The 127,829-nt window shown below is 48.4% G+C and overlaps 4 protein-coding genes and 2 long non-coding RNA genes across 8 annotated transcripts; 3 read left to right on the top strand and 3 right to left on the bottom strand.

Moving 5' to 3' along the window:
- Positions 1-10,720: 10,720 nt before the first annotated feature.
- LOC138754701 (uncharacterized) lies at positions 10,721-21,896 on the bottom strand. The gene is made up of 4 exons (XR_011351891.1): positions 21,521-21,896; positions 16,228-16,304; positions 14,043-14,156; positions 10,721-11,029 (listed from the first exon to the last, which is right to left on the bottom strand). It is a non-coding gene; the product is annotated as an uncharacterized lncRNA (long non-coding RNA).
- LOC138754699 (torsin-4A-like) lies at positions 12,205-23,778 on the top strand. 2 transcript variants are annotated; one of them, XM_069919402.1, is made up of 2 exons: positions 12,205-12,509; positions 21,487-23,778. In XM_069919402.1, exons 1-2 carry the CDS (start codon positions 12,220-12,222, stop codon positions 22,652-22,654), a joined length of 1,458 nt encoding a protein of 485 aa, XP_069775503.1. In that variant the 5' UTR covers positions 12,205-12,219; the 3' UTR covers positions 22,655-23,778. The 2 variants fall into 2 exon arrangements, with proteins under 2 accessions (XP_069775503.1, XP_069775505.1); XM_069919404.1 differs by lacking the exon at positions 12,205-12,509 and adding an exon at positions 20,401-20,597.
- Positions 23,779-26,954: 3,176 nt separating this feature from the next.
- Positions 26,955-35,545, bottom strand: LOC138752990 (uncharacterized). Its single transcript, XM_069915587.1, has 3 exons — positions 35,260-35,545; positions 34,053-34,160; positions 26,955-27,444 (listed from the first exon to the last, which is right to left on the bottom strand). Exons 1-3 carry the CDS (start codon positions 35,397-35,399, stop codon positions 26,955-26,957), a joined length of 738 nt encoding a protein of 245 aa, XP_069771688.1. The 5' UTR covers positions 35,400-35,545.
- A 782-nt stretch (positions 35,546-36,327) lies between these two features.
- Positions 36,328-45,865, bottom strand: LOC138754702 (uncharacterized). Its single transcript, XR_011351892.1, has 3 exons — positions 45,791-45,865; positions 42,991-43,106; positions 36,328-36,636 (listed from the first exon to the last, which is right to left on the bottom strand). It is a non-coding gene; the product is annotated as an uncharacterized lncRNA (long non-coding RNA).
- Positions 45,866-46,582: 717 nt separating this feature from the next.
- LOC138754700 (radiation-inducible immediate-early gene IEX-1-like) lies at positions 46,583-50,276 on the top strand. The gene is made up of 2 exons (XM_069919405.1): positions 46,583-46,785; positions 49,346-50,276. The coding sequence occupies exons 1-2, from the start codon at positions 46,615-46,617 to the stop codon at positions 49,613-49,615; spliced, it is 441 nt and encodes a 146-aa protein (XP_069775506.1). The 5' UTR covers positions 46,583-46,614; the 3' UTR covers positions 49,616-50,276.
- A 16,238-nt stretch (positions 50,277-66,514) lies between these two features.
- LOC138754698 (flotillin-1-like) lies at positions 66,515-122,665 on the top strand. Of its 2 annotated transcripts, XM_069919401.1 has the most exons (14): positions 66,515-66,600; positions 67,401-67,654; positions 76,510-76,578; positions 79,194-79,269; positions 81,544-81,634; positions 85,970-86,113; positions 90,270-90,389; positions 92,432-92,527; positions 100,629-100,781; positions 102,302-102,483; positions 114,715-114,760; positions 116,437-116,574; positions 118,130-118,294; positions 120,094-122,665. In XM_069919401.1, exons 3-14 carry the CDS (start codon positions 76,533-76,535, stop codon positions 120,121-120,123), a joined length of 1,287 nt encoding a protein of 428 aa, XP_069775502.1. In that variant the 5' UTR covers positions 66,515-66,600; positions 67,401-67,654; positions 76,510-76,532; the 3' UTR covers positions 120,124-122,665. The 2 variants fall into 2 exon arrangements, with proteins under 2 accessions (XP_069775502.1, XP_069775501.1); XM_069919400.1 differs by lacking the exon at positions 67,401-67,654 and having other exon boundaries at positions 66,518-66,600.
- Positions 122,666-127,829: the final 5,164 nt, after the last annotated feature.

Raw genomic sequence — 127,829 nt, 5'->3', positions numbered from 1 at the left:
TGCAGGCAGAAGTGAACCACAGGTACCTTCTGCTGGTTACTGGAGGTATAGCAGCAGCTGGCCTGTCCCTGGAGGAGCTCAGCCCGTTTTGCAGCATCCAGCATTTTGGGCCTGGTGGAAACACAAAGCAGGCAGCCGTCTGCTTTAAAGACCCGTGAGTGAAAGGGGGGACGAATGGGAGGGGGGATGAGTCCAGACCAACAGACAAAAGGTGTTAAGTGGATAAGAAGAAAGATGAGAATTGAATTTGTCTCTGTGAAAGGAAATAGGAAAAGGAGAGAGCGAGAGAGAGAAAGATGGTTTGGGGGGCATTAACTGATCCCACTGCCCTGCTCTCTGTTCACAGCCCTGTCAGTCCCCACACTGATCCCACTGCCCTGTCTCGCCCCACAGCCCGGTGTTGGCCCCCACACTGATCCCACTACCCCCAGTCTCTCCCCACAGCCCTGTGTCAGTCCCCACACTGATCCCACTGCCTCGTCTCTCCCCCTCACAGCCCCCGTGTCAGTCCTCACACTGATCCCTACTTACAAGTAAAAAGTTTACAGGAACACTACAGTAACCCAAGCAGCTTTACTAAGTATATAATATGGTGTTCGCACGACGTCCACATCGCAAAACGCCCAATCTCTCAGAGCGTATCGTGGACGTTAAGTGGCACATACCCCGTACAGGGCTCGGTACTATCCGCGGTTTCAGGCATCCTCTGGGGGTGTCTTGGAACATTTCCCCCATGGATAAGGGGAGGGGAGGAGGGGGGGGGATCTCCTGTACCTGGTTTAAACTAATTTTTCATGAACTGAATATGTTGTTCTAAAAATATAATCTAGACAGCCCCAGAAACAAAGAAATTATGAAAGATATAGGAGAAAATAATTCACCAAGTCATTGCAGGAATTGTAGGCAGCAAGAAATCGAGGTAAAGACTGCCAAGAATGTGAGGTCAGTTTGCATCAGTCCACTTCAGTGAAATCTCTGAACTAAGATCAACAAAAGCGCAGTTTGCAAAACATCAGTACTCTTGTTAAACTCTTACACAATATGTTTATCTTGCTCTGAAAAGGAGGAGTGTTTGGGAATTTCTCCAACCATGCCTGATGTGGCAGAGATAAGATGGAAAACCTGGAGTGGCCAAGGATGACTGGACTCTGACATTTTCCTTCTCTACCACCCAGTGAGTATGCCAAAGAAAAGAGCCCTTGTTGAGCTCCATCTCCTGCCGAACAGAACACATTTCAAGTCAAGGGTGTGAAACACGAAGGTCTGTGGGGGGTTTGTGATTATAAACATCGAAACCCAGCCGGTCCTTTCAGCGTCCACGGGAGATAAGGTCGCCGACGTTTCAGGCCTGAGCCCTTCTTCAAGGAATAAGCAAAATAAGCCAGAAACTTCTCTGCCTTTCGTTAACCATCCCTTCCCTTCCCCGTCGCCTTCCCCCCACTCCGCCCCCCCCCCCACTCCACCCTGTCACCTTCCCCCCAGCTCTGTCTCTCCATTGAAAAGACATGATGAATTCTCACCTCTCCCCTTATCACATCCAATTAACATATTTTGTTGGACTGGACTCCTCCCCCAGCCAGAATCAGGATTTATTGTTATGGACAAGTCATGAAATTCGGGGTTTTGTGGCAGTGTCACAGGGCAAACATTAATATTATAACCATCTTACAACATTACTGTAAAAAAATAATAGTACATGAAAAGTCAGGCAGTGTCTTTGGTTCATTGATCAATCAAGAATCTGATGGCGGAGGGGAAGAAGCCGTCCTTGTCCTGCCGGGCGCTCGTCTTCAGACTCCTGGACCACCTTCCCGATGGTAGCAGAGTGAAGAGGGCACGGCCTGGGTGTTGGGGGTCTTTGAGGATAGAGGCTGCTTTTTTAAGACACCGCCTCGTGTCGATGTCCTCGATGGAGTGGAGTCTATGATGTCGCAGGCCGAGTTAACAACCCTCTGGGGTTTGTTCTTCTCCTGAGAGTTGGCACCTCTGTACCAGACAGTGATGCCACCAGCCAGAATGTTCTCCGCGATACTCCTGTAGAAAGTTACGAGAGTCTTTGGTGACCTACCTAATCTCCTCAGACGCCTCACAAAGTCTAGCCGCTGGTGAGCCTTCTTCATGATTGCATCGACGTGGGGGCTCCAGGACAGATCCTCAGAGATGTTGACCCACAGGAATTTAAAATTCTTGACCCTCTCCACTACTGAGCCCTCAATGAGGACTGGACTGTGTTCCCCTGATTCCCTCCTGAAGTCCACGATCATCTCCTTGTTGACATTGAGCACAAGGTTGTTGTCATACCATTCAGCGAGTTGATCGATTTCCCTCCTGTTTGTTTCCTCGTTGCTGTTTGTGATTCTGCCAACAACTGTGGCGTCATTGGCAAATCTGTAGATAGCGTTAGAATTTTGCCTGGCTGTACAGCCGTGGGTGTAGAGCGAGGAGAGCAGTGGGCCAAGCTCACATCCTTGGGGTGCGCCTGTGTTGATGATCAGAGAGGAGGAGACATTGTTTCCAATTCATATGGACTGGGGTCATCCGATGAGAAAGTCAAGGGTCCAACTACAGAGGGGGAGGGGGGTGTTCAGAGGCCTAGAGTTCGTATATTGTTGGCCAGCACTGAGGGAGTAATGGTATCGAAGGCCGAGCTGTAGTCGATGAACAGCAGCCATGTGTATGAGTTGCCGTTTTCGAGGTGACCCAGAGCTGAATGGAGGACCAATGATATCATGGAATGATTGTGACGATCGGCAAGTTGCAGCGGGTCCAGATCTTTGCTTAGGTCCGTGTTCATTCTGGCCATGGCCAGCCTCATCACGGTAGAAATTAGTGTTACTGGGCGGCCGTCATTGTGGAAGCTACCACTGCTCTTGCGAAGCAGCTTGGGAACCTCCGACTGTTGCAATGAGATCCTGATGTCTAAATTCTGAGACTTCCTGAGGAAATCGGGGTGCCTGGAGGTCACGGGGAGAGCATACAAACCCCTTGCAGGCAGCGGCAAATTCAAACCCGGGTTGCTGGCACCGCCACAGTGTGGCACTAACTGTGTCACCTTTATGTGGCACAGGTCTTCTTCTTCACCTTCTGCCCATCCACTCCGATGGACAGTGATGGTTCCTTTCAGTCAGTTTGTGGGGCTCGGTACCCACCCACACCCCTACCCTCCTCAGAAAGGAGCAGCGTGTGCGTGAATGGAGTTTTAGGTGAGTAGGGGGTTGCACGGGTACAGGGTCACCCTCTCAACACCCCCTCCCGGATCCCATGGCCTGGCGAGCTCCCAGACAGCCGGGGAGGGTGGGTGGAAGTGAATGGGTGGGCTGGGCTACAATGCAGGGAACGGGCCCTTCCCGCACGTGCGCTCGACAGCCATCGACCCTACGAGAGGGTTCGCCCACCATTTTGTTTTTCAACCTGCAGGGTGTCTGGCCGACCACTGGCAAGCCAGTCTAGTCACCAACCACACAACAGGTAGACATGTTACCAGTCACTCTCAGACAAGGGACCTGACCTATTTCCAAGGAGGTTTGCACTAATTGAAATGTGGTGGAATTTACAAGTTTTGGTGCACTTGCGGAGGATTACGAAGGCAGGATATGCAATAATATTTACCTCATTGCCTTAGCCATGCCCTTCATGAAATGCGTACAAACCCATTGCCTGAAGCTCCCTGGTTTGTCTCAAAAACAATGGCACACACGTTTAGCCCTCCTCAATACTTTTTAGGAATGGGGAAGGAGTCGATTTACGTGCACCGGGTTTCCCGAGGTGTCAGAGACGTGCCTGCTGATGAGACAGCAGAAATTCCTGAGCAATCAAAGGCTCATTGGGGGGGAGGGAGGAGAAGGGAGGGGGCTGGTGTGAGAGGGAGCAGAGGGCAGGAGATATAGGAGCAGAGGTAGGCCCGCTCAGCCTGTCGCGTCTGCTCTGCCATTCGATCCTGAGCTGATCCGGGTCAAGTTTATTGCCGTCTGACTGCACGAGTACAACCAGTCCTCGGTGCGCCACATGCTGATGCACACCCAGGTGTAGCGCACTGACCCCGACGGGAGCAGCTGCGCGCGGGGGTGGAAGGGGTCCTCGATGATTTTGCACACCCTCTTTGGACAACGATCCTGGTCGATCACGTCGATGGGAGGGTGGGGTAAGGAGGGAGAAGAGAGCGGGGCCGGGGTAGGACGAGTCTCGTTGGCCAGTTTCCCAGTGACATTCCGGACGGAGATGAGGGAGAGGGAGGTTTGTCAAAGTCAGATTTATTGTCAGAGAACATCCACGATATCACGTAAAACCCCAAGGTTTTCCTTCCTGCGGGCGCGGCAGAATGATCGCTTATTGGAAGTGCAAAACGAAACTGCCCAACGTACACAAATAAAGAAATGTAAACAAACTGACTGTGCAATACAGAGAGAGAAAAAACATTTCAATAACGTGAAGAGTCCGAATCTTTAAATTGATTGAGTTTATTGTTGGGGAGTCTGATGGTGGAGGGGGAGCAGCTGTTCCTGAATCTGAGGGTGCAAGTCCTGTGGCCCCGACACCTCTTCCCTGACGGCAGCCATGAGAACAGTGTGGTCCTTGATGATCGTTGCTGCTCTCCAACAGCAGCATTCCCCGTGGAGATTCTCAATGGTGGGGAGGGTTTTATCCATGACTTCCTGGCAGCCGTGTCCACGGCCTTTTGCAGGGCTCTCCGCTCGGGGGGTGGGGTGGGTGTCCCTGCATGGGGCCGGCCTGCAAGCGAGCTGCGATGGAGCGAGTTGCACCCGCAGCTCTCCACATCTTCTTCCAGCCTCTTGGGCAGAGCAGTTCCTGGACAATGAGGTAACGGGGCCTGACAGGCAGGATGCAGACGTGGTTGACGGGACAATGGCGATGAGCCAAATTTCTTTAGGCTCCTGAGAAATTAGAGGAGATTGTGCGTCCTCTGACGTCGTTGGTCGAGAACCAGTCATTAAGGATGTAAAAAGAGAAAAACAGGAAGACAGAGAGCGAGAAAAATAGAGAGATAAAGGGAGAGAAGTAGAGAGAAAAGGGAGAAAAGGAGAGAAAAAAGAGTTAAAGGAAGAATGAGAGGGAGAAAAAGGGGGGAAATAGCAAAAAAGGAGAAAAGGAAGAGAGAGAATAAGAAAAAAGAGAAATGAGAGAGAGAAAAAATAAAGAGAATTAAGGTTGAGAGAAAATTTGAGTTGACAGGTTTCTAATTAGTTTTAAAGGAGGGGGTCAGTGATTTTTTTTTTAAGGACTATATGGGCCAGCACAACATTGTGGGCTGAAGGGCCTATATTGTGTTGTGTTCTAATGTGGTCAAGAACATTCTTACTGTTGTTCATCCATAATATCTGATCTTAACGGAGGTTTGATGGGATAAACACGGCGCCTTCCAGCATTAAATCGGTCACGTTTGGACACCCGCCCCATCTCTGGGTGGAAGGGGTCCACGTTGGTGGCTTTTACTGAGGATGCGTTGGGTGAAGGTGTCCCACCTGTGCCAGGATCTGCTGGCTGCTGCTTTTAATCGGGCCGTCGGTTCGAAATACAGGGGCAGCCTCCCCTCAACGTCAACCCCTCTCTCAAGGGTCAAGAGTTTCGGGTTCCCAGGCGCCAACATCTCCGAGGATCTGCCCTGGGGCCTTTCACATCGATGCAATCACCGGCAGGGGATGAGTTGGAGGAGATTCAGTGTGAAGACCCTTGCAAATCTCCACAGGGGGAGAGCATCTTGACTGGTTGCATCATTGCCTGGTATGGAGGTGCCAATGCCCGGGGCAGGAAAAGAGGAAAAGGCTGTGGAGAGCCGTGAACCTGGCCTACGCCGTCACGGGACATCAGTCTCCACTCCATCGAGAGCGTCTACATGAGGCGGCGCCTCAGGAAAGCAGCAACTATCCTCGAGGACCCCCAGGCCGGGCCCTCTTCACTCTGCTGCCATTGGGAAAGGAGATGCAGGAGCCTGAAGACGAGCGCCCGGCCGCACAAGGACGGCTTCTCCCCCCCCACCAACCCCCCCTCCACCATCAGGTTCCTGAACGGACACTGTCTCACTCTTCCTTGTTTTTTACGCCATATAACGATTACAGAACGGAAACAGGCCATCTCGGCCCCTCTAGTCCGCACTGATTTAAGTGATCTCCTCTAGTCCCACCTACCCGCTCCCTGCCCATAACCCTCCAACCCCCTCACATCCATGTACTCATCCAACCTCTTAAATGACAGAATTGACCCTGCTGCAACTACCTCTTCCGGAAGGTCATTCCACACAGCCACCCCTCTCTGAGTGAAGAAGCTCCCCCTCTCATGTTACCTCTAAACTTTTGTCCCCTAACCCTAAACTTATGACCCCTCGTTCCAATATCCCCTACCCTCAAGGGGAAGAGCCTATTCACATCTACTCTGTCTACCCCCTCATAATTTTAAATACCTCTATCAAACTCCCCCCTCAACCTTCTAAGCTCCAATGAAACGCTCCAGTCTACTCAATCTTTCTCCATATTCTAGATACCGAAATCCAGGCAACATTTTAGTAAATCTCTGCACCCTCTCAACTTTATTGATATCCTTCCTATAATTTGGGGACCAATTATTTATTTTTAAATGTAATTTTGCTATATTTGCAAAACAATAAATTTTGTGGTATGTTCAGGACAATAAATTCTGATTCAAGATTCAATTTACTGTCCATGTCATAAAAAAGAGACTGTCCTATCACACTGTATTGCCCTCAGTAAGGCCACCCCCACCACTGGAGGCGGGGACTCGCCTCCGGCCCCTGCCGTCGGTCCAAGCTGTCGGCTGCTGCAGCCAAGAAGCCTGGTTCTCGCCACCGAAAGGCCACCAAGCGTTCATTGCAAAGGCATGTGTGAAGTGCCACCCTCTCCAAGGGCAGTTACCAGCAGGGTTGCAGGAAGCATGGTCGTGCAGAGGGCCCTATGACTTCAGGTCTGTAGATGCTCCATGTCAGTCGGGTGGTGAAGTTGCATGTATGAAATGCTCCATTGGGTGGGGAGCTTAGTATAAAAGTAATTATGTTATTATTCAAGATTCCTTTGATTGTTTGTATAATTGCGCAGAATATGTAATAAACACAAAATTTCCTTCTGTCTGGTGTAAGGCAAACAGTCGCCGCGAGGACTCTTCTAACAATAGGAGAGAGAGAAAGAAGCAAAAGAGAGTCCCTTCAGAGTCGTCAAATGCCTCTGGAGCCGCATGGACCCCCGCTCGATACATCGACCCACCCCCGCTCGATACATGGACCCACCCCCCCCCCCCCCCGGAGATCCAGATCCGAACCTCCAGCACGATCCGGGGGAGGGGCCTCCAGCGCCCCGAGGCCCTTCTGGCCCTTTTGAATCCCAATTATCTGGTCCCCACGAGGTCATTTGCCCGCCCCCCCCCCCCACTGAGCCACTGAGCCTCCCCTCTTGCTGGCCCGCCGCCGTGGTCACCTTCGCTGGAGGGTCGTCTCCTCTAAGGGTGTGTGGGGGTGGGTGGGGGAGTTCTCCCTGCTTCTGGTGCCTTGTGCCAGCCCCAATGCTCTCCTGGAGTCTGCAACCCCTCGCGGCACACCGCCCAACACAGGCGCCATCACCTTGGCCGCAAACGCCACAGTTGCGGGATTTTTTTTTAATTCCAAAAGTCCACGTGAGATTTTAATGAGGCCACTTTCGGAAGAGTCCATGCAATTCCATTTATGGGAAGGATGTGGAGGGTTTGGAGAGGGTGCAGAAGAGATTTTAAATTGATAAATTTAGACATACAGCGCGGTAATGACCCTAACTGGCCCACAAGCCCGTTCTGCCCAATTAATCTGTAACCCACCCACCCCTGCCCAATATGTTTTGGGAAGGTGGGAGGAAACCAGAGCCCCCTGGGAAACCAACGCAGACACGGAGAGATCCTTGGTTGAATCTCGGTCCCGGTCGCTGGTGCTCCAGTTTCCACCTACCCTTCAAAATGTACAGGGTTGTAGGCCCGTGGGCCGAAAGGGCCTGTTACTGTGCTGTACATCTAAATTTAAATTAAAAATTTACAGACGGGATATGACTTGCTGGAGGTCGACAAGATTCTGAGAGGGATTGACAGAGTGGACGCCTGTTTCCCAGGTCAGGAATAGCAAACACCAGAGTTTGGACAAAGTGAAGGGAGGGAAGTTTAGGGGAGATGTCAGGGGTGAATGTTTTACACAGAGTCGTGGGTTGCCGGGGATGGTGGTGGAGGCTGGTACATTCAGGGCATTTAAGAGACAAGCCCGTGGGTTACAGGGTAGGGAGGGTTTCATTATTTTTTTAAAGGAATATATGGCTCGGCACCACATCAAGGGCCGAAGGGCCTGTACTGTGCTGTACTGTTCTCTGGTAACCTGCCTGGATATCACGCAGAGCAAAGCTTTATTCCTGGATCCTGATGCAGGTGACAATTTGATCGTTTGTTTCCGGCTCCAGTGGCAGGGTTGGGTCAGCAGAGAGGATGAGGGAGAGGTCAGAGGAAGTGTGGTGACGAGGCTGATTCACTTCCAGCTCGGGGCCCTTGCCCAAGTTCCTCTTCAACTCCGGGACTTCCTAACCGTCAATGAGCCAACATCCTGGCAGATGGCAACCCCCAGGCTTTTGGCAAACGTGATGAGAGGATGGAGCATAAGAAACAGGAGCAGGGGGGAAGGGGAGGTGTGGCCACTGGCCCGTCGAGCCCTGCTCTGCCATTCAAAGTGATTGTGGCTGATCTGACTTGGGCTCATCTCCACCCACCTGCCTTTTCCTCTAATTCCCCAACTATGTAAAAATCTACCCAACCTGGTCTTAAATATATTTACTGAGGTCGACTCCACTGCTTCAACGGGTAGAGAATTCCACACCCTCTGGGAAAAGCAGTTCCTCCTCATCTCCATCCTAAATCTACTCTCCTGAATATTGAGGCCATGTCCCCGAGATCTGGTCTCTCCCCCCCCTCCTCCCCCCAACCAACGGGAACAAGACCAAACTCTATCTTATCTATTCTTTTTATAATTTTACACATTTCTATAAGATCCCCTCTTGTTCTTCTAAATCCCAGTGAGTTCAGTCCCAGACGATTCCATCTCTCCTCATAGGCCGACCCCCTCATCTCTGGAATTAACCTCCTCTGCACCCCCTACAAACCCAGTCCATCTTTCCTCACGTAAGGAGACCAGACCTGCACGCAGTTCTCCAGATGTGGCCTCGCAGGGATTTTGTACAGTTGCAGCCAAACCTCCCTGCTACAAACTCAACCTCTCCAGCAACGAGGGCCCACAATCCGTTTGCCTTCTTGGCCCCTGCAAGCCAACCTTCTGCGATTTGTGCACATGCCCTCCCAAGTCCTCGTGCACGGCAGCAGGTTCCCCACTGAGCCCCCCTCCCCCTTCTCCCCATCCACACTGGCTTACAAGGAGAGGCAGGTGCACCAAATGCACTGCTGGCAATGGTGGCGACGGCAGGTTCGAGGATCTTTGAGGAGACTATTCCGTCGGTCCGTGGAGCCGAGAGAAATGGAGGGTTCGGGCAGCAGGGAAATTCTTGGCAGGTGTGTGCGTGCGTGCGTGCGTGCGTGCGTGCGTGCGTGCGTGCGTGCGTGCGTGCGTGCGTGCGTGCGTGCGTGCGTGCGTGCGTGCGTGCGTGCGTGCGTGCGTGCGTGCGTGCAAGAGTGTGTGGCCTCCATCAGTCGTGGTCAATGCCTCTGGAAGTCACTGGTTCATTGAGCAGCGCAACTCCTGCTCCCTGCTGAAAAGCGAAGCCGGAGCAGCCTCTTTCCAGGGCGCAGGCCAGGGCAGAGGTGATATGGAGATCCGTCTGTTGCACATGCAGTGGGACCCCACTCCCCCACCCCCACTCTCCATGCCAAAGACCAGTCCAGTTTGATGTTGCGGGAGTCGATGTTACGGTGCTGGATACAGCCGACGCCGGATTCTGCCCCTCAGGCTTTACCCCCAAAGCCCTTTCTGTGAGCAGGTGCAGCCACAAGGCGGTGGAGGTTCTCTCCTTGGGGAGTTACCCTCCATGGTTAATGAGCCCCATCTGCCCAGAGCATCTGGCTTCGAGCCAGTGGCCCCCTCCTCCTGTCAGTGAGAACGGCTCCATCGGGCAGAAGAGCTACATGGGGTTGAACTTGGTCATCAGAGGCTGTTGAGACGTGATCCATTTATATAACAGTGGGAGATTTCTCCCACACCCCCCCCCCCCCCCATGACCACCCTTCGGGTACGACAACCTTTATGGCCAAGTCATACCCATCGTCAGGGTATGAGAAAAATGTCGGCAGGGGCCCGAACAAAACGGTGAGGGAAGGGGCAGGGTGTAGAAGCACGGTCCCACCGGTAGGAGGTTATAGGGGTGGGAGGGCAGAAGAGAAGTTGAGGTGATGGGGGAGGGGGGGAGACTGTGATTGGAGGGGGAAGGGGTTGGGAAGCTGGAGGATAGAAGACAGAAGGATTGGGCAGGAGAGAGAAAGGGAGAGAGGGAGGGAGAGAGAGAAAGAGGGAGAGGGAGGGAGAGAGAGAGAGGGAGAGAGCGAGAGGGAAAGAGGGAGAGAGGAAGAGAGGGAGAGAGAGGGAGAGAGAGGGGGAGAGAGAGAGCGGGAGAGAGAGGGAGAGACAGAGGGAAGGAGAGAGAGAGGTAGGGAGAGATAGGGAGAAAGAGGGAGAGGGAGAGAGAGGTAGTGGCCTCAGGGAAACCGGAGAATTCAATATTAATGCCGTCAGGCTGGAGTGCCCAGATGGGATATAGGTCGCACCTCTTTAATCCAGTGACATTGGGTCCCGGCCAGTGCCGGACCACAGAAAATGCCAGAAATTTACCCCTTTGTAAACACATCAAAGGCAGAACAACACTTAAAACAGGAAATAATACTGTGGGACAGCATGGTTAGCGTAGCAGTTAACGCAATGACTTTACAGCGCCACCGATCGGGACTTGGATTCGAGCCCTGTGCTGTCTCTAAGGAGTTTGTACTAAGAACAGCAGATACAACGTGCCAGTCCATGGGAGTTGCCAGACCCCAGAGTTCCGGATAAGTAAGGTATAACCTGTATTACCAAAGATACATGTGAAATAATCAAATTTTATCAACTGATTTTCAGGGTAAAATTTGTAATTTTTTAAATTTAGACTTAACAGGCCATTCGGCCCACAAGTCCATGCCACCCAATTACTCTACAGCCCCCTGTACGCTTTGAAGGGTGGGAGGAATCCAGAGTCCCCAGGGAAAACCCACGCAAACTCGGGAGAACCTACCAACTCCTTCCAGACACCGTGGGGTTTGAACCCGGGTCGTTGGCACCAACCGTGCCACCCATTTTAGGGGTGGGCTATTACATACAGGCTACTTTAGTCCGCGGTAAGTACCTGGGTCATTCGAGGTGACGGGAGCTCGAATGGGCAGCTATATCTCGGCAAGTTCCGCGGTTAAGGCATTGAGAGCACCAGTGGGGGGGGGGGGGGGGGGTGGTCAGCCAGGGCCAAAAATATGGCGGTGGTCAACTTTTACATGGTATCAACTCTTCCAGGCAGTTGAGCAGTTTTGGAGCTCCCTGTTTGAGAAAGGATGTGCTGAAGTTGGAGAGGGTTGGGAGGAGGCTCACTGGGGTGGAAGGGTTATCGTACGAGGAGCGTTTGATAGCTCTGGGACTGGACCTGATGGAATTTAGGAGAACAAGGGGGGGCTCTCACAGAAATATTTTGAGTGTTGTTGAAAGGCATGGACAAAATTGATGTGGAAAGGTTGTTTCCCCGGTGTAAAAACACAGCAAAACGCTGGAAGAACTCAGACGGTCTTTTCGACATCCGTCGGAGACAAAGAGACGTTGCTGATGTTTCAGGCCTGAGCCCTTCATCAACGAATCAGCACTTTTTCAAGGATCTTTCTGCTGATTCCTCGGCAAAGGGCTCAGGCCCGAAACATCAGCGACGTCTCTTTGTCTCCTACGGATGCCCAAAACACCAGCCAAGTTCACTCAATAGCATTTGGAAAGAAGCGGCGTGAGAGTGCACAATCACAACACTGCAAAAGACAGATATTCGAGCTCATGAGGGAAGGAGCCCGACGGCTAGCCCAGAATGCTGCACCCTCATCTTTCATAAACTCAATGCAAAATCTCCTTGACTTCAAAGTGCTGACTAATGCAGTTCTGTGCCGGGCAACTTTGGGGGTGGAGGGGGGGGGGGGTGGGGGAGTAAGGGCCAGAGGAATGGGTGAGAGATTTAGAGAGGAGCTGGAATGCCTGACAGAGCGGTGGAGAGACAGGCTGAGGGATTCCAACCCGCTGAGTTTGTGCAGTGGCCTGGATTTTTTTTTGGTTTGAACAAAGGAGCAGTTTCAGCACTGGGGGGCCGAGGGTGTGGGCGCGATCTGCAGGATATCACAGCCAGATCACCTGACGGCCCTGGAATCCTGCACTCAGATGTGCACGGTGCAGGACAGAGCTGCAGGCAAATTGGCGTTCAGGGAATTCAGCCCTCGAACCTGTCCAGGAGGCTTCAAGCTCAGGGAAAAGGAATCACCGGCAGGTAAAACATTTAAAAACATTCCACCGCCAGCAACGAATCTCTACCCCCACAGCTCCTGAGGGCGGGAACAGTCTCTGCTCAGGGAAGCTGGAAATGAGCCACGGGATTGGAATCACAATCTGGTTCATTTGACGTGAACACATGGCCTCACTTCTTTTGCAGCAGCGGTTCTTTAAAGGTACAAATACATTTCCAAAAATACACGATTTCAAAATTGTGGGTGCAGAAAGCAGACATAAAAATCTGCAAAGTCTGTACAATATCCATTAAAAGTCTGTTCACCAGCTTCTGTGCTGAGTGACTGGGCCAGGAGGGCAGGCTCAGGTTTGTAGTCAAGTCAGTTGATTGACAGCTGGTCAGGTGGAGTCAGCCCCCCCCCCCCACCCCACTTAGGTGGTCTTCCTGCAGGTATGGAAGTCCTGCACCTCCTTCCCTGATGGCAGCAGGGAGAACAGAGCAAGTGCTGGGTGGCAAGGGTGGGAGGGGGGGTCCTTGAGGACTGCTTCCTTGAGGCACCAGCGTTTAATGAAAGGCTGAGGACACAATGATGCCGAGGTCACAAGGAGTAGCTTGCCCCTGTCCCACGTCCGTGCCAGGCAGTGAGGCGACGGGCTAGGATCCTCTCCATGGTACTCCTGTGGAGATTTGCAAGAGGCTTTGGAGACGTCCCACATCTTCTCAACCTCCTCGCGTGGTGTGGCTGCTGGCGAGAGCCTTCTTCGTGACTGCATCAATGTGGGGGCTCTGGGACAGATCCTCGGAGATGTCTGTCTTCAGGTCATCCCTTGAAGAAGGGGCTCAGGCCGAAACATTGGTTACCCTTTACCGCCGAGTGGTTCTCAACCTTTTTCTTTTCACTCACATCCCACCTGAAGTAATCCCTACCCCATGGGTGCACTGTGATCAGTAAAGGATTGCTTCAGGTGGGATGTGAGTGAAAAGAAAAAGTTTGAAAACCACTGTTTTAATCATCCCTCATGGACTCGTTATGTGCACGGTCTCAGAACTCCAAAGGAAATGGCCCAACGACAATTTTTCTCCAGCAAAATATTTCAGTAACAATTAGGTCTGGAGCAGTGATTCTCAACCTTCTCACTCACATCCCTTACTAATCACAGAACACTGATGACACAGGGATTACTTAAAGTGGGATGTGAGTGGAAAGAAAGAGGTTGAGAACCTCTGGTTTAGACGCTGCTTGACCTGCTAAGTTTCTCCAGCACTTCTGCGACTCCTGACTTTCCCGTTTCATAATCTTACTCTGGCTCTCTGTGTGTTTTGAATATTATTTCCCGGGCTCCAAACGTATAAAAGAGTCCGCAAGATGAACCTCTTTGCCTGTGCACCAGGAGGACGGGGTGGGGGGGGCGTTCCCATGGGATTTGCTCATGAAGAAAGATCCATGGGTTTACGGGGAAGCCGAGGGAGTGGGTGATAGGGTGAGGTCACCGGGAGATGCGTGCCGGAGAAACTCGGGGGGTCCCGCGGTGTCCATGGGTATGAAAGGTGTGTGCAAAACTTAAAAACACAAACCTTGAGAAGCTCAGCAGGTAAAGAGCGTCCTTCATACAGCAAAGAAAACGATACAGAACCGATGTTTCGGGCTTGACCCTTCATCAATTAATACAACCCCTGAGATTCTTTTTCCTGCGGGTGAGGCAAAATGACCACTTATTGGTAGTTCAAAATAAAACTGTACACGCAAACAGATAAAGAAATGTAAACAAACTGCGATACAGAGAGGGGATTTAAAAAATCAATAAAATCCACGAGTCAGAGTATTTAAATGAGTCCCTGATTGAGTTTGTCATTGAGGAGTCTGATGGTGGAGGGAGAGCCGCTGTTCCTGAATCTGGTGGTGTGAATCTTGTGGCACCAACATCTCTTTCCTGACGGCAGCAGTGAGAACAGAGCGTGTGCCAGGGAGGACTGGATGATTGCGGCTGCTCTCTGATGGTGGTATTCCCCTGTCGATGTTCTCAATGGTGGGGAGGGGTTTTGCCCGCTGGGCCGCATCCACGGCCTTTAGCAGGGCTTTGCCATCTCCTACTGACTCAGGTGGGAAGGTAGAAGAGGGGAAAAAGAGAAGCTGGGGTGAATCGAGGACAGGGGTAGCAGTGAGAGAGACTCCCATGGAACTCCTTTTGCAGACAGGATAAGAACAGCAAGGTGGGCATCGATGGAAGAGAATGGGGAGGGGAGCAGGTGAATGGAGAGAGACTTTCCTGTTTAATAACACGAAGTATTGCCTGACCACTGGAGGGTCGAGCGGCATGCAAATCCAGGGCTCAAGAGCGCCCAGGTACAGCAGTTATTTCTGTCTTCCCAGCATCGCCACTTATTTTAAAACAAAATATTTATTTCAACAAACAATATGACAAACTATACACAGGACTACCGTGTAAATTATCGTGAGTGATAGTCGGTACAGCGTAAAAGTAATCCTCCCTGACTTTTGGCCCCAGCCACCCATCCACCTAAGCTCCCGAGGCACCAACTGTGGACTCTGACCTAGACCCAAGCACCCCCCCACCAGGTTAATCTTGCTGGCACTGAGCCATTGGAGCCCTGCTAACGACCTGGGCAGGGTGCTGGAGAAATCGTCAGGAAGATGATGCATTGTTTCAAAGGGTGGAGAGCATTTAATTAGCGTCCATGGTAACACAGAGCCATGCCTGCTCGGAGTCGAGAGGTGGTGGGGCATCGTAGAGATTTTTCCTTGATTATTGTATCTACCCAGTTCGTTGTATGAGTGTGTGTACATGGTCCCCACATGATTTTCACATGTTCACTATTAATTGTACGCCTGTTTCAATGCTGACCCAACTTTTCCCGCGTTCACTATTAAACTGCGCGCGTTGTTATTGCCGCAACTATTTTGCCACGGTCGTTATTAATTGTGTTGCCTCTGTTGCCATTTTCCTACATTTGGCTTCTATAAATAAAATCCTTCCTCTCCAAAACCCAGAGAGACTCAGCAGGTTAATCGGTGTTCTCATCATCGGAGAGAACGGGCCCGGACTGGGTGGTCGCTTTGCTGAGTACCTTTGCCCTGTCCACATCACTGTCAGGATCCTCCCGACCACGTCAATTCTGCGCCCCACTCCCGCGCCAACACATCTGTCTGTGGCCTACAGGCCACCTGTAAATTAGAGGAGCAACTTCTAATATTTCATCCGGGTCCTCTTCAGCTGGATGGCCTCTCCGGTTTCTGCTAGCCCACTCCCAGCTCTCCCTCCCTCCCTCCATCTCCTTTCCTCCATCTCTACCCCTTCCCTCCACATTCACAGCCCTTTTTGTTGATGTGCCCTTATCCACCTATTACCTCCTGCCTGCGGGACCAGGTTCTTCCCCCCCACCCCCCATTCCCCTGACCACCATTTTAATCAGGCCTCCATTTTGCTTACAAAGGGCTCAAACCCAAAACCTTGGAGATGTATCTTTACCTTTGTCCTGTAAAGGACGCTGTTCGGCCACCTGAGTTTCTCCAGTATCATGTTTTCACTCTGAAGCAATTGGAAAGCCTTCAGCGCCCGAGGCCCCTTCGGGACTCTTTCTTGCCCTCAACAGCTTTTTGAATCCCATTTCCAATGCCTGGTTTCCATGAGCCTAAATTCACTCACCTCATCGAGTCTTATCTCTCATCTTAAAGCTGACGCTGACAGCAAAACCAGTTCTCACCTTTCGTCAGAAATAATAAAGGTCTCCCCCTACTTACCCTCCTGAAGTGCCAGTTGATGAAGTCGACGAAGACGATGCGGTCAAACAATATTCATGGCTTTTATTAGCAGAAACCTATGGTACAATAATGAAAGACAATAGGTGCATATACAGTTATACCCAAGGGGAGTGTCCTTAATGGTAGAGATAATGCACAGCCAATGTTAGTACAGTAAGGCTTCCCAGAGGGAAGACAGGCAGCTTCGCAGAGATCCACCACACCCCCTCCCGCCCCCCCACCATGTGATTTACAGGCATCTGTACACATGACCAATTTTTTTAAAAGAAAAAATATAAAAATGAAGCTTTTTCGGGTGAAAATCAGACAACCTACAGAAAATAATGCCTCTCACAAGAGTTTGGCAGGGTGGCCAACCTCTAGCGAGAGCCGGCCTTGATGGGACCCCTGCTGTATTTGGTGACCGACAGCACGGAAGCAGTGCATTTCCGACGTGCATCCATTTCGAAATACGACCCGGTTAGCCAGAACCGAACGTGGACGGAAGTTGAGGAATACCTGTATTTCAACATGACCGACCTTATAGAGTTTTTCGAGGAGGTTACCAGGAAAGTTGAAAGAAAGGCTGTGGATGTTGTCAACAGGGACGTTAGTCAGGCTTTTGACAAGGTCCCACATGGGAGGTGAGTCAGGAAGGTTCAGGCACTGGGTATTCATGAACTGGATTCGACAATGGCTGGACGGGGAGATGCCAGAGAGTCGTGGTGGATGATGCTTCTCAGACTGGAGGCCTGTGACTAGTGGTGCTTTGGGGATCGGTGTTGGGACCATTGTTGTTTGCCGTCTATTTCAATGATCTGAATGATAATGTGGTAAATTGGATCAGCAAGTTTGTGGATGTCACTAAGATTGGAGACATTGTGGGCAGCTAGGAAGGTTTTCAAAGCTTGTAGAGGGATCTGGACCAGCTGGAAAAATGGGCTGAAAAATGGCAGATGGAGTTTAATGCAGAAGAGGGTGAGGTGTTGCATTTTGGAAGGACAAATCAAGAAAGGACGTACACAGTGAATGGTTGGGCCCTGAGGAATGCGGTAAAACAGAGGAATCTTGGAATACAGATACATAATTCCCTAAAAGTGGCATCACAGGTGGACAGGGTTGTAGAGAGAGCTTTTGGCACATTGACCTTCATAAATCAAAGTATTGAGTCCAGGAGTTGGGATGTCGTGGTGAAGTTGTATAAGACATTGGTGAGGCCATATTTGGAGGATTGTGTGCAGTTTTGGTCACCAAACTACAGGAAAGATATCAATAAGATTGAAAGAATGCAGAGAAGATTTACTAGGATGTTGCCTGGACTTCAGGAACTGAGTTACAGGGAAAGGTTAAACAGGTTAGGACTTTATTCCCTGGAGCGTAGAAGAATGAGGGAAGATTTGATTGAGGTATTTAAAATGATGAGGGGGACAGATGGAGTAAATGTAGATAGGCTTTTACCACTGAGGGTGGGTGAGATACAAACCAGAGGACGTGGGTTAAGGGTGAAAGGGAAAAGGTTTAGGGGGAACTTCTTCACACAGAGAGCGGTGGGAGTGTGGAACGAGCTGAAATGGTGAATGCGGGCTCAGTTTTAACATTTAAGAAGAATTTGGACAGGTACATGGATAGGAGGGGTGTGGAGGGCGATGGACTGGGTGCAGGTCAGTGAGATAGGACAAAATAACACTTGGTCACAGACAAGAAGGGCCTGTTTTCTTGTGCTGCAGTGATTTATGGTTCTATTGTTCTATAGTTTTACAGCAGCAGGATGGACTTTATCTGGTGCATTATCTTCCACTTTTTGTGATGTTATCAGTGGTCAGCCAAGGAAATTATATCATTATGTGATTATTACGTGTGGCGTATTCGGACACAGTCGTGCAGAGAAACTCCGCTTCATCTGGTCTCATCTGTGTGGTCAGATTGGAGCAGTCAGTCTAAACTCTAGAAACCCTGGCTGTTCAGTGAAAGAATTCTCTCAGGGCGAAGGAAAATATATTTTGGGTTGGCAGGTCGAAAGGAGGTGGTGCGTTTCTGGTTTTTGTGTATTTGTTTTGGATAAAACAGTAAGGGAGGATTCTTCCGTCCACAGTCAAACTGCCCGTAGAGTATCACAGGCCCCATGACCCACTCGACCCTTCCCTTCCTCATACCCGTAACCCTTTATTTTTCCTTCATCCATGAGCCTGCCTAAGGTTCTTTTAAATGCCCCTAACGCTTCAGCCTCCACCACGACCCCCCCCCCACAAAAACACCCCTTCACTTTAGACCGATGTCTCCTGGCGTATGCTCTTCTTGCCCAGGGGGGGAAAAGGCACTGGCCACCCACCTCTCCGATCCTCGTGGACTTCCCTCAAGGTCTCCTCTCACTCCAAAGAGAGAAGGTCCCAGCCATGCTCTCCAGCCGCACCCCGCCCCCCCCGCCTCATGAGGCAGCTTCAAAATTAGAATCAGCCTTATAGTCCTGAGCGCGTGCCATGCAATTCGCTGCTCTGCGGCAGCAGTATTGGGCACAATGTGTGCAAAATTCCTATAAATTACAGTCCGCAGATATAACATCTTAAAAAAACTCGTGCAATGAAGCGAAGAAGGGGAGGTTCATGGTTCGTTCAGATATCAGCTGACGGAGGGGAAGAAGGTGTTGGGGGTGGGTGTCACCTGGAGCGGTAACTCATGGTGTCACCACACTCCCCCCACCCATGGACCAGACCAGAAAGAATCCTTAGCAATGTTTTTTTAGTTACCCGTAATTCTTGTGGGGTCACTGAATGTAACAGCGATGGTTGTGAGATAAATAACAGGCAAAATTAAAATTACAGTGTCGTACACACAGCCTAAATGTACTTAGATTTACATCGTTTCGTGTGGTTAAAGTGAAAATTCAGTAAGAAAACAAATAATAATGACCCCAAGATTGCTGCTAAAACACCAGAACATTTGACCAAAGCAGCGACTCTTAAAAACCATCAGGCAGCAACAAAAACAACAGTGCTTGGTTATGCGGAGGAAGCCACGGGATTGGAAGCATCGCTGGCATGGGGTCATCACGACCGCTCTGACTGGATATTCAAAAAGTAAATGAGCATCAAGTTTTAGCCTCGTGGGTCTATCGGAACATGTCAGCTGGGCTGACGGAAAATATTTATGTTGTTATAACTCACCACAGGGACGCTTTTATGAAAATTAATAAATTTTTCCTGAAACACCACACAAGCATTTTATAGACGGTCACTTTGGTGTCACCCCCTCTGATGGGGTCACCCGGTGCGGTCCGCGCCCTCCCCACCCAGTGATGTCAGTCCTTCGGGCTCCCGTACTTCCTTCCCGATGGTCTCAGTGAGAAGAGGGCACGGCCTGGCCTTTCTTGAGGCGCCGCCTCTTAAAGATGGAGCGAAGGCTGGTGCCCATGATGCCACAGGCCAAGTTCCCAACCCGCTATGGCCTGTTCCTGTCCCGTGCGCTGGCACCTCCGTCCGTACCAGGGAGCGAACGCTCTCCACGTGCACCCGCCGAAATTCACAAGAGGCTTTTTGGTGACACCCCGAGTCTCCTCGAGCTCCTCACAAAGTGCAACTGCTGGCAAGCCTTCTTCGTGACCACATCAACATGATAGATCCTCAGAGATGCTGAGGTCTTGACCCTCTCCACTGCTGACCGCTCGAAGAGGACTGGATCACAGTCTCCTGAGCTCTCCATCCCTCCTGAGTTTGACTGATGTGGAGTGCAGGGTTGCCATTGCGACACCACCCAAGTAGCTGACATGGAAGATGGCCATGATGGGCAAGGTAATTCCACTTCCTGCTGCCTCCTGCTTCCCTGGAAACTTGAGTTTCAAGTCAGGCCTTAATACAACCTTATGTGTTCGAGAATTCGACGACATTCCGAATCTCCTCGGATTTCTTGCAGAGGTCCCATGCGCTTGTAGATTTTTGCAAAATCTTCTTGTGTTTCAAGGTGCATTCAATTCCAAAAGAAAATTCATATCCTTGGATTCACACTGGCGAGTGGAATTTTGGCCACATCGACAGGTTTTTCCAACCAGCTTATTAACAAGTAGAAATTCTTTAAGACAGACCCAGAAGATAATTAGGGAGGAGTGTCAGGTTACATCAGGGGAAATTGCTTTACTAGATTAAAGGAACTTAAATGGTTATCGTTTGACCCTCGCAAGACTTTACTTCCTGAAAGGCCAGCGAAAGGCTCGGTGTGCACCGAACGAGAGGAATTTGAGCCCTGGCCCTCTGAGGGGCTGGAGAGTGGGTGCAGGGAAATTCGTTCCCAACCCCTTTTGGCCTCGCGGATCTGACCCAAGTTAAAGAGGTGCGTCTTTACCTACCAATGGAAGACATCAGGCACTTGCCCAGCCACAGGTGAGGTCCTCGAGCTGCCAGAGCAGAATGAGGCTGTTCGGCCCATGCTGGACACCGGCAGCTATCCCAGAAGCCCCAGCTCCTTCTCCGCAGCTGAACCTCACCAATTCCTCCCCTGATTTCCAACACAAGGAGCAAGTTTTTGATCATGGGAACAGGATGACTGCGACATGCTGGCGAGTGATAGGATTGTGGCCAACTTGACCTCACCCTTTACCCTCTCATCTGGTGTCAGGTGAGAGGAGAGAGGGACACAGTGGGAGGTGAGTGTGCGGAATGAGCTGCCAGAGAAAGCCAGAGGAGTGGGGGAGAGAAAGGTGTGCCACACCAGAGGCAGCTGATCAGCGTTGAGGAGTTGGGCTGTCTGATTCTACAACTGAATTGTGAACACAACCATAGAACCTTGGAACAATTACAGCATAGAAACAGGCCACATTTTCCTAGTCCCACTGATCTGCACCCAGTACATGGCCCTCCACACCCCTCCCATCCATGTCCAAATTGAGTCAGCATTCACCACTTCAGCTTGTTCCACACTCCTACCATGCTCTGAGTGTATAAGTTCCCCTAAATTTTTCCCCTTTCACCCTTAACCCATGTTCTCTGGTTTGTATCTCGCCCACTCTCAGTGGAAAGATGTGGTCAAAACTGACCCCTGGGGGTCAATTGGACTATTCAAAAAATGCCAGGGGGGGTCAAAAGGGAGTCAATAAATGCTGGGGGGGGGGAGTTCGATTGAACTTTTGTGGTTGAAAAATTGTAGAACCCGAGGTCCCCGCTCCTGTCTGGAGCCTGAGGTCCCCGCTTCTGCTGGGCTCCCCTCCCTTCCCAGCTCTGTAGGTCTCAGCCACTGACTCTGACAAGAATTTTGAAATCTTCTCGCCTGCAGGAAGCGGCGGGAGATGGAGGGGCAGAAGAAGTACCGTCTGGTGAGAGTTACCACCAAACTGCGTCTGGTGAGAAGCAGGCGCCAGCCCCGGTCCAGGACGGGAGCAGACACGGCATCACTCCACCGGCCAGCCGAGAAGAAGAAGTGCGGCAGCAAGAGACGAGTAGGGCACAAGCCGCAGAGGCTGGCGGGAGCGTGGCCGGGGACAGACGCGCTGGCCACCTGCCTGCTGTACGTACTGGGCGGCGTGGTGGCTGCGCAGGTGTACAGCGGCAGCGAGGATCCCGAGGAGATCGTGGCTGCCTACGAGCTGGGCCACCTGGAGAGGATGCTCTACGGAGAACTGGTAGGGCAGGCCCTGGCCGTGCAGAGGTTGACCAGGCTCCTGAGGGGTTACCTGTCCACCTCGCGGCCCACCGAGCCTCTGCTGCTCTCCGTCCACGGCCCCCGGGGCGTGGGGAAGAGTTTCTTGGGGATGTTGCTGTCCAAGCACTTCAAATCCACCCTAGAACCTGAGGTGGTGTATCTACACTCGGCCCTGCATCACCCCGAGGGGGACGTGTCCTCCCAAGCCCCAGTCGTCCTGTCCAGAGCACGGAAAACCAGCCACGTCCCTTTCCTCCTCTTTGACCACATGGAGCATGCGGCGCCCAAGCTCCTGGACTCTGTCAGCCAGCTGCTGGCCTCCAGCCATCCCGATGGCGCCATCTTCATCCTGCTCAGCAGCATCGGCGGCGACCTGGTCGCCCGCCGACCGGTCGGCAGCAGAGAGGCGCTGGCCCGGCTGGCCAAGGGCAGGCACCCACTGTGGGCCAGCGCCCGATTCATCACCCTCCTGCCGCTGGACCTGCCCCATGTGGGGCAATGCACCCGGAGGGCAATGGAGCGGGCCGGCTTCTACCCGGATGACCCGCGAGCGAACCACGTGGCTGGGGCCCTCACCTACTACCGAGCTGGCAGACGCTTCTTCTCGCAGCTTGGCTGCAAGCCAGTCCCTGCCATGATCCGCAAGCTCAAAGCACAGGAGGATCTCCTGGCCAAGGCAGTGGCGGGGAAATCCGGGCAGTTGCTACCCACGGAGGGGAGGGGAATCTCCCAAAATATACGTGATAACAAGATAGGGGAGCAGGAGGCCCATCACCCCATCGAGTCTGCTCCACCATCCTAACCGCAAGCTGGTCCATCTTCCCATTCAGCCCCATGGCCCGGCTTTCTCCCCATAACCCTGACTGATTGAATACCCACCAACCTCTGCCTTAAATACGCCCAACGACCTCGCTTCCATGGGCACCCGTGGCTGCAAGTTCCACAGACTCACTCACCACCCTCTGGCTGAAGAAATTTCTCTGCTTTAAATTGCCGTCTTTTTACCCTGAAGTCGTGCCCTGTTATCCGGGACTCCCGACCATCCTTGCTGCATCCGGCCCTTTCAGCATTCAAAATGCCTCTGAGGATAACCCCCCCCCCTTCCTTCTGCCCTCCAATGAGTTGAGTCCAAGAGCCGACAATCGTTCCTCATGTGGTTCCCCTTTCATTCCCGGTATCACCCTCTCAAACGCCAGAGCGCCTTTTCTCAAATAAGGTGCCCAAAACTGTACACAGTCTCCAAGTGAGGTCTTGCCAGGGGATTATAGAGTCTCAGCATCATGTCCCTGCCCTTGTACGCTACCCCTCTAGAAATAGACACCTTCATCACCACTGACTCAACCTGGACGTTAACCTTTAGGGTATCCTGCATGAGAACTCCCAGGTCCCTTTGCCTCTTGCAATTTTGATAATAATCTGCCCGTCTGTTTCTCTGTTGGAAGTGTACAACCATGCGCTTTCCCACATTGTACTTCATCCACCTGTTCTCCAAACCTATCCAAGTCTCTCTTTTGTGTCCTCAGCAGCACTTGCCACCGATTCATCTGCAAATTTAGCCACGAGGCCAAATAAATTCTTATGAATGTCAAAAAGAAGTGACCCTCCTCCTCCCCCCAATGCCGACCCCTACAGAACACTGTTTGGAGGCACGGTTAGGCATGGGGGGTTGGTGCAATGCCTTTACGGCGCCAGTGGTTGGTGCTGTCTGTAAGGGATTGGCCTTTTGTCCCGTGTCTGTGCGGGTTTTCCATGGAGGGGGCCTCCAGTTTCTTCCCACCCTTCAAAACGTACCAGTGGGGGTGTAGGTTAATGGGGTGTAAATTGGGTGGCACAGATTTGTGGGGCCGAATGGCCTGTTACCGTGCTGTATGTCTACATTTTAAAAATGATTTTAAATAAAATAAACACCACTGGTAACCAGAATAAGATCCCATTATTCATACTGTCGGCTTCCGGGGGGACCCACCAGAGGGGGGGGAGAGGTCAGTGTGTGACCCACCAGAGGGGGGAGGTCATTGTGTGACCCACCGGAGGGGAGGTCAGTGTGTGACCCTCCATAGAGGGGAGAGGTTAGTATGTGACCCACCAGAGTGGGGAGAGAGGTCAGTGTGTGACCCACCAGAGGGGTGGTGGGAGAGGTCAGTGTGAGACCCCTCTACCCTACCCTGTCCCAGGGAACACAGTGGCCACATTCACGTCTCACACTGAACAATATCTTTTAATTTTTAAAATTGGGATACAACTCGGTAACAGGCCCTTTCGGCCCATGAGCCCAATTCACCTACAACTCCCCCCTCCCCATGGTATGTTTTGAACAGTGAGGGGAAACCAGACCCCCCGGGGGAACCCACACAGACTTGGGGAGAACCGTACAAACTCCTCACAGACAATGCAGGACTCAAACCCCGGCCCCGATCGTTGGCATTGGCAACAGCGTGGCACTGACCATGACATCCACCGGGCCGTCTGTCAGATTCCCAAACTCACTCAGCTGCATTCAACAGGGAAATAACCCACACCAGCTCCATCTGGGCTTGGCATGGAGACAGCGGATGTGTCACCGTCTGATCTGCTAAGTGGCCAAACCCGATTTACCCAGCTAAGCACAGAGTATTTGAACTCCAAAAATTAGCATTGAAAGCACCGAAATGCTGGAGGAACTCGGCCGATCTTTTCAGCGTCTACAGGAGACAGAGATATATCCCCAACCTTTCGGGCCTGAGACCTTCCTCAAGGATAGATCAGAATGTCTCCGAATTCAAACAATGGGGGAGGAATCCAGACCAACTAGAGGTGTTAATTGGATGTGATACAGTCTGTGGGGGAGAAGGGGGAAGGGTGTTTAACGAAAGCCAGAGAAGTCGATGTTAATGCTGTCCGGTCGGAAGGTTCCCAGATGGAAGACAAGGTGCTGGTCCTCCAATTTGCGGATGGTCTCAGTCCGGCCGTGCATGAGACCACGGGGAGACACGTCGGCCGAGGGAACAGGACGGGGAATTGGAACGGGCGTCCACTGGGGATCCCTGCCATTTTGTGAGGTGATCTCCCAGTCTGTGCCCGGCCTCTCCCATGCAGAAGAGGCCGCGGCGGGAGCGCCGGACGCAGCGGACGATCCCCCCCCACAGATTGGCAAGTGAAGCGAAGGATGGCTTGAGGCCCCAAACAGCAGTGCAGGAGGAGGTGTGGGCGTGAGTGGAGCATCTCCCGTGGTCACAGGGGTAGGTCCCGAGGGGATGATGGGTGGGGAAGGAGAAGCGGACGAAGAAGTCACTGAGGGAGCGGTCCCTGCGCAAATATAAAAGCCTAAAAATAGCACCTCAATGGATGAGTCTCTGGTCAGATTTAAAATGACATGAAGGCAGGAGATTATAAACATAAACAGAACCAGAGAATGCTGCAGCACAAGTAAACAGACCATTCAGCCCCTCTGCTCCTAGTCCATAACCCTCCAGACCTCTCCCATCCATTTATCTATCCAATTTATTCTTAAAACGATCGAGCCCACACCAGATGACAGCTCATTCCTCACTCCCCTCTCTCTCCAAGTGAAGAACTTTTCCCTAATTTCGCCCCTAAACCTTTCCCCCTTCAGCTTAAAACCTCTCACCTTGATCTCACCCAATCTGAGTGGAAACAACCGACCCGCATCCATTCCATGTACACTCCTCGTAATCTTGTGAACAAATCTCACCTCATTCTTCTTCACTGCAAGGGATAAAATCCTAAGGTGTTCAGTCCTCCCCTGTAACTCGACCCCTGAAGACCCGGCAACATCCTCGTAAATTTCTGTACTCTCTTACCGATGTCCTTCCAGTAGTTTGGCGACCAGATATTCCAGATTTGGCCTCACCAATGTCTTAAACAACGTTAACGTAACCTCCAAACTCCTGTACTCAATACTTTGATGTACAAAGGCTAAGGTACCAAAAGTTTTCTTTACAACCCTGTCCACCTGCCACACCACCTTCAGGGAATTATATAACCATATAACCATATAACCGTTTACAGCACGGAAACAGGCCATGTCGGCCCTTCAAGTCCGTACCGGTTCTTAGGATAACATCTCCAAGGAACACTGCAAGTAAATAAGGTTGTTTCAATTAGCTGAGCAGATCTATTCTTTTCCATAATTATGTCGATCTTATGTATCAGGACACGTATTAGGGCATGAAAATATCCCAAATTTTAAGGTAAGGTGCAAAATGTACGATTGTTCCCCTTGAGAATGAGCAATGAGACAGTGTTATGAAACATTTGTACCCTGTCGACATTTGATAACGAGTTTATTTTCAGATATACAACGAACTCATCCACTGAAATTCCCACTTGCTGCGGCCAGGTTTTTAAAGTAAAAATATTTCTAATGGTGAATATCAAGATGCAAGATTATTTTTTATTGCCACGTAATGGAAAGGAAAATGTAATATTACATGACATTTCCCCTAGTCGACCGAAAGGGAGACGAAGATTCAGTAGAAATTGCAGGTTCCCCCTTACAGTCAGAGAAAGATCAGAAGAGAGTCCCCACCACCACCCCTCCCTGAGTCACCAAGAGTCTGTGGATTCGCCTCCCGCAGTCACCCGAGCTCCAGATGCACACCTCCGATGCAATCAGGAAGCCCTCAGCATCCACTCGTGTCCCAGTTCCGATACCTGGCGCCCCCTTCAGCCAGTCTCCCAGCCGGACTCCAGCAGCCCAGTCGCCTGCAGCCTGGATGGGCCCCACACCTCGAGGCGCCAGCAGCCCCCGCCAGCTGCGCACTCTCCAGCCGCTGGGCCCCCTCGCTGGCCGTGGTCACCGTCCGGTGAAGTCATCTCCTCTGCTACTCTCTCTCAAACGCGGGAGTGGGGGGAGGGGGGTGGTCTCCCCGTTTTCTGATGCCCTGCACCTGTCATCTTTTCGGATCATTGTCATTAATGTGTCACAGGCTCTGATAGCTCAGTGGTTAGAGCTTTGGCCTTGTAAACCAGGGGTTGGTTGTGAGTTCAATCCTTGCTGGGGCCTCATATCTGTGACGGGGTGCTGGACAAAGTGGTGACTCTGTCTTCCTTATGGTGGACAAAGTTAAAGAATTATGTATGTTACATTGTAAAATGTAGCATTATCTGAATAACTTTATCTTTATAACGTTTATTGTTTTGCAGCAGTGATGTTGAGCAGAACAAGGTACAAAATTACTGTAAAAATTACAGTTCATAAATTTTTTAAAGATAAATAAATGATGGCGGTCTCTGTGGTTCATTGTCCGTTCAGGAATCAGGTGGCGGAGGGGAAGAAGCTGTCCTTGTGCCGCTGAGAGCTCGTCTTCAGGCTCCTGGAACTCCTTCCTTGATGGTGGCAGAGTGAAGAGGGCACGGCTTGGGTGGTGGGGGGGAGGGTGATCCTTGAGGATAGAGGCGGCTTTCCTCGATGGATTAGAGACTGGCTCCCGTGATGTCGCCGGCCGAGTTCCAAACTCTTCGTAGTCCCTTCCTGTCCTGTGTAGCGGCGCCTCTGTACCAGGCAGAATTCTCTCCACGGGGCACTGTAGAAATTTGCAAGAGACTTTGGTGATGTCCTGAATCTCCTCGAACTCTTCCAAATAATAGAAACTAAATATAAAAGATAATAAATATTCAATCACAGCAATACAAGAAATGAGAAGTGGTGTCTCAATCGTGCAGGCAGGTATTTTTCTGGTCAAAATGTTTAAAGTTCAGATTTATTGTACATACTTGACATCACATACAACCCTGAGATTCAGGAAGTCACAGCAGCAACTGCACTCTCTGAGAAGACTGAGGCGGGCAAGACTACCAGCCACCGTCATGTCAACCTTCTACAGGAGCTCTATGGAGAGCGACCTGCCCAGCTGCATCACAGTGCGGGTACAGTCGCTGCAGGGAAATGGATCGGAGGTCAATCCCCAGGACCATAAGGGCAGCAGAGAGGATAACTGGGGTCTCCCTCTCCCCAACCCACCCCATCGACGTGGTCTACCGGGATCGTCATCTAAAGAGGGCGCGCAAAATCGTTGAGGGCCCCTGCCCCTCGTGCGCAGCGTCATCCGGTCGCTCCCGTCGGGGAAGAGATACAGGAGGATCACAGCCAGCCCCACCAGGCCAAGGAACAGCTTCTTCCTGGGGAAGTGAGAATTTGGATTTGGTGCTCAGGGTGGCCACTGGAGGTGAATTTACGGACACTCAGTGACTCTGGGGAGGGGGGGACACGACTCTCTTTGCTTCTCTTTCTTTCACCATGCAAGGGGTGGCAGGTAGTAATAATGTTGACTCTTTGTCCACCTTAGGGCAATTTGATGTAATATTACACGTTTTGTACATGGCAGTAAAGGAATTTTGAAATGTAAATAAAGAAGGAAGTGAATAGTCAATAGTAAATAATGTGTAAATCCTTAAATGAGTCCCTGATTGAGTTTGTCGTTGAGGAGTCTGATGGTGGAGGGGGAGCAGCTGTTACTGAACCTGGTGGGTGTGGGTCTTGTGGCACCGATACCTCTTTCCTGACAGCAGCAGCGAGAACCAAGCGTGTGCCGGGCAGTGTGGGTCCTCAATGATCGCTGCTGCTCTCCGACGGCAGCGTTCCCTGTCGATGGCCCGTGATGTCCTGGGCTGCGTCCACTGCCTTTTGCAGGGCTTTACGCTCGGGGGCATTGATGCATTGAAGGTGCGCACAGTGCAAGGATTAGAGCTCTCTTTGCTGTTTATAATTAGGTGTCAATTAGCAGATTGGGTCAAATTTGTTTTCAATCAAATTCCTGGAACTTTGCCACTTAACAGAAAGATTTTGTTGGACCAGGGACTATCAAGTCAAGTTTATTGTCACCCGATCAAACAAGTACAACCCGACGAAACAGCATTCTCCGGTTCTCAGGGCAAACAAAGCATGTGGACACACACCCAGACGTAACACACACACAGACGAACTATACATTTGCAGGGCATGTATTCATGTACACAAACATACAAATAAATATTGTTTCATGAATATGAGGGTCTCGGAGGGTGAGTGCGAGCGGATCCTTTGGTCATTCAGCGTCCTCACTGCCCACAGGGAGAAGCTATTCTTCAGCCTGGTGGTGCTGGCTCTGATCCTCCTGGATCTCTTCCCCGACACGAGCAGCTAGCTGGAAGGTGCTGTGTGTGGGGTGGAAAAGGGCCCTTGACGGTTTTTTGCGCCCTCTTCAGACAACGATCCTGGTAGATTCTGTGAATGGGGCGGAGTGGGGGGGGGTGGAATGAGACCCCAGGTGATCGTCTCTGCCCCTCTTATGGTCCCACGGATTGATCTCCGATCTGTTTCTCTGCAGCAAGCATGCCGCATTGCGATGCAGCCGGCCAGGACGCTCTCGACAGAAGGTTGACGGGATGGTGGCTGGTATCCTTGCCCTCTTGACTTTTCTCAGGAGGTGCAGTTGGTGTTGCACCTTCCTAACAAGTGAGGAGGTGTTGAGTGTCCGCAATAGGTCACTAGTTAAATGAACTCCAGCACCTTAAACCCGTGTTTTCTTATAACCATATAACCATATACAGCACAGAACAGGCCAGTTTGGCCCTACTAGTCCATGCCGGAACAAATCCCCACCCTCCTAGTCCCACTGACCAGCACCTGGTCCAAACCCCTCCAATCCTCTCCCCTCCATGTAATTATCCAGTCTTTCCTTAAATGTAAATAATGTCCTTGCTTCAACCATCTCTGCCAGAAGCTTATTCCACATCCCAACCACCCTTTGTGTGAAGAAATTTCCCCTCATGTTCCCCTTATAATTTTCCCCCTGCAATCTCAAACCATGGCCTCTGGTTTGAATATCCCCCACTCTTAAATGAAAAAACCTATCCACGTTGACTCTCTCTGTCCCTTTTAAAATCTTGAACACCTCCATCAAATCTCCTCTCAATCTTCTACGCTCCAGAGAAAAAACCCCCAGGCTGCTCAACCTTTCTCTGTAACTCAAACCCTGACATCCTGTCAACATTCTCGTGAACCTTCTCTGCACTCTCTCTGGCAACCATTTCAGCCCTGGGAGACAGCATCTGATTATCCACATGATTAATGCCTCTCACCATCTTAAACCCCAGTCTCAGGTCACCCCTCAACCTCTGCCACTCCAAGAAGAAAGGGTCGAGCTCACCCAACTTGTTTTTCATGAGGCCTACTCCCCGAGCCAGGCAACATCCTTGTAAATCTCCTCAGCACCCTTTCTACGGCTCCCACCTCCTCCTCCTGGTAGTGAGGCAACCAGATCTGCACAGAGTGCTTTAAAAGACTCTCAAATAGGAAAGAAGGGGGAGAAAAGAAATCAGGGTTTGAGGGAGGGAAACGCTGGATTGTTGCGGAATAGGTCAGAACGACATCAAGGGACGAAGGGCTGCAAATTGCCAGAATATTACAGGGGGGGGGGGGTAAGCATGAGAGAGGTTGGACAAGAATCTGAGGGGTAATGTTTTAAAATAGAGGGTGGGGGGGTGTACATTTTGCAACCAGCACACAAAGGAAATGAATGCGCCCATAATGAAATAACGTGGCAATTAATAATTATACTTATTGAAAAGAGTATTTTACTTATTTAGGTGTTCAAATCACTGGGAAGCTTAAAGATTTGTTTAAATTAAAATGTTCACCTTTATTAGCTTTTGAGAAACAATCTGTTTCTTGTTGGTCCTCATTGACTTTGTCTTCGGTTGGTCGAATTAATGCTGTTCAGATGATATTATTACCTTATATTTTATACCTATTTCAAGCTGCCCCAATTTTTATTCTGAAATCTAATTTTGATAATAGATCTGAATATTTCATCTTGTATTTGGGGGCCAGATTGAATAAGTTTTGCTTACCCAAACCTGAGAAGGATATTGATTTAGCCTGACCGAGATTTTACTATCGGGTGGTTAATATTCATGATACAATTTATTATTCTGATAAATCTGATCGTCCACTCTGAGTAGATTTGGAATTGAAATCTGTCCAGAATTATCCCTTAGCTTCCTTCATTAGGACCAGCGCAACCTTTCAGACTATTTAGGATAGGAAGTATATTTATAAGAGGGAATTAGATATATTTCTTCAGTATAAGGGAATTAGGGGTTACGGAGAGAAGGCAGGGACAGGGTACTGAACTTTAAGATCAGCCATGATCTCATTGAATGGTGGAGCAGACTCGAAGGGCCAAATGACCTACTCCTGCTCCTATCTTCTAAGTTTCTATGTTTCTATAAATGACGTACCAGTATTTGGTTTCAACTTCAAAGGTTTTTTTTGGGCTGATATTTTTTGCCTTGGCTCATATTCTACGTCTTAATTATTTTTTTTACATCATCTGCTCTTGACCAAAACTTCCTTATTTGGAAGATTAAAGGAATGATCTCTTTTGTAGATTTATTCGATAATGGTGGTTTGATTCTAACAAATATAATTGACCGTACATGGAATTTTTTAGATTTCTATGGATTAGAAATTTCCTGAGTACGGTAATGTCAAATTATCTAACGTTACAACAACCAGATTTACTTGACCCTTTGTTCTGGTTAAATGCCTTTCAGAAGGTTTTAATTGGTACAATTTATACTCTTATATTAAATTTGAGATCGTTATAACATGAATGTTTGCCCTGTGACGCTGCCGCAAAACACCAAATTTCATGACTTGTTCATGATAATAAATCCTGATTCCGATTCTGAAATTTGAGATCAGTCCTCACAACATGGGAATTAGAACTTCATCTAACTTTATCTCCTGAAACATGGGGAAAAATTACTAGACTAGTTAATACTTCTTCACTATGTGCACTTCATTCCTTAATACAGTTTAAAATAGTTCATAGAGCTGCTATGTCTAAAGGTAAACTAGCTTGCACTTTTCCTAATATGAGTTCTACTTGTGATAGATGCAATACTGAGGTGACTTCATTGACTCATATGTTTTGGTCATGTCCCAGTTAAGAAAAATTTTGGAAAGATATTTTTTAAATTCTATCAATTATTCTGGTTATTCAAATACACACCAACCCCTCAACTGTTCTTTTTGGAATTACAGGCATAGGTTGTGTTGTTGACCTCCTTCTGCATATCGGGTTAGCTTGAAGAGCCATTTTATTCAAATCGAAAAGACTCTGATTCTCTGGCATTATTTCAATGGATTTCTTGCGTAGGTCTTTCTTAAATTAGAAAGTCATACTTTAGATACGATGACTAAATTTGATGAAACAAGGGAACCATCTATTGCTGACTTTCGTTATTCTGTAAATTAACTCATCCTTTCCAGACGCAATATAATTCTTGTCGTTTTTGTAGACCAGAGCGATGTTTTAAACAGCGACAAATCCTCAGGATAGGCCACTTATTATTATATATATTTTGAGCAGATTATTTTCTTTTTTATATAATATTATAAATATTTTTTAATCTCCATTTTCTATATTAGGAGAATTATTTTGAATAGATTGCATTTTAAGTCTGGAGTATATATCTGATTATTTTACTATGTAGACTTGGACGTCCCATTTTAATTGTGTTATTTCTATTCTCCTTGTGTCGTGTATATTATGAAAAGTTAATAAAAAGGTTTAAAAGAAGGAAAATAATCTCAGCCAACTGTTTCTGTTAATAGTTAGTTGATTAAACAAGTAGTTAATCCTACATCTATGATATTAAAACATGCTGATACAAGCTATGAGAGAAGGGCTGTACCAAAATTATCTGGAAACAATTTCAAGTTTACATTCGCACACCTACTTTTGCACAACAAGGTGATTTTTGCTAAAAATTAGAGGGAACATTGGCAATGGGGGCATGGGGCAGGTTGCTGGAGGAGTGGTTGGGAAAGGTACTATCTCAACGTTTAAAAATTGGATGGGTTTAACTTCATCATTTATAAGTTAGAGACACAGCGTGGTAACAGGCCCTTTCCAGACCACAAGCCTGTGCCTCCCCAAGTACACCAATTAACTGACAAATCCTTGGTACGTTATGAAAGGTGGGAGGAAACCGGAGCTCCTTGGATGAACCCCACTCAAACACGGGGAGAACCGTACAAACTTCTTGCAGATAGCGTGGGATTTGACTCCACTCAGACACAGGGAGAACTGTACAAGCTTCTTGCAGGCAGCGCGGGATTCCAACTCCACACAGACACGGGGAGAACTGTACAAACTCCTTGCACGCAGCTCAGGATTTGAAACCCACGCAGACACAGGGAGAACTGTACAAACGCCTTGCAGACAGCGCAGGATTCTAACCCTGCTGGAACAGCAGAGCACTGAGTGATGAGGCTCAGCTCATGATTAAATGGCAGAGCAGGCCCAACGGGCCGATCGGTCTACTTCTGCTCTTATATCGTGTGATCCTGTGAAAGTAAAATGAGATTATGTCTAAATATTGGCACACGCCCTATTCAATTGTCTTTGCAAAACCTAATTTGCTCTCTCCGGGAATTGACAATTAACTTCCTTGTTAGCTAGCATTTTCATTACAGGTAATTAGAATTATTCAAGGTTATTTTTAAATATTTGGAATGACAGGAATGTAACAGTGTCAGGACAACAAACTCTCTTTCAGTGTTGGCAAAACCAAAGAGTTGTGTAGCGACTGCCTCGTGAACGCTGCACGAACAAAGAGGACTCACGTGATGGACCTGTGTCGAAGTTTTACTTCCTTCAACCAACACCCCCTTCTTCCTCCCAGCAAACTTTATCCCTCACACTTCCCCGTTCGGTCCTGCCCTGCAGCTAACCGCGAAACTTCTTTCTCTCCACCCTCCGGCTCCACGCATGAACGTTAACCCTTACGCTCCTCCTGCTCCCCGTCCTGGCCCACCCACGACACGTCTCCCGACCATCGCCCACAGTGACCGGCCCCACGTTAGCCTGCGGTCCTTCCTTCCAGACCCTTCACCTCTCCACCACCCCCAACAGCACCTAATCCCCCTCAAGACTGATGGAAACGCCACATTTAAGCCCATACCCCTCTCCCTCGCTGCTCTTTGGGGCCCCAAACAAGGAGTCATCTCCTGCATCTAGTGCTCCCCCCCACATCGGAGAGACTGGACGCAGACTAGGAGATCACTGACCATCTTCGCTCTGTCGCAGCAACAGCGAGGACCTCTCAGTGGCCAGACATTTGAAATCCACAGTCCACCATCCATTGTCTCACACAGTCCCAAACCAAAGCTGCCTGCAAATAGGAGGGACCACAATGTAATTTCCTACCTGGGCATCCTCCAACCAGACAGCATCAACGTCGACTTTTCCAATTTCCGTTCACTCCCCTCCCCTGTCTCTTTCTCGAGAGTGTCCTGGCCGGCTGTATCATGGTTGCTGGAGAGAAATGGATCGGAGGTCAATCCAAAGGACCATTAAAGCAGCAGAGTGGATCTCTAGAGCCTCCCTTTCCCCACCCCCCCCTCCCCACCATTGACGTGATCAACCTGGATCGTTGTCTGAAGAGGGGGCACTAAATCATGGAGGACCCCTTCTGCCCCACTCACAGCTGCTCCCGTCGGGGAAGAGATACAGGAGGATCAGAGCCAGCACCACCAGGCCGAGGAACAGCTTCTTCCCATGGACAGCGAGAACGACCAAAAGATCTTCTCACACTCACCATCCAAGACTCTGATCTTCATGAAACATTAATTTTTTATTTGTAACGATGAAATACTTGTCCCGCAAGTGTATTGTTTGTCTGTACGTGTGTTATGTCTGGTTGTGTGTCAGCGTGTTTTGCACCAAGGACTGGAGAACGCTGTTTCGTCGGCTTGTACTTGTGCAATTGGATGGCTCTCTCTTTCTCCCCTTTCCTCCAGCTCTCCACCCCCTTTCCTCTCCATTCAAAGAGCCACCCCCCTCCCCCCAACACCTCAACATTTCTGCCCTCCAACTTATATCCACCACACGGGATTCGAACCTGGGTGGCTGGTGCTGGAACAGTGTCGTGCTAACCATACCTGCCTTCTTTACAGCAGTGCAACCATCAAATATCAGCCATTGGAATCACTTGGGAATGGTCTCGGCGACTATGAAATCTCCCAACAGGACGTTGAGGGTTTGAATTATCTGTAGGATGTCAATTTTGGGAATGGGTCCAATATTGGCCTCATCCAGTTATCAGCTGGAATTCAGATTTCAGATTTATTGTTAGACATGACGTCACGTACAACCCTGCGATTCTTTTTCCTGCGGGCCAGGCAGAATCACCACAAATTGGTAGTTCAAAAAAAAATCTCTACACGGCGTAAACAGATAACGAATGTAAACAAAATGACTGTTCAACACAGAGAGAACAAAGAGAAAATCAATAACATGGATAAGTCAGAGTCCTTAAATGAGTCCCTGATTGAGTTTGTCATTGAGCAGTCTGACAGTGGAGAGGAAGCAGCTGTTCCTGAACCAAGTGGTGTGAGTCTTGTGACATCTATACCTCTTTCCTGATGGTAGCAGCGAAAACAGAATGTGTGCTGGGTGGTGTGGATCCTTGACGATTGCTGCTGCTCTCTGATCCCTGTAGATGTTCTTGACTGTGGGGAGGGTTTTCCCTCTGGCGTCCTGGGCTGTGTCCATGACCTTATGGAGGGCTTTACACTCCGGGATATTGGTATCCGCGTACCAGGCTGTCACAATTCCACTGCAACGCTAATTCATGTAACCATAGAACATTACAGCATGGAAAACAGCCATTTCGGCCTTTCTAGTCTGTGCCAAACTATTTTTCAGCCTAGTCCCACTCTCTCACACCCAGTCCATAGCCCTCCATACCCCTCCCATCCATGTACCTGTCCAAATTCTTCTTAAGTGTTAAAACTGAGCCTGTGTTCACCACTTCAGCTCGTTCCACATCCCCACCGCTCTCTCTTTTCGTGGAGAAGTTCCCCCAATGTTTTTGGTTTAAATTTAGACATACAGCACGATAACAGGCGACCCGCTCCATTACGCCCCGCCAACCTACAAACCCCCCAGTAAGTTTTGGAGGGTGGAAGGAAACCGGGGGACCTGGAGGAAACCCACGCAGATGCAGAGAGAATATACAAATTCCACGCAGGCAGGGCCAGACTGGAACCCCGCTCCCCGCTCCTGATCGCTGGTGCCAACCACACACCCCCACACACCTTCTGTGTCAAGAAGTTCCCCCTCAACTTTTTCCCTTTCACCCTTAACCCGTGTCCTCTGGTTTGTATCTCACCCGCCCTCAGTGGAAGCAGCCTACTCTGTCCAGACCCCTCCTAATTTTGTATACCTCCTCATTCTTCCACGCCCCAGGGAATAAAGTCCTAAACGATTAAACTCAGTTCCTGAATTCCTGGTAGCATCCTAGTCACTTGGAAGAGAGGTCCTGGCAATGAAGAACGAGGGTAGGGGGGGGGGGGTGGGTGAAGGTGGGTAGGAGCTTGTCTTGAGATGGAAACAAATACTCATTCCTTGATTCTATCTATTGAAGGAAAGGTAGCCAGCATTGAGTGAACACGCTTTAACATGTGGGTGAAGCCTGTAATTACTGGAGAAAGGTGCATTGGAGCTTGTCAGATTTCCAAGTAATGTTACCAAGTAATGTTCAAGTCCCCACAATTCCAATTCTTTCTCATTCAAGTGTAAAGATTAAAGGGAGAGAAGGCAAAACGATTTGGCTGCTTTGGCTGACAGAGATATTCAAGCCAGAGGGCTTCGCAAACTTTTTGGAGTATGCATTGTGGCACCTGCAGAGCATCTGTGTTTCACGCTGTGTCATGGGATCCCAGACACCTGTGTCCAGCCTGCTTCCTGTGCACGTCCTGCTCTCTGAATCTCTCACTCTCTCTCCCACCTGGAAAAAAAGAAAATGAAAATGGAGGAGCTGCTGTAGCAACAAGGCCGGCAGGAGCGGAGACGCAATGCTCTCCTGTGGGCTTCAACCAGCCAGTCTGACTCCCAAAGGCTCCATGTTACAGCCACGAGAGGTTGCTGACCCTGGGGAAGCAGAAGTCTAGCGCAGGGCACCAGAAAATGGGGAGACCCCCCTGTCCCCCCATTTAAGAAGGGGAAATGGAGGAGGCGACAGTGACGGACCAGTGAGGGGCTCCAAGGCTGAAGGTGGTGGGGCTGTTGGCAACTCGAGGCACGAGGAATCCATGCAGGCTGAGGGCTGCCTGGAGACTGCCTCGTGACTGGATGAAGGGGGCACCGGGTATCAGAAGCGGGATGCGAGAGGGCGCTTACGACTTCCGGATCGTGTCAGAGGTTCGGATCTGGAGCTCGGGCGGCCGATGGTGTGGACCGCGGAGGCGGTGGGAGCGCCGGAGGCGAATCCACGGACACTCAGTGGCTATGATCGGCTCTCCTTTGCTGCTCTTTCTCTGACTGCAAGGGGCACTGGGCAAATCATGCTGATGGCAAATCTGTCCGCCTTACGGTCAACTAAAGGCAATGTCATGTAATATTACATTTTCTGTTGTATTACAAGACAATAAAAGAATCTTGAATCTCTTGTTTCCTTTCCCTCTCTCTCTCTACCTCTCTCTCTTTCTCTCCCTCCCTCTCTCTCTTTCTCTTTTCCTTCCTCTCTCTCTCTTTCTCTCTCCTCTCTCTCTTCCTCCCCTCTCTCTCCCCCTAATGTGTTAGGGGAAAGGTGTTAGAGCTAATCCTTACAGGCAAGTACAATCTCCAAGAACCACAGGGGAGAGATTTCTCATTCCACTGACTCAAAGGGCAATGCAGAGACTCATTGTTGAGTAACAACATTCAAATAATTCCTCCCACCATCATCCTGCATTATTTATTCAACCCATTTTATCCCAAGGGAATACAACATGTCATTTCCAATTTCAAAGGTTCAGATTTCCCTTTGCAGGCTGCGTTCCAACTCTGTCTCAACTTTTTCTCACCCATGACCCTGAAAACAGTGTTTACAGTGAGGATGAGTGGGCAAACGATCCTCGAGGGGCACAAAGTCAGGAAAGGAATTTAAGCTGCAGAGTCAGGGAAATCGCTAAGCAGACAACATGGGTCTCAGGTGGCAGGAGTGGGGGGGGAGTGGGGAGACGTAATAGGAATCCCCAAGGGTGGTGGGTGTGTGGAACAGGCTGCCGGAGAAGGTGGATGAGGCAGGGAACATTGCAACATAGGTAGGATAGGATTAGGGAGGGATGTGGGCCAGGTGCGGGCAGGTATGACCAGTGTGGGTGAAGGGCCCGTTCCCACTGTGTGACTCTCTGACTGGGGTCCCAGCTCATGAGGTTTTTGAACCACGGCTGATATATTTTCCTCTCAACCCTATTCTACTGCCTCCCACTCACAACAGACACCCTTGCCAATCAAGAACCTTGGTGGCTGATTAGCAACCACCCAAGCCCCTAGGTTGAGCTTCAGTAAGGCACCCCCCCTACCCCCGTCAACCTTCCCCACCCTGCCCCACCCTTCATTGAATAGAATAAACCGAGGTCCCCACTCCTGCCGGGAGCCCAAGGTCCCCATTCATGCCGGGAGCACAAGGTCTCCGCTCCTGCCAGGAGTCCGAACAAGGTCCCTGCTCCTGCTGGGCCCCCCTCCCTTCCCGGCCCCTACTCAGCCTAATGGTAAATCCGCCACTACCTCTACCTCTACTTCAAGGACATGGCCTCCCCATCCTTCTGTGGCATTAAAGTCTATGGATTCATCCCCCCCCCATCCAATCCCCGGCTGAAGGAATTTCTCTGCATCGCCATTCTAAAGGGACGACCTTTTATTCTGATGCAGTGCCCCTTTGATCCTCGATTCTTCCAAGGCTGGAGACATCCTCTCCATATCCACTCAGGTTTATTGTCAGAGTGCGTACAGGACATCACATACAGCCCTGAGATTCTTTATTCCTGAGGGCCAGGTCGAATTACCATTTACAGGCAGAGCCTGGCCCAACGTATACATGTAAACAAATAAAGAAATGTAAACAAACAGAGCAAAAAAAGTAAGAGTCCCTAAATGAGTCCTTGATTGAGCTTGTCGTTGAGGAGTCTAATGGTGGAGGGGGGAGCCGCTGGTCCTGAATCTGGTGGGTGCAAGTCCAATACCTCTTTCCTGATGGCAGCAGTGAGAACAGAGCGTGCGCCAGGTGGGTGCGGGTCCTTGACGATCGCTGCTGCCCTCCGTCAGCAGTGCTCCCCGTCGATGTTCTCGATGGTGGGGATGAGAGCTTGATCCAACCCTTTCAATATTCTGTAGGTTTCAATGAGATTCCCCTCCCCATCCCCCCACCACACCCTCATCCTTCTAAACTCCAGTGAGAACATGCCCAGGGCCATCAAATGCACATTAACCCTCTCGTTCCCGGGAGTTCTCAATGCGTAGGTTGACAGGGTAGTTATGAAGGACTATGGTGTGTTCATTAGTCAGGGATTGAGTTCAAAGCTATGAAGTAATATTGCAGCTCTATAAATCTCTGGTAAGACCACACTCAAGAGTATTGGGTTCAGTTCTGGCCACCTCATTACAGGAAGAATGTGGAAGTTGTGGAGAGGGGGCAGAGGAGATTCACCAGGATGTTGCCTGGATTGGAGAACATGTCTTATAAGGCAAGGTTAGCAGAGCTGGGACAAAGAAGGATGAGAGGAGACTTAATAGAGGTCAACAAGATTCTGAGAGGCATAGATAAGGTGGACAAGCAGCGCCTGTTTCCCAGGATGGGATCAGCAAACACAAGAGGGTGTCTGCACAAAGTGAAGGGAGGGGAGATATCAGGGGGAAGTGTTTTTACACAGAGAGTTGTGGGGGCCTGGAATGCCTTACCGGGGATAGTGGTGGAGGCTAGAACATTAGGGGCATTTAAGAGTCTCATAGACAGGCCCATGGAAGAGGATTATGAGGTAGGGAGGGTTTAGATTTTATTTATTTTTGATAGGAATATGTAGGTCAGCACAACATCTAGGGCCAAATGGCCTGTACTGTGCTATAATAATGGGGAGAGGTGAGAATTGAGGTGGAGGGTGCCTGGAATGCATTGCCAGGGGTGGTGATGGAGGCTGGTTCAACAGGGGCACTGGATGTGAAGATGTGAGGTGTGAGGTGGGGAAGGTTTTGATGAGCAACTTTATATAGGTCAGCACAACATAGTGGGCCAAAGGACCTGTACTGTGATGGAATTGTAAAGAATTATGGGAAGGGGGCTTCCTGCTGTAGTAAGTAGACCAACAAGGAGTTAATGATCCAGAAGATTAAGCAGTTGACAGCAGCAAAGAATAGTGCGACTGGGACGGGGTGGGAGTGTGAAAGAATAAGTTTATCAAAGGGTTACTGAGTTGGGTGAGAATATAGTTACATTGTAATATGGTGGGAATGTGGCTGTCTTCTAACATGACCTTCCCTGGGCTGTAGTGAAATAATAACAAACGCCACAAAAAATGTAGTAACATAAATACACCAAGAGCAATGTCACCCTGACATTTCCCAACTGTCTGCAGACACCACATAAAAACAAAAATCGCCAGTGGTGTAAAACCCGTGTGAATCCTGTCGGGTCTCATTCAGACCCCTGCCTAAAAGAGTATAGAAATGGGATGGACACTCCGTGTTCTTTGAGTGGGGCTCAGTGTAGAGAACGTTACTGAATTTTCTCTCTGTGCCCCTCACTCCCGCTAGTAGAGGCAGAATAAGGAAACTGTTGTACACCTGATTGGTTTTATTCCAGCACGGGATGACATTCACAGGAGTAGTAAGTAGGAAAAATGGCGTTGCTAAAAAATAAATCACAGAAACTGCAAAGAACAGAAGCAGCAAAAACATTAGATTGCCAATAAAAACATGTAAAATTGCTTGGAGGCATCTTGTCTAAAGGATCATATAAGCTGTGAGTGTGGCTCAGTTCAGAGAATGAGTGACTTTGTTTATTCTTTCTGTGTACCCCTCACTCCCGCTAGCGTGATACAATAAAGAAGTGGTTCTGCTGTTGTTTGTTTTATTTCAACACGGGTCGACTTTAACAGGATTTTCTATGTCTACATCATTCTTGTAGACCTCCTCTGGATTCTCCCCAATGCCAGTGCATTCTTCTTTAGATACGCAGCCCAAAACTGCTCCAACTGACTAATGCCCAATTAAGTCTACAGCTTGGCTTTGAGTCCTCCCGAAACAAACGCGAACATTGAATTTGCCTTCCTTACCACCAATTCAGCGCACACGGTCAGCAGCACGATTGGCATAGTTGTTGGCGTCAGTTACAACGACAGCATTTGGGACTGCGCTGCCTGCGAGGGGTTTGTACATCCTAGCCATGTCTGCGTGGGTTACCTCCTACCATTCAAAACCTACCAGGGGGTTGTAGGTCAATTGGGTGTAATTGTGTGGCACGGGCTATATGTCTAAGTTTAAATTTAAAGCGTTTCACCTTCAGGAACCGGGCACTGGGACTTGCCAGTCCCTTTGCAGCTCCGCTTTCTGAAGTCTCTCCCCCTACCCTCCACTAATTTGAACAAGAGTCTACTTCTTTATCCAAAAGTGCATGGCCACACACTTCCCTGCGCTGCCACTTTTTTGCTCGTTCTTCCAACCTGTCCATGACACCTCCCCTGCAGCCTTCCTGCTTCCTCAGCACCATCCACCCCTCTGCCAATCCGCAAAGCCACCAATTCCATCATCAAAAATCAACTGCGTGCAACAAGGGAAGCAGAGGACCCAACACCGAGCATCGCGGAACACCAGCAGCGGCAAGTCGGTAAAGTCTCCCTTAAACCCCCCTCCCCCACCACTCATCTGCCAGTCAGCCAATCTGAGAGCCATTACTCCACAGAAATGGGCCCTTTTGGCCCTTCTAGTTGTGCCAAACCATTGTTCTGCCTAGTCCCACTCACCTACACTCAGTCCATAGCCCTCCATACCCCTTTCATCTACGTACCTGTCCAAATACTTCTTAAATGTTAAAACTGAGCCTGCATTCATTACTTCAGCTCCTTCCACACCCCCGCCACTCTCGGTGCGAAGAAGTTGCCCCCTAAACCTATCCCCTTTCGCCTTTAACCCACGACCACTGGTTTGTATCTCACCCACCCTCAGTGGGAAAAAGCCCATCTACATTTTCTCTGTCGATCCCCCTCATAATATTAAAGACCTCTTTCAAATCTCCCCTCATTCTTCTGCGCTCTAGAGAATAAAATCCTAACCTGTTTAATCTTTCCCTGTAACTCAGTTCCTGAAGTCCAAGCAACAACCAATAAATCTTCTCTGTAATTTCGATCTTATTTATATCCTTCCTACACACAATTCTCCAAATTTAGCCTCACCAATGTCTTATACAACTTTTCCACAACATCCCAACTCCTGTACTCAATACTTTAATTTATGAAGGCCAAGATGCCAAAACCCTGTCCACCTGTGATGCCATTTTCAGGGAATTATGTATCTATATTCCCAGATCCCTTTGTTCTACCACATTCCTCAGTGCCCAACCATTCACTGTGTATGTCCTTTCTTGGTTTGTCCTTCCAAAATGCAACCCCTCACCCTTGTCTGCATTAAATTCCATCTGCCATTTCTCAGCCCATTTTTCCAACTGGTCCAGATTCCTCTACAAGGTTTGAAAACCTTCCTCGCTAAGTCTCCGATCTTAGTGTCATCAGCAAACTTGCTGATCCAATTCACCACATTAACATCCAGATCATTGAGATAGATGACAAACAACCATGGTCCCAGCACCGATTCCTGAGGCACCACTAGTCACAGGCTTCCAGTCTGAGAAGCGTCCATCGATCACCACTCTCTAGCTTCTCCCCGTCCGGCCATTGTCAAATCCAGTTCACTACCTCACCGTGAACACTCAGCACCTGAACCTTCCTGTCTCGCCTCCCATGTGGGGGGGGGGGTGCGTTTGGCATAGCGGTGGCGCAGCACAGTTGCAGCACCAGCGATCGGGACCGGGGTTCAAATCCCGCGTTGCCTGTAAGGAGTTTATACGTTCTCCCCTTATCTTCACAGATTTTCCCCAGGGGGGGGTCTCCGGTTTCCTCCCTCTGTTCAAAACGTACTGGAGGTTGTAGGTTAATTGGGCACTGGTGAGCTTGTGGGCCGGAAGGGCTTGTTACCATGTCTAAATTCTTTTGTAACATAAAAGAAAATGATGTGGGACCTTGTTTGTCCCTTTCCCAGGCTCCTATCATGTTGATCAGGCCTCATTGAAAAGCCCTTTGAAAATCCAAGTGAACAATAGCCCCTGACTCACCCTTATCTGTGTTGCACTGAAGGAAGTCACACTGGCTTTGGTCTATTTTAACCTCATCCACACTCAAGAGGATTGTGTTCAGTTCTTGTCTCCTCATTACAGGAAGGACGTGGAAGCTACGGAGAGGGGGCAGAGGAGATTCATCTGAATGTTGTCTGAATTGGAGATCGTGCCTTATGAGGTAAGGATAGCAGAGCTGGGACTTTTCTTTATCTTGAAAAATTTAACACTATAACAGGCCAATTTGGCCCTACGGGTCCGTGCCGCTCAATTTACACCACAGTAACCTACACCCGGGTACGTTTTGGAATGGTGGGAGGAAACTGGAGCTCCCAGGGAAAACCCACGCAGGCACAGGGAGAATGTACAAACTCCTTACAGACAGAGTGGGATTTGAACCCCGGTCCGGTCCCGAACACTGGCGTCATAAAGGTGTTGCGCTAACCGCTACACCAACCATACCACCCTCTTTGGAATGCTGAAAGATGCGAGGGGACTTTATAGAGGTCTACGAGATTATGAGAGGCGTAGATGGGGTGGACAGCCAGCGTTTGCTTCCCGGAGCAGGAATAGCAAATATCAGAAGCCATCTGATGAAGGTGAAGGGAAGACGTCAGGTCAGGATAAGTATTTTACACAGAGAGCTATGGGTGCCTGCAATACATTGCTGGGAGTGGTGGAGGCGGCTGGTACTATAGGAACAGTTAAAAGACTCTTTGACTGGCCAATAGATGCAGGAAAAAGAGAGGGTTATGGGTGTGAGGTAGGGAAGAGTTAGATTGTTGAGTAGGTTTATATAGGTCACCACATCATGGGCCGAAGGTCCTGGACTGTACTATTATATTCTATGTTCTATCAGGAGGGTCATAAACTTTGCAGTTGAATTGAAAAGTTCAGCTTTATTCCAGTTGAAGAAGCAGGTCAAGGCTCGTTGAGTTTTTTGGGAAACATACACCAATGATGTAAGGATTTACAAAGGAAACAATCAGTTTTTCAGTGGAACTGGAGCCAATCCAAGCCACAGCACTGGGATAACCACACGAGCTAACAAATGGTAGCAGTTCAGGCCAGGAAGGTGACCGTACTGTTCATCACCATGACTCAGCTGGTGCTTGTCTGTCTGTGTCGTTGCATGTCTGTGTGTCTGAGTGTGTGTGTGTGTGTGTGTGTGTGTGTGCAAGGGTGCGTGTGTGCATTTGTGGGTATGCATGTATCCAAGTGTGTGTGTGTTTGTGTGTGTGTGTGTGTCTGAGTGTGTGTGCGTGTGTGTATGCGTGTGTCCAAGTGTCTGTGCGTGTGTGTGTGTGTGTGTGTGTGTGTGTGTGTGTGTGTGTGCGCGCGCGTGCGTGTGCGTGGCAGCTCTTTCCCCTCCACCATCAGATTTCTGAACGGAGAACAAACCACAGACATGGTCTCACTTTTTCTCTTCTGCACTAACTTATTTATTTTTTAAAATATAATTTCTAGCATTTTGTACTGCCGCAAAGCAATGGCTCATCTTACATCTATGTAACCATGTAACAATTACAAGCCGACTTGGCCCTTCTCATCCACGCTGAGCACTTTCTCCCATCTACCCCCCCCCCCCCCCACCCTGGACCTTCACTCTGCCTGTAACCCTGCATTCCTTTCCCATCCAACTTCTCCTTAAATGCTAATATCGAGCCTGCCTCCACTCCTTCGTCCGGAAGCTCGTTCTGCACACCCACTCTGTACTGACAATAACCACATCAGCAGTGCGAGTATAAGACAGCTTTAATAAACTAATATGTACACTAGGAGGTCTTGTCTCTCTGCAAGACAAACCTGGAGGGCTAGACTGTAGCTCTGGACTGCTTTATAGACAAGGTCACCTGGATGACTCCTGGTGACCTCGTGGTGTAATTACATATCACCACATTCACCCCTCTCTGAGTAAAGAAATCCCCTTCACGTTTCCCCTAAACCTTTGCCCCCTAACTCACAATTCATGTCCTTTCATTTGTATCTCCCCCTTAAAGGGAAAAGCCTCTCCACATCCACTCTACCCCTAATAATTTTAAACACCTCAATCAAATCCCCTCTGAGCCTTCTACCCTCCAAAGAATAAAGACTTCACTTATTTAACTGAGACCCCGTAACGCCGGCAACGTTCTAGTAAATCTTCTCTGCACTCTTTCTAAATCTCTCCTATACTTTGGTGACCAAAACTGCACACCGCACTCCAAGTTTGGCCTCACCAATGTCTTGTACAATTTTAACATAACATCCTAGCTCCTGGACTCAATGCTCTGGTTTATAAAGGCAAGAGTACCATGAGCTTTCTTCCCCACCCTCTCCACCTTCAGGGAACGATGTACCATTAGTCCTAGATCCCTCTGTTCCACTGAATTCTTCGAGGCCCGACCATTCACCACGAATGTTTCTATTTTGATTAGCCCAACCCAAGCGTAACACCTCACACTGATCTGCGTTAACCTCCATGACAATAAATTCTGATTCAGATTCAGGGGACGTTGAAGAGCCTGATACCTGTTGGGTGGGTGGGGAGGGGCGCCTGAAGGTAGCGGGGGAGGAGGAGGTTGAGGGGGAACCTTTGCCATCTCAGAGGACTAAGATCAAGGTGCAAGGGCACAGAGAAGAACTCGGGAGGTCGCGCAGCGTCCATGGAGAGCGATAGGCGGCTGCCGTTTCGGAACTGACCTTCCACCCCTTCCCCCCACCCACCTTCCTCAACTCCCTGCCATCCCCTGAGGCGGGGGGGGGGGGGAATGACGGGGGACAGAGGAGATCAAGCAGGATTGGGAAAAATAAGTCTTACGAGGCCAGGGGCCTTTTCTCTTCAGAGGGAAGTCTGACAGAGGCCTGCTAGATTCCAAGAGGCATCGACAGGGCGGGATCAGAGGACGTGTGTACAAAAAAGTGAAGGGAGGGGAGACCTCAGGGGTGGGAGGGAAGGTTTTTTTAAAAACACAGAGAGTTGTGGGGAGGAGGGAACTGGAATGGATTGGCAGTGAAGGTTTGATTGGAAATGATTGGCAGTGAAGGCTGGAAAGGGAGGGAAATTTAGGGGAGACCTGTGGGGTTGAGGGGGGGGGGGAGGTTTTTTTTAAAAACACAGAGTTGTGGGGAGGGGGGCTGGAATGGATTGGTAGTGAAGGCTGGAACATTGGGGGCAATTTAAAAGTCGGATGGATGGAAGAGGGTTATGAGGGTCGGGAGGGGTTTCCTTTGGGTAGGATTGCGTGGATGGGCCCAACGGCCCCACGTTTCTGTGAAGGTGGCTGATTCAACGGAGGCTTCCTGACCCGCTGAAGCTGCGGACGGCGGGATGAGACTAGCCACCCGCAAAATGCAGACGTTTCCGACGAACATTTTGAGGGCAGGTTTTGGGAAGGGGGGGGGGGCTCGATGTGGAGAAGGGGTCGGGTGCGAACGTGTCCCAATTCTGCCTTACTCCGACTCTGTTAAAAGGGAAACTTTTAACAAGATGGGGAGGGAACGGGACGGGACGGGAGGGGTCCCAGCCAATCAGGACAGCAGGAGGTGGGGAAGCTGGAGGTATTTAAAAACCCTCGCGTTCCCCGGCGCCGATTTCACCCCCCCCCCCAATGGTCCCTGTGGCTCTCCCTGCTGCGCATCGTCATGTGCCGAGGCTGTCACCACCCCAGGATCGAGTCCAGCGAGCTGCCGGGACGGAAGAGGAGCTCGGAGCCCGAGATCTTCACCTTCGAGCCGCCGGAGCCGCGGACCAGGCGCACGGGTCCCCGCGCACCGAGCCGGAGGCGGCCTGTCCGCGTCCTCTACCCGGCGCAGGTGAGCGCAGCCGCTCCTCCTTTACCTGCCCTGGGATGCAGGGGGGCGCGGGCGCGGGAAGGGGGGTGGGCGGCTGGAGCAGGGGGGGGGGGGGTGGGCACATTTGAAAGAGAGAGGAAATGGGAGGGGAAAAAAATGAGAGGGTTGCCAGGTGGGAAGGCACGGAATCGAGGGCCGAATGGCCTGTACTGTTGCTGTAATGACGAGGGGGAGAATTGATTTTTTTTGAGAGAGGGGAGTCGGGGGGAATGCATTGCCAGAGCTGGTACCTTCATCGGCCCTGCCATTCGGCAGGGAATGATGTGTGTGTGAGTCCGGGAGTGGGGGTTTGTGAGTCCGGGAGTGGGGGTTTGTGAGTCCGGGAGTGGGGGTTTGTGAGTCCGGGAGTGGGGGTTTGTGAGTCCGGGAGTGGGGGTTTGTGAGTCCGGGAGTGGGGGTTTGTGAGTCCGGGAGTGGGGGTTTGTGAGTCCGGGAGTGGGGGTTTGTGAGTCCGGGAGTGGGGGTTTGTGAGTCCGGGAGTGGGGGTTTGTGAGTCCGGGAGTGGGGGTTTGTGAGTCCGGGAGTGGGGGTTTGTGAGTCCGGGAGTGGGCGGGCGAGGCCTGTCGCGTTGCCTCTTCCTCTACCGCCTCGCAGCGCCTACACCTTTTTCCGGGGGGGTTGGGGTTGGGGGGGGGGCGTCCCTCGACTGCGAGCAGCCTCGAGTCCTCCCGTTGTCGATGGGGCAGTGCCCGCTTCCTTGAAGGCTCCTTGTACCGTGGCGTCCGGCCTCCTCGTTTCTCGGGTACCACTGGGGCAGTTGGCCGAGCCAGGTGTCCATGGGCAGGTATCCTGCCCAGCGTTGGTACAACAGGGGCATTGAAAAGTCTCTTACAGGCACATGGATGCATAAGAAATAGACAGTGTGTTTTAAAAAAAACTGAATATTGAAACCTTTCGAAGCTTGTTGGAATTCAAGTGTCCAGGGAAGAGGGGAAAGGTTAAAAGTGGGACCGTATTTCAATGTCTCACAGACTAGTACTGAGGAGGGAGTCAAAGCTGAGAGTGCAGGGATAATGAAGAGATAAGGGGTCCTGATGTTTTCTCTGATTCTGAATAACAACCTGTTTCTTAATCTTGTATTAAAATCTATGTGGGGGTGGGGGAGTGCCTAGATTTTATTTGAGATCACGAGAGTTTGTGGCTGAAATAACCTTTTATCTAACTTGCTTGATGCATCCCCTTGTTGGTCGGAAACTGCTTTCAGGGCGGCAGCAGGAAGGGGGCTCTTCCAAGTAGCTGTTGCCCTAATAAAGAGTTAACCGAGAGATTTCTGTGAGCGACAGGGAACGCAGAATAACAGCCAGGAAGGGTTAGATTGTTGAGTAGGTTTTACACAGGTCAGACCTCCCCAACGCCGGCGCGTCCTTTCTTGGAAGCGCAACCCAAAACTGCCCCAAATATGGTTTGGCCGATGTCCCATAAAATCTGAGTGTTTACATTGCTGCTTTTATAAATAGGAAAATTTGCAGCGCTCAGAAGGAACAGGAGTGGGGATGAGAGACGGCAGGCAGGATGAATAAATTACCCGTTTCCTGCACGAGACTAGTGCGGTTTCCTGCAATCAGTGCTGCAGACTTTTGTTTCACCCCACGTCACATCTCTCCCCCGTTAAACCGGAGGTTCACAGTGTGCTGGGCACCTCAGAAAGGGGCCCTTCTGTCCATCTAGTCTGTGCCAAACTCGAAGGGGGGGGGGGTAAAAGATAGTGGGCGCAGGGCATCACAGGCCGAAACCATCCCCCACCATCGAGAGCATCTCCGGGGAGGGGGGTGGGAATGCTGCCGTCGGAGAGCGATCATCAAGGATCCACGCCACAAGGTGCCACAAGACCCCGACCACCACGTTCAGGAACGGCTGCTACCGCCCCCCCCCCCGACTCAATCAGGGACCCATTTCCGGACTCGGACGTGTCCTTGATTGATTCTTTCTCCTCCTCTCTGACACAGTTTATTTACATTTGTATATTGAGTCCGTTTATTTTTCTCCACCGATAAGTGGAAATTCTGCCGCGCCCGCAGGAAATAAAAACCTCTGGGTTGTATTGCATTCTCTGACAATAGATCTGAAAAGTCTGCAGACTCCGGTGGAGAAATTGCACAGCAAAGATAAATCAACGGTTTGGACTTGAGCCCCTCGCCGAGACCCGAGCAAATCCAGGGAGGAGTTTGGTTTCCCTTGTGCTGATTTGGATCGGAGCACTTCTCGGGGTGGGCGGTGTTCAAAGGGAGAGGGAGAAACAGACGGCAGATCTTCAGCTGGCTGGTTCCGGGTACCCTCATCATTCAACGGCCGACGGGGTGGTGCCCTCCCTCACCACCACCAATAAGACTGGAATCTTGCTTTACGCACATTTTCCACCAAGGATGAGAAAGCAGTTGGATTGGTTGAAAAGTGCAAATAAAACAGCACAGTACAGGCCATTCAGCCCTCAAGGTTATGCTGACCTGCATGGAACAACAACAGAAAGGATGGTCTGAATCTCGTAACTCTGATTAATCTTTTCTTCTTGTTTCACTCTTAGGTCAGGAAGTATCTTCCGCCTGAGAAGAAGGATTGGGTCAAGAGGGCACTTCTGCTGTTCCTGTGCATCGTGACGGTCCAGGTGTACGAAGCCACCGAGGGCAATGAGACGCCGCCGCTGCTGCCCGGCCCCTCCGCCGACGGGGTCGGCGGCCCCTGTGCCAGTCAACTGCCCTGGGGCAACGGGTCCTCGGGCCGCGGGGGATTTCCCGGGCATCTGTGCGTCCTCCTGCCCCTTTCTGCCGCGGAGCCCGGCTCGGTTGCAAAGTGAGGCGCACGGGGGTGGGGGAGCTTTCCGGAGACAAGGAAGCTTGCCTTAACCCCCCCACCTGCCCCCTCACCTCTCCAAGATGATGTCTTGTCTTCTGGGGACTTGGACCTTTGATGCCAGTGTGGACTTTGGAAAGGACTTTGAGAACAGAAATTATATTCCTGGTTAATTCCCTTGAATTAATTTCTCCCACTTATCTATTGATGTATTTATACACTCACCGCGTGAGGAGATTGTTGTTTGATTGTAGCAATTGCATAGGAAACACAAAATTTCAGGACTCAATCTGTGCACCTGTGTGTAACCTCATTAACAATGTTTAAACCGCACTCTGTATGTTCCGTGAACACCTATCAGTAAAGAATTGTCAGGGAAAAAACACCTCGCCTTGTAACGTTGCTACAGGCCTCGTGCTTGAAGTTAAATAGGGAAGTCCGCATACGCTGGGATTGTCCTGCACAAAGGCAATGGAGAAACTCTGCGCAACTTGTCACCCACGGTAAGCGACAGATGCTTGAGACCTGCAAGGCATGGAAAAAAAATATTTAGTTTTTACTCTTCCATGCACATTTTGTTGCAAAATTAAACATGTAGGTAATAATATTTATTAAACTGCTAAGTTGCAATAATCGAAATAATAAAAAAGTACACGTAAGTAGGAGTGGAATTTTGTGGATGGATGAAATTTAGGGGGGGGGGGGGTCGACAAGCTGCTTTCGACTGCGTCGTTCGGGAGCTCGGACGGGCGAGAGTCTGTGGCCGGGGCATCCGGAGCTCCATGAGGCGCCCCTCAGCTTACGTTCCAGAAAACCCATCTCAAGGTGGGGGAGGGGGGAGCGCAAGTCCATAAAAATATACCTCAAATAGCCCACGCGTGGATCGCCTCCACCGATCTATGGGAGGTTGAGGGCAGCCGATTTCATGTTAATTGGAATTCACCTCATTTGGGAGCAAGGATATTTCACGCGAAACGCGGCTCACGGATGAGACCCCCTCTCCGTCGACTCAGTCTGCACCTCTCTGTGTCATAAGACGTGTGATGGAAGGTCCCATGCCACACACTCCTCACCCCTTTTCAGGCACTTGACAACCCTCAGAATCAGAATTTACCATCTTGAACACTACACAAAATTCGTTTTGTGGTGGCTTCACGGTGCGAGCATTTCTATAAATAAGTAAAAATAGTGCGAGGCCGTGTCTGGGCTTCATTGTCCATTCAGGAATGCGGGGGGGGGGGGGGGGGGGGGGGGGGGGAGAAGAAGCCATCCTTGTGCTGCTGGGTCTTCAGGCTCCTGGATGTCTTTCCCCGATGGTAGCAGAGTGAAGAGGGCACAGCCTGGGGGCGGGGGGGGTCCTTGAGGATGGAGGCGGCTTTTTAAGACCCCGCCACGTGTAGACATCCTCGATAGAGTGGAGTCTGGTGCCCGTGATGTCGCAGGCCGAGTTAACAACCCTCTGGAGTTTTTCTTGTCCTGAGAGTTGGCGCCTCCGTACCGGGCAGTGATACGACCAGCTGGAATGATCTCCGCGGAACACTCATAGAAGTTTTCAAGACGTACGGAATCTCAAATTTTTCACCAAGTACAGCCACTCTCCAAATTCAAAGACTGTTTCCCTGCGGTTATCCTCACGATTGATTGAATCCCAACTCTATTAAACGGTACTTCTCTCTAAAGCCCGCACTTTACAACATACCCTCAACACTGACTTCACGCAACACCCAACACAGAAGTTATGGATGAACTCAGAGGGTCTACAGAAGGTAAAGGTATATTACCGACCTTTCGGGCCTGAGCCCTCTAGTTGTTTTTTTTTAAATGTAGACATCCAGCACAGTCACAGGCCCTTCCAACCCACAAGCCCCCATTGACCTGCAACCACCCCCCCCCCCCCGTATGTTTTATTTTAATTGAGGAGAGCGGAACACCCAGAGGAAACTCACGCAGGGAGAACCTGACAGACCCACACTGTGGGATTCGAACCCCGGTCGCGATCGCCGGTGCTGGGCTATGTCTCAGGTCTCAGAGGGGGAAGGGCAAGGCATCAGAATTAAAGAAAGGGGGAGGGATATGATTGGAGGAGAGGTGAGAATTGATTTTGGCTTCGTGAAAAGATAAAGGGAAGACAGAGAGAGTGAGAAGTATAGGCTTTTTTTTTACAAATAACTGATGATCTGTCGCCAATAATCACGCATACCTTCCACGCTGGCCCTTCACACTGCAATGACCAGAAATTCGGACCTCCCCGCGAGTTTACGCGAAATACTCCGAGGTGGGTTATTTCGGGCCGGCCTGTGTGCGGCGTGCCACACCGACGGTGTTTGGACTGCAGGCCTTCCGAGAAATTCTCCCCAGTTGTCCGATATCGTTCAAGGGCCTTTCACGCAGACTGCGCCTCTGAATTTTGGGAACAATTTTCTGGAACGCAGAGGGAGAGAGACACCTGAAGGAAAAAAGACGGGGGACAAAGATGTGGGGGGGGGGACAAAGATGTGTGGAGGGGACAAAGATGTGGGGGGAATCAAAGATGTGGGGGGAATCAAAGATGTGGGGGGGACAAAGATGTGGGGGAAACAAAGATGTGTGGGGGAAAAGATGTGGGGGGAGGTGTTGGGTGCTGATGGAAACGGGGGTATTTTTTTTTCGGAGATTTCCTGTTGCTTTCTTCCATTGACCCTGCTCCCTTTTTGAAGAAGGCTCAAAACTGTCTGTAATACATCGTGGTGTCCTCTGGAAGACTGGCTGAGATCCCCGGCATCTTGGTGTGTTACTCCAGGCCCAGGGTCCTGCAGGCCTTCGTGTTTCTTTTTTTTTCTTTTCTTTTGGCTTGGCTTCGCGGACAAAGATTTATGGAGGGGGTAAAAGTCCACGTCAGCTGCAGGCTCGTTAGTGGCTGACAAGTCCGATGCGGGACAGGCAGACACGGTTGCAGCGGCTGCAGGGGAAAATTGGTTGGTTGGGGTTGGGTGTTGGGTTTTTCCTCCTTTGTCTTTTGTCAATGAGGTGGGCTCTGCGGTCTTCTTCAAAGGAGGTTGCTGCCCGCCGAACTGTGAGGCGCCAAGATGCACGGTTTGAGGCGATATCAGCCCACTGGCAGTGGTCAATGTGGCAGGCACCAAGAGATTTCTTTAGGCAGTCCTTGTACCTCTTCTTTGGTGCACCTCTGTCACGGTGGCCAGTGGAGAGCTCGCCATATAGCATGATCTTGGGAAGACGATGGTCCTCCATTCTGGAGATGTGACCCACCCAGCGCAGCTGGATCTTCAGCAGCGTGGACTCGATGCTGTCGGCCTCTGCCATCTCGAGTACTTCGACGTTAGGGATGAAGGCGCTGCAATGAATGTTGAGGATGGAGCAGAGACAACGCTGGTGGAAGCGTTCTAGGAGCCGTAGGTGATGCCGGTAGAGGACCCGTGATTCGGAGCCGAACAGGAGTGTGGGTATGACAACGGCTCTGTATACGCTTATCTTTGTGAGGTTTTTCAGTTGGTTGTTTTTCCAGACTCTTTTGTGTAGTCTTCCAAAGGCGCTATTTGCCTTGGCGAGTCTGTTGTCTATCTCATTGTCGATCCTTGCATCTGATGAAATGGTGCAGCCGAGATAGGTAAACTGGTTGACCGTTTTGAGTTTTGTGTGCCCGATGGAGATGTGGGGGGGCTGGTAGTCATGGTGGGGAGCTGGCTGATGGAGGACCTCAGTTTTCTTCAGGCTGACTTCCAGGCCAAACATTTTGGCGGTTTCCACAGAACAGGACGTCAAGCGCTGAAGAGCTGGCTCTGAATGGGCAACTAAAGCGGCATTGTCTACAAAGAGTAGTTCACGGACAAGTTTCTCCCTGCCGTTACATGTTGTGACTGCACCCATCTGCTGCTGATATGTTAAGGGCTGGTGTTTGTGTTTGTGAGGAAGGACGAGTGTAAATATCACCTTAGAGGGGTTGAAATGTGTCTCAATGCTGGGAGTATTAGGAATAAAGGGTATGAGGGTAGGGTGGTAGATGTGGTCTATATAGATGTTAGCAAGGCATTTAACAAGGTTCTCCATGAGAGACTCGTTCAGAAAGTCACGGGGCTCGGGATCCATGAAAATTTGGCTACATGGATAAAAAATTGGCTTGTGGGAAGAAAGCAGAGAGTATTAGTGGAAGGAAAGTATTCTGCCTGGAGGTCGGTGACTAGTGGAGGAGCCGCAGGGACTTGTTCTGGGACCCCTGCTCTCTGTGATTTTTATAAATGACCTGGATGAAGAGGTGGATGGATGGGTCAGTAAGTTTGCAGATGACACAAAGGTTGGAGGAGTTGTGGATGGAGCTGAAGGTTGCCGAAGGTTACAAGAGGATACAGACAGGCTGCAGAGTTGGGCAGAGAAGTAGCAGATGGAGTTCAATCCAGATCAGTGTGAGGTGATGCAATTTGGAAGGACAAACCAGAAGGCTGAGGACAGGGTTAATAGTTGGTTACTTAAGAGTGTGTACAAAGGGAGGGAAGTTTAGGGGGAACATCAGAGGCATGTTTTTTTAAACGGAGAGAATTGTGGGTGCCTGGAATGGCTTGCCAGGGATGGTGGTGGTGACTGGAACATTAGAAATTCTTAGACAGGCACAGGGAAGGAAAGAAAAATAGAGGGTTACAGGTTAAGAAGGATTTAGTACTCTTATATGGGTCGGCACAACATTGAGGGCTGAAGGGCCTTGTACCATGGTGTAGTGAACATGAACCAGTTCTCATAGAGGCATCAGTAGTGGAGAAGGTCAAGAACTTCAAATTCCTGGCTGTCAACATATCTGAGGATCTGTCCCGGAGCCTCCATGTCAATCACGAAGAAGGCTCACCAGCGGCTGGACTTTGAGCAGATTCGGGACATCACCAAAGACCCTTGCAAATTTCTACAGGTGTACTGGGTGGGGGGAGGGGGGAGCCTTCTGGCTGCTGGCATCACTGTCTGGTACGGAGGTGCCAATGCTCAGGACAGGAAAAGGCCACAGAGAGTTGTGAACTCGGCCTGCAACAGCGCGGGCGCCAGGCTCCATCAAGGATGTCTACACGAGGCGGTATCTTTCACAAAAGCAGCCTCTATCCTCAAGGACCGCACCCCCCCCCCCCAACCACCACAACCCAGGAGGTGCAGGAGCCTGAGACAAGCACCCAGCGGCACAAAGACGGCTTCTTCCCCTCCGCCACCAGATTCTCGAACGGACAATGAACCCCAGACATGGCATCACTTTCTTACACTATTTATTTATTTTTTGAATTAATTTATAGCAATATTTGCTCTGTAACATTGCCGAAACGCAACAAATTTCGTGACATGCTCATGACAATAAATTCTGATTCTTATTCTATCATTCAGCAGGTCGAGCAGCATCCGCGGATGGAGAAGTGAGATTAACATTTTCGGCATGAGAGTGATGGTGCTGTATCTCTTGCTAGTGTGGATTGCCCTCAGAAACGGGGGAAAGTGGGGCTGGAGAGGAGGGCGGTGGCGATGAGTGGGAAGAGCTCAGAGTGGAATACGATGGAAGATGCAGAGGGACAGGTAGGGGGGGTCCTGGGCAGTATGAGAACTGTCGGTGGATAAAGGCAGAGGGCTGTGGGAGGTTCATTGGATCAGGGGGAGTCTGCCAAACGACTGGTGAAACTGCTCGTACAAACCCTCCGAGACTCTACATTTCATTTAACAATAACAAATATTTACTTTAATATTTGTATGTATGAACTGGGAACTAGGAGCAGGAGGCAGCCATCCGGCCCGTCGAGCCCTTCTCTGCCATTAAATGAAATCATGGCTGATCTGATGATTGGCTCATCTCCACCTACCTGCCTTTTCCCCATATCCCTTAATTCTCCTACTGTGTAAAAATCAACCCAACCTTGTCTCAAATATATTTACTGAAGTCAGAATCAGGATTGGAGGAGTCACGTGATGGAGTAATGGCCGGTCGGGGAACTCCAGCCCTCTCCGGAAAAGTTTAAAAAAAACCAGAGAAAACGCAAAGGCACAAATACGAAAATTAAAATAAAGTGAAAGTAAAGGTGGGAAGAAAATGGCAACGAAGAAAGAAAAGTCGAAAGCAACGGGAAAAAGAGAAGAAGAAAAGACATCAGAAGAAGAAGGTGAAGGCCTTACCTGTCCGAGGAGGCCCGCTGTGGAGAGAGAAGCCCGCTCCCTCAGGTCAGTCGAAGTCCCGAGCTCGGGACTACAAAAATGGCTCGCGGAGCCAAGCAAAAGTGCACAACTGTGCATGCGCGATGCGCAAAACAAAAAAAACACTGACGGGAGGGGAGACCAGCTGAGGAGTCGATCTCCACAGCTGAGAATGACAGCCACAGCACAACAACAAGTAGAAAACACAGAAAATAACGAGAGCAAGAAAGAAGAGAGTAAAAGGAAATCAAAGAAACAACAGATGACCAACCCAGAGGAAGAAGAAGAGGAAGAACACAGAGAAATGGAAGAAGAAGGGAAGGGCAAGTACATGGATATATATTTTTTAAAGAATACATGGAATCAATAAAAGAATGGCAATCACAAGAATTTAGTGAAATAAAAAGAAGAGTAAAAAGTACAGAAGAAAAAATGAATAGATTAGAGATGGTCATGTCAGATATAGGAAAAAGAGTGGACAAGGTGGAAGAACGAGAAACAGCCATAGAAATGGAAGTAGATTATAATAGAAGGAATAATATAAAGATAGTGGGCATTAAGGAAGATGAAGAAGGCAAGAATATGAGAGAATTTATAATAGATTGGATCCCCAGGGTCCTAGGAAGACCAGAATTACAGTAAGAAATGGAAATAGAAAGGGCACACAGAACATTAGCCCCTAAACCACAACCACAACAAAACCCAAGATCAATTATAGTAAAATTCTTAAGATATACAACAAGAGAAAATATACTGGAGAAAGCAATGAAGAAAATAAGAGAAGACAAAAAGCCACTGGCATACAAAGGTCAAAAAATTTTTTTCTATCCAGATATAAGTTTTGAACTCCTGAAGAAGAGGAAGGAGTTTAATACAGCAAAAGCGATCCTATGAAAAAAAAGATATAAATTTATGCTAAAGTACCCAGCGGTACTTAAAATAGTTATTCCAGGGCAGCAAAACAGACTATTCTTGGATCCGGAGGAAGCACGAAAATTTGCAGAACAACTACAAAACAGACAGATGAAGACATGTAACGAGAGCAAAAATTACCACGAACTATATGTATGTGTGTATATGGGTATATATATATATATATATATATATATGTGTGTGTGTGTGTGTGTGTGTGTGTGTGTGTGTGTGTGTGTGTGTGTGTGTGTGTATGTATATATGTGTGTACATGTGTGTATGTGTATTTAAAAGAAAATATATAGCGTATAGATAAGAATTAATAAGGGAAAGAAAGGGAAGAGAGGAAGTAAGGAGGGAATTAAGAGAGTGACCTTTGTTGTATATGAAAATTAAAATCTTTTCTGGGGGGGGTTGGGTGGGAAGGAGTTACAGTCACTGCGAAATCAGTTGACGCTTGCAAGTGAATTCGCAAATCCAAATGGAGAGGGGAGATGTGGTTGCCCAACAAGGGATAAAGGGCAACTCAGGAAGGGGAGGGGATAGTGGTTAAAGAAATTTTAGATAGGAGAATAAGGGAAATGTTTGATGTTTTAGAAATGTTGTCTTATAAAGTGTTCAAAAAAAGAAAGCAGAAATGGATAAGAAGGAAAGGTGATGATGAGGAAACGGAAAAGAAAGATAAACAAAGTATGAAATGGCTATGTTGAACTATATGACTTTAAATATTAACGGAATACATAACCAAATCAAAAGGAAGAAACAGCAAAATTTACTGAAAAAAGAAAAAATTGATATAGCATTCGTGCAAGAAACACACTTAACTGAAGTGGAGCACAAGAAATTAAAGAGAGATTGGATAGGACATGTAACAGCAGCGTCATATAATTCAAAAGCTAGAGGAGTAGCTATATTAATCAGTAAAAATGTACCAATTAAAATAGAAGAGGAAATAATAGATCCAGCAGGGAGATATGTAATGATAAAATGTCAGATATATTCGGAGTTTTGGAATTTACTCAATGTATATTCACCTAACGTAAAAGATCAAAAATTTATGCAAGATATTTTTTTGAAGATAGCAGACACGCAAGGGAACATACTAATAGGAGGGGATTTCAACCTTAATTTGGATTCAAACATGGATAAAACTGGGAAAAAAATTAACAGAAAGAACAAAGTAACCAAATTTATAATTAAATCGATGCAAGAAATGCAACTTTTGCATATATGGAGGAAACAACACCCAAAGGAAAAGGAATATTCATATTATTCGGGTAGATATAAAACATACTCAAGAATAGACCTATTCCTGTTATCAGCTCGCATGCAAGACAGAGTTAGGAAAACAGAATATAAAGCTAGAATATTATCGGACCACTCACCCCTGATATTGACAATAGAGTTAGAGGACATCCCTCCAAGAATGTATAGATGGAGATTAAACTCCATGCTACTTAAAAGGCAGGATTTTAGAGAATTAATTGAACAACAAATTAAAATGTACTTTGAAATAAATACGGAATCAGTGAAAGATAAGTTTATACTGTGGGACGCAATGAAAGCGTTCATCAGAGGGCAAATAATAAGTTATGTAACCAAGATGAAGAAGGACTACAATCAGGAAACAGAGCAGTTGGAAAGGGAAATAGCAAATATAGAAAAAGAATTAGCAATGAAGAAGACACAACTAAAAGAAGAGAATTGGCAGATAAAAAAATAAAATATGAAAAACTGCAAACATATAAGGTGGAGAAGAACATAATGAAGACAAAACAGAAATGTTATGAACTAGGAGAAAAAGCGCACAAAATTCTAGCGTGGCAGCTTAAGACAGAACAAACTAAGAGAATGGTATTGGCATCAAGGAAAAAAGACAAACAAATCACATATAATCCAACAGAGATTAATGAAAACTTCAGAGAATTCTACGAACAATTATACCAAACTGAAAACGAAGGGAAAGAAGACAAAATAGATGAATTTTTAACTAAAATTGAACTACCGAAATTACAAACAGAGGAACAAAATAAATTAACAGAACCATTTGAAATAGTAGAAATACAAGAGATAATAAAAAAACTACCGAATAATAAAACACCAGGAGAGGATGGATTCCCAATAGAATTCTATAAAACATTTAAAGATTTATTAATTCCTCCCCTCCTGGAAGTAATCAACCAGATTGATAAAACACAAAGCTTACCAGATTCATGCAAAACAGCAATAATTACAGTAATACCAAAGACAGGGAAAGATCCACTCACACCAGCGTCATATAGACCAATATCTTTACTTAACACAGATTATAAGATAATAGCTAAACTATTGGCAAACAGATTAGCCGACTATGTACCAAAAATGGTAAATCTAGACCAAACTGGATTTATTAAAAAAAGACGAACAACAGACAATATTTGTAAATTTATTAACTTAATTCATGCAGTAGAAGGAAATAAAACTCCAACAGTAGCGGTTGCTTTAGACGCAGAGAAGGCATTTGACAGAGTAGAATGGAATTATTTATTCAAAGTACTACAAAAATTCAGCTTACCAGAGAAATATATTAATTGGATTAAAGCATTATATAAGGGGGCATTGGCGAAAGTGACAGTAAATGGAAATATATCAAAACAATTTAACTTAAGCAGATCAACAAGGCAGGGATGCCCACAATCACCCTTATTGTTCGTGTTAGCCATAGAATCATTAGCAGAACTGATAAGAACAGAAATTAAAATAAAAGGGATAAAAATAAAAGACAAGGAATATAAAATCAGTTTATTTGCAGATGATGTTATAGTATACTTAACAGAACCAGAACTATCAATAAAAGAATTACATAAGAAATTGAAGGAATATGGAGAAGTGTCGGGATACAAGATTAACGCAAATAAAAGTGAAGCAATGCCAATGAATAATGTGGATTTCTCAAAATTTAAGAAAGAATCACCATTCAGGTGGCAAATACAAGCAATGCGATACCTAGGTATACAAATAAATAAAAACCTCGGCCATCTATATAAACTCAATTATTATCCACTAATGAAAAAATTACAGGAAAATTTAGAGCATTGGAAAGACTTACCATTAACACTAATAGGAAGGATAAACTGTATTAAAATGAACTTTTTTCCAAGGATACAATACCTATTTCAGGCATTGCCAACACACTTTTTTTAAAAATTTTTTTATTTTTCACACCATAAATCACATTAGCCATGATATACACTTTTTCTTTTTCACACATATACAGTGACTTTTTCTCCCCCCCTCCCACCTCTCAAGCCACCCCCCCCCACCCCCCCCTCATCCATTGACAGAGAAATTCTTCAAGGAGTTAAAGAAAATAATAAGGAAATTTTTATGGAAAGGGGGGGGAAACCGAGGATAGCACTAGATAAATTAACAGAATGGTATAAACAAGGAGGCTTACAACTGCCAAACTTTAAAAATTATTATAGAGCTGCACAATTAAGATACCCATCAGATTTTTATCAAACAAGGGAAAAGCCAGATTGGACTAGATTAGAACTAGATAAAATAGGGGAGAAGATACCCGAACATATATATAAATGGGATGAAAAATTGGTACAACATAGGAATTCTCCAGTATTACATCATCTGCTCAATATTTGGAAGAAGATTCATGTAGAAAGGAATAAAACAAATTACCAACTACCAAAACTAATACTGACACAAAATCAGCTAATCCCTTTTACAATAGATAACCTTTCCTTTAGAGAATGGGAGAAAAAAGGGATCAAAAGAATAGAAAATTGCTTTTCAGGAAATAAATTATTATCCTTTGAACAAATGAAGGATAAATATAATATAACTCACGATACAGTGTTGGCATACTACCAACTGATATCCTACTTGAAGGACAAATCGGGAAGCAGTCTGAGGTTACCAGAGGGAAGTAATTTTGAATATGTGATTACAGACACAATGATAATCAAAAACATTTATAACAAACATGTATATTAAACTACAAGAAAAGGAGAATGAGGAAACAAATTGTAAAACTAAACAAAAATGGGAACAGGATCTAAAGATAAAGAAGGAAATATGGGAGAAGTTATGCTCAGGAACTATGAGAAATACAATAAATACGAGGTTACGTATAATACAATATAACTGGATACACAGGCTATATATTACACCTCAAAAGTTAAATAAATGGGACCCAACAGTATCTGACAGATGTTTTCGCTGTAAAAAGGAAATGGGAACAACAATTCATGCAATCTGGACTTGTGAGAAAGTGAAAAAATTTTGGGAAGATCTAAACCAGATATTAAATAAAATCACAAACATCAAAATACCAAAAAACCCAGAGATCTTCCTCCTAAGTAGCATAAAAAACAAAGAATTTGGACTTGATTTGGATGGTGCACGAAAAAGATTTGTTATGATAGCCCTAGCTGTAGCAAAAAAATGTATTATGTCAGCCTGGAAATTAGAAGATAACTTGAGAATACAACAATGGTATATAGAAATGAATAAATGTATTCCATTAGAAAAAAAAACATATAATTTAAGAAATAATATTACAATATTTCAACAAATATGGGAGCCATACATGAAACATAATAGAGAAAACCTACCGGGGACATCTACCACCTAAAATGACAGAAGGAGAAGAGAATGAAAAGAACTGACTCAGTGGAATTTCTTGTGTATTTTTATTGAGTGACAACATTGTTTGATGGGTTTAATGTATCTTAGATTCTGAACTTTAAATGAATGGGAGGGGAGTTAGGGAGGGTGGGAGGGGAAGAGGGGGTGGGGAGAAAACAAAACTATATATTTGAAAAGGAAAATGTATGTATCTTGATCAATGTGGTTTATAGTGTGAAAAATAAAAAAAAATTTTTTAAAAGTCAGAATCAGGATTTATTGTCAAGAAATTCTGTGTTTTGCGGCAGAGTCACCATCTTACAGCATTACTATAAAAAGTAAAAAATAATAATGCACGAAAAGTCAGGCAGTGACTGTGGGTCATCGATCATTCAGGAATCTGACGGTGGAGGGGAAGAAGCTGTCCTTGTGCCGCTGAGTGCTCGTCTTCAGGCTCCTGCACCTCCTCCCCGAGGGTAGCAGAGTAAAGAGGCCTGGACTGAGTGGTGGGGGTCTTTGAGGATAGAGGCTGCTTTTTTAAGACACCACCTCATGTCTACGTCCTCAATGGAGTGGAGTCTGGTGCCTGTGATATTGCAGGCAAAGTTAACAACCCTCTGGAGTTTATTCTTGTCCTGAGTGTTGGCGTCTCCGTACCAGGCAGTGATCCCACCGGGCAGAATGCTCTCCGCGGTCCACCTGCAGAAGGTTACGAGAGTCTTGGGTGATGTACCGAATCTCTTCAGACACCTCAGCCTTCTTTGTGATTGCATCAACGTGGAGGCTCCAGGACATATCCTCGGAGATGTTGACCCCCAGGAATTCACTGCCACTGCTTTAACGGGCAGTGAATTCAAAAGATTACCAACCTCTGGAAAAAGCAGTTCCTCCTCATCTCTGTCCCATATCCACTCCCCTGGATCTTGAGGCAAAGCCTCCTAGTTCCGGTCTCCCCCACTATTGGGAACAACTCTTATCTTATCTAGACCTCTCATAATTTTATACATTTCTATAAGATCTCCTCTCATTCTTCTAAATCCCAGCACGATTCAATCTCGTACCATTTGTCTGCCTGTGTGTTTGCAGTGGTTTACACCGAGGAACGGAGAACGCTGCTTCGTTGGGTTGTACCCCTATGGCCTGGATGGTGAACTTGAATTTTGGTTATTCGATGGTAAGGATATGGGTTGAAAGGAGGGTGATAGAAACTCTATCATGTGGATTAAAAGGAAATGTTTAGTCATCAGTGAACCACAGAGGAAGGGCTTTGCACCAACTCTTGGCAGATTCCAGATCACAATCCTTAATCCATTGCTCCTTCAAACAAAGCAGCAGTATGGTGATTGAAAGACAAGTGAATACTTAAATAGCAGGAAAAAATGCAGAATATCAGGAAATCAGGGCAGGTGGGGATTTGAATAAGGAGAAGACTGATTCCAGGCACAGGAAGGAATGCTGTTGCTCAATGTACTGGAAATTATTTACTCTTCGTTAATTTTCACCCCTTAACTCTTTCAGCACATTCGTCTGGACTGTTAAAGCATTACGATTTTCATGAACTGTGAATCAGAATCAGAATTTGTTGTCATGTACTGGCTGGAATTTAGAAGAATGGTGGGGGGGAGGGGGAAGGATCTAATAGAAACTATAACATGATGAAAAAGATAGAGGTTGGTCAGATGTTCCCATTGATGGGGGAGACCAGAACTAGAGGACATGGCCTCAAGATCCAGGGGAGTAGATTTAGGACAGAGATGAGGAGAAACTGCTTTTTCGGGGGGGGGAGGGTGGAATCTGTGGAATTGGCTGCGCGTTGAAGCAGTGGAGGCGGCCTCAGTAAATATAAATTTGAACCTGCAGCACGGTGACAGGCCCAAGGGCCCAAATACCCTTGTGTGACCAATTAACGTGCTAACTTCGTACATCTTTGGAATTTTTAATTTAGACATTTTGCACAGTAACAAGCCATTTCAGTCCATGAGCCTGTGCCGCTCACTTTGCACCCAACTGATCTAAAACCTCCCCCCCCCCCGGTACGTTTTTTGAAGGACGTGCAGTTGAGTGGACGACCGTCAATGAGTTTTTCTGGTACGATTCACCCTGCAGGCTTCCACCAAAAAAGTTGTAGGGGTCCTGCAGGGTAAATCGTGGGACAGGAATTGACTCCAAATTCCTGCAACTTCCTTTTAAGACTGCCCATGCGGCCACAAAATTCCTCGATAGTGCCTGTAGTCAGACAGGCACATTGATGGAGGGAAAATGGAGGGTGACGAGGTAGGGAGGGTTTAGTGCTTTTTTTTAAAAGGATTATCTGGGTCGGCAAAACATCGAGGCCTGTGTAATTTAATTCAGATTTCAGATTTATTGTCCGACTACATAAATGACACCACGTATGGCCCTGAGATTCTTTGTTCTGTGGGCACGCCAGAATTCCAGTCGTCAAAAAAAAATTGCGCTCAAGAAAAGGTGCACGTACAAAAGAGTGAAATGTAAACAAAGAAATGCAAACTGACTGAGCGAATATATTCAGTAATAAATAATATCCTAAAAAATGCTTTAAAAATTAAATATTGCACTCACACTGCAAAAGATTCACAAAGCGAAACCGGAGGTCCCGGGGACGTGTTTCAGGCGTGGTGTGGAGCTGGGAGCATTTGTTTACACAACCCGGTCCTGTGCAATGGTATATACTAACCAGAGTTCCACTGAACCCAACTGGGGAGCCCCATGGACATGAGCTACAAAATTCACCAAATTCCAAATTCAACTCGCATTTATGGACTTGGCCCTAGCAAAAAAAAAAGTGCGTCACAATGACCTGGAAGTCTGACTCCCCTCTCCTTATCAGTCGGTGGACTGTAGAGATGCTGTACTTCCCTTAGGGGAAAAAAAAATCTTAGAAAATGACACAGTGTAGCAGGCCAAGCGATTGCATGGCTGGATGGTCCGAATCACCACCCCAGTCATCCAACACAAGATGGCGCAGGGTTCACCTTCCCTTCTGAGAAGCCCACGGTTGGCGACATGTGTTGACCCGGGGCGGAGGGGGGGGGGCACCATTTGTCTTGGTGAATTTCTATTGCTGCTGGGTTTTGGGGTCCTGGGGGCCCATAACATTACATCGGGGTGAAATGTGGCAGCAAAGTGTTTTATCGGGTGAAGGTTAACCTGCATTTTGTTCATACCTTGATGAAGGGCTCAGGCCCGAAACATTGGTTATGTAACTTTATTCTTTTTCTTTGGCTTGGCTTCGCGGACGAAGATTTATGGAGGGGGTAAATGTCCACGTTAGCTGCAGGCTCGTTTGTGGCTGACAAGTCCGATGCGGGACAGGCAGACACGGTTGCAGCGGTTGCAGGGGAAAATTGGTTGGTTGGGGTTGGGTGTTGGGTTTTTCCTCCTTTGCCTTTTGTCAGTGAGGTGGGCTCTGCGGTCTTCTTCAAAGGAGGTTGCTGCCCGCCAAACTGTGAGGCGCCAAGATGCACGGTTTGAGGCGATATCAGCCCACTGGTGGTGGTCAATGTGGCAGGCACCAAGAGATTTCTTTAGGCAGTCCTTGTACCTTTTCTTTGGTGCACCTCTATCACGGTGGCCAGTGGAGAGCTCGCCATATAACACGATCTTGGGAAGGCGATGGTCCTCCATTCTGGAGATGTGACCCACCCAGCGCAGCTGGATCTTCAGCAGCGTGGACTCGATGCTGTCGACCTCTGCCATCTCGAGTACTTCGTCGTTAGGGATGAAAGCGCTCCAATGAATGTTGAGGATGGAGCGGAGACAACGCTGGTGGAAGCGTTCTAGGAGCCGTAGGTGATGCTGGTAGAGGACCCTTGATTCGGAGCCAAACAGGAGTGTGGGTATGACAACAGCTCTGTATACGCTTATCTTTGTGAGGTTTTTCAGTTGGTTGTTTTTCCAGACTCTTTTGTGTAGTCTTCCAAAGGCGCTATTTGCCTTGGCGAGTCTGTTGTCTATCTTGTTGTCGATCCTTGCATCTGATGAAATGGTGCAGCCGAGATAGGTAAACTGGTTGACCGTTTTGAGTTTTGTGTGCCCGATGGAGATGTGGGGGGGCTGGTAGTCATGGTGGGGAGCTGGCTGATGGAGGACCTCAGTTTTCTTCAGGCTGACTTCCAGGCCAAACATTTTGGCAGTTTCCGCAAAACAGGACGTCAAGCGCTGAAGAGCTGGCTCTGAATGGGCAACTAAAGCGGCATCGTCTGCAAAGAGTAGTTCACGGACAAGTTTCTCTTGTGTCTTGGTGTGAGCTTGCAGAGCCTCAAATTGAAGAGACTGCCATATTAAATACATTGTTTAACCTGCCAAGTTTCTCCAGCTTTGTGTTTGAGAAGAATCTTCTGAGAGAGAGGATTAGTCAGCAAGGAGAGTTCGACTCGCCTGGAACCATCCTCTCTGGAACATATATGGATAAGCGAGGAATCTTTTATATTTTTTAAATTTAGACGTACAGCATGGTAACAGGTACGTCAGGCCCACAGCCCGTGCCGCCCAATTACACCCAATTAACCTAAACCCCCCCCCCCCCCGGTATGTTTTGAAGAGTGGGAGAAAAACCCAGGCAGACATGGGGAGAATGTACAAACTCCTTACAGATAGCATCGGTTTCGAACTCTGCATTGCGCTACACTACGCTAACCGTGCTGCCCGCTATAGGAACATATAAAGTTGTGCAGCGAGGATGTTTCTAAGTATATTTAAGCAAGAGTGGAATTGTTTTTCTCTGCTTGTCGATAGGATTGTGTGAAGGATGGATAGTTGAGGGGTGTGTCATTCCACCTTCTTGCCAGGGGCGGCGCTATTCTCGGCTCTGGAGAGAGAAGAGCTGGAGCCGCGGGCTCCGGGGCGCGTCAGTCCCACCTCTCGGCCAGTGGCAGCGCTGTTCCCGGCTCAGCGGGGAGACTGAGGACCGCAGGCTCCGGGGCGCGTCAGTCCCACCTCTCGGCCAGTGGCGGTGCTGTTCCTGGCTCTGGAGAGAGAAGAGATAGAGCCGCGGGCTCCGTGGCGCGTCAGTTCTCCCCCTTGGCCAGGGGCGGCTCACTTGCAGGCTCTGAGCGGCAGAGAGAGAAAGCGCCGGGGGGCTCCCTGGTGAAGGTGCGTCAGCTGCACCTCCCGGCCAGGGGCGGCGCTGTGCGCCGGCTCCGAGCGTGGGAAGCGGAGAGAGAGAAAAAGCCGCGGGTTGGTTCAGTCCCACCTCCCGGGCAGGGGGCGGCGCTGTGCGTCGGCTCCCGGGGCGGGTCAGTCGACGGACGAAAACAAACGGGCGGCGGCGAGCAACAGGAGGCCGAGGTAAGCTCGGAGGGATCGGGGTCCCAGGCGTGGCGGGGTGTGGTTGGGGGAGGATATTCCATGCCTCCTCATCTAAGAACACAGACCAGCACGGTACAGGCCCTTCGGCCCCTCAATGACGTGCTGACCCAGATATGCCCTCCTTGGGCCTGCCGTCAATGCCCCTGAGGTTGCAGCCAGGCCCTCACAGCTCTGTGTGTGTGAAAAACAACCCCCCCCTTCACTTTGCCCTCTGGAGGGTGCTGACCCTGCCCGGGGGGGGGGGGGGGGGCCTGGGGAGCAGCCCCTCCCTTTCCAGACCTATCAGAATCTTGCAGGCCTCCATCAAGTCTCCTCTCATCCTGTGCTGCAAACCTTGCCTCATCAGACTTGTTTCCCAATCCAAGATTCAATCTATTATCACCGTCATAAAACGGTGTCATATTCCATGGCATTTACACATCTGCCAGTGGCAGGAATGGCCCGAGCACCCCTCGAACTCCAGGACGTGGTCAGGGATTCTTTGGCGCCTCCACCGCATCGGCGGTTCCAACGCCTGGTGCCCCTCCGGCCAGTGTGAGGCAGCCTGGGGCGAGCCCCAAACCATTGGCAGCCCCCCGCCCCAGATCCAAACCCCAGAACGTGGTCAGAGACCCTTCAGCGCCTCCTCACATCGGCGGTTCCGACACCTGGCGAAAACGTGTACAGGTGTACCGTGTAGAGGATTCTCTCTGGTTGCATGACTGTCTGGTACGGAAGTGCCAACTCTCAGGACAAGAATAAACTCCAGAGGGTTGTTAACTCGATCTGTGACATCACAGGCACCAGACTTCACTCCATCGAGGACATCTACATGAGGTGGTATCTTAAAAAAGCAGCCTCTATCCTCAAGGACCCCTCACCACCCAGGCTGTGCCCTGTTCACTCTGCTACCATCGGGGAAAAGGTACAGGAGCCTAAAGACGAGCGCTCAGCGGCACAAGGACGGCTTCTTCCCCTCCACCATCAGATTCCTGAACGGACAATGAACTACAGACACTACCCCTCAGTTTCCTTCTTCTTCTACACCATTTTGGTATGTAATTTTATAGCAATATTTGCACCTGTAATTCTACAGCAAAAAAAAACAAAATTTGTGACATCTTCATGTCAATAACATATTGACATGGGCAGCATGTAGCAGTAGCATTAGCTCCTTTCTCAAGACACTGCATCTTGTAGATGTCCTCGATGGAGAGAAGACTGGTGCCCGTGATGTCACAGGCCGAATTCACAACCCTCTGGAGTTTATTCCTGTCCTGATCCTTGGCACCTCCGTACCAGACAGTGCTGCAACCAGTCAGAATGCTCTCCACGGTCCACCTGTAGAAATTTGCAAGAGTCTTTAGTGACTCACCAAATCTCAAACTCCTCACAAAGTTTATGTCATGTCCCAATGACCTGGGGAACCTGTTACTGTTTTTTGAGGTGGCACTTTAACAGGCTGTGTGCCCCACTATGTGCACGCTGATGATCGGGTACCTACCGCTATTCTCATTTTTTCACCATCAATTGTCTTGAAGGACGAGATGTTGGAGCAAAATAAGCCATTCGGCCCATCGAGTCTGCCCCTCCTTTTAATCATGAGCTGATCCATTTCCCCATCAGCCCCACTGCCTGACCTTTGATGGCCTGGCTAATGAAGAACCTGTTCATCTCTGCCTTAAATGCACCCAATGACCCGGCCTCCACAACCACCTGTGGCAACAAATTCCACAGATTCACTGTCCTCTGGTTGAAGAAATTTTTCCTCATCTCTGTTCAATCCTGAAGTTGTGGCCCCTTATCCTGTATTCTCCCACCATGGGAAACCACCTTTCTACATCTAGTTGATCTGTGCCCTTGGTTCATCTCTAGAAACACTCTCCCCTTTCTCGATCTCTCTTTCTCTCCGTCTCAGGAGGCATAGTCTCTACAGATATTTTATACCAACTCCTACAGCGACCACATCTACACCTCTTCACACCCTGTCCCCTGTAAGTATTCCATTCCCTCAATTCCTCCGTCTCTGTCACATATGCCCCCAGGATGACGTCTTCCATGCCAGATCATTAGAGATGTCCTCCTTCTTCATACAACGTGGCTTCCTTTCCACCACCATCAGCACAGCCCTCACCAGCATCTCCTCTGTTTCCTACACGTCTGCCCTTGCCACCTCTACCCATAAATGCAGCAAGGACAGGATTCCCCTTGTCCTCATTTTCCACCCCACCAGCTTCCACATTCAATGTATTATCCTCCGCAATTTCCACCACCAACAACATGATCCCACCACCAGACACATCATCTCACTCTCCAACCTCCATAGGGAACATTCCCTCTGTGACTCCTTCGTCCACTCATCCCTTCCTATGCATCGCCTCCTTAATACTTATCCCCGTGCCCACAGGAGATGCTCCCCTTGCGGCCACACCTCCTCCCACACCACCATTCGGGATCCCAAACAGTCCTTTGAAGTGAAGCGAGACTTCACTTGTGAACCTGTAGAGATCGTCTACTGCATTCGGAGCTCCCGTTGTGGCCTCCTCTATGTTGGCGAGACTGGGAGATCACTTTGTTGTACACCTCAGCTCTGTCCGCCGCAATAGCATGGATCTCCAAGTAGCCACCCATTTCATTTCCCTTGCTGACATGTCTGTCCACAGTATCTTGCACTGCCAGACTGACACCACCCATAAATTAGAGGAACAACACCTAATATTGGACACCCTCCAATCAGATGGCATTAACATTGACTTCTCCTGTTTCTGTCTGGCCACTCCCCTGAATCTCTCTCTTTCCCTTCCCTCTCCATTCATAGAGCCGTCCCCTCCTCCCATTACCTCATCTTTTTTCTCTTCTGCCTTCCCACCCATTATCCACCTATTACCTCTTGCTTGTGGGCCTGCCCCTTCCTCCCCCCATTTTCTACAGGTGCTTGCCTGCTTTATGCTCATACCTTGATGAAGGGCTCAGGCCTGAAATATTGGTCATGTACCATTGCTACATAAAGAACATTGCATGACCTGCTGAATTTCTCCAGCATTTTTATGTGCAATAAAACCCCTGTTATCCGGAATTCAAGCAACTGGCAAAAAAAAACAAATCGAGGAAAATAAATAGGTAAAAAATCCAGAAGTTTAAAATTGGTGCATTTCACAGTTAGTTCGCCAATCCACACAACACACAATTTCAAGCAACCAGAAAATACACTTATCTGTGGACTTTTATGCCCCGTTAATTTTCAAGTGCTCATCTTCTTGCATGTAATGTATATCTACCATCCTGTCTTGCAGTGTATTCCAACCCCTGATCACTCACTTGAGTGAGAAGCCTCTTCCTCAGATCTCCTGTGAACCTTCTGCCCCTTAATTTCATCTTGTTGCCCTACTTCTCATGTTTCCTGCCATCTCTGCCCCTCGCACTCAGGTTTCCTCCACTCTGTGAAACACATCCATCTTCTCTAATCTTTTACAACTGAAGTGTTCCACTTCCAAAACATTCTGGAAGAAAGCCCTCTCTGCCTTCCTCAGTCTTCCCTATGGTGTGCCAATCGGAACTCTGAGCTGCGGTCTAACTGATGATGTCCAAAGGAGAATGTGGAAGTGGTAGTGGTGGGTTTAAAAGATATTTAGAGAGCTATATGCATAGGAGCAGGATTAGGCCATCTGGCCTGCTCCGCCATTCAATGTGATCATGGTTGATCTGATGATAGGCGCATCTTCAACTTACTCATTTATTCCTTAATTTTCCAACTATGTAAAAGTCTATCCAAAGTTGTCTTAAGTATATGGGGTCGCCTCCACTGCTTCAATGGGCAGCGAATTCCACAGATTCACCCCCCTCTGGGAAAAGGTAGATGAAGGAAAGGCTGTGGATGTTGTCTACATGGGCTTTAGTGAAGCCTTTGACAAGGTCCCACATGGGAGGTTAACCCCTTATCTCTGGATATTTAGAGGGATATTGACTGAAGGCAGGCAAATGGGAATAACTAGGATAGACATTTTGGTCATTGAGCTGAAGTCCTGTTTCCTTGCGCTAAAGCAGAGAATTGAATCTAACCTCTGATGTGATTTGGCCTCATCCACTAAACCCAGTTTCGCTGGGCATCTGTGAGCCTAAATTTGAGCTGCTTCTGGCTAATCATTTTAACTTGGGTGGCATGGTTAGCGCGATGCTATTACAGCACCGGCGATCCCAGTTTGGATCCAGCACTGTCTGTAAGGAGTTTGAATGTTTCCTCCCATCTATCAAAAGAGTCCAGGGATTGTAGGTCATATGGGTGTAATTGGGCGGCACGGGTTTAAATTGCCAGAATCAAAATTTATAATAACATTTTTAAAAACTCCCCCAACCAGTGGTGGAGGCTGAAACATTAGGGGCATTTAAAGAACCATTGGACACATGGATGAAAGAAAAATAGAGGGTTTTGGGATAGGGAAGGTTTAGTACTTTTTTTAGGAAGGAATATATGGGTTGGCACAACATTGAGGGCCGAAGGGCCTGTACTATGCTAATTCCACAGCAACATGTCTCTTCTTGGCCTTGTCCACTCTCAGTGGGGAGTCTAGATGTAAACTTGAGGAATTATGCATCGTATACCTCCTGCATAGTCTTAAACCTGAGGGTATGAATACTGATGTTTCTATCTTTAGGTAACTCCCAATCCCCCCCCCCCCCCCCCCCCATCTGTCCTACTATTTCCATCTCATCTTTACCTACTCCTGTACATTTTTATCCCCCCCCCCCACCCTTCTCTCTAACTTTTCCTCCTCTCCCCAGTGGTTTCTTGCTCTACCTGTCTTTCTGCCGCTCATTTCTGAGCCCCTCTTCCAGCTTCTTTCCCCTTTTATGTACATAATATCTGCCCCCCCCCCCCTCTCATTGACTGACTATTTTTACTCATGGGTGTCGTCAGACCTGCTGAGTTCCCCTGCGGATATATATGGTACAAGTCCTAAAATCCGGATTGGGTCAGTCCAGATTCTCGGGCAGTACTTTTAAAATTCAAATTTAAGGAGAATAAACAGGAGATGAACTGGTAAATTTTGATAGTTTATTAATGAAAATTATTTTAGGGGACGACACGGTTAGTGCAGCCACTAGGACCAGGGTTCGAATCCTGCACTGTATGTAAGGAGTTTGAACGTTTTACCTGTGTCTGTGTGGGTTTCCTCCGGGTGTTGTGGTTTCCTTCCACCCTTCAAAATGTACCAAGAGGGTTATAGGTCATTTTACTGTATTTGGGCGGCAAGGGCTCGTGGGCCAAAAGGGCCTGTTATGCTAAATTTAAATTCAAAAAAATTAAGAAACATTTTTTCATACAAAGAGCAAAAAACAAATAAGTAGATTTTCATTTATCTCCGCGACTTCTGTCCTTTTTGGCACTTACGCATGCACACACACATAAGCCCGCTAAATTTAAAAAGTTTTGAGAGTTTTTGAGAAGCCCAGATTCTTGGGTGGTCCAGATTTCTGGACTTTCACTGTACCAAGTTGCAGGTCTGTGGAAATAGCATCCTGTTTCTCCAGGCTGCTATTACTTTGGAAATGCTGTGTGGCTGTTGAGCAACCCTCCTTCAGGAATGCATGCTGGAGTGGACGTTAGAAGATGATCAGCTCATTGAGGAAGTGGAAAGTGTTGCAAAAGTTGCACATGATTGCTCTGGAAAATCCAGTTGCATTTATTTCCTAATGGTAAACCATTTGTTATACGATCGAGCTAATGACTTGGCTGTTGTTGCAACAGTGACCCCTGATTCAGCTAATGTCAGCATTGCACATCTCCAGAAATTCCACATTCAGGTAATGTCTTCTACAGTGGCCATTCTCCACTATGGACTCTGCTCAAAGTTTATGGGCCCCCCCTATGAAGCAGTCAAGTTTTGGTTTCTTTCATACTTCTCTCCTACTGACTATATATATATATATTTAGACACACACACACACACACACACACACACACACACACACACACACACACACACACACACACACACACACACACACACACACACACACAAAGATTTTGTGTTGCTTTTACTTCACAAGATCACAAGATATAAGAGAGCAAAAGGAGGCCCATTGGCCCATAGAGTCTGCTCCTCCATTCTAATCATGAGCTGATCCATCCTCCCACTCCCCGGCTTTACCCCATAACTCATGATGCCTTGACTAATCAAATACCTGTCAATCTCTGCCTTAAATACACTCAACGACCTCACTTCCACTGCCACCCGTGGCAACAAGTTCCACAGACTCACGACCCTCTGACTAAAGAAATTTTCCACATCTCTGTTTTAAATTGACGCCTTTTTATCTTGAAATTATGGCCTCTTGTCCTAGAATCCCCTACATCCTTGTCACATCTACTCGGTCCATGCCTTTCAGTATTTGAAATGCCTCTATGAGGTCCCCCTCGGCCTTCTGTACTCCAATGAGTACAGTCCAAGAGCCCACAATAATTCCTCATAGACTGACGATAAGTAAAAACATAATGCTGGAGAAACTCAGCAGGGATGCTGCAAAACCAGCTGAGTTCTTCTAGCATTTCTGTGTTTAAACTCAGCATTTACAGAGTGCACTGTATATAGCAAAGATAAAGACACATAACCACGGTTTCAGACCTGAGCCCTTCATCAAGGTATAAGCAAAATGTAGGCAGATACCTGAATAACTGGTTGGGGTGGGGGGAGGAGCACAGGCTACATAACCAACGTTTTGGACCTTAGTTCTTCATACATAACCAATGTTTCAAGCCTTTTACTTCAGTGAGCTGTGGCCGGCAGTGGGGAGGGGGGAATGCCATAGAACACCCGTGGAGAATGGGTGTTTGAAAAGAAGGGACAACTTTTCTGCCAACATTTGTACGTCGTGTGTTCTCAGACTAATTCCCAAACCCTTTCTCTGAGAAGGACCCTCTACAAATGCAGAAATAATTGCCTCCCTTTCTATGCCCTCACTCCCTATCCCTGTTCCTCCGGTAGCATCCTCCAGTGTATTCGTCAAGTTTATTGTCATCCAATTGCACAAGTAGAACCCAACGAAATAGCGTTCTATGGTGCAAAACATGTAGACACACAACTTTTGCTATCTAAAGAACACTGTTTGACCTGCTGAGTTTCTCCAGCACTGTGTTTTTACTTCAACCACGGTGTCTGTAAACTTTCCTGAGTTGCTTCCTTAAAGGACAGTTTCTTCCCTGCAACCACAAGGCTCCTGATTGAACCCCACACCAGTGGTATCATGCCTACCCTTACCTGGGTTCACAAATTCCCCACTAACCCCCTCCCTCCCTGTCTCCACTACACTGGCCATCTCTTCTCTGCTTTGACGAAGGGTTCTGAGCCGAAACTGACCACTTTCCTCCCGCAAATGCTGCTCGACCTGGTGAGTTGTGTTTTGACTCCAGATTCCAACATCTCCAGGCTCTTGTGTGTCCACAGTATTGAGGGCATCATAGAATTATTCAGAATAAGAATTTATTGTAATGAATATATGTCATGAAATTTGTTGTTTTGCAGCATTATTGTGCATTACAGGTGAACAATTTGGTATAAATTGCATTTTTGTAAATGCACTATTCAAAAACAAATTAGTGGAAAAGAGAAAAATGTGGTTCATTGTCCATTCAGAAATCTGATCGCAGAGGGGAAGAAGCAGTTTTTGTACCATCTTCAGGCTCCTGTACCACCTCCTTGATGTTAGCAGTGAGAAGAGGGCATGGCCTGGGTGGTGGGGGTCCTTGAGGAATGAGGCTGCTTTCTTGAGACACTGCCTCTTGTAGCTGTCCTTAATGGAGTGAAGTCTGGTGCCCGTGATGTCGCAGGCCAAGTTAACAACTCACTGTAGCTTGTCCCTGTCCTGTGTGTTGGCGCCTCCAAACCTGGTAGTGTGATGCAACCAGTCAGAATGCTCTCCACGTTATTCCTGTGGTCATTTGCAAGAGTCTTTGGTGACAAACTCCTCGAAGTATAGCCCCTGGTGAGCCTCCTTTATGATTTCATCGACATGGGTAGTAACACCTAGGGATTTGAAGTTCTTTACCCTTTCTGCTGCTGAGCCCTTGATGAGGACTGGTTCCTGTTCTCCTGGTTTCCCTTTGCTGAAGCCCACAATCAGTTCCTTATTATTGCTAACGTTAAGTGCATCACTCAAAGAGCTGATCTACCTCCCTCCTGTCCGCTTCCTCATTGCTGTCCGTGATTCTGCCGACAACCGTGGTGTCGTCAGCAAACTTGTAAATGGTATCCGAATTGTGCATTAGCCACACAGTCATGGATGTAGCAAGAGTAAAGCAGTAAGCTAAGAGCACACATCCTTGAGGTGGGCCCATGTTGATCACCAGTGAGGAGGAGAAGTCACTGATCCGTACTGATGTGGTCCAGTCAAGGATGCAGTTGCAGAGGGAGGTGCAGAGGCCCAGGTTTTGAAGCTTGCTGACCAGCAGTGAGGGGATGGTCGTTTTGCAAGCTTTGTTGACAGTTGCAGGCCTGTCGAATTACACCATAGGAGGAGGCCATTTGGCCCTTTGAGCCCATACAGGCTCCTGAAACCACTTGAACCCCACACCTTCCAGCCCAGTTGCCTTTAACTAGGACCCACAGTACTGACTACCTGAACCAGGCTATGAAGTGATGCTGTGAAACAGAACTGGCAGCTGTCCCAGCTTTGCTTTCCTTTCTCCCTGATTGGATTCCATCCTGATGCTTTCAAGCTGTCAGTTGTAAATTAGATTTTTCTGAAGCAAGGATCGCCAAATGATGTGCAGCGGAGGCAAATTGTTCAGAGGAGTTCAGAGGCTTGGGACTCCAACCAGCCTCGCTTGTTCCTGTCTCTTTCTCTGGCCGCTTCCATTATTATCACCCAGCAGCAGTGGTGAGGTTAGTGCAGCCGCTGCTTCACATCTCCTGCGATTCGGGTTCAATCCTGACCTCCGGGGCTGTCTGTAGGGAGTTTGCCCGTGCTCCTCCCATATCCCAAAGACGTGCAGGTCGGGACATTAGTTTGTCTGCTGCAAGTTGCTGCCCAGTGTGTAGGTGAGTGGCAAAATCTGCATTCTGGAATTTGTAATTTGGGGAAAATTAAATAGAGTAGATTTAGTATTAAAAAATAGATACCTGATTATCAGTGCAAAATCAGCAGGGGAAAGGTCCTTGTTTGCATCTCTCCATGACTCCAGGACCTGAAGGATTTCATCTTTTTCTCAGGGACCATTTGGTTAACAGAGCTAGTAACCCGGCTTTAAATCTGCCACTGTATGAAAGGAGCCTGTACGTTCTCCCCATGCCAGCTTGGGTTCTTCCAGGCGCACCTGTTCAAAACATGCGGGGAATTGTAGGTTAATTGTACATGGTCGACGCGGATTCATGGGCCAGAAGGGCCTGTTACCGTGCTATGTGTCTAAAATTTACATTTCAAAAATCTCGCCAGCTGACCATCTGTGCAACTTCCAGGCCCCTGATCCGTGGCACACCAGGTCTTGCCAGTTTGAATACCCACTCGGACGCCTTTGATATGTGAGAGTTCCAGATTTCAACCACACTCTGGGGTAAAATTTCAGATCAAATACTGCCATACATGCAGTACATGTGTACTAGTTGATACTGTGTAAAATTCAACCCCGCCCTCCCCCCCACCCCCCCACACTGTTTTTGGCCCAAGATCTGGTATTGTCCATGTATCACTTGTAAAAGTCAACAAGCCCTATATTTGGCCCCAGCTGCCTACGTACCTGTGCTCTTGACGCCCCAACTGGCTGAGGCTCAGCTTTGGCAGTGTGGCTGCGCCTTAATTTTTATGGATGTCCCTGTGAAATGTCTTAGGCCATTCTGCAGAACATGTGGTGCCACAGATGTGCATTTTGTTGTTGTGCTCTACTCTGCTGCCTCTTAACTCTTGTGCTTCCTCTAGGATTTCTCAGCGGGCACGTTGCCATGTCGTTCCACACATGTGGTCCCAATGAGGCCATGGTGGTTTCAGGTACAACGTTTCCACTTGCGTGCTATGTCAGTGTTTAAACCATTTTACCATGTGCAAATGAGCCCAGTCTATTCATGCCTATACAGATACAGCAGTCATTACCTGGCTTTTACTTAAAGGTTCTGTGTCCCACCCCCTCACCGGAGTGGGGGGGGGGGGGAATTCATGGGTCCCCCATTTAGAATGGCTGTCTCACCCACCAGTGGAAACAACTTTCCTGCCTTTATCTACCTCTTCCATAATTTTGTTTTTTTTTATAAAAATCCCCTCTCACCCTCGACCCAGGCAACTTGATCTCTGCCCGTAGGCTAACTCCCTCATTTCTGGAATCAACCTGGTAAACCTGCTTTGCATCTCTCCAAAGTCGTAGAGCTTAACAGCAGTGAAACCTGCCTTGAGCCCAGAGCAATGCATTTAATCCAATTCAGTGTACAGTTTTCATGAGGTTAACACAGGGGTGACATTTGAAAGATAATAATGCATGATTTCTTCAAAGCAACTAGAAACAAAAATGCCAATTACATATTCAAAATGCCAAAAATATTTGAACAACATAATGTGTTCAAAATTAAATTTTTGGACTATTATAAGAGTACATTCATGGTTTCTGAGATTCTTTTTCCTGCGGGCCAGGCAGAATTTCTACTTAGCGGTAGTACAAAAAAACCTGTACTCAAGAAGAGATATGTATACAAAAGAGAAAAATGTAAACAAGGAAAGAAATTGACTGTAAATACAGAAAAGAAAATTCAATTAGAAATAATGTGCAAAGTTGAGAGTCCTTAAACGATTCTCTGATTGAATTTGTGGATCAGAAGTCTCTGTTGAAGGGGTAGCAGTTGTTTCTGAACCTGGTGGTGCGAGTCTGTTCACCAAGACCTCTTTCCTGACAGCAGCAGCGTGTGCTGGGAGGGTGGGGGGGAGGGGGGTGCAGATCCTTGAGGATCGCTGCTGCTCTGTGATGGCAGCGTTCCCCGTAGATGTTCTCAATGGTGGGGAAGGGTTTGCCTATGATGTCCTGGGCTGTGTCCACTACCTTTTGTAGGGCTTTCTGCTCAGAGATATTGGTGCCCCCATACCAGGCCATGATGCAGCCGGTCAGCACACTTTCCAACACACATCTGTAGAGGTTTTCCAATGTTTTCGATATACCAAACCTTATAGAAACATATAGGATTATGAAGGGTATGGATAGGATAGATGTAGGAAGGTTTTTTGAGCTATAACGAGAGGACACAGTCTCAAGATTCGGGGGAGTAGACTTAGGACAGAGATGAGGAAAAATAGTTTTTCCCAGAGAGTAGTGAATGTTTGGAATTCTCATTCCAGAGAAGTGGTTGAGGCTGCTTTATTAGACATATTTAAAATTCGGTTAGATAAATTTTTACATGATAGAGGAATTAGGGGATATGGGGAGAAGGCAGGTAGGTGGAGTTAGATCATAAATTAGATCAGCCATGATCTTATTGAATGATGGAGCAGGCTTGATGGGCCATTTTTAGCCTACTCCTATTCCTACTTCCTATGTTCCTTTGTCTGCAAACCCCAGAAGAAGTAAAGGCACTGACATGCTTTCTTCACGGTGCCATTAGTGTGTTGGATCCAGAAAAGGTCCTCGAAATAATGACCCCCAGGAATTTAAAGTTGCCGAGGTTTTCGATGTCAGAGTTTTGCAGTACAGAAATTGGCCTTTCGCCCAACATAGCCTTGCTGACTGTACTAGTCCCATTGGCCTGCATTCAGCCTACGGCCCTCTGACCTTTCCTATCCACACACTAAAAAGTGCTGCAGGAACTCAGCAGGTCACACAGCATCCATGGAAAGCAATAGGCGTTTGAAGCTTTGGGTCTGAGACCTGGTTCAGGTTTCCTGTACCAATACTCAGGCCCAAAACACTGACTACCCGGGATGCTGCATGACCTGCAGTGTTCCTACAACACATTCATAGTTCCCCCTCATCACGGACAAAACCATCCCCACCATCGAGAACATCTACGGGGAACGCTGCCATTGGAGAGCAGCAGTATCATCAAGGATCCACACCACCTGGCACACCCTCTGTTCTCTCTGGAAAGAGGTGTCGGGGCCACAAGACTCGCACCCCCAGGTTCAGGAACAGCTGCTCCCCCTCCACCATCAGACTCCTCAACAACAAACTCAATCAGGGACTTATTTAAGGACCCTTACTTTTGGCACTTTATTGATTTTCTTTTCCTCTCTGTATTGCACAGTCAGCTTGTTTACATTTATGTATATGTTTACATGTGTACGTTGAGACCGTTTTTATTTGCACTACCAATAACTTGTAATTCTGCCTTGCCCGCAGGAAAAAGGATCTCAGGTTGTATGTGATGTCATGCATGTACTCTAACAATAAATAAATCTGAAACAAGACTCCTTGTTTATCGCTTCCTTTGGGAGCTCGTTCCATACCCACCACCCCCTGCATGGAAAAGTTGCCCCTGGGGTCTCTGTTAAACATCTCCACCTCAGGCGCTGCCTGACCCACCGAGCATTTCTGGCGACGTCTCCACGTTTCCTTTTCCGGTGGGAGGGTTATCCGATTGGGGTAGTGACTACTCTCTCAACCATCTGGTGTCCTCCGTCTGTTGCAGGCTTCTGCCGCTCCCCGCCAGTGATGATCGCCGGAGGCCGGGTGTTCGTTCTGCCGTGTGTCCAGCAGATCGAGAGGTAATGGCGGGTTGGGGAGTGGTATCTGCTGGGGTTATGGAACGAGGGCTGGGCTTTGTAATGGGATGAGGGAGGAGCGGGAATTGGGTTCCCCTATACTGCATAAGCACAGACATTCTACCGCTGAGAAGAGTTCAGGTCTCTGCACCACATTAAGGAGAACATTTTTTTAGTTCAGACACACAGCAAGGTAACACCCTATTGGCCCGCAGGCCTGTGCCACCCAATTACACCGTGGTAGGTTTTGAAGGGTGGGAGGATCTGGAGCACCCGGAGGAAACCCACATACAAACTCCTTGCAGTCAGCACCAGATTTGAATCCCGGTCACTGGCCCTGTAAGAGATCGCTCTAACCATGCTGCTCTCTAAGCTATCCGTGCCATCCTTTAAACAAATGGAACGGGCAACATGGTTAGCGCCATGCTTTTACAGCGCCAGAGATTGAGGTTTAGATCTGGCGCTGTCTGTGAAGAGTTTGTACATTCTCCCTGTATTGGCGTGGGTTTCCTATGGCTGCTCCAGTTAAGTCTCACCCTTCAAAGCATACGGTGCTTGATGCACTTGGGAGGCCTGGGCTCGTGGGCTGGAAGGGCCAGTTATCCTGCTGTCCGTCTAAACATTTGGAAGGAGGCAGGACAGATCGACCACGAGTGGAGGTGAGAGTTGACAGGGCCATCAAAATAACCCTAAAATGGCCATGTCTCCATCTCACCCAACATGAGGTACCTTTACATTGAGAAGAATCAGAATTTATTATCGTGAATGGGTCATGAAATTCGTTTGTTTTATGGCAACATCACAGGTGCAAAATTGCTGTTAATTACATTTTAAAAAGTATGGAAAATAAGAGAAAGTGAGAGGTAGTTTCTGTGGTTCGTTGTCCATTCAGAATCTGATGGACATGGGGAAGAAGCTGTTTTTTGTAATGATGGGGGCTAGTCTTCAGGCTCCTGGACCCCCTTCCTGATGATAGCAGTGAGAAGAGGACACGGCCTCGGTGTTGGGGGTCCTTGTGGATCGATACTGTTTTCTTAAGACACCGTCCCTTGCAGATGTCCTTAATCTGTAACCTGTTCCTGTCCTGCGCATTGGCACCTCCCTACCAGACAGTGATGCAAGGAGTCAGAATGCTCTCCTCGGTACACCCACAGTAATTTATTCCACTGCCAGAGGCAGTGCAGCGAGGATCCCTAAAATAAATGAAGAGAACTTTGTACTAGATGGGACAGAGGCATTCCTTGTGAAGCTGAAGTGCCATAGGAGATTCAACTTCAGGTTGAACCTTTGTGCACCTGAACCTGAATGAGTTCCATCCACTGCCAAACTCTCTCAGCTGAGAAAGCACAATGTGGCAGGGTTTATTTTCACGTGACATCCAGGAGGTGCACGAGTGATCAGCGAGGGACTTTGGGGTTCAAATCCACAGATCTCTCCAGGTTGCCGCACAGTGTGATAGAGTCGCTAAGGAGGCCTGTGATCTGCTGGGTTTCATTAGTTGGGGTGGGGGTTGTGTTCCCAGAGTCGTGAGGTAATGTTGCAGCCCTATGAAACTCTGGTTAGGCCACACTTGGAATATTGTATTCAGTTCTGGTCATCTCATTGCAGGAAGCTATGGAGAGGGAGCAGAGGAGATTTCCCCAGGATGTTGCTTGGATTGGAGAATGTGTCTTTGGAGGCCAGGTTAACAGAGCAAGGGATTTTCACTTTGGAGGAGAAGAGATCGAATAGAGATGTACAAGATCATACGAGACAGCCAGCACCTTTTCACCAGGTTGAGAGTAGCAAGCACCAGAGGACATATGTACCACGTGAGAGGAGACAAGTTTAGGGGAGATGTCAGTGGTAAACTTTTTTACACAAGAATAGTGGGTACCTTCAATGCGATGCAGTGGTGGTGGTCGAGGGTCTTATATAAGACATAGGAGCAGAAATAGGCTACCATTGGTAGCAGAAGGCATTGCCTGGGTGGGGGGTCTTTGAGGATAGAAGCTGCATTTTTAAGACACCGCTTCTTGTAGATGTCCTCGATAGGCCCATCAAGTCTGCCCCACCATTCAATCAATCAACTGGGACAATTAAAAGACTTTCAGACAGGCACATAGGTACAAGAAAAATAGAGGGTTATGGGTGTGTTTGTTGAGTGGGTTTATATAGGTCAGCACCATATCGGGGGCTGAATGGCCTGTACTGTGTTGGAATATTCTATATTCCATGATCAGCACATGACCTCGGGAACATTGGGAGGTCTCTAACAAACCGCTTCTCTCCCCCTAGGATCTCACTGAGCACCCTGACGCTGAATGTAAAAAGTGAGAAGGTGTACACCCGCCACGGTGTCCCAATTTCAGTGACCGGAATCGCACAGGTACAACCACAAGCAGCTGATCGTTTGTTCATTATTGAATGGTTTATTGTCACGTGAGACTCTGTGAAAGGCTTCATTTTGGAAGGTATCCAGGCAAGTCAACTTGTACAGCAGAAAGTGCAATAATAACAAACACACAGTGTACAGAGTGGTGTTACAAGAACAGCACCAGGTATCGAGAAAGTTGCAGAAAGGACTTGTAACAGAAGGAAGGAAGGAGACCATACTTGATCCGCAGAATCAGAATTTATTGCCATGAACAAGTCATGGAATTCCGTGTTTTTGCGGCAACATCACAGGGAAAACATTCATATCATAACTATCTTACAACATTACTATAAAAATTAATAGTGGACGAAAAGTCAGGAATCCATTGAGTGTTTGTCTTTAGGCTTCTGTACCCTATTCTCAATGGTAGCAGAGTGAAGAGGACATGGCCTGGTGGTGTGGGAAAAGGGCATGGCCTGGGTGGTGGGGTCTTTGAGGATAGAGGCTGCTTTTTTTAAGATCCCGTTTCATGTAGATGTCCTCGATGGAGTAAAAGCTGGTGCCTGTGCTATTGCAGGCTGAGTTAACAACGTCTTCGGTGACGGACCGAATCTCCTCAGGCACCTCTTCCTTGTGATTGCATCAATGTGGAGGCTCCAGGACAGATCCACGAAGATGTTGACACCCAGGAATTTGAAGTTTTTGCCCCCTCTCCTCTACTGAACCCTCGATGAGGACTGGGTCATGTTCCCCTGGCTTTTAGGGAAATCCTGGAAGTTCACTTGTCCAGTTTAACACTAATCCTTAACATTGTGGTGGTAGTCCATGAACGAACCCCATATTATTTAAAAATTAATATTTGCGATATTAACTGTATATCTAGTTTTTTTCCAAGTTTAAACAAGACTTTTGCCATTGTGTATGTGTAGGTGCAGTATTATCTTTCCATTTAATCAAAATTGCACATCTGGCCATCAACAAGAAATTACGGCATTGAATTGAAGTTAGTAACACATCATCTTCTCGGAATGTTCCAGAAAGAGCAATTAACGGGCGAGGTTCCAATTTTAAATTTAAAATCGCTGGTAATGATTGAAAAACTTCCTTCCAAAATTTTGCTAAGCTAGATTAGGTCCAAAAACATATGAATTAAGGAAGTATCACCTGTTTTACATTTATCACGTTGGGGATTTATGTCTGACTGAAAATGAGACAATTTAACTTTAGATATATGTGCTCTATGAACCTCTTTAGATTTCAGCTGACAACGATTGTGTTTTCAAATATTTTCTTCCCGATGGAGAACAGAGTGTGACCAAGGTGGGGACAGGGCCTTGAATATGTTGACTGCTTTCCAAGGCAGCGGGAAGAACATTATGGATGGGGGGGTTGTTGTGTGATACGCTGAGCTGCCTTCATTACTCTGCAGCTTGTTCCAGCCTTGGGCTGTGCAGCTTACAAGATGTAAGAGTAGAAGTAGGCCCATAGGGTCTGCTCCAATCACCTTCTTTGCTCCATGCTGCCGCTGCTCATTCCCATCCCAAGCAAGACAGGGTACTTTCTACAGCACCTCTGTAAAAGTCGCTATAAAGGACGCAGGGCACATGGCAAGCTACCTCGGAGGCATTGCTTGCTCTTCCTCCCAGGTGAAGGAGGGTGGGACGTTTGAGTCTATGCTAGCTCTCAGACCCACCTTCCATCTCGCCCCACTGAGTCGATGGATGGGAGATTGGTTTTCCCGATAATGTCAGCTGCCCTGGGCAGAGCAGTGGACGCTTGCTGCTCCTTTCCCCACTGTAGCCCCCTAGTACTAAACCCGAACTCAGCCCTCCCCAAATGGGCCCATACCTCCCAAAACTGCAGCACCCAGGAATAAATGTTTGCCATGAAGTGGCGCTGCCTCCTAATGGACTGCTTTTTACTGCTGGTAACGGCTTCTGACCTCACCAAAGATTGAATTAAGGCCCATGTTGGAACCTTGCCAATTCATTAATCAATGTTCGACTCCCATTAAGAGCAAACAGGCTTACCCTGTCTCTGCAGGTCCATAAATATTTCCATTATAAATCATACCTGCAAGAGAAAGCATTTTGAGTGAAAATCAAGATTCCATCTTTGTCACAGAACATGTAATATTACACAAATCTCCGTCCATATTGCCCAGCGCCCCTTACAGTAAGAGAGAAAGAGAAGCAAAAGGGAATCCCTTCAAAGTATCCTTGGATTCACTGTAGTGTTTCGAATGACTCAAAGACTTGTTAACTCAAACTAAGGCTTTAATCAGCAAAAGACTGGAGTTTATTTCACCAAGGTCGACCAGTCCAGACTGACCTGGGTCTGGTTAGGAGCAGCCCTTTATGACCTGCCAGTAGGCGTGGCTATGTTTCTCAACCAATCACAAATGTACATTGGTGATAGTATTCTGTACTATCACATTCACCTCTAGCCCACCCACAGCTGCATAGACCCTGTTTTGATCCATTAGCAACCAGAGCTTCAGTTCCTAAGCTTCCAACATGATCAGGAAGCCTTCAGCGCCCAAGGTGGTTTTGGAGTCTGTCTTGCTCTCAGCAGCCTCTTAAATCCTGATCCTTGAGACCTTCAACCGCAAGTTGCTGACTGCCTTCAGATGCTGAGCCTCTTGCTGTCATCATGGTCACCGTCCTATATGGTCGTTGTCTGCTCTGCTATCCTTCTCAATGCAGTGGAGGGGGGGTGGTCTTCCCGTTACTGGTGCCCTTAACCGGTCTGCTGCTCCCCCGAGTCTGCAACCCCTCATAGCCGTTTGCCAAGCACAGGCACCGCCACGTGGTCACACACCTCCACGGTCTGTAGGATTTTAATTTAAAACACTATCGGCTCCAATAGCAGGCCATTTAAAGCCTGTGGGGAGCTGCAGACTTTAGGACCAGGCGGTTGGACCCCACGGAACAGCACTGTGTCTCCGCTCCCTGCTCTCCTGGGGTGTACCAGTGCTGCCAAATTTTTTTTTGTCAAACCTCATCATTTAAGATCTCGGGTCTGAAACCTTGGAAAAGATGAGAGACCAATGAACTGAAATGTTGACATTTTCCATCTGCCAATGGTGATGTTCCAGAATCTTCCCTGGCATTTCAGGATTCCGGGCTGGATTATTTTGGTTGGCACTGTTCAGTAGTGGCCTTTCTCAGAAAGTACAAGTAACCAGGTCCACAGGGCCCTGGCCTTCTTGTGTCGGAGGTCTGGTTCTGAGCTCCGCTTGCTAATGGTTTGGACTGAAGTTTGTGTGGCTGCAAGAGCCCTGGAAGTGAATCCACAGACACTCGGTGACTTGGGGGGAGATGAGGGAGGAGCTCTCTTTTCCTTCTCTTTCTCTAAGTGACGCCGGTCATTGCTAATGGCGTTTGCCTTATGGCAGACGAAAGGCAATCTCGTGTAATAGATATTAAATTTCTGTTTTACAACATGATCTAATGCATTGACAGTTTTTGGCCCCATTTATTGCTGCTCATTGAAAGGGTAGCTTCGTGCACTACAAACCTAATGGGGCAAGCCTTTGTGGAGAAGGTATTTACACTGAGATTTATACAGTGGGAGAAATTGGGAGTTGGTGCCCTGGAGGATCCCAGCCCGGAATGTTTGCTGACCATTTTTCTCCTAACCTCCTAACCTCTTGGTTCACTCCAGGTTCCTCCGTCCAGAACCTTTTGTGTTTCTTAAGCCCCACCCTGTTGGGATTCTGCTTGGGGCTTGAATGGGGATGGATTGGCTTCGCCCAATTCTGTTCCTTGCAGTGAGTTCTTGTTGAGGAAAAACACAAGAAATAGTGAAGTTTGGTGGGATTTATCCCCACTCCCGATCGGCATAGTTAGCGGTTAGCATGACGCCATTTGCGGCACCAGTGACCCGGGTTCAAACCCGCTGGTGTCTGTAAAAAATTGGTATGTTCTCCCCGTGTCTGTGTGGGTTTCCTCCCTTCAAAACAGGCAGGGCTTGTAGGTTCGTTGGTGTATTTGGGCGGCGCGGGCTTGTGGGCAGAAGGGTCTGTTACCGTGCTGCACGTCTAAATTCTAAAAATTTAAATTTCATCTAAAAACTAGAGGGAGAACATCTGTTAAAGGTGAGTGGAGTTTAGGATGGATATCTATGAGTGTTGTGGACCTGGTGTACGTGGGTGGGGGTAATGTTTGAGGCTGACGCAGTCAGTGTATTTGAAAGACTCTTGAACGGGGAAGTGGATGAAAGAGAAATAGGGTGTTAAGGAAAGGTTCGATTGTGGAATAAGTTTACTTATGTCAGTGGTACATAGAGGATCTGTAGTGTTCCAGTTCCTGACGAGATGTATCCCTGTTAAACTCCTGCTTACAGGTGAAGATTCAAGGGCAGAGTAAGGAGATGCTCGCCGCTGCCTGCCAGATGTTCCTCGGGAAGTCAGAATCCGAGATTGGTCAGATTGCCCTGGAGACGTTGGAGGGCCACCAGAGGGCCATCATGGCTCACATGACTGTGGAGGTAGGTACCGCTCCCCACCCCCATTACCTCACTACATGATCCAAGGCTCCAGTACATTTTCGTTTTGGTCAGTGCAAAGGTAGATAAGGTTCGAGAATAACAACCTGAAACAAAAGGAGATGACCGTGGAGTTCAGGAGAACCAGAAATGACTCGCAAGTGGCATGGCCAGATCCAGCTCCAACAGGGTCTTCAAATTTACAGATGCCACAACAGTCATTGGCCTCATCAACAACAATGACTTGCACCACAGAGAAGGGGTGGAAAATCTCATGAAATGGTGGGAGAGTAACAACCCAAGTCTCAAGGTGGACAAGACGAAGGAGATGATCGTGGACTTCTGGAGGACCAGGAATGACCACCCTCCACTACACATCAATAACTCGGTAGTGGAGAGAGTAGAGAGCTCCAAGTTCCTTGGAGTTCACTTCGTGACCTATTGTGGACACTCAACATCTCACTTGTCAGGAAGGCACAACAGCGACTGCATTTTCTGAGAAAGCTGAAGCGGGTAAGGCCGCCGGCCACCGTCACATCAACTTTCTACAGGAGCTAGAAAGGAATAAAACAAATTACCAATTGCCAAAACTAATACTGACGCAAAATCAGCTAATCCCTTTTACAATAGATAACCTTTCCTTTAGCGAATAGGAGAAAAGAGGGATCAAAAGAATAGAAAATTGCTTTTCAGGAAATAAATTATTATCCTTTGAACAAATGAAGGATAAATATATAACTCACGATACAGTGTTGGCATACTACCAACTGAAATCCTACTTGAAGGACAAATTGGGAAGCAGTCTGAGGTTACCAGAGGGAAGTAATTTTGAATATGTGATTACAGACACAATGATAATCAAAAAATTTATAACAAATATGTATATTAAACTGCAAGAAAAGGAGAATGAGGAAACAAATGGTAAAACTAAACAAAAATGGGAACAAGATTTAAACATAAAGATAAAGAAGGAAACATGGGAGAAGCTATGCTCTGGAACTATGAGAAATACAATAAACACGAGGTTACGTATGATGCAATATAACTGGATACACAGGCTATACATTACACCTCAAAAGTTAAATAAATGGGACTCAACAGTATCTGACAGATGTTTTCGCTGTAAAAAGGAAATGGGAACAACAATTCATGCAATCTGGACATGTGAGAAAGTGAAAAAATTTTGGGAAGATCTAAACCAGACATTAAATAAAATCACAAAAAGCAATATACCAAAAAACCCAGAGATCTTCCTCCTAAGTAACATAAAAAACAAAGAATTTGGACTTGATTTGGATGGTGCACAAAAAAGATTTGTTAGGATAGCCCTAGCTGTAGCAAAAAAATGTATTATGTCAGCCTGGAAATTAGAAGATAACTTGAGAATACAACAATGGTATATAGAAATGAATAAATGTATTCCATTAGAAAAAATAACATATAATTTAAGAAATAATATTACAATATTTGAACAAATATGGGAGCCATACATGAAACACAATAGAGAAAACCTACCGGGTACATCTACCACCTAAAATGACAGAAGGAGAAGGAAATGAAAAGAATTGACACAGTACACTGCAAAATCAGTTGACGCTTGCGAGTGGATTCGCAAATCCAAATGGAGAGGGGAGATGTGGTTGTCCGACAAGGGATAAAGGACAACTCAGGAGGTGAAGGGGAGATTGGGGATTAATAAGATAGAAATAGGAGAATAAGGAAAATGTTGGATGTTGTAGGAATGTTGTCTTATAAAGAGTTGAAAATAAGAAAACAGAAATGGAAAAGGAGGAAAGGTAATGATGGAAAAACGGAAAGAGAAGATAAACAAAATATAAAAGGGCTACGCTGAACTATATGTCTTTAAATATTAATGGAATACATAACCAAATTAAAAGGAAGAAACTACTAAATTTAAATGAATAAATGTATTCCATTAGAAAAAATAACATATAGGTTAAAAAATAATATTGAAATATTCAAACAAGTATAGGAGCCTTACATTAAATACAATAGCGAAAACCTACCGGGGACAAACATTACCTAAGTTGATGGAAGGAGAAGGAAAGAAAAGAATGGACTCAGTAGAATTTCTGGTGTAATTTTGTTGAATGACAACATTGTCTGACTGGCTTAATGCAACCTAGATTGTATACCTAAAATGGATGAGAGGGGGTGGTGGGGGGGTGGTTTGGGAGGAAAGGGGGTGGGGGAGAAAAAGTCACTGTATATGTGTGAAAAAGAAATAGTGTATATCATGGCTAATGTGATTTATGGTGTGAAAAATAAAAAAATTAAAAAAAAAGAATTGACTCAGTGGAATTTCTTGTTTATTTTTATTGAGTGACAACATTGTTTGACGGGTTTAATGTATCTTAGATTCTGAACATTAAATGAATGGGAGGGGAGGTAGGGAGGGTAGGATGGGAAGAGGGGGGGGGGAAGAAAACGACACTATATATTTGAAAAGAAAAATGTATGTATCTTGATCAATGTGGTTTATAGTGTGAAAAATAAAAAAAAATTAAAAAAAAAACTTTCTACAGGAGCTCTGTTGAGAGCGTCCTGGCCGCCTGCATCACAGTGTGGTGCAGTTGCTGTAGAGAATTGGATTGGAGGTCAATCCACAGGACCATAAGAGCGGCAGAGAGGATCACTAGAGTCTCCCTCCCCCATCAATGTGACCTAACGGGATTGTTGTCTGAAGAGGACATGCATAATCATTGAGGACCCCTTCCACCCTGCGAGGAACGTCTTTCAGCTGCTCCCGTCGGGGAAGAGGTAACAGGCGGATCAGAGCCAGCACCAACAGGCTGAGGAACAGCTTCTTCCCACGGGCAGTAAGGACGCTAAACGACCCAAGGAACTGCTCACACTCACCCTCTGAGCCTCCAGTATTTACTAAACAGTATTTAATTTTATATAAATGTATTCCTTTTGCATATGTATGTGTTGTTATGTCTCGATCTATGTCTGTTTTGCAATGAGGACCAGAGAAAGCTGTTTCATTGTGTGGTACTTGTACAATCAGATAAATAACGTGAAATGGGACTCAGCACAAGTTTAGTATTGTCTGACTGGACATCTACAACCCGACGAAACAGCATCTCTCTGTTCCATGGTGCATACACGGAATACAGTCCATAAAAATCACAGCAATAACATTGAATAACAAAGATTTTGTTTCCTGAACACCTTTGGGTGTATTTTATGGGTTTTGGTCTGCTGATCACGAAAATCACCCATCACTTACCTTACATATGAACATTTGAGATGATTGTCACCGTTACAGGATATAGTTCATCAGTCTCACAACCTGTGGGTAGAAGCTGTTCCCCAGACTGACAGTCCAAATTTTCAGGCTCCTGTACCTTAGCAAACCAAGGAAATGATTGTGGACTACAGGAGGAATTCAGGAGAACACGAACCAGTCCTCATTGCTTCAAACTCCTGGGTGTCAACCTCTCTGAGGATCTGTCCTGGAGCTTCCATGTTGATGTGATTACGAAGAAGGCTTGCCAGCAGCTGTACTTTGTGAGAAATTTGTGGAGATTCAGTACGTCATCGAAGACTCTCGAAAACTTCCACATTCTGGTTGGTTTCATCACCGTCTGAACACTCAGGAAAAATAAACTCCCAGAGGGGGTTAACTTGGGCTGCGACATCACAGGTACCAGTCTTCACTCCAGTGAGGACATCTATAATAGCTGTCTTAAGAAAGCAGCCTCTATCCTCAAGGACTCCCATCACCCAGGCTATCCTGTCTTCACTCTGCTCCCATCGGGGAAGGAGATACAAAAGCCTGAAGACGAGCACTCAGCAGCACAAGGACGGCTTCTTCCCCTCTGCCAGATTTTCTGAATTATCAATGAACCACAGACACTGCCTCACTGACTTTTCGTGCACTATTTTTATTTATTTTGTAAGGTGGTTTATATAAATGTTTGCCCTGTGATGCTGCCGCAAAACAACGAATTTCGTGACATTGAAATCTGACTTTTTTTTGAAAGGTTGAAGCTTGCCAGCTTGGTTGGTGCGGGCAAGCTGGTCCTGTTTCCGTGCTATGGGGTTCTACGGTGGGTTTGAGAGGGGGGAAGGGGGTAGTTAGGATGCCACCCGTGTTTTACTCTAATTGCTAGTCTTGTTCTGTCTGGCCCAGGAGATCTACAAGGACCGGAAGAAGTTTTCAGAGCAGGTGTTCAAAGTGGCATCGTCCGACCTGATCAACATGGGCATCGGGGTGGTCAGCTACACTCTGAAGGACATCCACGATGACCAGGTGGGTTGGAACAGGAGGGTCCCGGTTTTAGCCCGCACCCGCATTAACGCAGGCGGGCACACATGCACAAGTATGGCCTGTCAATCTGGCCCTCTTTCATGGAAGGGCAGAAGGTTATGAATTACCAACTGGCAGAACTTGGCTGCAGATGTGACGTAATCGTCAGAATTATTTCCAGCAAAAAAAGGTGGTGCCTAGACAGAATAAATTAAAGATAATGAGGGGTGAAACCCAGACATCTGCAGCTTCTGTGTAATTGCTGTAAAAACACAGAAATGCTGGAGGACCTCAGCCAGTCTCACAGTGACCATAGGAGGCAAAGATATATCACCGACGTTTCGGCCCTGAGGACTTCTTCAAGGTATAAGCAAAGCGCAGACAGGTGTTTGAATAAAGACTGGGGATAGAAAGGGGGAGGAATGGGAAGGGGAGGACTCCACACTAACAAACAATGGAAATGAAGGGGACAGGAGAGAGGAAAGGTGAGAATTGATTGAGGAAGGGTGGTTGCTTTTGGCTCTTTAAAAGGAGAGAGAAGGAGACATGGGGAAAGATGGCGGGGAGGATAATGAAACATGTTGATGCCATCCAGTTGGAGGGTGCGCAGACGGAAGACGAGGTGTTGTTCCTCCAATTTGCGGGCGGCCTCAGGCAGTGCATGAGACTGTGGACAGACATGTTGGTGTGGGAATGGAGCGGGGAATTGAAATGGGCAGCCATCTTTCCCTGTGTCTCCTTTCCTCTGACCCTGTCTCTCTTCCCCTCTGTTTCCTTTCCCCCAGCTCTTCATCTCCATCCTCCCTCAATTCTATCCTGTCCCAACTATGTCCAATTAACATCTCTTGTCTGTTGGTCTGTATTCCTCCTGCTGCCTTCTCTACCCTTCTCCCCCGGCCTTTTAATTCAGACGCCTGTCTGCTTTTTATTCATACTTTGACAAAATGCTCAGACACGAAATGATGGTTATGTATCTTTACCTCCGTGAGACCGGCTGAGTTCCTCCAACATCTCAGTTTTTACTCAGTATAAAAGATTTCAGTTACTGTTAGTACAAAAAAAAGTGATGTTTCAACAGTTGGTGATCCTATCAGTACGGGAAGGTTCAAAACTTTGAGAACTGTTGGAAAAGAGACTGTTCTTGATCCTAGATCTGCTGGACATTAGACTTTTAAATTTATATATTTTTAAAATGTAGACATACAGCACGGTAACGGATCCTTGCAGCCCTCGAGCCCATGCCGCCCAATTACATCCGATTGACCTACAACCCCAGTTCGTTTTGATTCTGTACCATCTTCATGAAGGTAGCAGTGAGAAGAGGTTGTGGCCAAGGTGATAGGGGTCCTTAATGGTGTGGCCTGCCTGCCTTGAGGCATCGATATCTTTGGTGGATGGGAGGTCACCCACTGACCCTCTCTCCTCGTTAATACTGCCCGTCATCCCAATCCTGAAGCAGAATTGTGACCTGAAACGTCAGCTGTCTATTTTCCCTACACGGATGATGAGTTCCTCCAGCAGTTTGTCTTTGGGTGGTTGGTGGCCTGTACGGTCTTGGTGGGCCAAAGGGCCTGCTTTAGTTCTGTATGGCTCTAATATTGGCAACTCACTGATGTTGGATGCAGAGGGTTGTGAAAATGGCCAGTCCCTCCCTTCCATCAACTCCATCTGCCTCATGAAAGCAGCCTGTATGTCATTCCACTTTGGCCACACTCTCTTCACCACCCGCACCCCCAATTTGGAAGAGCGTGTGGTCACACACCTCCAGATTCAAGGACAGTTTCTTTCCTGCTGTTACCAGTCTCCTGAATGAACCTCACACTGACCTATTGATCTATTTCTGTAGCTCTGCACCTCTGTACCATCTCTCTTGCTGTACTATATATGAGATGCCTACCTGGACTGCTCACAAAACAAACTTGTATCACTGCATCTTGGTGCTTGTGACGATGAACATTGATGCCACACCTCCAGCCTGCTGCTTCCCGTAACTTGCTCACCCAACATTGGAAGCCATTCTGACAATGCTTCATGTTCTCCCCCAGGGTTACCTGCACTCTCTGGGCAAGTCCCGCACAGCCCAGGTGCAGCGAGATGCTCGGATTGGAGAAGCTGAGGCCAAGCGGGATTCGGGCATCAAGGTAACAGATCTTGTGATTTTTTTTTTGGAAAGAAGGATCTGGGGTTGGGGGAGTGTGGTTCCTAGCAGGAATAATTGGGTCATTGGTAAGGTTGGAAGGAGAGATGGGGGAGGGTGGGTTCTGGGAGGAGGAGGAAGTGGGGGGGGGGGGTGGGTGTGATGAGGTATACAATTTTGGAGGGTCTGAGAAGAATTGGGTCTGCGCAGAAAAGATCTTTATTTACCTGTGCAGGCTGGGGGGGGCGGGGGGGGAACTGCCACGGGGATCACACGCACATGCACACACACATACAGGCGTGTACACACATACAAACACATGTACACACACATGCCCACACACACACCTCACACCCACACACTCATACTCTCACGCTGTCAAATGCACACACACACACACACACACACACACACACACACACACACACACACACACACACACACACACAAAATCAGGCAAGGTACTCACGATATACTCGCATCAGAAGCACATAACAACCTGGCACTTGCTACTAATCAGGGACAGTTAAATACAGTGAAAAGACACAAGCAGTACCTGCCACCTCTCCACCTGGCACCCCGATTAGTTAGGAAAAGTGTTTACAGTGATACGTATGTGCAAAGTGAAGGGAGGGAAGTTAAGAGGAGACATCAGAGGAATTTTTTTTCACACAGAGAATGCTTTGCCAGGGATGGTGGTGGAGGCTGGAACAAAAGGGACATCTAAGAGACTCTTACATAGGCACATGGATGAAAGAAAGATAGAAGGTTATGAGTTGGGAAGGGTTTAGTTTTATTTTGGCAGAACATCAAGAGCTGAAGAGCCTGAACTGTGGTCTAGTGTTCTATGTATTCAAAAGAGCCAATTGCAAGGTGTATGCTGTGGGTCCCCTGTGGGTTGGCTTGACATTGATTGGCAGGTGTGGTGACCTATGTCTAGGTTCCCGTCAGAGGGTCATACGACCCTCCATACTACAGATGGGCGTATGGTTGGGGAAGGGTCTGAGAAGAGGGGGAAGACTGGTGTGGATCTGGAGGGAAGGTTCAGTAGTGGGAAATTTTAAAGGGGGGGGGGTATTCAGCTGGGCATAGACCAGAAGCAGGGATTTAGGGTAGGTGCTGGAAGGAAAGGGAAGAGACTGTGGTGGGGAGTTGGAGAGGAGCAGGGAGTTGTGGTGGGGAGTTGGAGAGGCGGAGGGGGTTGTGATGGGGAGTTGGAGGAGGAGGGGGTTGTGGGGAGTTGGAGAGGAGGAGGGGGTTGTGGAGAGTTGGAGAGGAGGAGGGGGTTGTGGTGGGGAGTTGAAGAGGAGGAGGGGGTTGTGGGGAGTTGAAGAGGAGGAGGGGGTTGTGGGGAGTTGGAGAGGAGGAATGGGTTGTGGAGAGTTGGAGAGGAGGAGGGGCTTGTGGTGGGGAGTTGGAGAGGAGGAGGGGCTTGTGGTGGGGAGTTGGAGAGGAGGAGGGGCTTGTGGTGGGGAGTTGGAGAGGAGGAGGGGCTTGTGGTGGGGAGTTGGAGAGGAGGAGGGGCTTGTGGTGGGGAGTTGGAGAGGAGGAGGGGCTTGTGGTGGGGAGTTGGAGAGGAGGAGGGGCTTGTGGTGGGGAGTTGGAGAGGAGGAGGGGCTTGTGGTGGGGAGTTGGAGAGGAGGAGGGGCTTGTGGTGGGGACTGGTGCAGAGGGAGTGTTTAAGCTTCTTACCTTTCAACCTTGAAACAAATTTCAGGACCACCTCATTATTACAAGGGTACCACTTGCTTTTCAAAATTTGGAAACTCAGTTAACACTGGGTGCACTGTTACCGAACATCTGGTCCTGCCCATTGTGTGGTACTTGTACAATCAGATGGGATTATCTAAGGGGACGTTAAATGCCAGGGAGTCCATGACACTGTGTTTGGGAGGGGGGGGGGGGTCGATTGAACTTTTGCAGCGGAAACGGGTGGACCAACAGAAAATTGTGACAGAGGTGGCCAAATTCTTGCGAGAGTGGCCCTTGGTGGCCACCATGTTGTATTTGGCTTCGGGCTTTGAATAAGTTGAGAGTGAACGGGAGGACAGACTGAGTGTAGAAGAAAGATGTATGTGTTCTTTGTACTTTTGGTAACGCACTCCCCCTCCCCAATCAACATGATCTACCAGGATCGTTGTCTGAAAAGGGCATGATAAACTATTGAGGACCCCTTCCACCCCGCACACAGCATCTTTCAGCTGCTCCCGTCGGAACAGTTACAGGAGGATCAGAGCCAGCCCCACCAGGCTGAGGAACAGCTTCTCCCACGGGCACAGGTTTTGCTGAGCCACAGATGAACTGCTCACACTAACCTTCCGAGACTCTGCTATTAATTAATTGCACAATACAGTATATATTTTTATGTGTTCTCTCCTCTCTCTCTCTCTCTCTCTCTCTCTCTCTCTCTCTCTCTCTCTCTCTCTCTCTCTCTCTCTCTTCTAAATATATGTCTGGTGTGGGGATACCAATATCCCTGTGTGTAGAGCCCTGCAAGATTAGAGGACACAGGCCAGGACATCACAGGCATAAGCCTCCCCACCATCGAGAACATCTACGGGGAACGCTGCCGTCAGAGAGCAGCAGCGAACATCAAGGATCCGCACCCCCCAGCACATGTTCAATTCTCGCTGCTGCCATCTGGTGCCACAAGACTCACTCCAGCAGATTCAGGACCACCTCCCCCCCACCATCAGACTCCTCCATGACAAACTCAGTCAGGGACTCGTTTCTCGCTGCTGCCATCTGGTGCCACAAGACTCACTCCAGCAGATACAGGACCACCTCCCCCCCCCCCCACCATCAGACTCCTCCATGACAAACTCAGTCAGGGACTCGTTTCTCGCTGCTGCCATCTGGTGCCACAAGACTCGCTCCAGCAGGTTCAGGACCACCTCCCCCCACCATCAGACTCCTCCATGACAAACTCAGTCAGGGACTCGTTTCTCGCTGCTGCCATCTGGTGCCACAAGACTCGCTCCAGCAGGTTCAGGACCACCTCCCCCCCACCATCAGACTCCTCCATGACAAACTCAGTCAGGGACTCGTTTAAGGCCTTTGACTTTTTATTGATTTTTTTCTCTTTATTGCACAGTCAGTTTATTTACATTTCTTTATCTGTTTACATGTGTACAGTTTATTTTTGCACTACCAATAGTGATCATTTTGGGTTGTATGTGTGACAATAAATCTGAAATGTATTTGTATGTTTTCACTGAAGAAACACTGTTTCATCCAGTTTTTATTATACCGTTGAATGATAATAATACGGTGTGGCGGTACGCCATTAGGCAGAAGAACCGGACCCGCTTGTCACGCACACGGCGGAGTAGCCGACCAAAATGGCGCCGTCAGGGATTGACGCGCTTGGCGACCCTCTTGACGTCAGGGGCCCCCCCAGCGCGGTTCTCAGCCAGGTCCGGGCTGGGAGTATAAGACCAGCCAGGCAGCCTGCAATAAATCAGTTTTGCTCACTGAACTCAACCCATCTGGTTGTGCTATCCTTCAGTTAGCAGTGTAGCCGCCGCTGCAATTGGTGATCCTGACAGGTTCAAACGTCTTTGAACCTGACATGAACGACCCTTCAATCAACGCTATAGCCATCAAGCTTCCTGACTTCTGGATTCAGGAGCCAGAGACCGGGTTCAGCCACGCAGAGGCTCAGTTTCACCTCCACCAGATTTCATCAGATTCAACCAAGTTTTACCATGTGGTCGCCAACCTGGACCAGGCCACCGCCAAATGAGTGCTGCACCTCGTTTAGCACCCATCCACGGGTGAGCACCCAAGCAGGTGCTCACCGGCTCCCTCAGCCTCTCCAGGCGCCAGCGTGCCACTTGGATGCTGTGCCTCGACGCCTTGGGGGATAGAACTCCAATCGTTGATGGACGAGATGCTCGCGCTCATGGGCGATCACACCAACTGCCCACTCTTCGAGCGCATCTTCCTCGACCATCTGCCTGAATACATCCAGCCGTTACTGTCCTAGGAGAGCTTCGTCAACCTTAGGAAGGTTGCTCAAAAGGCTCCGGAGCTATGGCTTAAATGATTCTCGGGGGGCTCAGCAGTCCAGCAGGTTACGAGTCACGGGCATGGCCATGCCAAGTCTTCCTCTAGCGCTGCAGTGGAGCACCCAGCCCCTGCAGGGGCCTCAGAGCATAGCCAGAAGCAAGCCATCCACTTCAGTCCTCTGCTTCTTCCACCAGTACTGGGGAGCCAAGGCTCGAAAGTGTCGTCAGCCCCGCTTGTTCCAGGGAAACTGTTAATGGCTGCGCCGGCTGGCCAAGAACACAGCCTTCTCTACCTGCGGGGTTCAGTCAGCGACCGACACTTCCTCGTCGACACCGGGGCCCAGAGCAGTGTCATCCCAGCCACAGCCATTGAGTCCTGTAACCGGCCTCGAGGACCTCCCCTCCGTGCAGCCAATTCGACGGAGATCCGAACGTATGGAGACAAGACCATCCTCTTCCAGATCGGGCAGTGGAGGTTCACCGTTTCGTCCCTCCCAACCGCCAACCTGGGTGTCGACTTCCTCCTCGCCCACGGACTCCTGGTCGACATTCGAGGTAGGCGACTGGTGGATGCCCCTACCTTCCAATCCGTTCGCCTCAACGCCTCCCGCACAGAGCAGCCACAGATGGCCATGGTCAGCACACCCAAGGACAAGTTTCAGCGTATCCTGGATGAGTTCCCGTCCATCCTCAAGCTGCAGTTCTCCACCTCACCACGCCACGGGGTATTTCATTACATTCCCACCCAAGGCCCGCCGGTCCATGCCAAGGCTCGCTGGCTCCTGCCGGATAAGCTCCAGATAGTGAAGGAAGAGTTCTCGCATCTGCAGGAGCTGGGGATCATTCAACACTCTGACAGTCCTTGGGCCTCACCACTCCACCTGGTCCCGAAAGCCTCCAGCGGCTGGTGCCCCTGCGGAGATTATTGACGGCTTAACAACGCGACAGTACCTGACTGTTACCCAATCCCTCACATCCAGGACTTTACGGCCAACCTGCATGGCACGGGGGTATTCTCCAAGGTCAACCTGGTGCGCGGGTATCTCCAAATCCCGGTGCACCCCGAGGACATACCCAAAACGGCCATCATCACCCCCTTCGGCTTGTTCGAGTTCCTACACATGCCATTCGGGCTCAAGAACGCCGCCCAGACCTTCCAGCGCCTTTTGGACACAGTAGGCAGGGATTTGAATTTCATATTCATTTATCTGGACGACATCCTCGTCGCCAGCAGAGACTGGGCACAACACTAGTGTCACCTGCGCACCCTCTTCTCCCAACTGGCCGACTGGCCTAACGATCAATCCGGCCAAATGCCAGTTCGGGAAAGAGTCCATGCAGTTCTTGGGCCATACCTTCACTGCCGAAGGAGCTACACCTGCCGCTACAAAGGTCGCTGCAGTCAGGGAGTTCCCACGCCTGGACAACCTCAAGAGGCTACAGGAGTTCGCGGGTATGGTCAATTTCTATAACCACTTCATTCCAGGCACTGCGCGCATCATGCAGCCGCTCTTCGCCCTCATTGCGGCCAAAGGCAAGACACTCACCTGGACTCCAGAGGCCAGCAGGGCATTCAAAGCCATGAAAGATGCCCTCGTGAAGGCTACCCTGCTCGTCCACTCACGCACGGACCTGCATATGGCGCTCTCTGTTGATGCCTCTGCCACAGCCGTCGGCGCCGTCCTGGAGCAGCAAGTGAACGGACAGTGGAAACCACTGGCATTCTTTAGCCGACTTCTTCACCCGCTAGAGCACAAGTATAGCGCTTTCGATCGCGAGTTGCTGGGCATGTACCTGGCGGCGCGTCATTTCCACTATTTCTTGGAGGGGATGCCTTTCACCATTTTTACCGACCACAAACCCCTCACTCAGGCGCTCGCTATGGCAAAAGATCCCTGGTCGGCCCGCCAACAGCGTCACCTCTCCTTTGTTTTGGAGTTCACCACCAACATTCGGCACAAGGGGGGGGGGGGGGGGAAGACAACGTGGTCGTTGATGCACTCTCATGACTGGCCATTTGCGCGCTGACACCCGGCCTCGACTTCGACCAGCTCACCCGGGACCAAAAGTCCGACGCGAGCCTTCAGGACTGCCATCACGGGCCTGCAGTTCCAGGACTTTCCGACTCCTCACAGTGAGGGTACTGTCCATGGCACAGGCAAGTCTTCCACCATATCCATGACCTTTCCCACCCTTCCATCAGGTCCACGATCCATATGGTGGCAGAACGTTTCATCTGGCACGGGCTTTGGAAGCAGATTGCAGACAGGGCCAGAACCTGCACCCATTACCAGCTTTCCAAGGTACACAGGCACACAAGAGCACCCGTACAAGATTTTGAACACGTCTGGGAACGGTTCAGCCACATACGTGTGGACATCATCAGACCCTTTCCCGTTTCCCAAGATAACCGTTACCTTTTCACAGTGATGGACCGCACCACTCGTTGGCCCGAGGTGATCCCGATGCCAGATGCCTCCACGGACTGCTGCTCCTGAGTGCTTTTGAACGGTTGGGTTGCCTGCTTTGGTGTCCCAAACCACTTCACCAGTTATTGGGGCACCCAGTTCACCTCCACGCTTTGGGCACAGCTCGCCAACTGGCTGGGGATCAAGCTACATCACACCATGGCCTGTCACCCACAGACCAATGGACTAGTCGGCGATTGTACCACCACTTTAAGTTGGCACTGATGGCCCGTCTCACCAGCCCCAACTGGGTGGACGAGCTGCCTTGGGTGCTCCTGGGCATCTTCTTGACACCCAAAGAAGACCTACAGGCATCATCAGCTGAGCTGGTCTACGGTGCACTGCTAGCCCTACCCAGTGAGTTCGTCAACGCACCTCACAACCCCCATCAGTCAACGCACGGTCTACTTCCCCCGCCTCCAGGCCCAGTTGGACTCCCTCACACCCCCGCTGCCACCCAGACACGGCACATGGGCCTCTTAAACCCCAGCGACCTGTATTCCGCAGAGTATATTTTTATCAGGCGGGGCCCGTCCACAGCACCTCTACAAAGACCATATGAAGGGCTGTACAAAGTCATCCAGCGTTCAGGATCCACTTTCCCACTGGACATCGGTGGTAAGAGGGAACCGTTTATGGTGGACAGGTTAAAGCCAGCCCACCTCGACCCCACCAAGCCAGTAGTTGTGGCCCAACCCAAGAAGCTAGGCCGCCTGGCAAAAAAAGAAATTGGCGCCAGTTCGGGGTGGGGGGCTGTGTGACGGTACGCCATTAGGCAGGCGAACCGGCCCTGCTTGTCACACACGCGGCGGGACAGCCGGCCAAAATGGCGCCGTCGGGGGTTTCCTCCCGACCTCCGACACTGGGCTTAGAAGACCGCACTTGGCGACCCACATGATGCCCCTGTGACGTCGGGGCCTCCCAGCGCAGTTCTCAGCCAGGTCCGGGCTGGGAGTATAAGACCAGCCAGGCAGCCTACAATAAATCAGTTTTGCTCACTGAACTCAACCGTCTGCTTGTGTGATCCTTCAGTTAGCAGTGTGGCCGCTGCTACAACGGTACAAATCTGATTATCCGAAATGATCGGGACCAGGCCTATTTCAGATAGTTTTTTTTAAGAACAACAAATCACTTGTAACGGTATTTAAACAACAACAAACAACAAGGGGAGGCTTTTTAAGTATTAAAATAATGTTTAATTCTCACCAAAAAAAAAATGCTGGCCACCACCAAACACCAACACCTTCCCACTGAGGCTCCGCTCTTGCCGGGAGCATGAGGGTCCTGCTCCTGCCCAGGAGCTTAAAGTCCGCTGCAACCGGTGCCAGGAGCCCGAGGTCCACTGCTGGCACCACTGGGAGCCCCAAGTCCCCGGTCAGTTCAGGTCCGAAAATATTTCAGATAAATTATGATTTTGGAGAATCGGAGTTGTACTGTAATAAAAAATTTGATCCACGCAGGCTGTAGTTCCTCAGCAGTTAATTCACCATGAACGATATGGAGTAAAGGCCCTTCCAGACACCAGGGAACAGGTTAAAAGCTGAAAAGTCTCCCTCGGTGCTGCCTAACCTTATTCCGACCTCTCCCCCCTCTCTCCAACCCCCCCCCCCCCACCACATCCCGACAGGAAGCCAGAGCCCAACAGCAGAAGGTGTCGGCCCAGTACGTGAACGAGATCGAGGTGGCCAAAGCCCAGCGGGACTATGAACTGAAGAAGGCCACCTACGACACGGAAGTGAACACCAGGAAGGCGCAGTCGGACCTAGCGTACCAGCTGCAGGTAGGCTGGCTTGGTCGGGGCTGTGCGTTTGGGTTGAGCCTGGGGTGGGGGGCAGTGGGATCAGAGGGCAGGGGACCACCATCTTGGTCATGCCATCCTGGCCAAGAAGTTTTTATACTTCAGGAAAAATATCAATAAAATTGAAAGAGTGCAGAGATTTGGATCTAGGACATTGCCAGGACTTCAGGTGAGTACTTTCTTTCATAGTGTGTAGAAGAATGAGGGGAGATTTGATAGAGGTTTACAAAATTATGAGGGGGATAGATGGAGTAGGATTTTTTACAACTGAAATACAAATTAGAGGACATGGGTTAAGGGTGAAAGTTTAGGGGGAACTTCTTCGTACAGAGAATGGCGGGAGAGTGGAACGAGTAGTCAGCTGATGTGGTGGATACAGGCTCAATTTTAACATTTAGGAAGGATTTGAACAGGTACATGGATGGGAGGGACATGCAGGACTCGGGACTGGGTGCAGATCAGTGGAACCTGGCAGAATAATAGGTTGGCACAGACTAGAAGAGCCGAAGGGCGTGTATTGTGTGCTGTAATGTTCTCTGGTTTGGGAATTGACAGGCAAGGTTATTGCTGGACCTCGATTACCCAGAATGCATCTGAAAGAGATGGGTCAAGGTTAGCAGGCAATTAGTGTGATGCTATACAGCACCAGTGACCCAGGTTGGAAACCTGTAAGGAGTTTATATGTTCTCCCCATCTGCACTAAGAACAGAGACGTATAGGAATTTCTTCAGCCAGAAGGTGGTGGATCTGTGGAATTTGTTGCTACAGGCGTTTGTGGAGGCCGGGTCATTGGGGGTATTTAAGGTTGATAGGCTCTTGATTAGCCAGGGCATCAAGGGGAGAAGGCCGGACAGTGGGGCTGAGTGGAGAATGAATCACCTCACCATTGAATTTCTGCCCCTGCGTCTTACGGTCTTACAGTCTTACAGTCCACATGGGTATTGTTCAGATGCTCTGATTTTCTCGTCCATCCAGAAACGTATGGTTTCAATGTCCTGGTGAAATCTTTCAGCATCTTTGGCACCAAGATCAGCGGGAAAGAAGTCCGAGTGCGAATGCAGCAAAATGAATTTTCAATGACACGTTACACTTCATGGTTTTGTGTGCTTGAAGTAGACAGGGAATCATAAAAAAAATGGTAGGAAAATATTAAGGTGATTTAAATGATCAGCAACCCAAGCTCCATAAAATACACCCAATTTAGGAAGACAAATTTTCTTTGTCCAGTGTAAGGAGAAATTCAGCCTCGCTTGCAGGAAAAAGGATCTCGTGGTTGTATGTGATGTCATGTACATTCTCCGACCTTTGCTTGAGAAATGGTATGAAAACCGATACTGGTCGTTTGTTTCACTGGGGACTGGCATGTATCAGGGAGCACAGAGTAGGTGGGAGGGTGCTTCTGCCTCGGACGGGGTGAGCCATGGCTTTGGGGCCCGGCCAGGAGACCAGCGGTGGGTACTGGGAGCAGCTGGGTGCCCACTCATCCTTCCCCTTTGCCGCAGGTGGCCAAGACCAAGCAGCAGATCGAGGAGGAAACGATGCAGGTGCAAGTGGTGGAACGCACCCAGCAGATCCAGCTTCAGGAGCAGGAGATCCTCCGGCGGGAGAAGGAGCTGGAGGCCAAGGTGAAGAAGCCTGCGGAGGCCGAGAGGTACAAGCTGGAGAAGCTGGCTGAAGCCGAGAGGTAAGGCCTGCACGTCCACAGGAATAACCCCCTCCCCACCGGGGTAGGTCCTGATGGAGGGGGCGATGCTGACAGGTCAACCCCCCCCCCCCACTTCCCCCATTAGGACCTACCAGGGGTGTGCATGATGAAGTAGGGAGCTTGGACGAGAAGTGGGGTGTGTATGGTGCTCACTCTTGGGGGAAAGTGGGTCTTTCACACAGCCCCCCCCCTGCAGGAGAACCCCAATCTCCAGTATTCCCAATGATGATGTTTCAACCATAAGGCATATAGTATTAGAAATAGGCCATTCAGCTCACTCAATCATGAGCTGGTCCATTCTCCCACTCAGCCCCACTGCCAGCCCTTCTCCCCACGGGAGCCAACCTTTCTACTCTGTCCATGTCTTTCAACATTCAAAATGTTTCAATGATCCCCCCCCCACCCCCCCCCCACTTCATTCTCTTAAATTCCAAGTAGTACAGGCCAAGAGCTGTCGAACATTCCTCATACGAAAACCTTTGCATTCCTGGAATCCTCTGAACCCTCTCCCAACGTCAGCAGGGGCGCAGAGCTGCTGGGGAGCTCACCCTTACTGGGCCGCTACAGAAATACATTCCTGGCAGAGCACCATCCTCCCGTTCTCAAGTCTTGACAAACCTGATTCTTTCACAACTGGCCATTCTACTTTGTGATCTTACAGTTCGCTGCAGATTATGCAGAGACTTGTACAAAATGGTGGCCACCAAGGCCAGGTCTCCCAAGGCCTCCATGTCGGCGTTTTGATGAGCTGTGGCACCTAAAAATCTACCACTGCACCCCTGAACATCACCACATCCTTTCTTAACTGAGCACAAAACCGCTCCCCAGGGCTCTTCAGATCCTCTTGAAACGAATGCCAGCTTTACATTTGCCGCCTTCACCACTGACCCATCTTGCAGGTTTACCTTCAGGTATCCCATCACGAAGACTCCCAGGTCCCTTTGCATCTGGGGATTTTCAATTTTCTCCCCATTTAGAAAGTAGTCTGCCCGTTTATCTCTTCTACCCCAAAGTGCACGACTGTACACTTTGCGACATTATATTTCATTTGTCACTTCCTGTCCATTCTCCGAATCTCTCAAGTCCTTAGGCAGCCTCCCTGTTTCCTCTACGTTACCTGCTCCTCCACCTACCTGTGAAATATCTGCAAAAGGAAGATCCTGATGGAGGGGGGGGGATCCTGACAGGTCCACCTCCCCATCTCCACCAGAGGTGTACATGGTGATGCAGCAAGTTTGGGTGAGAAGCGGGGTGGGGGGGTGGGGGTTGGTGCTCACTGTCCTCAGGGAAAACAGGACTCCCTTTTTCAATTAGCTCTGTTTTGGGAGCTGCTCTCCCTTTTACTCTTACTAAATTATATAAACAAATTGATAATCCAATGGCTAAACATACACTACGTATATGGTTTCAATTCCGGAGATTTTTTGGCCTAAGTCATTTTATCTTGGAAACTCCTATTGTACTAAATTTCCTTTTTCATCCCTCTCTAATTGATCAAGCTTATTTACTCTGGAAAGTTAAAGGTATAACATGCTTTTCGGATTTATTCTTGGATAACTCTTTCATGTCATTTGAACAATTATCCATGAAATATGATTTACCTCGATCTCATTTCTTTCGATATTTGCAGATTAGGAGTTTCTTAGTTTCGACTTTACCCTCTTTTCCCAATCGGGAGACTACGACTGTTTTAGAGGATATACTATATTCAAAATTCCCTCCAAAAGGTGTGATATCTAAATTATATAATATAATTACAAAAATAAATTCTGGGACTTTTGAAAAGTTTAAAAATGATTGGGAAAGAGAACTCAACCTTCATATTTCTAATAAAAATTGGAATAAAATTCTGCGACTGGTAAACTCTTCTTCTCTATGTGCAAAACATTCACTAATACAGTTTAAAGTTGTTCATAGAGCTCATATGTCTAAAGATAAACTCCATCGCTTTTATTCTCATATCGATCCTATATGTGATAAATGTCAATTGGAAATAGCTTCCCTTACACATATGTTTTGGTCCTGTCCCTCTTTACAGAATTATTGGAAGGAAATTTTTTCCATTATATCTACTGTTTTGAATATTGATTTACAACCACATCCCATTACTGCAATTTTTGGATTACCTATGATAGATTTGGCTTATTTATCTCTTCCTGCGGATCGTATGATTGCTTTTCTTATACTAATGGCTAGAAGATCTATACTATTAAATTGGAAAGAGGTAAATCCTCCCACTGTTTTCCAATGGTTTACCCAAACTATACTATGTTTAAATTTAGAGAAAATTAGAAACTCTGTCTATGAATCCCCTTCTAAGTTTGAGTTAACCTGGCGACCATTTATTCAATATTTTCATTTGTGGTGAGTTGATCTGGCTCTGTTTTCTTTCTATGATTATGTATGATAATTGGGCTGTAAGATGAGATCGGAGTGATCGGTGTGGTTTAGCTATATCTGTAGGTTTTTTAAAAGTTTTTTTTAATTCAGATTTGTTTTTTCTTCTTTTTTGGGTTTTTTTTTTCTCTTTTTTCATATATTGTTATTAATTATATCTTTTTTTTTAGAGATAATTCACACCCTAAACTGATCAAAAATTATTTTTTTTATGATATATTTTTATTCTGTAATATTATTGTTTAATATCTCTGTATTCTTTGCTTTCTTTGGCTTGGCTTCGCGGACGAAGATTTATGGAGGGGGTAAAAAGTCCACGTCAGCTGCAGGCTCGTTTGTGGCTGACCAGTCCGATGCGGGACAGGCAGACACGATTGCAGCGGTTGCAAGGGAAAATTGGTTGGTTGGGGTTGGGTGTTGGGTTTTTCCTCCTTTGCCTTTTGTCAGTGAGGTGGGCTCTGCGGTCTTCTTCAAAGGAGGCTGCTGCCCGCCAAACTGTGAGGCGCCAAGATGCACGGTTTGAGGCGTTATCAGCCCACTGGTGGTGGTCAATGTGGCAGGCACCAAGAGATTTCTTTAGGCAGTCCTTGTACCTTTTCTTTGGTGCACCTCTGTCACGGTGGCCAGTGGAGAGCTCGCCATATAATACGATCTTGGGAAGGCGATGGTCCTCCATTCTGGAGACGTGACCCATCCAGCGCAGCTGGATCTTCAGCAGCGTGGACTCGATGCTGTCGACCTCTGCCATCTCGAGTACCTCGACGTTAGGGGTGTGAGCGCTCCAATGGATGTTGAGGATGGAGCGGAGACAACGCTGGTGGAAGCGTTCTAGGAGCCGTAGGTGGTGCCAGTAGAGGACCCATGATTCGGAGCCGAACAGGAGTGTGGGTATGACAACGGCTCTGTATACGCTTATCTTTGTGAGGTTTTTCAGTTGGTTGTTTTTCCAGACTCTTTTATGTAGTCTTCCAAAGGCGCTATTTGCCTTGGCGAGTCTGTTGTCTATCTCATTGTCGATCCTTGCATCTGATGAAATGTGCAGCCGAGATAGGTAAACTGGTTGACCGTTTTGAGTTTTGTGTGCCCGATGGAGATGTGGGGGGGCTGGTAGTCATGGTGGGGAGCTGGCTGATGGAGGACCTCAGTTTTCTTCAGGCTGACTTCCAGGCCAAACATTTTGGCAGTTTCCGCAAAGCAGGACGTCAAGCGCTGAAGAGCTGGCTCTGAATGGGCAACTAAAGCGGCATCGTCTGCAAAGAGTAGTTCACGGACAAGTTTCTCTTGTGTCTTGGTGTGAGCTTGCAGGCGCCTCAGATTGAAGAGACTGCCATCCGTGCGGTACCGGATGTAAACAGCGTCTTCATTGTTGGGGTCTTTCATGGCTTGGTTCAGCATCATGCTGAAGAAGATTGAAAAGAGGGTTGGTGCGAGAACACAGCCTTGCTTCACGCCATTGTTAATGGAGAAGGGTTCAGAGAGCTCATTGCTGTATCTGACCCGACCTTGTTGGTTTTCGTGCAGTTGGATAATCATGTTGAGGAACTTTGGGGGACATCCGATGCGCTCTAGTATTTGCCAAAGCCCTTTCCTGCTCACGGTGTCGAAGGCTTTGGTGAGGTCAACAAAGGTGATGTAGAGTCCTTTGTTTTGTTCTCTGCACTTTTCTTGGAGCTGTCTGAGGGCAAAGACCATGTCAGTGGTTCCTCTGTTTGCGCGAAAGCCGCACTGTGATTCTGGGAGAATATTCTCGGCGACACTAGGTATTATTCTATTTAGTAGAATCCTAGCGAAGATTTTGCCTGCAATGGAGAGCAACGTGATTCCCCTGTAGTTTGAGCAGTCTGATTTCTCGCCTTTGTTTTTGTACAGGGTGATGATGGTGGCATCACGAAGATCCTGAGGCAGTTTACCTTGGTCCCAACAAAGCTTGAAAAACTCATGCAGTTTGGCATGCAGAGTTTTGCCGCCAGACTTCTGGGGGGATTCCATCCATACCTGCTGCTTTGCCACTTTTCAGTTGTTCGATTGCCTTATATGTCTCATCCAGGGTGGGAACCTCATCCAGCTCTAGCCTTAGGGGCTGTTGAGGGAGCTGGAGCAGGGCGGAATCTTGGACTGAGCGGTTGGTACTGAAAAGAGATTGGAAGTGTTCTGACCATCGGTTGAGGATGGAGATCTTGTCGCTGAGGAGGACTTTGCCGTCTGAGCTGCGCAGCGGGCTTTGGACTTGGGGTGAGGGGCCGTACACAGCCTTTAGAGCCTCGTAGAAACCCCTGAAGTCGCCAATGTCCGCGCTGAGCTGTGTTCCTTTGGCGAGGCTAGTCCACCACTCATTTTGGATCTCCCGGAGTTTGCGCTGAAGATGGCTGCATGCGCGACGGAAGGCTTGTTTTTTCTCTGGACAGGACGGCTTTGTAAGGTGAGCCTGGTGGGCAGCTCGCTTCTTTGCCAGCAGCTCCTGGATTTCCTGGCTGTTTTCGTCAAACCAGTCCTTGTTTTTCCTGGAGGAGAAGCCCAGTACCTCTTCAGTGGATTGCAGTATGGTAGTCTTCAACTGATCCCAGAGGGTTTCAGGGGACGGGTCCGTGAGGCGGGTTGCAAAGTCGAGCTTTGCTTTGAGGTTTGCCTGGAAGTTTCCTCTCGCTTCGTCTGACTGCAGTTTTCCAACATTGAACCTCTTTCTGGGGGCTTTATTGTTCCTGGGCTTTGGCTTGAAGTGAAGGTTGAGCTTGCAGCGAACCAGCCGGTGGTCAGTGTGGCATTCCGCGCTAGGCATGACCCTGGTGTGGAGCACATCTTGTTTGTCACTTTCTCGCACCAGGATGTAGTCCAGGAGGTGCCAGTGTTTGGATCGGGGATGCATCCAGGTGGTCTTAAGGCTGTCCCTCTGCTGAAAAAGGGTGTTTGTAATGACAAGCCGCTGTTCTGCGCAGAGCTCCAACAGGAGGCGCCCATTGTCGTTGCACTTGCCGACGCCATGCTTGCCCAGGATTCCTGGCCAGGTTTCTGAGTCTTTGCCGACACGAGCGTTGAAGTCGCCCAGGATGACAACCTTGTCGGCTGTAGGGGTACGTTGGATGAGGTTGCGCAGGTCGGTGTAGAACTTGTTCTTTTCTGCTGGTTCCGCCTGGAGGGTTGGAGCATAGACACTGATGAGGGTGATGTGACGCTTGTTTTGAAGTGGGAGTCGCATGGACATGATTCGGTCCGAGAAGCCTGTCGGAAGGTTTTCGAGTTTGGAGGCAATGAAGCTCTTGACCATGAAGCCTACACCAGATAGGCGTCGTTCATCCGAAGGCTTGCCAGACCAGTAGAGTGTGTAGCCCGCGCCGCGTTCTTGGAGGCTGCCTACATCTGCCAGGCGGACTTCACTGAGAGCGGCTATGTCGATGTCAAGTCTGAGGAGTTCATGTGCAATGAGGGCAGACCGACGTTCAGGTCGGTGGCTGTCAGTCTTGTCTAGCATGGTTCTGATGTTCCAGCATGCTAGCTTGAGTTTGTGAGCATCTTTTGAGGGGGAGGACGTGGAGGGGGGAGGACGTGGAGGGGGAGGACGTGGAGGGGGAGGACGTGGAGGGGGAGGACGTGGAGGGGGAGGACGTGGAGGGGGAGGACGTGGAGGGGGAGGACGTGGAGGGGGAGGACGTGGAGGGGGAGGACGTGGAGGGGGAGGACGTGGAGGGGGAGGACGTGGAGGGGGAGGACGTGGAGGGGGAGGACGTGGAGGGGGAGGACGTGGAGGGGGAGGACGTGGAGGGGGAGGACGTGGAGGGGGAGGACGTGGAGGGGGAGGACGTGGAGGGGGAGGACGTGGGGGGGGAGGACGTGGGGGGGGAGGACGTGGGGGGGGAGGACGTGGAGGGGGAGGACGTGGAGGGGGAGGACGTGGAGGGGGAGGACGTGGAGGGGGAGGACGTGGAGGGGGAGGACGTGGAGGGGGAGGACGTGGAGGGGGAGGACGTGGAGGGGGAGGACGTGGAGGGGGAGGACGTGGAGGGGGAGGACGTGGAGGGGGAGGACGTGGAGGGGGAGGACGTGGAGGGGGAGGACGTGGAGGGGGAGGACGTGGAGGGGGAGGACGTGGAGGGGGAGGACGTGGAGGGGGAGGACGTGGAGGGGGAGGACGTGGAGGGGGAGGACGTGGAGGGGGAGGACGTGGAGGGGGAGGACGTGGAGGGGGAGGACGTGGAGGGGGAGGACGTGGAGGGGGAGGACGTGGAGGGGGAGGACGTGGAGGGGGAGGACGTGGAGGGGGAGGACGTGGAGGGGGAGGACGTGGAGGGGGAGGACGTGGAGGGGGAGGACGTGGAGGGGGAGGACGTGGAGGGGGAGGACGTGGAGGGGGAGGACGTGGAGGGGGAGGACGTGGAGGGGGAGGACGTGGAGGGGGAGGACGTGGAGGGGGAGGACGTGGAGGGGGAGGACGTGGAGGGGGAGGACGTGGAGGGGGAGGACGTGGAGGGGGAGGACGTGGAGGGGGAGGACGTGGAGGGGGAGGACGTGGAGGGGGAGGACGTGGAGGGGGAGGACGTGGAGGGGGAGGACGTGGAGGGGGAGGACGTGGAGGGGGAGGACGTGGAGGGGGAGGACGTGGAGGGGGAGGACGTGGAGGGGGAGGACGTGGAGGGGGAGGACGTGGAGGGGGAGGACGTGGAGGGGGAGGACGTGGACCTGTCCTCGGGCCTGCGCAAAGGAACTTTTAGGTGGAGTGCAGTGCGCGCAGTACTGGCCCCACCCTTTACACCCATGGTTCGTGTGCCGTGGCCAAGCAAGCTGGGACGTGGCAGCGAGGTCCTTGGGTCGTAGGTTTTATATCGGAGTGGCCTTCTCCTATGCAGGTTTCTTACCCGGGCTGGAGGGGTCTGCCTCCCCTCCTAGGTCGGTCCATACTGCCCGGACCGGGGCCGAGGCCGCCGCAGTTCACCCTGTGCCTGGACTGGGGCCGCCGCCTCCCACTCCCTGCCCGGACCGGGGCCTCCGCCTGCCTCACTCGACCGAGGCCGGGGCCGCCGTCTCCCCCTTGCTCCTGCCCGTATCGGGGCCGCCGCCGTCTACCCTTCGCCCGGACCGGGGCCGGGGCCGGGGCCGCCGTCTCCCCCTTGCTCCTGCCCGTATCGGGGCCGCCGCCGTCTACCCTTCGCCCGGACCGGGGCCGGGGCCGCTGTTGCTCTCCCTGTGCCTGGACTGGGGCCGCCGCCTCCCACTCCCTGTCCGGACCGGGGCCTCCGCCTGCCTCACTCGACCGAGGCCGGGGCCGCTGTCTCCCCCTTTCTCCTGCCCGTATCGTGGCCGCCGCCGTCTACCCTTCGCCCGGACCGGGGCCGGGGCCGCTGCTGCTCTCCCTGTGCCTGGACTGGGGCCGCCGCCTCCCACTCCCTGCCCGGACCGGGCCTCTGCCTGCCTCACTCGACCGAGGCCGGGGCCGCCGTCTCCCCCTTGCTCCTGCCCGTATCGTGGCCGCCGCCGTCTACCCTTCGCCCGGACCGGGGCCGGGGCCGCTGCTGCTCTCCCTGTGCCTGGACTGGGGCCGCCGCCTCCCACTCCCTGCCCGGACCGGGCCTCCGCCTGCCTCACTCGACCGAGGCCGGGGCCGCCGTCTCCCCCTTGCTCCTGCCCGTATCGGGGCCGCCGCCGTCTACCCTTCGCCCGGACCGGGGCCGGGGCCGCTGCTGCTCTCCCTGTGCCTGGACTGGGGCCGCCGCCTCTGTATTAATTCATTACTTACTATGTATTTTTTTTATATCTCTTTGAACTGTATGTGTTTATAAATTATAATAATAATAAAAAGATTGAAAAAGAAAGAAAGGACTCCCCACCCCTCAACTCTCTTAGGAGACCCCAGCCCTGTGTTTACCCCTGAAACATACCCCTCAGGGGAAAGATACAGGCAACGGGCCACTTGTTGCCAGCAAGCTTAAGGTTTCGAGATGGGCTCCAGTCACAAGAGACACAGAAACAGGCCTTCACTCCACCGATTCCTTGCTGGCCACCAGGCCACCCCCCGCACCACCACAGTCTGACACAAATTCCTTTCTCCCTCCTCCATCTCGTCACCTCCTCCTGGAGTTCACTCCTCGCCACGAGCAGCGTGCAGCCGCAAGTCTCTTGGGACTGGTGGGAAGAAAGGGGAGCACCTGGAAGGGAAAGCTCACCCCAGTCATGGAGAAACGAGGGGGTCGGAGTCATGAGGCAACGATCCTCCTCACATCACTGTCCTCGCCACGATCCAAGCGGTGATGATGAGAGATCATCACACGTCAGTCCAAAATGCAAATTCTTGCTTACTGCATAAAATGCATTGTCCCCTATGTACTCGTGTAAAAGTCAATACGGGTACACAATCCTTTATCCGGACATCTAAAATCTGGAAAGCTCCAAAAACCGGCATTTTTTTTCTGGTGCTGGTATAGTGGAGAGAGACAGCTGCGTGACTCAGGCAAGCAAGGGGGGAGAGAGACGGCAGCGCGATTCGGGCGGGCGGGGGGAGAGAGACGGCAGCGGAACTTGGGTGGGCACCAGCATGACTGGAAGGGGGTGAATTCGGCAGCACAATTCAGGTGGGCTTAAATTTGAGGCAGCTGGCATTTGTTCTGAAATCCGGAAAAATCCGAAATTTGGAACACACTGTGCCCCAAGGGTTCCAGATAAAGGATTGTGTTCCTGTACCATGTAAAAAGTTAGCCTCCAATTTTTGGACAAAAAATCCTGGAATTTTGCATGTTTTTTGTGTGAAAGTCTCTCACCCACCGTGGCCCCAGCTACCCGCCCATCAGAACTCCCGACGCATCTACCGCAAACCTTCCACGCGTTACTGGCCACCCGCCCATTGGAGGGTCCTGATACATCTATCATGGACTTCCCTTCCAGCCCAGCCACCCACCCATTGGAGCCCCCAAAGTATTAGAGGAACAAATTTGTAGGGAGATAATGTATATGTGTGAGAATCATAAGGTAGTGATCATGGGAGATTTTAACTTCCCTCACATTGATTGGGATACCCATACAGTTAGAGGGCTGGATGGGCTAGAGTTCGTTAAATGTGTTCAAGGTTGTTTTCTAAATCAATTAGTAGAATAACTGACTCGGGACGGTGTAATACTAGATTTCCTGATAGGGAATGAGCTAGATCAGGTATCGGACATTAATGTTGGAGAACAAATTGGGTCTACTGATCATAACTCTGTTAGTTTTCGGGTAGTTTTAGGGAAGAGCTAGGAGGGGCCTAAAGTTGAGGTTCTGGATTGGAGAAGAGCAAATTTTGAAGGAATAAGAAGAGATTTGGGGAGTATTGAGTGGGACAGGATATTTTCAGGTAAGGATGTAAATGAAAAATGGAGGATATTCAAAAAGGAAATTTTGTGGGTACAGAGTAGATATGTCCCAGTGAGGATCAAAGGAAAGGCTGGAAGTCATAGGGAGGCTTGGTTTTTGAGGAATATTGGAAATTTGGTTAGGAGAAAAAGGGAAGTGTACAAGCGGTATAAAGAGCAGGGAGCTGAGAGTTTGAAGGAGGACTACAAGGAGTGTAGAAGGAATCTTAAGAAAGAAATTAGAAAGGCCAAAAAATGGCACGAAGAGGCTTTGGCAGACAGAGTAAAAATAAATCCGAAGGGTTTCTATAGGTACATTAAAAGTAAAAGATTAGTGAGGGATAAAATTGGACCCCCTGTAGATAGCGAAGGTAGGCTGAGTGAGAAGTCAGAGAAAATGGGGGAAATTTTGAATGATTTCTTTGCCTTGGTATTCACTAGGGAAAAAAAATATTGAACCAGTTGAAGTAAAGGAAAATAGTGGGGAGGTCATGAAGCATATAAGGATAACCGAGGAGGTAGTGATGGCTGTATTGAAAAAGATAAAGGTGGATAAATCTCCGGGACCGGACAAAATATTCCCAAGGACACTCAAGGAGGCTTGTGGACAGATAGTGGGGCCATTAACAGAGATATTTAGGATGTCACTGGTCACGGGGGTAGTGCCAAAGGATTGGAGGGTGGCGTATGTGGTTCCGCTGTTTAAGAAAGGGTCCAAATGTAAACCTGGGAATTATAGGCCCGTGAGTCTGACGTCTGTGGTGGGTAAGTTGATGGAAAGTGTTCTGAGGGATGGTATTTACAAATATTTGGAGGTACAGGGATTGATAGGGAGTAATCAGCATGGTTTTGTCAGGGGTAGATCATGCTTGACCAACCTGATTGAGTTTTTCGAGGGGGGTTACAAAAAAGGTTGATAAAGGGAAAGCTGTGGATGTTGTCTATTTAGACTTTAGTAAAACTTTTGACAAAGTTCCCCACAGGAGGTTAGGAAAAAAGGTGGAGGCATTAGGTATAAATGAGGAGGTAGTGAAATGGATTCAGCAATGGTTGGATGGGAGGTATCAGAGAGCAGTGGTAGAAAATTGTTTGTCCAATTGGAGGCCGGTGACTAGTGGAGTTCCTCAGGGATTGGTCCTGGGTCCACTATTGTTTGTTATATATATTAACGATCTGGAAGTAGGGGTGGAGAATTGGATAAGCAAGTTTGCGGATGATACAAAGATTGGTGGTGTTGTGGACAGTGAAGAAGATTACTGTAGATTAAAGGGTGATTTAGGAAGGCTGGAGGTGTGGGCTGAGAAATGGCTGATGGAATTTAATACAGATAAGTGTGAGGTGTTACATTTTGGAAAGGCAAATCTAAATAGGTCATATGCATTAAATGGTAGGCTATTGAGATGTGCAGAGCAACAAAGGGATTTAGGAGTGATGGTAAATAGTACCCTCAAGTCAAGGCTGATACTCAGGTAGATGGTGTGGTGAAGAAGGCATTTGGAATGTTGGCCTTCATAAATCGGAGTATTGAATTCAAGAGTAGGGAGGTTATGATGAAATTGTACAAGGCATTGGTGAGGCCAAATTTGGAGTACTGTGTACAGTTTTGGTCACCAAATTATAGGAAAGATATAAACAAAATAGAGAGAGTACAGAGAAGGTTCACAAGAATGTTGACAGGATTTCAAGGTTTGAGTTACAGGGAAAGGTTGTGCAGACTAGGGCTTTTTTCTCTGGAGCATAGAAGATTGAGGGGGGACTTGATAGAGGTGTTTAAGATTTTAAAAGGGACAGACAGAGTAAATGTGGATAGGCTTTTTCAATTAAGAGTGGGGGAGATTCAAGCTAAAGGGCATGGTTTAAGATTGAAGGGGGAAAATTATAAGGGGAACATGAGGGGAAATTTCTTTACGCAAAGGGTGGTAGGGATGTGGAATGAGCTTCTGGCAGACGTAGTTGAGGCAGGATCATTGGTTACATTTAAGGAAAGACTGGATAGTTACATGAAGAGGAGAGAACTGGAGGGGTATGGACCGGGTGCTGGTCAGTGGGACTAAGAGGGTGGGAATTTGTTACTGCATGGACTAGTAGGGCCAAACTGGCCTGTTCTGTACTGTAAGTGGTTATATGGTTATCGAACGTAGGCTTGCTCCTTGGCCGCCCACCCCTCAGAACTTGCGACATCTCCGACAAAGCAAATATTTACCGTGGTCAAAAATAGTAACCGTGAAATAGTTGACCCCAAAAATTCAACGTTTAAAATGGTCTACAGAATTCAACATTTACACGAGTATAGACAGTATTTCAATAAAGATACCACACAAGAGAGATGGTAAATAAATCAAAAAGGTTGGACAAGCATTCACAGTAGCATTTAGTGAGATTGCAATAGTGCAGACAGAATGTTGCAGTGATAAATGTTCAACGTGAGCTGTATCAGCCGAAGTGAGAGCCCCTCTCTTCTTTTTGGACTTCCTCCTTCCCGCTGCATTCTCTCTTTCTCCAGGCTGAAGCTCATCATGGAGGCAGAAGCGGAGGCTGAATCCGTGCGTGTAAGTGACGTGCTCTCTCTCCCCCAGCCTCACGCCTTCCTAGTCTGACGGATAAGGAACATCTTGACGGTGGGGGTGGTGGGGGGGGGAAGAAACGGCAGAGAGGGGGCGGCCGGGGTGTGCTTCCAAGCTTCCAACCAGGAGATGATGGAGGAAGATTGTGGGAGGGGAGAGAGGTTGAGTGGGAGAGTCGCACTCTCAGAGCAATCCCCTTGCCTCTGCATGACCTGGTATACTCCGCACTCCCATGTTTCCACGTCCCACTCCCAATTCACCTCACCTTCCCTGGAAAATGCCTTGGTGTATTTGTGCAGCACAAGGTCATAATCAAGAAGGCCCAGTTACCGTGCTGTATGTCTAATTTTTAAAAATAATTTAAAATAAATATACATAAATATTCTGGGATACCGCTCATCGTTTTCATCGCCTGCGGGAAGAAGCTGTTCCTCTGCCAGGCCGTCCTTATTTTGATACTCCTGTACCTCCTTCCTGATGATAGTGGGTCAGGGATCCTGTGTGTGGGATGGAAAGGGTCCTCAACAATCCTTTGAGCCCTATTTGACCAACACACCCAGTAAACGTCGTCAACAGAGGAAAGAGTGACTCCAGTGATATTCTCGGCCAATCTGATCATTTTAAATGTTGTTTACAGCATGTGAGAAGCCCAATTAACCCACAGCCCCATACATTTTAGAGGGCGGAAGAAAACCAGTGGATACGGGGAGAACGTGCAAGCTCCGTGCAGTCAGTGGAGTGACAGACTCTGTACTGATTTCTGGTCCAGTGCTTTGCAGCAACCATCCCACACAATGTTGTGTTCCTGTAAAATGTTGTTGTTGTCCCAGCCCATTTTACTCAGGTATCCACCCCTCTCTCTCTCTGCCCCCATTTCCTGTTGGAGTTTAACGCCCTCCTGCTACTATAAGACAATAAAACATAGCAGGAGGGTGTTGAATCTGCCCCATCATTCAATCAAGAGCTGATCCTCTTTCCCACTCAGCTCAACTGCTCTGCCTTCTCCCCACAATCTTTGATGCCCAGAGGACGTGGGCTCAGGGTAAAAAGGGAGAAGTTTAGGGGGAACCTCTTCATACAGAGAGCGGTGGAACGAGCTGCCAGTTGACGTGCAGAATGCAGGCTTAATTTTGACATTTAAGAACAATTTGGACAGGGATATGGAGGGATATGGTCCCGATGCAAGTCAATGGGAAAAGGCAGAATAACAGTTCGGCATGAACTAGAAGGGCCAAAGGACCTTTTTTTGTGTGGTAGTGTTCTATGCCCATCACATCACTGCTGACCTATTCAAACATCCCTGAAAACCCATTATTCTCTTTCTCTCTCTCTCTTTCTCCTCCTCCCCCCCCCCCCCCCCACCTCTCTCCATGTCCTCTGGCAGTGGTGCCACTCCCCTTAAACCTTTGCCCTCTCGTTTCTGACACCCTGAGCACTTTGGGGAAAACTTGCACATTGTGCTTTCGCCTCTGCGGAAGCAGAAAAAGCGCACCCTCAGGAGGGACTGGCGAGTTGCCGTTAGCTCGTGGGCAGCCACGAGCCGAGGTTCTCCGAGGGGGAGTCAGAGAGCCCCAGGGGCAGTGGGGAGGACGTTGCTGCGATGGGGAGCGCCCATCTGATCTGTCCCTGACTCCGTGATCTGGGTTCTGCTTCCCGCACAGGTGAAAGGAGAGGCAGAGGCCTTCGCGATCCACGCTAAGGCCATAGCTGAGGCCGAACAGATGATCAAGAAGGCAGAGGCATTCAACGAGTACAAGGACGCTGCCATGGTGGATATGATGCTGGACAAGTTGCCCGAGGTGAGTGCTCCAACTGACCCTCTGCAAGACTGGACTCTGGGAAACAGTGCGCAGACACTCCTCTCCGCCCCTGGAGTCACTCCACACAGCTGCTGCTCGCGAAAGTCACCATTTATATCAGGAGTCGCCAGCATAGTTCCCTCAAGATTGGCCATAAGATTGAGCTGATCCATTCTCCTACTGAGCCCCACTGCCCGGTCGTCTCCCTATAACCATTGATGCCCTGGCTAATCATGAACATATTAATCTCTGCCTTAAATACACCCAATGACCCAGCCTCCACAACCGCCCGCGGCAACAAATTCCACAGATTCACTGCCCTCTGGCTGAAGTAATTCATCAGGAAAGAGGTATCGGGGCCACAAGACTCGCACCACCAGGAACAGCTGCTCCCCTCCGCCATCCGACTCCTCAACGACAAACTCAATCAGGGACTCATTTAAGGACTTGGGACTGTTGACATTTCTTTATTTGTTAACATGTGAACATTGAGTACTTTTTTTTTGCGCTACCAATCTGTGGTAATTCTGCCGCGCCCGCAGGAAAAAGAATCTCAGGGTTGTGTGTGATGTCGTGTATGTTCTCTGACAATAAATCCGAAATGAGATGACAATAAACTTGACAAAACTGCTCACAATTTTCCAAGTGAGGTTTCACTTTTAGGTGCCTAAAAAGCCTCAACAACACATCCCTGCTCTCGTTTTCTATTCGTCCTGAAATGAACGCCAGCATTACATTTGCCTTCACTATCGACTCAATATGTAAGTTTAGCCTCAGGCTGTCCTGCACGAGGATTCCCAGGTTCCTTGACATCTGGGCATATTAATTTTCTCCCCATTTAAAAAAAAAATAGGCTGCCAATTTACATTTTCTACCAAAGTGCGCGACCGTACACTTTCGGACATTATATTTCATTTGCCGCTTCTCTGCCCACGCTCCTGATCTGCCCTTCTGCAGCCTCCCTGTTTCCTCAATCCGGTCTGCTCCTTCGCCTCCCTTCATATCATCTGCAGACTTGGCCACAAAGCCGTCCATTCCACCATCCAAATTAATATACAACACAGAGAAGCGGCCCCAACACCCACCCCCTGGGCGTCACCACGAGCAAATGGTAGCCAATCAGATTATGATCCCTATCGTCCATCTCTCTGCTTCCAACCAATCAGCCAATGCTCTACCCACGTTACTATGTTTCATGTTATATCATTGGCTCTTGATAACTAGCCTCATCTGAAGCACCTTTTCAAAAGCTTTCTGAAAATTCAAATACTCAACGTCCACGGCATCTCCTTTATCGAGCCTGCCTGTTGCTTCAAAGAAGAAGACATGATTAAACCCTGCCTCGATTCCCCCTACTCGATTTCCCCGACTCGATTTCCCCCACCACTAACTTGATTGGTTGGAATGAGACTTACCCAGGGCACAGAATAGGACCAGTGGTCATAGGATCCCGCCAGTCCAGCCCACCTTGAGCCGAGGGTGCTTCCCGGTGACTGCTGCAGGCGGTCGATGGGTGCGGAGTGGGCTGTCCTCACTTGCCCTGCATTTCCTCCAGGTGGCGGCCGAGATCAGCCAGCCCTTCTCCAAGGTCAGGAAGATCACCATGGTCAGCAGCGGCAACGGGGACGTGGGAGCCTCCAAGATGAGTGGTGAGGTTCTCGACATCATGACTAAGCTGCCCGAGACCATCGAGAGACTGACCGGAGTGAACATCTCACAGGTGAGTAACCTGGGAATGACTGGACGTAGCACCACTGCGTTGGGCAGTGGGGGTTGTACTCTTACCTGTGTGGGTCAGTGGGCCTTGCACTGTCCTCCCCTGGGTGGGGCAGGGGTTTTGTTCTCTTCACCCCCCCCCACTGCATAAGACATTGGGGTTTTTACTCTTCCCCCTTGCTGGGTGAGGTACTGGGTCTTGTACTGTTCCCCTGGATGGGTTAGTGGGTCACATACTGCCCTCTTCCCACTCTGGTGAGGCAGTGGTCATACACACTCCTTTAACCTCATCCATCCTGGTGTATGAGGAGTCGGGGTGAAGTAAGACTGTACAGGCTGGAACTTAGAAGAATGGGGAGTGGGGGGGGGGATCTTATAGAAACATATAAAATTATGAAGGGCACAGATAAGATAAAAGTTGGTAAATTGTTTCCATTGGTGGGGGAGATTAGAACTAGGGGCCTCAAGTTTCAGGGTAGTAGATTTAGGTCAGAGATGAGGGGGAATTGCTTTTCCAGGGGTGGGGGAGGGGGGTTGTGAATCTGTGGAATTCGCTGCCCGTTGAAGCAGTTGAGGTGACGTCAGTAAATAGATTTAAGCCCAGGTTGGATAGATTTTTATGTTGTGGAAGGATTAAGGGATATGGGGAAAAGGCAGGTGGGTGGAGAGGAGCAGATAAGCCACGATCACTTTGAATGGCAGAGCAGGCCTCAACGGTCCAGATGGCCAACTCCTGATCCTATTTCTCATGTTCTCATAAGACTGTTGGTAATTTATTCCCAGTACCTTGTACCGAGATCATTTGGGTGCTAAGAGGTGAACCAACCATTTTTAAAAGTTAGATGGCAGAAGGTTTCTATAAATTGACTCGAAGTTGCTTGAGCCCGAATGACAGCAGCATGGATCTTAATACTGGAAAGAACATGGCTGCTCCTCAGACAGGAGGGAGAGGCTCGAAGGAAGGGTTGGAGCAACTCAGCAGGTCAAACAGTGTACTTTATACAGAAAAACCCCTGGTATCCGGGATTCAAGCCACCGATGGCCTCAAGCTACTGGCAAAAAATAGAGGAAAATAAATAGAAGAAATTAAAATAAATAAGAATAGGTTTAAAAAAAGTTTAATTTTAAAATTGTAAAAGTAAATGTTCTCTGAAGTAGCGCATAAACCTTTGGTGAGGATGGGAGCAAATATTCAGACAGCAGAGGGCCTCGGTCGGGCTTTGCTCGTAGCAGCTGTTTGAATAAAGTTATGCTTCAATAAAATGGCGTCACCCAGGATGAAGAGGTGGTTGATGCCGCTCGCCGGGTAGGGTGACTCTTAAAGTATCTCCATATCCCTGCTTAGTAAGAGTCGCCTCAGTCAAACTTGGGGGGGGGGGGCTAATTATCTGTAACTTTATTGTTTGTCTTTCGGGCGGCTTCGTGGAGGGGATGAAACCTGCAGATGCAGCAACGGTTAAACGTTTTCAAAGAATGTGACTGAAAATAAAGTAAAATGCTTAAAGGTTCATGCAAGTGAAGTTTGTTCAGGGTAAGTATAGAATTTTGTCTTAATTATTCTTAATACAGGTGTATTAGTTAGGCATTGTAAGAGTAAGTCCCAAGCAACCGGAGAATACACTTATCTGGCATCAACCCAACCCCATAGGTGCCGGATACCAGGGGTTTTATTGTATAGCAAAGATAAAGGTACATAACCAACATTTCAGGCTCGAGCCCTTCAACAAGATATGAGCAAAATGTAGCCAGGCGCCTGAACAAGACTCTGTGTAAAACTCTGCCTGTTCTCTTCTGCTTGTGCAGGGATCCATGAGACCTGTGCGGATGTCGTGAGTCGGTGGGGAATTGACGACGAGGATCGATGGAACAAGAATTACGTGACCGAGCGATTGCTGGAGTTACCTTCCCACGTGCATTAACCCTTGTGCCATTGTCTTGTCTGCATGTCTTCCTCGCGTAGCACTACTCCCCCCACTACCCCGTCACCATTGTCACGTCAGTGAATCAATCAACAAAAAAGGACGCACCCATTCCGTAGTCCACCAGAAACAGGAGCAGGGCTTAGCCAGTCACCATATGGTTAGCAGCATAGCTGATCTGAAATTCCCTCCAAAATCCTGTCCCCAATAACCCTGACTGCAAAGATTTGTCTCCCAGTATGCTTAACGATTCAGCTCAAAGCCTTGCAAGATGGACAATTCTATTGAAAAATCTGTTTTGAAAAAACCTTCAGATGCTTAAAAAAATAATCCAAGGTAAAGGTTAATAATGCAGGTGTGAACTCCTTGTCGGAACCGGGAAGAAAGCATATTAGTATGTGGCTGCAGGGGTTGGGGGAAAGGATGGATTCGGCAAGGCGATATCTCTGGTACAGTGCGGCTAGGGTTGTCAGAGCACTAAGCTGTAAAATGAGCTCATGATTGGGGGAGTTGAATGTAGAGGGTGGGGGGGGGGAAGCATCGCCCTCTATTCATAAACCAAAGGCAGTCTACCAGATGATCTTGTTTACAACTTATCTCCGAGACAATCATGGCCTCACCCTTTTAAAAATATTCCCCTTGACCTACCCCACTCTCACCACAGCTGGCTTTCTTCCAACTCTGACAAATGTCTCTCTTTCTGAAGATGAGCCTTAGAATTTTGGTTTTATTGGGAAATGCGCAGAATCCCATCTCGTGCTCTCTTTGCCTGTGCCATAAACAGACTATGCCATAGTCTAAAACGTTCTGGCCTCCCTTAGCCAGAGAAACATGCTCTGGTGTCTGCCCTGTTGAGTTGTATGTTTCACTAAGATCACTTAATTGTTCTGTACTCCTGTGGATTCAGGCCGAATCGGCTCATGAAGCCTCTTCATCCCTAGGATCAGCCTAGGGAATCGTCTCAGAAGTGCCTCCGATGCAAATGTATCCGACCACAACCAAGGAACCCCAGGTGTACACGGTATCCAGGTGTGGTCTCACCAATGAAGCTTTGCCCCTCCTTTGATACTTCACCCATCCAGTTCTGTAGGTCACTGTTGTATAGTTCTTAAATCTGGAGCTTAGTGTGAAAGGTCAGCTCTGTTCGAGCCGCAGTATTGTCGCAAGTTCCCAGGAATCGTAACAGGAATCAAACCATGGCGAGGAGCGGGAGCTGAGTTTGGGAGAGGCCTGTGCTTAGGGCCCACCAACAAAGTGGAGGGAAGACAGGAAGTTCAACGGAGAGCAGCTTGAATTGAACGTCAGGTTTTGAAAAGAGAATCGTCGGGCTGCGGGTAACGTGGTGCAAGCAGGTCCTGGATATTCCGCCTGTCCAGAGAACGTGCAGGGTTCTTCTCCGAATATTGGTCACGGCAGGTGAAATCATTCCCCCTGTTTTAACTGGCCCTCCCTTTGTGCTGCTGTTACTTGAGGCCATCTCCCCCCTTCTCATTGATGCTCCCTGAACATAGAATGGTGCAATCCAGGCCCTTCAGCCCAATGATCTATCTCTTCTCTTACTCGCACCCTATTTTGCTTTACATCCATGTGACTGTCTAAGAGTCTTTTGAATGTCCTTTATTGTACCACCTCTCCCACTATTAAGGTGGACCTGAGGTCGGATGAAAGCAAACACAAACTCAGCTGCAAAAACAAACATTTAATCACTTTGCAAAGCGTGAGAACTCTTAGAGCAAGAAGCACTGCCGCCAGTAGCTAACCTACTGCAAAGGAGTCTACCCTGGCTTACAATATCACTTTAGTGATCTTCTAACCTCTAGTTTCTAGAACATTAAAACAGACTGCTCCAAGTAAGTCCATATCCCTTGAAATGCCCTTGGGATCTGTTAGTTAGTCTCACACTGTCCTACCAAATAAGGAGTTTCTTCTCTGCTCCCAAGCCCAAAAAACGCACAGAGATCAGAGCAATCCATGACAGTGTTGTTAGAAGTGCCTATCTTTTCTGACGTTCATACTCCTCCGTAGGAATGGCTGGTTGCCTGTTAAAACATGGCAGAGAGACTTGGTCACTCTGCATCCATTGGCAGCGAATGGCCCTTTGTCAGGTTTCTCCGGCACGTTTGCGAACTGCACTGCAGCCACAGCATCTGCAGACTTCGCTACTTTAACTCCCTCTCCTTATATCTGCCCGGTTTTACAGGACCTGGTCTCTGGGTACTTCCTTGACCCCATCTCATCAAATTCCCCCTGGCCAGTTCCAGTCAGACTTTGAGGAACAGATACAAATTTTTAAAGTCGGATCTGGTGTCAACGCTGCCCTCTGCTCAGGTCTTGTTTGTCCTGTTTCCTTCTGGCCTGATCCTTTGTGATGGCGTTTTCCCATCTGTTCTGAGTGATTGATGTGACTACCAAAATATACAATAGTATAATATATCAGTAAATGTAAACATAATCTCTTTCTGTTTGTCAGACCTTGAATTCAATAGATTATCTTGCACCTTATATCAAATATATGTGTATTCCTAATAAATCCAGGGCTGCACTGTCAGTGTAAAACTGTTCCAGTGGCCAGGGCTCGAGCCCAGCGTTGCCAGTCAGAACTTTGTTCTCCCAGTGTCCTCCCACCCTTCCAAACATGGGGGCTTGTAGATCAATTGGGCCAATTCTTTTCTGCCATTAATTGTACCATCACCTCAACACCGTCTTTCACAACCCCCAAATCCTCAACCCAATCCATTGATGGAGAGGTTGGTAACCAGAGAACAGCCGGATGCGAGACTGTGGCAGGAAATAAACTGGAGGAACTCAGCAGCACCTGTGATGGGGAAAGAGCCATAAAACATTACAGGGCAGAAAACAGGCTCTTTTGGTCTGTGCTGATCTATTATTCTGCCTAGTTCCATTGACCTCTATCGGTCCATGTGCCTGTCCAAAATTTTCTTATAAGTTAAAATTGAGCCCATATTCACCACTTCAGCTGGCAGCTCGTTCCACACTCCCACCGCTCCTCTCTGAGGAAGTTCCCCCTAGACTTTTCCCTTTAATCTACGTCCTCTGGTTTGTATCTCACCATACTCTCAGTGGAAAAGCTGACTTAACATTTACTCACCCCCTTCAAAACCTCCCCTCATTCTCCTCCGCTCTAGGGAATAAAGTCCTAACCTGTTTAACTCTTCCCTGTCACAAGTCCAGCAAGATCCTCCTAAATCTCTGCACTTTCAATTTTATTGATCTCTTCCTTGTAGTTTGGTGATCAAATTTGGCCTCATACAACTTTACCATAGCATCCCAACTCCTGGACTCAATATTTGATTTGTGAAGGCCAATGTGCCAAAAGCTCTCTCCAACTCTATCCACCTGTGACGCCACTTTCAGGGAATGATGTGTCTGCATTCCCAGGTCCCTCTGTTCTGCCACACTCCTCTCTGCCCGAGCATTTAATGTACATTTCCTACCTTAGTCAGTCCTTCCAAAATGCTGCATCTTGCACTTGCCTGCATTAAATTCCACCTTCCAATTTGCAACCAATTTTTCCAGCTGGCCCAGATCCCTCTGCAACCTTCCTCGCAGCCCACGGCACCTCCAGTCTTTTTGCTGCTGATCTCTCTGGGTGAAGCGCTATCTTGGGATTTGAGGGGCTGGTACCCAGGGCCCAGCCCCCTCTTTTGTTCAGTGACACATGGGACCCCAGACCCACTGAGCTTCAGTGCGGCCCTCGGTACATCCTGCAGCCTGGAATGTGCCAGTGGCCAGCATTGTGCACAAGACACGTCGTTGCAACTCGTCTGTAAGGGTAGTCAACAAGGAACAGGTAACGAGTGAAATTGCGCCTTCTGGCGTGAACTGATGCAATGAAAAGCTTTTGCTTTGCATGTTATACAGCACGAAGTGCAATAACGATAAAACCGTGGAGGGAATTTTTAAACATTCAGCCCAATTACACCCAATTGACCTACAACCCCTGGTACATTTCAAACAGTTGGCGGTGGTGGGGGGGGGGGTGTGAAATGGAGGCCCTGAGGAATAGACATGGAGAGAACACAAATTCCTCAACTGGGTTCAACCCCGTGTTGCTGGCGCTGTCATCACGTGCTAACTGGGCTGTCCTGTGTGACTTGTTTACATTTTGATGTACAGCACGGTCACAGGCTCTCCCACAAGCCCATGCCACCCAGTCACACCCGATTGACTGACAACCCCAGTACGTTTTGGAAAGTGGGAGGAAACGCATGGGGAGAACATAAAAACCCCTTATGGACAGTGCAGAATTCGCACCCTGGTGGCTGGCGTTAACCATGTTGGAACAATAAGTCAACTAGATATAGAGAATAATGCAAAACTGTGGTATAATGTTACACAGAGAAAGTGCAGGGCATTGATAAAATAGTATTAAAAACCATAGAGGAATCATTTTGCCATTGTGGGGTCCATTTAAGAGTCTGATTACAGAAGGAAAGAAACTCCTTGAATCTGGTGATGTACTTCGAAGCTCTCCTACCTGATGGGGGTGGGATGAGGAGGGGGAGAGTGTGACCGTGGTGGTGCGGGTGGCTTCCCCAAGGAAGCAACAGGAGGGGGGTGGGCACATGTGATGCCCTGAGCTACATTCACCAGCTAATTTACCTTCGAAGCTGCGACGTCCACTGTTGGTTTCCATGTCTCCTGGGCTACCTGCCAATTGGTAGACATTGAAATCTACCTCCCCCTTAACAACAATCCCAAGGAATTTCTCAAGGAAGCTGGTAGGTGTGGACATTTTCGGAGGGGGGTGGAGGTGGGCTAATGAACTGGTGGATGATGGTAAGTGAAGAACTTGGGTGTCAGTTCAATGGCCCTTCATGATAGGCCTCAGGGCTGTGTGCTCAGTCCACTCGTGTTCACGCTACTGACCCCTGGCTGCATCACCAGATCCAGTTCCAAGAGTCGTTGAGTTTGCAGGAGACATGACTGTCATCGGCAATCCCGAGGAGTCACGCTGCAGAGAAGAGGTGGAAAATCTCCTGAAATGGTGTGAAAGGAACAGCCCAAGTCTCAACGTGGACAAGACCAAGGAGATAATTGGCTACACATCAACAACTTGAGTGGGGAGGAGTCACATGATGGAGTAGTGGCCGGTCGGGGAACTCCAGCCCTCTCCGGAAAAGTTTAAAAAAAAAACAGAAAACGCAAAAGCACAAACACGAAAATTAAAATAAAGTGAAAGTAAAGGTGGAAAGAAAATGGCAACGAAGAAAGAAAAGTCGAAAGCAACGGGAAGAAGAGAAGAAGAAAAGACATCGGAAGAAGAAGGTGAAGGCCTTACCTGTCCGAGGAGGCCCGCTGTGGAGAGAGAAGCCCGCTCCCTCAGGTCAGTCAAAGTCCCGAGCTCGGGACTACAAAAATGGCTCGCAGAGCCAAGCAAAAGTGCACAACCGCGCATGCGCAAGACGAGAAAAACACTGATGGGAGGGGGGACCAGCTGAGGAGTCAATCTCCACAGCTGAGAATGACAGCCACAGCACAACAACAAGAGGAAAACACAGAAAATAACGAGAGCAAGAAAGAAGAGAGTAAAAGGAAATCAAAGAAACAACAGATGACCAACCCAGAGGAAGAAGAAGAGGAAGAACACAGAGAAATGGAAGAAGAAGGGAAGGGCAAGTACATGGATATATTTTTTAAAGCATACATGGAATCAATAAAAGAATGGCAATCACAAGAATTTAGTGAAATAAAAAAGAAGAGTAAAAAGTACAGAAGAAAAAATGAACAGATTAGAGATGGTCATGTCAGATATAGGAAAAAGAGTGGACAAGGTGGAAGAACGAGAAACAGCCATAGAAATGGAAGTAGATGATTTTAAAAAGAAATTAGAAGAATCTAATAAAAAAGTTAGAGACACAAGAGCTGTTAGCTCAGAAGATAGATATATTGTAAAATTATAATAGAAGAAACAATATAAAGATAGTGGGCCTTAAGGAAGATGAAGAAGGCAAGAATATGAGAGAATTTATAAAAGATTGGATCCCCAGGGTCCTAGGAAGACCAGAATTACAGGAAGAAATGGAAATAGAAAGGGCACACAGAACATTAGCCCCTAAACCACAACCACAACAAAAACCAAGATCCATTTTAGTAAAATTCCTAAGATATACAACAAGAGAAAATATATTGGAGAAAGCAATGAAGAAAATAAGAGAAGACAAAAAGCCACTGGAATACAAAGGTCAAAAACATTTTTTCTATCCAAATATAAGTTTTGAACTCCTGAAGAAGAGGAAGGAGTTTAATACAGCAAAAGCGATCCTATGGAAAAAAGGATATAAATTTATGCTAAAGTACCCAGCGGTACTTAAAATAGTTATTCCAGGGCAGCAAAACAGACTATTCTCAGATCCGGAGGAAGCACGAAAATTTGCAGAACAACTACAAAACAGACAGAGAGATGAAGACATGTAACGAGAGCAAAAATGACCACGAACTATATGTATGTGTGTTGTGTATATGGGTGTATATATATATATATGTATGTGTGTGTGTGTGTATGTATATATGTGCGTATATGTGTGTATGTGTATTTAAAAGAAAATATATAGAGTATAAATAAGAATTAATAAGGGAAAGTAAGGGAAGAGAGGAAGTAAGGAGGGAATTAAGAGAGTGACCTTTGTTATATATGAAGATTAAAATCTTTTCTGGGGGGGCTGGGTGGGGAAGAATTACGGTCACTGCAAAATCAGTTGACATTTGCGAGTGATTTCGCAAATCCAAATGGAGAGGGGAGATATGGTTGCCGACAAGGGACAAAAGGCAACTCAGGAAGGGGAGGGGATAATGGGGTTAAAGGATTTTTAGATAGGAGAGTAATGGAAATATTTTATGTTTTAAAAATGTTGTCTTATAATGTGCTTAAAAAAAACAGAAATGAATAAGAAGGAAAGGTAATGATGAGGAAACGGAAAGGAAAGATAAACAAAGTATAAGATGGCTATGTTGAATTATATGACTTTAAATATTAATGGAATACATAACCAAATCAAAAGGAAGAAACTGTTAAATTTATTGAAAAAAGAAAAAAATTGATATAGCATTCATACAAGAGACACACTTAACTGAAGTGGAACACAAGAAATTAAAGAGAGATTGGATAGTGTCATGATAATGAATATGCATGAGATGTATTCACCTGACCGGAAGTCAGATGGTATGAGAGAGAGAAGAGCGCGAAATGGAGGAACAATGAAAACTGGAGAATAAAGACACGGAGATACTTAACTGGTAAAACCTGCAGTAGTAGTGTTATTAACTTCACATTTTGGGCCACAAATGTGACAGATAGGACATGTGACAGCAGAATCATATAATTCAAAAGCTAGAGGAGTAGCTATATTAATCAGTAAAAATGTACCAATCAAAATAGAAGAGGAAATAATAGATCCAGCAGGGAGATATGTAATGATAAAATGTCAGATATATTCAGAGTTTTGGAATTTACTTAATGTATATTCACCTAATGAAGAAGATCAAAAATTTATGCAAGATATCTTTTTGAAGATAGCAGATACGCAAGGGAATATACTAATAGGAGGGGGTATGAATCTTAATTTGAATTAAAACATGGATAAAACTGGAAAAAATTAA

Source organism: Narcine bancroftii, chromosome 2 (genome assembly GCF_036971445.1).
Source record: "Narcine bancroftii isolate sNarBan1 chromosome 2, sNarBan1.hap1, whole genome shotgun sequence".
Taxonomy (NCBI): Eukaryota; Metazoa; Chordata; class Chondrichthyes; order Torpediniformes; family Narcinidae; genus Narcine; species Narcine bancroftii.
This window is presented reverse-complemented; position numbering and strand designations above follow the sequence as displayed.

Coding starts and splice junctions, on each gene's coding strand:
- LOC138754699 (XM_069919402.1), top strand. CDS start 12,220: ATGCCTGACAGAGCGGTGGAGAGACAGGCTGAGGGATTCCAACCCGCT. Junction 12,510..21,486: donor GGAAAAGGAATCACCGGCAG/GTAAAACATTTA, acceptor TCTCGCCTGCAG/GAAGCGGCGGGAGATGGAGG.
- LOC138752990 (XM_069915587.1), bottom strand. CDS start 35,399: ATGGACACAGCCCAGGACGCCAGAGGGAAAACCCTCCCCACAGTCAAG. Junction 34,161..35,259: donor CTGCTACCATCAGGAAAGAG/GTATAGATGTCA, acceptor ATTTCTCTCCAG/CAACCATGATACAGCCGGCC. Junction 27,445..34,052: donor TCTGGTTGGAGGATGCCCAG/GTAGGAAATTAC, acceptor TTTTATATTTAG/TTTCTATTATTTGGAAGAGT.
- LOC138754700 (XM_069919405.1), top strand. CDS start 46,615: ATGTGCCGAGGCTGTCACCACCCCAGGATCGAGTCCAGCGAGCTGCCG. Junction 46,786..49,345: donor GCGTCCTCTACCCGGCGCAG/GTGAGCGCAGCC, acceptor TTTCACTCTTAG/GTCAGGAAGTATCTTCCGCC.
- LOC138754698 (XM_069919401.1), top strand. CDS start 76,533: ATGTCGTTCCACACATGTGGTCCCAATGAGGCCATGGTGGTTTCAG. Junction 81,635..85,969: donor CAGTGACCGGAATCGCACAG/GTACAACCACAA, acceptor TCCTGCTTACAG/GTGAAGATTCAAGGGCAGAG. Junction 118,295..120,093: donor CCGGAGTGAACATCTCACAG/GTGAGTAACCTG, acceptor CTGCTTGTGCAG/GGATCCATGAGACCTGTGCG.